The sequence below is a fragment of the Bubalus bubalis genome, chromosome 8 (assembly GCF_019923935.1).
Source record: "Bubalus bubalis isolate 160015118507 breed Murrah chromosome 8, NDDB_SH_1, whole genome shotgun sequence".
Classification (NCBI taxonomy): domain Eukaryota; kingdom Metazoa; phylum Chordata; class Mammalia; order Artiodactyla; family Bovidae; genus Bubalus; species Bubalus bubalis.
This window is the reverse complement of record NC_059164.1, coordinates 40,383,836-40,528,014: the sequence shown is the minus strand read 5'-3', so window position 1 is coordinate 40,528,014 and position 144,179 is coordinate 40,383,836. Positions and strand designations below refer to the sequence as shown.

The window sequence follows — 144,179 nt, the reverse complement described above, 5'->3', positions numbered from 1 at the left end:
TCTTGTCACCCTGCTTATTTAACTTATATACAGAGTACATCATGAGAAATGCTGGGCTGGAAGAAGCACAAGCTGGAATCAAGATCACCGGGAGAAATATCAATAACCTCAGATATGCAGATGACACCACCCTTATGGCAGAAAGTGAAGAGGAACTAAAAACCCTCTTGATGAAGGTGAAAGAGGAGAGTGAAAAAGTTGGCTTAAAACTCAACATTCAGAAAACGAAGATCATGGCATCTGGTCCCATCACTTCATGGGAAATAGATGGGGAAACAGTGGAAACAGTGTCAGACTTTATTGTTTTGGGGCTCCAAAATCACTGCAGATGGTGACTGCAGCCATGAAATTAAAAGATGCTTACTCCTTGGAAGAAAAGTTATGACCAGCCTAGACAGCATATTGAAAAGCAGAGACATTACTTTGCCAACAAAGGTCCGTCTAGTCAAGGCTATGGTTTTTCCTGTGGTCATGTATGGATGTGAGAGTTGGACTGTGAAGAAAGCTGAGCACCGAAGAATTGATGCTTTTGAACTGTGGTGTTGGAGAAGACTCTTGAGAGTCCCTTGGACTGCAAGGACATCCAACAAGTCCATTCTGAAGGAGATCAGCCCTGGGGTTTCTTTGGAAGGAATGATGCTAAAGCTGAAACTGCAGTACTTTGGCCACCTCATGCGAAGAGTTGACTCATTGGAAAAGACTCTGATGCTGGGAGGGATTTGGAGCAGGAGGAGAAGGGGACGACAGAGGATGAGATGGCTGGATGGCATCACTGACTCAATGGACGTGAGTCTGAGTGAACTCTGGGAGTTGGTGATGGACAGGGAGGCCTGGCGTGCTGTGATTCATGGGGTCGCAAAGAGTCAGACACAACTGAGTGACTGAACTGATAGACAAAATGGATCTAACAGACTTATATATTCTACTCAACAACAGCAGAATATACATTATGCTTAAGCACACATGAAGCATTATGTATTACAGATCACAATGTTGGGTCACAAAACAAGTCTTAGTAAATTCAAGAAGACTGAAATCACACCAAGTATCTTCTTTGACTACCATGGGTTGAAATTAGAATTCAGTAACAGGAGGAAAACTAGAAAACTCACAAATACATGGAAATTAAATAACACTCTCCTGAGCAACCAATCAGAGAAGAAATTAAAAAGCATCTTGAGATAAATGAAATTGAAAACACAACATACCAAAACTTATGGGATGTAGAAAAAGCAGTTCTAAGAGGGAAGCTCATAGCAATAATCCCTTACATTAAGAAAAAAGAAAGATCCAAAATAAACAACATAACTGTATGTCTCAAAGAGCTAGGAAAAAAATAAATGACCCAAAGTCACCAGAAGGAAGAAAGTTAAAAATCTGGGCAGAAATACCTGAAATCAAGAATAGGAAAGCAACATAAAAAGATTAACATAACTAAGAGTTGGTTCTTTGGACTTCTCTGGTGGTCCAGTGGTTAAGAATACACTTGACAATGGAGGGGACATGGATTCAATCCCTGCTCTGGGAACATTCCACAGGCCACAGAGCAATTAAGCCCATGTGCCACAACTATTGAGCCCACTCTACAGCCTACAAAACACAACTACTGAGCCCGTGCAGGCAAGAGCCTGTGCTCTGTAACAAGAGAAGCCACCACACTGAGAAGCCCGTGCAACACAACTAGAGAGAGGCCCCCACTCGCCACAGCCAGAGAAAGCGTGCACACGGCAGTGAAGACCCAGCACAGCCAAAAGCAAACAAAATTATCTTTCAAAAATCTTCCAATAAACAAAAGCCCAGGGCCAGATGGCATCACAGGCAAATTCTAGCAGATGTTTAGAGAATAGGTAACATCTATCCTTCTAAAACTCTTCCCAAAAATTGATGAGGGAGAAAGAGACAATCACAGGCCAGTATCACTTATCAACATAGATGCAAAAATCCTCAACAAAATACTAACACAGAATCCAAAAACACATCAAAAGAGTCATACACCATGATCAAGTGGGGTTTATCTCAGGGATGCAAATATTCTTTGATATATGCAAATTGACCAATGTGATACACAATATTAACAAACAAACTGAAAGATAAAAACCATATGATAATCTCAATAGATGCAGGAAAAGCATTTGACAAAATTCAAAACCCATTTATGGAAAAAAAAAAAAAGAACTCTCCAGAAAGTGGGCATAGAGGGAACCTATCATAACATAATAAAGGCCATATATGAAAACCCACAGCAAACATTCTCAAACATGGTGAAAAACTGAAAGCACTTCCTGAATATCAGGAACAAGACAAGGGTGCTCACTCCTGCCACTATCATTCAACATAGTTTTAGAAGTCCTAGCCACGGCAATCAGAGAAGAAATAAAAGGAATCCAGATTGAAAAAGAAGTAAAACTGCTACTGTTTGCAGATGACATGATACTGTACATAAAAAATCCTAATGATGCCACCAGAAAACTACTACAGCTAATCAATGAATTTAGTAAAGTCACAGTATACAAAATGAGTATACATAAATCTCTTATACACTAACAATGAAAAATCAAAGGAGAAATTAAGGAAACAATCCCATTTACCATAGCTACAAAAAGAATAAAATACCCAGGAATAAACCTACCTAAAGTGACAAAAAGACCTGTATGCAGAAAACTATAAGACACTGATGAAAGAAATCAAAGATGACACAAACAGAGAGAGATACCATGTTCTTGGATTGTAAGAATCAACACTGTGAAAATGACTATACTATCCAAAGCAATCTACAGAGTCTATGCAATACCTATCAAACTACCAACAGTATTTTTCACAGAACTAGAACAAAAAATTTCACAATGTGTATGGAAACACAAAAGACTCCGAATTGCTAAAGCAATCTTGAGAAAGAAAAACAGTCAGGAATCAGCCTCCCTGATTTCAGACCATAACACAGAGCTACAGCAATCAAAGACAGTTTGGAAAGCATACAAGCACAAAACAGAACACAGATTAATGGAACAGAGAGAAAACCCAGATAAACCCACACATCTCAAGTCAAAGACAAGGGAGGCAAGAATATACAGTGGAGAAAAGACAGCCTTTTCAATAAGTGGTGCTGGGAAAACTGGACAGCTACATGTAAAAGAATGATATTAGAATAATTCCTAACACCATATACAAAAATAAACTCAAAATGGATTCAAGACTTAAATGTAAGGCCAAACACTATAAACTCTTAGAGGGAAACACAGGCATTACATTCTTTGACATAAACCACAGTAAGATCCTTTTTGACCCACTTCCTAAAGTAATGAAATAAAGTAACAGAAATAAATAAAAGGGACCTAATTAAACTTAAGAGCTTTTGCATACCAAAGGAAATCATAAATAAGATGAAAAGACAACTCAGAATTGGAGAAAATATCTGCAAATGAGACAACTGATAAAGAATTAATTTCCAAAATATACAAGCAGCTCATGCAGCTCAATATAAAAAACAAACAACTCAATCAAAAAATGGGCCAACTACCTGAACAGACATTTCTCCAAAGAAGACATGCAGATGGCCAACAAACACATGAAAAGATGCTCAACATCATTCATTATTAGAAAAATACAAATCAAAGCTACAAAGAGATATTATCTCTCATAGGTCAGAATGGCCATCATCAAAAAATCTATAAACAATAAGTGCTGGAAAGGGTGTGGAGAAAAGGGAACTCTCTTACAATGTTGGTGGAAAAGTACACTGATACTATCACTATGGTGAACAGTATGAAGGACTCCGGAGAATAGCAAAGAGAGATTAGAAAGCCTTCTTAAGTGAACAATGCAAACAATTAGGAGAACAAGAGAATGGGAAAGGCTAGAGATCTCGTCAAGCAAACTGGAGCTATCAAGGGAACATTTCATGCAAAGATGGCACGATAAAGGACAGAAATGGTAAAGACCTAACAGAAGCAGAAGAGATTAAGAAGAGGTGGAAAGAATACACAGAAGAACTATACAAAAAAAGGTCTTAATGACCCAGATAACCACAATGGTGTGGTCACTCACCTAGAGCCAGACATCCTGGAGTGAGAAGTCAAGTGGGCCTTAGAAAACATCACTACAGACAAAGCTAGTGGAGGTGATGGGATTCCAGCTGAGTTATTCCAAATCCTAAAACATGATGCTGTTAAAGTGCTACACTCAATATTCCAGCAAATTTGGAAAACTCAGCAGTGGCCACAGGACTGGAAAAGGTCAGTTTTCATTCCAATCCTAAAGAAAGGCAATGCCAAAGAATGTTCAAACTAATGTACAATTAGGCTCATTTTACATGCTAGCAAGGTAATGCTCAAAATCCTTCAAACTAGACTTTAGCACTATGTGAACTTCCAAATGTACAATCTGGGTGTAGAAAAGGCAGAGGAACCAGAGATCAAATTGCCAACATTTGTTGGATCATAGAGAAAGCAAGGGAATTAAAAAAAAAAGAAAAACCCATCTACTTCTGCTTCATTGATGCTAAAGCCTTTGACTGTATGCATCACAACAAACTGTGGAAAAGTCTTAAAGAGATGGGAATACCAGGCCACCTTACCTGTCCTGAGAAACCCATATGCAGGACAAGAAGCAACATTTAGAACCAGAAATGGAACAACTGACTGGTTGAAAATTGGGAAAGGAGTATATCAAGGCTGTATATTGTCCACCTGCTTATTTAATTTCTATGCAGAGTACATCATGCAAAATCCTGAGCTGGATGAATCACAAGCTGGAATCAAGATTTCTGGGAGAGATATGAACAACCTCAGATATGTAGATGACACCACCCTTATGGCAGAAAGAGAGGAACTAAAGAGCCTCTTGATAAAAGTGAAAGTAGAGAGTGAAAAAGCTGGTTTAAACATTAAAAAAAACTAGGATCATGGCATCTGATCCCATCACTTCATGGCAAAGAAGAAGAGGACAGGACAAATTGAGACAGTAGCATTGACATATACACTACCATGCATAAAATCAATAGCTAGTGAGAAGCTGCTGTATGACACAGGCAGCCCAGCCACATGTGCTGTGACGACCTCAAGAGCTGAGATGGTGGGTGGGAAGGAGACACGGGAGGGAGGACATATACTTGTACAGAGAGCAGATTTCAGGGTTTCCCAGATGGCACTAGTGGTAAAGAACCCGCTTGCCAATGCTGGAGATATAAGAGATGTAGGTTCAATCCCTGGGTCGCAAAGGTCCCCCTGTAGGAGGGCACGGCAACCCACTCCAGTATTCCTGCCTAGAGAATCTCATGGACGGGGAGCCTACAGGCTACAATCCTTAGGGTCGCAAAGAGTCAAGACACGACTAAAGCAATTTAGCAAACATGCATAGCTGATTCACATTGTTGTACAGCAGAAACTAGCACAACACTGTAAAGTAATTATACTCCAATTAAAAAAAAAAAAGAAATGCAAAGGAACAAGTAAAATTGTCTCTATTTGCAGATGACATGGTTTTATATACAGAAAATCCTAAAGTCAGTGCTAAAAAAAAAAAACCCTGTTAGATTTAACCAACTAATTCAGTGAAGCTGCAAAATACATAAAATAAACATCCAAAAATTAGGAGCATTTCTACACAGTAACAATGAATTATTTGAAAAAGAAATAAAATGATCACATTTACAGTAACATAAGTCAATAAAATACTTAGAACCAGCAAATTCATTAATGTTGCAGAATATAAAATAAGCATACATAAATTAGGAGCATTTCTAAGCAGTAACATGAATTATCTGAAAAAAGAAATAAAATGATCACATTTACAATAGTATCAATCAATAAAATACTTAGGAATAAATTTAACCAAGGAGAGTAAAGATTTCTATACTGAAAACTGCAAGACATCAATGAAAGAAATTAAAGACACGAATGAATAGAAAAATATTTTCAGTGTTTTCACTGATGGAAAAAATACTGTTAAAATGTTCATACTACTGAAAGCCATGTATTTGCTGTTGTTACTGAGTCCCTAAGTCATGTCTGACTCTTTGTGACCCCATGGACTGCAGCATGTCAGGTTCCACTCTCCTTCACCATCTCTTGGAATTTGCTCAAATTCATGTTCATTGAATCGGTGGTGCCATCCAACCATCTCATCTTGTGCCTCTCCGTATCCTCCTGCCTTCAATCCTTCCCAGCATCAGGGTCTTTTCCAATGAATCAGCTCTTCATCATCCATAAATTCAGTGCAATTCCTATCAAGACCCCAATAGTATTTTTTAAACAGAAGTATAAAAAACAATTCTAATAAGTATATGGAACCACTGCTGCTGCTGCTGCTAAGTCGCTTCAGTCGTGTCCGACTCTGTGTGACCCCATAGACGGCAGCCCACCAGGCTCCACCATCCCTGGGATTCTCCAGGCAAGAACACTGGAGTGGGTTGCCATTTCCTTCTCCAATGCAGGAAAGTGAAAAGTGAAAGTGACGTCGCTCAGTTGTGTCCGACTCCTCAAGACCCCATGGACTGCAGCCCACCAGGCTGCTCCGTCCATGGGATTTTCCAGGCAAGAGTACTGGAGTGGGGTGCCATTGCCTTCTCCAATATAGAACCACAAAAGAACCCAAATAGCCAAATCAATCCTGAGAAAGAAGAACAGAGTGGGAGACATCACACTTCCTGGTTTCAAGCTATATTATAAAGCTATAGTAATCAAAATAAGGTACTGGTCAACCAGGACTGGCTGCTGTACAGCAAAGGGAACTCTGTTCAATGTTATGTAACAACCTAGATGGGAAAGGAATTTGAAGATGAATAGACTCAAGTCTATGTATAACTGAATCACTTTGTGTACACCTGAAACTAACACAACATTGTTAATCAGCTATACTTCAATATAAAGTAAAAAATTAAAATATGGTACTGGCATAAAAATAGACATACAGATCAGTGGAACAGAATAAACCCATGCATATACAGTAAACTGGGTTTCCCAATTGGTAAAGAAACCATCTGAAATCCAGGAAACTCAGATTTGATCCCTGGGTTGGGAAGATCCCCTTGAGAAGGAAATGGCTGCCCACTCCAGTATTCTTGCCTGAAGAATTCCATGGGCAGAGGAGCCTGGTGGGCTGCAGTAGACCATGGGGTTGCAGAGACTACGACATGACTGAGCAACTAATACTTTCACTTTCATACAGTAAACTAACATGTGACAAGGGTGCCAAAAAAACTCCACAGAGAAAAGACAGTCTCTTCAGTAAACAGAGCTTAGAAAACCGAATATTCACATGTAAAACAATGAAACTACTAATAGATCACCTATCTTACAGCACTCACAAAAACTCAAAATGCATTACAGACTTAAATGTATGACAGGAAGGAACAAAACTCCTAGAAGAAAATATAGGCAACGGGAATCGGCCTTAGCAATGATTTATATATATGTGTATATATATATGATACCTAAAGCACAGCAACAAAATCACAAATAAACAAGCAGGGCTATAACAAACTGAAAAGCTTCTGCACAGCAAAGCAAAGTCAACAAAATGAAGACAACCTACAGAATGGGAAAAAACTATTTGTAAGCCATATAACAGAGAAGTGACTAACAACAAAAATATATGAAGAATTCATACAATTCAATAGCAAAAAAAACCAAACAATCCAATTTAAAAATGGACAAAGAAGCTGAATAGACATTTTCCCAAAGAAGATGTACGAATACGAAAAGGTGCTTACATCACTAATCAGCAGGGAAATGCAAATCAAAAATCTCAATGAGATAACATCTAAAGATTGTTACAATGGCTAGCACCAAAAAGACAAGAGATAAATGCTAGAGAAGATGTGGAGAAGAGTCCTATGTATTGATGGTGGGATTATAAACTGGCACAGCCAGTATGGAAAACAGTATGAATGTTCCTCAAAAAATTAAAAATTTAACTACCATGCCATGCCATGCCATGCCAAGTCACTTCAGTCAAGTCCGATTCTTTGCGACCCGATGGATGCTAGCTCGCCAAGCTTCTCATGGGATTCTCCAGGTAAGAATAGTGGAGTGAGTAGCCATTCCCTTCTCCAGAGGACCAAGTCCACTTGTATGAACATATTTTAAGGAAATGAAAACACTATGTGGAAGAGGTATCACTTGCACTCTCAAGTTCATAGCAAGCATTATTTACCATGGGTTGGAAGGAAGTAACCTAACTGTCCATTGATGGCTAAATGGATAAAGAAAATGAGATACATAAACACAAGATAGATATTAGTCAGCCATAAAAGAAGGCAATCCTGAAATTTGAGGCCTTTGAGGTTAATTAGGATAAGTAAGTTAAACAGAGGAAGACCAATTCTATATAGTCTCAGTTATTTGGAGAAACTAAAAACAAACAACCCCCACAAACCCTAACCAAACTCATGGAAAAAGAGATCAGATTTACATTTATCAGAAATGGGGGGAACAGGGTAGATAGAGGTGATCAACAGGTATAAACAGTTAAAAGATGAATAAATAAAAATCATTATGCACAACTTGGTAACTGCAATCAACACTGCTGTGGAGTATATTTGATGGTTATTAAGAGTAGATTCTAAGAGTTCTCATCACAAGCAAAACATCTTTTTTTTGTTGTCTCAATATGAGAAGATGGATGTCATCTCAACTTATTGTAGTGATCATTTCACAATGTATGTAAGTCAAATCATTATTCTGTATACCTTAAACTCAGAACTGTACATCAATTATATATACCTCAACAAAACTGTAAAATAAATAAAAATGCATTTGTTCTCTCTAATAACTCTTATTTCCCTGAATTAATTCTAATAAGTTTAATTTTCAGAAGACCCGAGACAACATTCTGTGTGGAAACCTGTTTTATTTTTTAATATCTGCAACAGACATAAGACATTATTATTATAATTGAAATTGTTTATTTCCTAAACCCTTTCCTCTATTAAAATTTAGAATTAGGGGTGTAAGCATGTGAATCCAGGGATCCCTTACTTTTCAAATGACTACTTTACACATTCTCTGTGTAAAGTCCTATCTGAGGGCAATGGTAATAAAGAAGCCAAACTGTCTGAAACTGAATCCTGGCCCCACTGCTCCCTACTATGTGACCCTGAGCATGTGAGCCTCTCTAAGCTTCATAATTTCTCTCTAAAACAAGGATAACATAATGTCACCTTCCTATAACTGTTGCAAGGATTCAGTGAGTCATTATACATCACGTGACTATGTCCCTGACATATAGTAAGTGTAACTGAAGGTTCAGCTCCTGTAGTGTGATGATAGTGACGGTGGTGATGATGCTGCTGCTGGCAACGATGACATTAGATGTACTGCAGAGGAAAGAGCTGAAGAGGAAAGCTTCTCTTACCTCCGGAGGAAGAAGCAAGGAGATGGGGGAAAAGACAAGTATTTATTCATAATTCAAAAACAAAGCAAAACTGAGTACTGTAGCAGATATGTAACTAGGGGGAGCAGCTACCCCAGCAGTGCTCCAGTTTGTCTCTGTTGTGGCATAATTATTAACTGCATTCCACTGCACCTTCAGGATTGACCTATGGTCACTGGAAATAAGGACAACCTGCTATGAGAGGCTAGGAGATAGACCTCGGGACTCAAAAGAGGAAAAGACTTCTGACCTGGCCCATAAAAGGAATGGTTAGGAAAGGAAAGCCATTTCTGTGAAACGGAAATGGGAAGGGGAAGACTAACTTTTCCTTGAGTTTTCAGCAAAGCAGAAAGGATAAAAATTCTGCAAGATCTTTTTCAATCCACCTCCTAGAGTAGTAAAAATAAAAACACAAACAAACAATTGGGACCTAATTAAACTTAGAGATTTTGCTCAGGAAAGGAAACCATAAACAAAATACAAAGACAACCCTCAGAATGGCAGGAAATATTTGCAAATGAAGCAACTGACAAGGGATTAATCTCCAAAATGCAAACAGTTCATGTAACTCAGGATCAGAAAACAAACAACCAAATCAAAAAATGGGCAAAGATCTGATAGACATTTTTGCCACAGAAAACACAGATGGCTAAGAAGCACGGGAGCAGTGAGCCAGCAAGGGAACCTGTTGTTTGCCCTTGCTCCCCTGATATGGGGCTCCGGCAGCAGGGGCCCCATAAAACCTTGCCTGAATTTCCTATCTGGCCTCTGATCAATTTTTACTAATGAAGGAGGAACAAGAGCCCTGGTTGGTAACAAAATTAGGGTTGCCTGATGTAGGCCTTGTCCCGTTTAGAGAAAGGATCTGGACACCTCTGGAATCACTGAACGCAGCTTCCCCGTGGGTGACAAGCGGCCACCAGAGCCTCTTGTTTCCGAGTCACAAGGTAAGTCTGCCTTCCTGGCCCCTGGGAGCTCAGAACCTTCCTTCAGGCCATGCTTTCTTTCACCCTCCCCTTTGTCCATCTTCCCTCACCACTTTCTCTTGCCCCTTCGCCCCCTTCCCTCTCCTAAAATCTCTGCTTCTCCTCTCTGTCCTCTTCCCCTTCTGTCCTATCCTGAGAGAGCGGCCATTGGGCAGCCACAGCCTCATTCCTCTCAGCCTGTGTCACCTGCTCCCTCTGGCCAGCAATGGCTCCCGCTGACAGGTGACAGGACAGGTGGGAGAGGCTCGCCTCACACCCTGGCATATCTTGGTCCAGCAGGCTCTCCCTGGCCAAATATTTGTGAGAATGATAGAGGTTCAAACTATTAGGCAGGACGTTAGCCATGAGCAACGAAAGGCGGCCCTGTTGACTGAATGTCCAATAGCTGCCCAATTTTGCCAAGCTATTCACCAACCCTGCCCCAAACATGCCCCCATCAGTATTCTAAAATGGTCAAGGGCCCAGAAAAATTCCCCACTGGCCAACTGGAAGGACTTTCCCCACTCTGGTGCATGCACGCACTCCATGCTATCGTGTCCTTAGATATCCTTTGGTGGCCACTGAGCTCATTAAGTGTTCATAAATATTCTGTGAGTACATACATCCAATTATAACAGACTGAATTATGGGAAGGACATGCACACCGGTCTTGTTATACAATCTGTAGCTGTCAATTAAGACTGTCAATTAAGCCTCCTGGATAATGGAAAAACTTTACCTTAAAAACTCTACACCCCCGTCCTTTGGTGCCATTGCACTCCTTGGCCTGGCCCACCTCTCTTCTGAGGTGTCTCTCTGTTCTGTCCTTATTTTCAATCAACTCTCTCACAATAGGTAAGACCTCAGATTCATCTCTGCGTCCTCACCAAGAACTGAGGACCAGGGAAGGAGGAGTTTCCAGAGACTCTTCTGCTAACAAAACCTCGTAGAGTGTAGTGGCCAGAAGTACGATCATCTCAGTATTCTCACTGTTCTTTTCTCTGCCAGTAAGAAAAGTCCTACTGGGAATGGGCTGAAGTGGCAGATTCTGCATAATAGTGTTCATGTGGGTGAGAGTCCCACCTGTGGGTAGGAGACCCACAGACAATGGACAACTGTCTGGTTTCCAGGCTTGATCAGCTCTGTGGGTATTCACTGGCCTCTTCTGGAAGCACACAGGTTGGTGCCTGAATAGAGACCCACAGCAGGGTGGGCTGAAGCAGCGATCTCTTTCTTTCTGTCTCTTTTTTGTCTCTTTTGTGTCCCTCCTCTTTTTACCTCTCCCTTGGTCCTCATTCCTGCACTCCTGCCCCACCTTGAAAATTTCTTGTTTGGGTCTTTAAGTTTTGTGGTTGGCATTTTTGTGCTGTAGTTTTATGTGTCCAACTGCTCCTGCAAGTCTCTGACAACACTGTGGGCAAGGCAGAGTGCTTCAGCCTGGAAATACACAGCCCACACTGCCTGAGACTCCAGCCTTGGGTTACTGAGTGGAGTGGGATTTTAAAGAAAAGGCAGGAGCTTGAACATTTCCCTCCTCTGCTGTTGCAGTGAGACTATTCTACCCGGGCTCTCAGGACTGCCTGATTCATCTCCAGTCCCCCAGACTGAGGAAAAATAAGAAAGAGGGCCATTTTGAATTCAAGCAGAAATGCTTGATAGAATATTGCAATATTAATTGCTAAACAGGTCTCAATTTACTTACTTTTGTCTTCATGGGAGAGAGAAATTGAGCTGTTCAGTGCCACCTTGAGATGTTCTGTTACCAGTTTACAGAATGTTAATGTGGAGAGCAGTTCATGGAAAGTGGGATGTGTGTTTTCAGAAAAGAAGGTATGAAGAGTAGAAATACAGTTTGTTGAAAGGAATAAGGGTGATTTTGCCTCAGTGCTGGCTATTTCTGAATGTGGAAAGAATAAGGGACAGAATGTGGCTATAGGAAGTTGCAGAAGGTTTGTAGAAGATGAACATTGAGGAAAGAATTTTGTATGTGCCAGAATTTTCTATGGTTAGATTAAATTTAACTAGGTAAATGGATTTTATTAAGAGTAGGCTAATGCAAGACTGGATTTGATTTCTCTCTTGTAAGAGAACAAGTTTTCCTGGAATGCTACCTTTGGTAGCAGATTGTGTGAGTTCCTATGTCTTTTAGTGATCTGCATATCTGGGGAGGCCTTACAAATAGCTGTGAAAAGAAGAGAAGTGAAAAGCAAAGGAGAAAAGGAAAGATATAAACATCTGAATGCAGAGTTCCAAAGAATAGCAAGAAGAGGCAAGAAAGCCTTCTTCAGCAATCAATGCAAAGAAATAGAGGAAAACAACAGAATGGGAAAGACTAGGGATCTCTTCCAGACAATCAGAGATACGAAAGGAACATTTCATGCAAAGCTGGGCTCGATAAAGGACAGAAATGGTATACACCTAACAGAAGCAGAAGATATTAAGAAGAGATGGCAAGAATACACAGAAGAACTGTACAAAAAAGATCTTCATGACCCAGATAATCACGATGGTGTGATCACTGACCTAGAGCCAGACATCCTGGAAGGTGAAGTCAAGTGGGCCTTAGAAAGCATCACAACGAACAAAGCTAGTAGAGGTGATAGAATTCCAGTTGAGCTCTTTCAAATCCTGAAAGATGATGCCGTGAAAGTGCTGCACTCAATATGCCAGCAGATTTGGAAAACTCAGCAGTGGCCACAGGCCTGGAAAAGGTCAGTTTTCATTCCAATCCCAAAGAAAGGCAATGCCAAAGAATACTCAAACTACCGCACAATTGCACTCATCTCACAAGCTAGTAAAGTCATGCTCAAAATTCTCCAAGCCAGGCTTCAGCAATACGTGAACCGTGAACTTCCTAATATTCAAGCTGGTTTTAGAAAAGGCAGAGGAACCAGAGATCAAATTGCCAACATCTGCTGGATCATAGAAAAAGCAAGAGAGTTCCAGAAAAACATCTATTTCTGCTTTATTGAGTCTGCCAAAGCCTTTGACTGTGTGGATGACAATAAACTGTGGAAAATTCTGAAAGAGATGGGAATACCAGACCACCTGATCTGCCTCTTGAGAAATTTGTATGCAGGTCAGGAAGCAACAGTTACAACTGGACATGGAACAACAGACTGGTTCCAAATAGGAAAAGGAGTACGTCAAGGCTGTATATTGTCACCCTGCTTATTTAACTTTTATGCAGAGTACATTATGAGAAACGCTGGGCTGGAAGAAGCACAAGCTGGAATCAAGATTGATGGGAGAAATATCAAAACCTCAGATATGCAAATGACACCACCCTGATGGCAGAAAGTGAAGAGGAACTCAAAAGCCTCTTGATGAAAGTGAAAGAGGAGAGTGAAAAAGTTGGCTTAAAGCTCAACATTCAGAAAACTAAGATCATGGCATCTGGTCCCACCACTTTATGGGAAATAGATGGGGAAACAGTGGAAATAGTGTCAGACTTTATTTTTGGGGGCTCCAAAATCACTGCAGATGATGACTGCAGCCATGAAATTAAAAGACACTTACTCCTTGGAAGGAAAGTTATGACCAACCTAGATAGCATATTCAAAAGCAGAGACATGACTTTGCCAACAAAGATTCATCTAGTCAAGGCTATGGTTTTTCCAGTGCTCATGTATGGATGTGAGAGTTGGACTGTGAAGAAGGCTGAGTGCCAAAGAATTGATGCTTTTGAACTGTGGTGTTGGAGAAGACTCTTGAGAGTCCCTTGGACTGCAAGGACATCCAACCAGTCCATTCTGAAGGAGATCAGCTCTGGGCTTTCTTTGGAAGGAATGATGCTAAAGCTAAAACTCCAGTACTTTGGCCACCTCATGCGAAGAATTAACTCACTGAAAAAGACTCTGATGCTGGGAGGGATTGGGGGCAGGAGGAGAAGGGGACGACAGAGGATGAGCTAGCTGGATGGCATCACTGACTCGATGGACGTGAGTCTGAGTGAACTCTGGGAGTTGGTGATGGACAGGGAGGCCTGGCATGCTGCGATTCATGGGGTCGTGAAGAGTCGGACACGACTGAGTGACTGATCTGATCTGATATCATGTTTACTCTGGCCCACTGCTGCACCCCAGATGAAAAGGAAGGTATACTGAGAAAGGGTAGGGAACAAACAGATGGCCTACTGGCCACCAATCCACACCACATTTATCAGCTGGGTGGAGCTGCAACGCCAGAACATGACCTACACTGGAACTATGAAGATCGAGTAAGCCAGTCAGGATGAGATATGATATTACTTGTTGTCAGAAGGAATGAAAAGGCATATGATGAAGCCTATAAATTATGATTAGATTTGTGAGGTTACACAGGAAAAAGATGAAAATGTAGCAGTCTTCCTGAGCTGGGTGACAGAAGCATTCCGGAAGGACACTGGTATCCATCCTGAGTCCACAGGAGGGAGGGCACTACTGGCCATGCATTTTATCACCCAGGCTACTCCTGGTATCTGGAGAAAATTTCAAAAGCTTGAGGCTGGACCCCAAAACCCACAGTCAACCTTCTTGGTAGAGGAGGCCTTCAGGGTCTCTAACAACCAAGATTTAATGGCGGAGACCAATGAGGATAGGAGGCTAGTGAAGAGAATGCAGCTTTTGACTGCTCTGATTTCGCACCACCTTAAGGAAACCCTGGAGAGTCAAAGCAGGACAGTCCACCAAGAAGCCGCCTGGGCCCGAACCACTGTGCCTACTGTCAGAGGGAGGGGCACTGGCAGGGGGAATGCCCTGAGCACCCTCCTTTGGGATGCCCAAGAGAGAACCCCAACATGCCCTCAGTTCAGTTCAGTTGCTCAGTCATGTCCGACTTTTTGCAACCCCATGAATTGCAGAAGGCCAGGCCTCCCTGTCCATCACCAACTCCTGGAGTTCACTCAGACTCACGTCCATCGAGTCAGTGATGCCATCCAGCCAGCTCATCCTCTGTCGTCCCCTTCTCCTCCTGCCTCCAATCCCTCCCAGCATCAGAGTCTTTTCCAGTGAGTCAACTCTTCGCATGAGGCAGCCAAAGTACTGGAGTTTAAGCTTTAGCATCATTCCTTCCAAAGAAATCCCAGGGTTGATCTCCTTCAGAATGGACTGGTTAGATCTTCTTGCAGTCCAAGGGATCCTCAAGAGTCTTCTCCAACACCACAGTTCAAAAGCATCAATTCTTCGGTGCTCAGCTTTCTTCACAGTCCAACTCTCACATCCATACATGACCACTGGAAAAACCATAGCCTTGACTAGACGAATCTTTGTTGGCAAAGTCATGTCTCTGCTTTTGAATATGCTATCTAGGTTGGTCATAACTTTCCTTCCAAGGAGTAAGTGTCTTTTAATTTAATGGCAGCAATCACCATCTGCAGTGATTTTGGAGCCCATAAAAATAAAGTCTGATACTGTTTCCACTGTTTCCCCATCTATTTCCCATGAAGTGATGGGACCAGATGCCATGATCTGAGTTTTCTGAATGTTGAGCTTTAAGCCAACTTTTTCACTCTCCTCTTTCACTTTCATCAAGAGGCTTTTGAGTTCCTCTTCACTTTCTGCCATCAGGGTGATGTCATATGCATATCTGAGGTTATTGATATTTCTCCCGGTGATCTTGATTCCAGCTTGTGCTTCTTCCAGCCCAGCGTTTCTCATGATGGATTCTGCATAGAAGTTAAATAAGCAGGGTGACAATATACAGCCTTGATGTACTCCTTTTCCTATTTGGAACCAGTCTGTTGTTCCATGTCCAGTTCTAACTGTTGCTTCCTGACCTGCATATAGGTTTCTCAAGAGGCAGGTCAGGTAGTCTGGCATTCCCATCTCTTTCAGAATTTTCCACAGTTTATTGTGATCCACACAGAATGTGAAGTCAAATGGGCCTTAGAAAGCATCACTACGAACAAAGCTAGTGGAGGTGATGGAATTCCAGTTGAGCTATTTCAAATCCTGAAAGATGATGCTGTGAAAGTGCTGCACTCAATATGCCAGCAAAAATGAAAAACTCAGCAGTGGCCACAGGCCTGGAAAAGGTCAGTTTTCATTCCAATCCCAAAGAAAGGCAATGCCAAAGAATGCTCAAACTACCACATAATTACACTCATCTCACACGCTAGTAAAGTAATGCTCAAAATTCTCCAAGCCAGGCTTCAGCAGTACGTGAACTGTGAACTTCCAGATGTTCAAGCTGGTTTTAGAAAAGCCAGAGGAACCAGAGATCAACACGCCCTAGTTCCTTGAAAATCTCTCAGATGAGGGATTCCCCTGACTGACAGGGTCTGAGTGCCTGCCCAGCTCCAGATCCATCATCATTACTCCAGTGGAGCCTCAGGTCACCCTAGATGGAGCAGGTAGAAAACCTGAATTTCTTGTATACCTTGGAGCCACCTGCTCTGTTCTGGCTTAGGCAACTAACCCCCTTTTCCAACTGTGACTGTATTGTGACAAGAGTTGACGATGAACAGTCAAAGGTAAAGTGATTTAGGTCTCCCCTTGCTTGCAGAATTAGTGAGTATCATTATTACTCACTCCTTTTTGTGTATACCAGAATACTCTGTTCCCCTCCTTGGAAGATATTTGCTAAATAAGTTAGAAACCAGTATAGTCTTAGGACAGGGTGAAATCCAAGGAAGTAAAGAATCTGAACAGACAGATGTATCTGTCTGTATATGTATCTATTGTACCTATTATATAGTATCCTAAACGATCCACTGGTTGGCCATCAAAATATTCCCTAAGATGAAAGTGAAAGTGTTAGTCACTCAGTCATGTTCAACTCTTTGCAACCCCATGGACTAGAGCCTGTCAGGATCCTCTTGGGGATCTCCCAACCCAGGGATTGAACCTACAGGCTGATCGAATTACAGGTAGATTCTTTACCATCTGGGCCCTTAGGGAAGATATCCCTAAGATACCCTCCAAGAAATTAGAGAACAGGTAGATCCTACAGTTTTGGACACCTTAGTGCAGGAATGGCAAAACATCCTTCCCCAATAAAAATACAGTCAAGGCCTGGGGAAAATACCCCTGGAAAAGATGATATCCTTTAAAGCCTGGGGCCCTGAGGGGTATCAAACCTTTGGCTCAGCAAATTTCAAAAACACAGACTCATTCAGTTCAGTTCAGTTCAGTCGCTCAGTCGTGTCAGACTCTTTGCGACCCCATGAATCGCAGCACACCAGGCGTCCCTGTCCATCACCATCTCCCGGAGTTCACTCAAACTCACGTCCATCGAGTCAGTGATGCCATCCAGCCATCTCATCCTCTGTCATCCCCTTCTCCTCCTGCCCCCAATCCCTCCCAGCATCAGAGTCTTTTCCAATGAGTCAACTCTTCGCATGAGGTGGCCAAAGTACTGGAGTTTCAGCTGTAGCATCATTCCTTCCAAAGAAATCCCAGGGCTGATCTCCTTCAGAATGGACTGGTTGGATGTCCTTGCAGTCCAAGGGACTCTCAAGAGTCTTCTCCGCCCTGCCAATTCCCTTGCGACACCCCAATTCTTCCTGCACAGAAGCCTAGTGGGGAGAATCAGTTTGTGCAAGACTTAGGAGCCGTGAATGGGGCAGTCGTCCCTATTCACCCACTTGTGCCAAACCCATATAACCTCCTCACCCAAGTGCCAGGGAGCACCCAGTATTTCTGTTTTGGACCTCAGAGATGCATTTTTCTGTATTCCCCTACATCCAGGCTCTCAATAGCTTTTGGCCTTTGAGTGGAGAGACCCTGACAGCCTGGAGGCTCCCCAGTATATACAGGACAGTGCTTTCACAGGATTTTCAGGATAGCACCCACTTTTCTGGAAATGCGTTAGCAAGGGAACTGAGGGAACCGAGCCTGGAGAATGGAACTCTGCTACAATATGTTGATAATTTATTGATAAGTAGTAAGACCAACTAAGATTCAGATCAAAATACTGCCAGAGTGCTAAATTTTCTGGACAAAAGGAGATATAAAGTCTCTCCAACCAAGGCTCAGCCCTCACAGCAATGGATTCAATATTTAGGATTTGTTTTGACCCCTAGGGTACGAGCCTTGGCCACAGATAGAAAAACAGTAATGTATTACCAACTCCAACCACAAAGAGGCAACTCCAAGACTTTCGTGGGTTTCTTGGGATGGCTGGGTTCTGTCACATCTAGATTCCAAATCACAGCCTTGTAGCAAAACCCTCTATGAGGCTCTAAAGAGAGGAGAAAAAGAATCCTGTCAATGGAATAAGGACACCAGTGGGACTTCAAGACTCTAAAGACTGAATTGAGTAGGCACCAGCACTGGGGCTTCCAAATTTGGACAAGCCCTTTACCCTATACATTCACGAGCAATCAGGAACAGCACTAGGAGTCCTGACCCAAAAGTTGGCCTACTTTTCAAAACAACTGAACTTAGTGGCCCGGATGGCCAACCTGCCCATAGGCAGTCACAGCCACAGCCCTGGTGGTAATGAGGCTTCCAAGCTGACCCTGGGACAACACTTAGGTGTATGAAACCTTCATCAGGTATAGTCTGTGCTGGAAGTCAAAGCACATCATTGGTTGACTGGAGGAAGGACAATCAGCTAGCAGGCGCTCCTAATGGACACTCCTGACATTACCTTAAAGGTGTACCAAACCCAGCAACCCTCCTTCCAGTGGTCAAGAGTGGAGACTTACTGCATCAGTATAGAGACCACAGAACAAACTTACTCTTCCAGCTGAACCTCCTGACAATACCGAGATGGAATGGTTCACTGATGGGAGCAGTTTTGTAGAAATGGGAACCCAAAAGGCAGGGTGTGCCATAGTTAGTCTAGACAAAGTCCAGAAGCCAAGGCCCTGCCACCCCAGACATTGGCCCACAAGCCTGAACTAATGGTATTAATGAGAGTTTTGCAATTAGGGAAGGATAGGAAATTAAATATTTTTGCTGACTAAATGTGGGTTCTAGTGTTACATGCTCACACTGCCATATGGAAAGATAGGCAAATGTGAACTGCTAGAAATTCCCTCCTGAAATATAAAGATTTGATTCTGGCTCTTTTAGAAGTAGTACAGCCTCCCACCAGGGAGCAGTAATCCACTGTAGAGGTCAGAGAGACGGATCTTTTGTGACCCAAGGGATCAGGAAAGCTGATTAAACTGCAGAACAAGCAGCTTGACTGCAGGAACCTAAACAAGTTATAGCTCTAGTGATTGGGCTCCCTGAACTCCCTAGTCTTCCCCAGTATTCCCCACAGGAACAAGAAAATGCTGAAAATGGGGCTATGAGAAGGGAAGCACAGGCTGGTATAAAAAGGAGGATAATGTTCTAACCCCTGAGTCCCAACAATGGAAACTCACTAAGAGCTTACATGATGCTGCCTGCTATGGGAGGAATGCACCATGGTACTCAATGCAAAAGGCCATTTTTCCCCCCAGGGAAGGGGCTTAAAAGAACAGTAAAACAAGTAACACACACCTGTGATTTCTGTGCCTATAATAAACCGCAGACTCATCTAATTTCCCCTTCATTACTCAGGTCAATTCAATACCAAGGGACATATCCAGGGGAAGATGGTCAGGTTTCACTCAAATGCCCTCAAGATCAGAATATAAATATCTTCTGGTGTTTGTACATACTTTCACAGGATGGGGTGAAACCTTCCCCACCTGATCTGAAACAGCTATGGACGTCTGTAAGTCCCTTTTAAAAGGAGTAATTCCTTGGTTTGGACTTCCAATGTCCATCCAGAGCAATAATGGGCCCTCTCTGATAGCCAAAATCAGACAAGGGCTTACAACGGCCCTAGGGATAGACTACAAGTGACACTTCTCTTGGCACCGCCTGTCTTCCGGGAAGGTAGACAAAATGAACCATACTTTAAAGAAAACTTTAGCAAAGCTCTGCCATGAAACTCATGAACCTGGGCCAACTTGTTTCTTCTGGTACTCCACAGGGTCTGTGTAGCCCCCAGGAGTGGTCTGAGACTTAGCCCACTTGAATGACCTATGGGAGGCCTCCTCTTACTACTGACAATCTACAGGATGAGGAAGTGAGCCAGGCGCCGAGACATATTAACCTAGGACAAGTTCAGAAGGCAATCCAGGACTCAGCCCACAAGGCACTGCCAGTTCCCACTAAAAACTAGAGGAAGGAGCAGTTCCTTCACAAACAAACCCTGAGGACCAAGTTCTTCTTAAAAGCTGGAAAGAGGGGATCCCCAAAGACCAGTTATTGCTAAAGAGAAGGGTCCCTATAAAGTGATTGTAACCAACTCCACTGCTGTCAAGCTGTTAGGAATATCAGGTTGGGTAAATTTGTCCTAACAGGCAAGATGGCAGAGTAGAAGGACGTGCATTCCTCTTACCCTTTGAGAACACCAAACTCACATCTAGATGCTGACCAATCAATGACAGGAGAATGTTGGATCCCACCGAAAAAAGATACCCGATGCCCAAGGGAAAAGGGGAGCCACAATAAGACAGCAGGAGGGGTGCAATAGCATTTAATATCAAACCTCATAGCCGCTGGAGACATTTAGAGTGTGCAAACAAAACCTTGTGCACACCAGGACCCAGGGAAAGGAGCAGTGACCCCCACAAGAGACTGAGCCAGACCTTGTTTGAGTGTCTCCTGTGGAGGCACAGGTCAGTAATGACCTGCCACAGCGACAGAGGCTCTCACTGCAGCAGACCTGGGAAATGTGGTGTGTGGCATACATCCTCTTGGAAGAGGTCACCATTAGCTCCACTATAGAGCTGCAGAGCAGGCAACCCACAAACTGGAGAACAATTATAACAAAGAAGTTCTCACACAGTTGCAAAAGTTCTAGGTCCCACAATAGATTTACCAACCTGGAGATCCGGCAAAGGGACCAAGAACCCCAAGGGAATTTGACTTTGAACACCAGTGGGACTTGATTACAGAACTTCCACAGGACTGGGGAAACAGAGACTCTTGGAGGGCACAAACAAAAGTCTTGTGTGCCCCAGGACCCAGAGAAAGGAGCAGTGACTCAAAAGAGACTGAGCCAGACTTGCCTGTGAGTTTCGGGAGTCTTCAGCAGAGACCTGGGTAGACACTGGGCCAGGGACACCGACTGCAACAGCCCTAGGAGGTGTGGCACGCCGGCATAAGTCCTTTTGGAGGAGGTCACCATTACCCCTACAATAGTTTCACCTCCGGCACACAAAGGGAAGTAACACAGCCCCACACATCAGCAGAAAATTGCATTAAAAATTTACTGAGGATGGCCTTGCCCATCAGAGCAAGACCCAGTTTTCTCCACAGCCAGTCCCTCCCATCAGGAAGCTTTCAACAGTCTTTTATCCTCATCCATCACAGGGCAGACAGAATGAAAACCACAATCACAGAACACTACCCAAACAGATCACATGGATCACAGACTTGTCAAATTCAATGAAACTATGAGCCATGTCATGCAGGGCCACCCAAGAGAGATGGGTCATGGTGGAGAGTTCTGACAAAACGTGGTCCACTGGAGAAGGGAATGCCAAAGCACTTCAGCATTCTTGCTCTGAGAGTCCCATGAACAGTATGAAAAGGCAAAAAGATATGACACTGAAAGATGAACTCCCCAGGTTGGAAGGTGCTCAATATTCTGGAGAAGAGTGGAGAACTGGAGAAATAGCTCCAGAAGGAACGAAGAGGCTGAGCCAAAAAGGAAACAATGCCAAACTGTGGTGGTCAAAGTAAAGTCGGATGCTGTAAAGAAAAATATTGCATAGGAACCGGGAATGTCAGGTCCATGAATCAAGGCAAATTGGAAGTGGTCAAATAGGAGATGGCAAGACTGAACATCAACATTCTAGAAATCAGGGAACTAAACTGGATGGGAGTGGGCAAATAATTCAGATGACCATTAAATATACTACAGTGGGCAAATATCCCTTAGAATAAATGGAATAGTCCTCATAGTCAACAAAAGAGTTCAAAATGCAGTATTTGTATGCAATCTTAAAAACCACAGAATGATCTCTGTTCGTTTCCAAGGCAAACCATTCAATATCATAGTAATCCAAGTCTGTGTCCCTCCACTAAAGACAAAGAAGCTTAAAGTCAAACATTTCTATGAAGATCTACAAGACCTTCTGGAACTAACAACAAAAAAGATGTCCTTTTCGTCACAGGGGACTGGAATGCAAAAGTAGGAAGTCAAGAAACATCTAGAGTAACAGGCAAATTTGGCGTTGGAGTACAAAATGAAGCAGGGCAAAGGCTAATAGAGTTTTGCCAAGAGAATACAATGGTCATAGCAAATGTCCCCTTCCAACAACTCAAAGGACAACTCTACACATGGACATCACCAGATGGTCAATATTGAAACCAGATTGATTATATTATCTGCAGCTGAAGATGGAGAAGCTCTATATAGTCAGTAAAAATAAGACCCAAAGCTGACTGTGGCTCAGACCATGAACTTCTTATTGCAAAATTTAGACTTAAATTGAAGAAAGTAGGGAAAACCACTAGACCATTCAAGTATGACCTAAATCAAATCCCTGGTGATTATACAGTGGAAGTGACAAATAGATTCAAGAGATTAGATCTGATCGACAAGAGTGCCTGAAGAACTATGGACAGAGGTTCATAATACTATACAGGAAGCAGTGATCAAAATCATCCCCAAGAAAAAGAAATGTAAAAAGGCAAAATGGTTGTCTGAGGAGGCCTTACAAATAGCTGAGAAAAGAAGAGAAGCGGAAGGGAAAGGAGAAAAGGAAAGATATACCCATCTGTATGCAGAGTCCCAAAAAATATCAGGAGAAATAAGAAAGCCTTCCTAAGTGAGCAATGCAAAGAAATAGAGGAGAACAATATGAATGGGAAAGGCTAGCGATCTCTTCAAGAAAATTAGAAAAACCAAGGGAATATTTCATGCAAAAATGGCACAATGAAGGACAGAAATGGTATGGACCTAACAGAAGCAGAAGAGATTAATAAGAGGTGGCAAGACTACACAGAACTATACAAAAAAGATCTTCATGATCCAGATAACCATGATGGTGTGATCACTCACCTCAAGCCAGACATCCTGGAGTGAGAAGTCAAGTGGGCCTTAGGAAGCATCACTATGAACAAAGCTAGTGGAGGCGATGGAATTCCAGCTGAGTGATTTCAAATGCTAAAAGATGATGCTGTGAAAATGCTGCACTCAATATGCCAACAAATTTGGAAAACTCAGCAGTGGCCACAGAACTGGAAAAGGTCAGTTTTCATCCCAATCCCAAAGAAGGGCAATGCCAAAGAATGTTCAAACTACTGCAAAATTGCACTCATTTCACATGCTAGCAAGATAATGCTCAAAATCCTCCAAGCTAGGCTTCAACAGTATGTGAACCGAGAACTTCCAGATGTACAAGTTAGATTTAGAAAACACAGGGGAACCAGAGATCAAATTGCCAACATCTGTTGGATCATAGAAAAAGCAAGAGAATTCCAGAAAAACATTTACTTCTGCTTCATTGACTACATAAAGATTTTGACTATGTGGATCACAAAAAATTGTGGAAAATTCTTAAAGAGATGGGAATATCAGACCACCTTACCTGCCTCCTGAGAAACCTATATGCAGGTCAAGAAGCGATAGTTAGAACTGGACATGGAACAACAGACTGGTTCAAAATTGGAAAAGGAGTATGTCAAGGCTATATATTGTCACCCTGCTTATTTAACTTATGTGCAGAGTACATCATGTGAAATGCCAGGCTGGATGAAACACAAGCTGGAATCAAGATTGCAGGGAGAAACATCAATAACCTCAGATATGCAGATGACACCACCTTTATGGCAGAAAGTGAAAAGGAACTAAAGAGCCTCTTGATGAAGGTGAAAGAAGAGTGACAAAACTGGCTTAAAACTCAACATTCAAAAAACGAAAATCATGGCAACCAGTTCCATCACTTCAAGGCAAATAGTGGGGAAACAAGGGAAACAGTGACAGATTTTACTTTCTTGGGCTCCAAAATTGCTGTGGACAATGACTGCAGCCATGACATTAAAAGACGCTTGCTCCTTGGAAGAAAAGTTATGACAAACCTAGACAGAGGATTAAAAAGCAGAGGCATTACTTTGCTGACAATGGTCCATATAGTCAAAGCTAGGCTTCCCTGGTGGCTCGGTGGTAAAGAATCCACCTACGACGCAGGAGATGTAAGAGACACGGGTTCAATCCCTGGGTCAGGAAGATCCCCTGGGGGAGGGCATGGCAATCCACTCTAGTATTCTTGCCTCTAGAATCCCACAGACAGAGGAGCCTGGCAGGCTGAAGTCCATAGGGTCACACAGCAGTGGTCACAACTGAAGTGACTGAGCACACACATGATTTTTCCAGGAGGCATGTACTCCTGAGAGTTGGATCATCAAGAAGGCTGAGTGCTAAAGAATTGATGATTTAGAACTGTAGTGTTGGAGAAGACTCTTGAGAGACCCTTGGACTACAAGAACATCCAACTAGTCAATCCTAAAGGATATCAATCCTGAATATTCACTGGAAGGACTGATGCTGAAGCTCCAATACTTTGGCCACCTAATGTGAAGAGCTGACTGATTGGAAAAGACCCTGATGCTGGGAAAGACTGAAGGCAGAGGAGAAGGCAACAACAGAGGACAAGATGGTTGGTGGCATCGCCATCTCAAAGGACATGAGTTTGAGCAAGCTCCAGGAGATGATGGATAGGGAAACCTTGTGTGCTGCAGTCCATGGGGTTGCAAAGAGTTGGACATGACTGAGCAACTAAACAGCAACATTTGCCCAGACTAAAGCTTTTACCTCTAGAAACCTCATGCTGCTGCAGCTGCTAAGTCACTTCAGTCGTGTCCGACTCTGTGCAACCCTATAGACGGCAGCCCACCAGGCTCCCCCATCCCTGGGATTCTCCAGGCAAGAACACTGGAGTGGGTTGCCATTTCCTTCTCCAATGCAGGAAAGTGAAAAGTGAAAGTGAAGTCGCTCAGTCGTGCCCGACTCCCAGCGACCCCATGGACTGCAGCCTACCAGGCTCCTCTGTCCATGGGATTTTCCAGGCAAGAGTACTGGAGTGGGGTGCCATTGCCTTCTCCAAGAAACCTCATAGGTCACAACAAAAGAACAAAACATAAGATACCTATTCAAAAGACAGGCACCGTGAACAGGTAAGTAAAATGATATGGTGGGTTGGGGGAGGATTATCTGAAATCTTAATGAGACTTGAAATCATTCTTGTGTCTTTGGCTGATGTGTCTCTTGACAACCATCTGACCCTTGAGTTCCTTCTGGCAGAACAAGGTAGAGTTTGTGGGATAACTAATGCTTCCTGCTGCACCTGGATCAATGTGACAGGACATGTTAAAATTATTATTAAGGAAATATAGACCCAGAAAGAGTGGCTTGGTAATTTTGGCAGGGTTGATATTGCCTCCCTTGTCCAGTCAATAGTTAAGGAAGCCCAAAGTTAACCTGGTTCCTTCCCTTTCTAGGTCCTTTAATGGCTATTGTTGCTCCTCTCCTTTTTTGCTCTTGTTTAATCTTTTGGTTAAGTTTGTGTTTTTTAGGCTTCAACAGTTTGAAGTAAGGCTCATAATGGCTCAAGGAATTCAGCCCATTATAGTGGAAAGTGGCCCAGGTCCCTATAGGTCCTCAAACAATCAGCAAGGGATGCCGGGAGCCGGCATATTGCATATTGAGTGCATATTGCATATTGAGTGCAGCACTTTCCACAGCATCATCTTTCAGGATCTGGAATAGCTCAACTGGAATTCTTTCACTGCCGGGAGCCAGTGTGAGGAGCTCCACCCGTGACAAAGGTCATGAGGAAGGAGGCTCGGCATACGCAAGGCGGGATCGAGCCTCAGGAGTCCCCCTGGAAATTCTCGAGCATCTACCCCCAAAACCCGAGTCTGCCTACTTTCTGCTTTGTGCTCTCACCTACACCTCTGACTTTATGGGGGGCTGTCCCCCACTACCTGTCTCTGAAAAAAAGTTAACTTACAGCTCCAGTTAATAAAGTTCCTGGGTGTGATAGTGTTTCAACCTACAAACTCCTTTGGAAGTCCTCTAGCCTGCCTGAATAGGTTTTTCCGGCCACATGTGATTGCTCAGAGCCTCCCAACTGTGAGAGGCAGGAGATGTTCTAAACTGTCTGAATACAGATTCCTTTGAGCAGTTAAAAGATTGATTAGAAATTGTATTGGTGAAGGGTTTTTCACTTGTTGGGCCAATGTTTGCTGCTAAGTCTCCATATCCCTTACCTGCTGTGTCCCTGGCAGTGTATTGATTAATATAATTGGTGTAAGTAGTAGCTTTAATGTTTGTAACCTGGGACCCTTGAGTTAATTCTTTTTCTTGTTATAGCCCACCACACCTTTGCTCTGTAGGAATGCAACTTTATCTAATGCTTTTGGAGGGTGGCGCTTGACTAATTAATCACCTTTAGAGAAAAATAAGTTTTCTGAAGAAAGGGTCTTAAAATGTTAACAGGCCTCTGGGCCAGAAGATGATGCAAATCACCTAAACTTTTGCATATGATAAGTTTGCAGGAAGAAAGCCTGGCTTGCTGCATGACTCTACCCCTTCCCCCATTATCCTCTATGCATAACTTAAGGTATAAAAACTACTTTGGAAAATAAAGTGCGGGCCTTGTTCACGGAAACTTGGTCTCCCCATGTCGTTCTTTCTCTCACCTTCTGGCTGAATTATTCAGCCTCTTTTCTCCACTGAATTTCCTCACTGAGCTATCCTTATTTCAGCCTCTTTTCTTCACTGAATTTTCCTACTGAGCTATCCTTATTCTATTACTCTTTATATCCTTAGTTAACGTTTAATTAAGCAGTTGTTTCCTGATCCTCGCCGACGCCGTCTCCACTTCGAATTCCCTGGATCCACCGGGGCTGGACACCTCTAGAGTGGGCTAGGGTGTATGGCCCCTGTCCAGCAGGAAGAAGTTTCAGAGAAAGAGGCCTTTGGCCCCTTACCCCTTAGGAATAAGAGTGCAGAGTTTCTCAGGGTGGGGATGAGACAGGATGGGACGTGGGACCCTTTGTTGCAAGTGTGGCAATGCTTGCACCTGGACACAACTCTCCTCAAGCAACAAAACACAAAGAAAGCGCATGCATGAGAAGCTGAGGCGAATTCTGGTCAAAAGATACAAAGCAGCAAAAAATCCAACTGCCGCTTTTGAAGAGCCCAGAGCAAAAGCAGGGAGTCGGGAGTAAAAGCAGGGTACTGGGGATGCCCACTACACACAATACCACAAGCAGCGAGCAAACAACTAAGCCAACCCTCCAGCCCACCCCCTGGGAAGACTCCTACTTCAGCCCATATAAGGAACGAGTTCGTCCACCCCTCAGGGAGAGTCAGCAAGGGAATCTGTTGTTTGTTCTTGCCCTCCCTCTGCTGTAGCAGGGGCCTTGCCCAAAAACAAACAAACAAACAAACACATGAAAAGATGCTCAACATCACTAATTATTAGAGAAATATAAATCAAAACTACAATGAAGTATCACTTCACACCTGTCAGAATGGCCATCATTAATCAGTCTACAGACAATAAATGCTGGAAAGGGTGTGGAGAAAAAGAGAACCCTCCCATATTGTTGGTGGGAAAGTAATTTGGTACAAACACTATGGAGAACAGTATGGAGGTTCCTTAAAACCCTGAGTGGAGCGGCCATAGGGCTTCCCACGTGGCTCAGTGGAAAAGAATTCGCCTGCCAGTGCAGGAGATGTGGGTTCAGTCTCCGGGTCAGAAAGATTCCTTGGAGAAGGAAATGACAACCCACTCCAATATTCTTGCCTGGGAAATCCCATGGACAGAGAAGCCTGGCAGGCTACAGTGCATGGGGTCGCAAAAGTCGGACATGACTTAGTGACTAAACAACAACAAAGCCACCATATGACCCAGTAATCTCACTCCCAGGCATATATGCAGAGAAAACCATAATTCAAAAAAATACACGCACCCAAATGTTCACTGCAGCACTATTTACAATATCTAGGACATGGAAGCAACCAAAGTGTCCATCCACAGAGGAACAGATAAAGAAGATGTGGCGGGGGGTGGGGGGGGGGGAGGGGGGGAGGTGTGTAAAATGGAATGTTATTCAGACATAAAAAGAATGGAATAATGCCATTTGCTGCAACATGGATGGACCTACATACTGCCATACTGAGTGAATTCAGAAAAAAAAAAACCAATATCATATGATATCACTTATATGTGGAATCTAGATAAAGGGTACAAAGGTGGGGTAAATTGGGAGATTGGGATTGCCATATATACACTACTATATATATATGTACATATATATATATATATAAAAACACATAACTAACAAGAAACTTCTGTTATAGCCCAGGGACCTCTACTCAATACTTTGTAATGGCCTATATGGGAAAAGAATCTAAAAAAAAGAATAGATATATGTATAACTGATTCGCTTTGCTGTATACCTGAAACTAATACAACATTGTAAATCAACTGTATCCAATAAAAATTTTTAAAAATTCCAGATGAAACTGTATTGGTTTCATCTTGCTGCTGTAGCAAATCATTACCAAATTAGTGCCTTCAAACAACACAAATATATACTTCTAAAATTCAGGACATCAGAAGCCTACAATGGGTCCACAGGATTACATATCATCAGGAGGCTCTGAGGAGACTGTTTCCTTGCCTTTTCCAGCTTCTAGAGTTGCCTGCATTTCTTGCCCCATGGCCCCTTCCTCTAACTTCAAGACCTGCAGCCTAATCTCTTCTCTCTGAATTCAGTTTCCATCCTCACATTTTCTAAATATAAATGTTCTGACCCTCCTGCTTCTCTCTTTTAAGGACCTTTGTGATTACATGGGGCCCTATCTGGTTAATACTGGATCCTCTCCCACGTTTTAGGATCCTTCATGTAATCACGTCTGCAAGTTATTTTTATCATGTAAAAAAACAGATCCATTGTTTTTTTCTCATCCACTCCAAGGATGAGAACACAGGAGCCATCATCATTTGCTGTTTTCACTGCTTTGGTGCCAAGAGCATAGTGAGTGGTTGTGGTTTAGTTGCTAAGTCATGTCCAACTTTTGTGACCCCATGGACTATAGCCTGTCAGGCCCCTCTGTCCATGAGATTTCCCAGGCAAGAATACTGGAGTGGGTAGCCATTTCCTTTTCCAAAGGATCTTCCTGACCTGGAGATTGAAACTGGATCTCCTGCATTGCAGGTGGTCTCCTGAATTGCAGGTGGATTCTTTACCTTCTGAGCCATGGGGAAGTCCCTCAAGAGCATAGTTCAGTTCAGTTCAGTTCAGTCACTCAGTCGTGTCCGACTCTTCACGACCCCATGAATCGCAGCATGCCAGGCCTCCCTGTCCATCACCAACTCCCAGAGTTCACTCAGACTCACGTCCATTGAGTCAGTGATGCCATCCAGCCAGCTCATCCTCTGTCATCCCCTTCTCCTCCTGCCCCCAATCCCTCCCAGCATCAGAGTCTTTTCCAATGAGTCAACTCTTCGCATGAGGTGGCCAAAGTACTGGAGTTTCAGCTTTAGCATCATTCCCTCCAAAGAAATCCCAGGGCTGATCTCCTTCAGAATGGACTGGTTGGATGTCCTTGCAGTCCAAGGGACTCTCAAGAGTCTTCTCCAACACCACAGTTCAAAAGCATCAATTCTTTGGTGCTCAGCCCTCTTCACAGTCCAACTCTCACATCCATACATGAGCACAGGAAAAACCATAGCCTTGACTAGACGGACCTTTGTTGGCAAAGTAATGTCTCTGCTTTTCAACTTGGAAATAAATATAATTCTATTAAAGATGAAAGATTCGCTATTTTAACAATCTCAGGCACATAGCTAAGTCTACTAACTCTAATTTTCAAAACCAGAATCAGGAACTCATTTATTGAGAGAACAGGGCTCCAGACTTCAGTGTGACTTTGAGATGTATGCCTTGACTAAGAGAACACCAGTGTAGGAAATCTTCATTATCTGAGTATAACTGACCATGATATTAAAGTGAAAGCCTTTAAGATATTGTTTTTGTAAGATTATGAATTTTCCCCATAATAAACAGTGATAAATAAGGCTGGCTGGCTGTTTTCTTGACAGATGAAATGGAAAAATTCTAAAACTACACATGTTTAACAAAATTTAGACTATATTTCAATTGTGTTCTAGTTTGTTGAACAAAGAGTAAAGCAAAAGAGTTGACTCTTGATATAGCATTTTTTGCAAAAAATGAGTTAGAGAGTTAGAATATGACTGTCTTTCTATTTGGCCTTTGTGGATAATCTTAAAAAATCCTTTTAAAAAACATATTTGACACTATACTGAAATTTTCAAGAATCTCTCTTAATAATTCACGCCTGAATAATCTATTTTGTTACTCTTATATTTTCCTTTATTTGCTAACAATTCTTATTCTGCCAGATTTTCATTTTTTTACAAGGATTTGTTTACAGTATTTTTCCAACATTATTTTCATCAATTACATTAAGTCTCAGACTCAATGACATTGGTATTTTTATTTCACAGTTTGAATCATATTGCATAGAACATCAGGTCATAAAATACAAATATGAAATTAAAAGCTTGAATGGGTAGGGATATTGCTGTCATTGGTGATCAATGTAGTCCTATTAACAGAAGAAGGAATATTCGGGCAGGGACTAACTGAATCAAAAGTTCTAAATGCAATTTTCATCATATGATAACTTTTCCTTCCCTAAGCAATATTTTATTAAGGGGAACTCAAATACATAATGAACACACAGGCTTTACCTGCATAAAGTTGCAATAATTTAGAAAAATATACCTCGAACTAAAAACCACATTCAGGTTGCCTTTGAAACTTTTGCTCCTTATTTTATTATTATATTAAGTGCATTTAATAGAGGGATGATTAATTTCTAATAATTTTTCTTACAACTATGTTCCATAATATTGTTGCTGCTACTGCTAAGTCACTTCAGTCGTGTCTGACTCTGTGCAACCCCATAGATGGCAACCCACCAGTCTCCCCCGTCCCTGGGATTCTCCAGGCAAGAACACTGGAGTGGGTTGCCATTTCCTTCTCCAATGCATGAAAGTGAAAAGTGAAAGTGAAGTTGCTCAGCCATATCCGACTCTTAGCGACCCCATGGACCAGAGCCCACCAGGCTCCTCCATCCATGGGATTTTCCAGGCAAGAGTACTGGAGTGGGGTGCCATTGCCTTCTCCAATAAGATTGCTAATTACGTCTAAGTAAAAGTTTACTATTGTGTCTCTAGCACTTAGATTCAAACAGAGTAGGAACTCATTCAGTATTGGAGGAGAAAGCATGATATAACATTTTTAAAAGGGGATTATGTACTTCACTAAATTGCAGTATTTGCCATAAAGAATTTGTATTATCCATATCGACAAAGAATCCACTGTAGAAAGTAGGACAATCCAATTCAAATATTTAAGACTAATGTGTCATGCAGAAAACATATGTTTAACTCCTTTTCTGCGAGAACATTCTTGGTCATAATTCAAACTCAGTATTTTCCATAATTTTTCCACTGAATATAGTATTATCCAATACAGACATTTAGAAAACAGGGAAATTTCCTATAAAACAAATTTGTAAATAAACAATATACTATAATCTTCCTCTTAAGAGTGTCAAGAACTCTGATAAATCCTGCTAGAAAACAAAACACTTTTTTATAATAACTGCTATACTTTATTAAGGGAACTTCAGCAAATACCTGAAAAGACAAAATGAGTATATTTAGAACTTAAAAAAAAATTATTTCCTTCTCTTTTTCTCTTCCTTTGTACTTGACTTTTCTCTATTACTTTGAGCTTTGAGATGTGGCAAATAGAGAATGAAAGGTTAAAAAAAAAAAAGAAAGTAGGTGAAAAAAGGAAGAGAGAAGGATAAAAGCTGGAAGAGTAGAAATGTTCAACAGATACAGAGCTGATGGGTAAGCCTCTTACTATACTGTATCAAGTCAAAATATATTTGCAGCTTCCCATATGCCTATCTTTGGTCACAGCATTCTCCATTCCCTCAAGTGTGAACTGGGATTCTGAAGTTTGTGTTTATTATTCCCTTGTGTTTATGAAGTTACTGCAAATGTACATATCCTTTAACTGCATGTTGCTTGGTTTTTCATATTTTTGAAATGATGTATATGGCCTCAAACTGCGTGTGTTCTTGTATGACTTGCCTTTGTAATTGTTCAACATCATCTGTGAGATTTATCCATGGTGACATGTGCAGCTCTTGTTCATTTATTTGCACTGCTGAATTTTAATCCATTCCGCGACCATATTACAATTTATGTAGTCACGCTCCATTACTGTACATCTCAACCATTTCCCCTGCTTTTGCCAACACTGTCATGAACATACTCTTCTTGAGTATATACTTAGAAAATGGAATTTCTGAGTACAAGCAAATTCCTGAACTTTGCTAGACATGAAATTGTTTTGCAAGGTGGGTGTAGCAATTTGTACTCCTACCAGAATTCTATAAAGCTAACAGATTATTCACATCCTCAGAAACACTCCGTATTGTTAAACTTGAAACTAATTTGCAGCAGGGCAGCAAAGTTTATTTCATGATCAGCTGCTGGGAGGTAGAGCTAAGAACATCTCTGCACTCTTGCTCCCTTGTGAGTCAGCATGAATTCAGACCCAGCCACTGTGGTAGAGTGTCCTGTTTTAGGAAACAATGTCTGACAAAATATTTATCTACGATTTGTATCCTTGATTCTCAAAGATGGTCCCACCTCTATTCTGATCAGATATCAGGAGGGGAGAAACATCATTTGTCTGGGTGAAATGCCTTGACCAAACCAATGGTGGATGTGGATTAATCTGACTGTATAGTTCTCTCTTCTTGTCTGGTGTCCGGAAGCAGAACTAATCTCCTTTGTATTGGGTAAGTCCCTTGCTTCTCAGACAAATTAGTGAGTGGTTGGGGCAGGAATGCAGGGGGATATCTTAAAAAAAAGAAATAGAGGACTTTATGCTATATAAGGAAATGTGAAAACTCAGATAACTAACTGGAAAATAAGAAGTGTGATTTTACCTAGATTGAAAATAAGTTGAATAAGTATAAAACCCCTCCACTTACCTCTTGTTTCATATTAAACCAAATGTAAACTTCTCTTGGTACAACCTGTACCATAACCTAGTCTTCTTGTAATTAGCCAGCCTTATTTCTCACAACCTTGTCCAAAGTTTCACCTTGTGTAATCAGCTTGATATTCTCAAACCTTATGAATACACCAAAGTTTCACTGGCAATATTTTCCTCTTCCTGGAATTGCCTTTCTTCACACTTCTTTCTCAATTTAAGTAGTCTGAAATTACACTTAAAACTGTATCTTAAATCATAATAGCAGTACTATCCACTGCCCATGCTCAGAGAAATTTCAGTATTTGTAAGAATCACTTTTATAGAAATTTCCAGCATTTGCTTGCAAAGATGTACACATTTAAATGCAGAGTTCCAAAGAATAGCAAGGAGAGATAAGAAAGCCTTCTTCAGCGATCAATGAAAAGATATAGAGGAAAACAATAGAATGGGAAAGACTAGAGATCTCTTCAAGAAAATTAGAGATTCCAAAGGAACATGTCATGCAAAGATGGGCTCAATAAAGGACAGAAATGGTAGGGACCTAACAGAAACAGAAGATATTAAGAAGAGATGGCAAGAATACAAAGAAGAACTGTACAAAAAAGAGTTTCACAACCAAGATAATCACGATGGTGTGATCACTCACCTAGAGCCAGACATCCTGGAATGTGAAGTCAAGTGGGCCTTAAGAAACACCACTACGAACAAAGCTAGTGGAGGTGATGGAATTCCAGTTGAGCTATTTCAAATCCTGAAAAATGATGCTGTGAAAGTGCTGCACTCAGTATGTCAGCCAATTTGGAAAACTCAGCACTGGCCACAGGACTGGAAAAGGTCAGTTTTCATTCCAATTCCAAAGAAAGGCAATGCCAAAGAATGCTCAAACTACTGCACAATTGTATTCATCACACACGCTAGTAACGTAATGCTTAAATTTCTTCAAGCCAGGCTTCAGCAATACGTGAACCGTGAACTTCCAGATGGTCAAACTGGTTTTAGAAAAGGCAGAGGAACCAGAGGTCAAATTGCCAACATCCGCTGGATCGTCGAAAAAGCAAGAGAGTTCCAGAAAAACAATTATTTCTGCTTTATTGATTTTGCCAAAGCCTTTGACTGTGTGGATCACAATAAATTGTGGAAAATTCTGAAAGAGATGGGAACACCAGAGCACCTGACCTGCCTATTGAGAAACCTATATGCAGGTCAGGAAACAACAGTTAGAACTGGACATGGAACAACAGACTGGTTCCAAATAGGAAAAGGAGTATGTCAAGGCTGTATATTGCCACCCTGCTTATTTAACTTCTATGCAGAGTACATCATGAGAAACTCTGGGCTAGAGGAAGCACAGGCTGGAATCAAGATTGCTGGGAGAAATAGCAATAACCTCAGATATGCAGATGATACCACCCTTATGGCAGAAAGTGAAGAAGAACTAAAGAGTCTCTTGATGAAAGTGAAAGAGGAGAGTGAAAAAGTGGGCTTAAAGCTCAACATTCAGAAAACTAAGATCATGGCATTTGGTCCCATCACTTCGTGACATATAGATGGGGAAACAGTGGAAGCAGTGGCTGATTTTATTTTTCTGGGCTCCAAAATCACTGCAGATGGTGACTGCACCCATGAAATTAAAAGATGCTTACTCACTGGAAGGAAAGTTATGATCAACCTAGACAGCATATTGAAAAGCAGAGACATTACTTTGTCAACAAAGGTCCATTTAGTCAAGGCTATGGTTTTTCCAGTAGTCATGTACGGATGTGAGAGTTGGACTATAAAGAAAACTGAGCGCCGAAAAATTGATGCTTTTGAACTGTGGTGTTGGAGAAGACTCCTGAGAATCCCTTGGACCACAGCCAGTCCATCCTAAAGGAGATCAGTCCTGTGTGTTCATTGGAAGGACTGATGTTGAAGCTGAAACTCCAATACTTATGACCACCTGATGTGAAGGGCTGACTCATTGGAAAAGACACTGATGCTGGGAAAGATTGAGGGCAGGAGGAGAAGGGGAAGACAGAGGATGAGATGGTTGGATGGCATCACCGACTCGATGGACATGGATTTGGGTGAACTCCACGAGTTGGTGACGGATAGGGAGGTGTGGCGTGCTGTAGTTCATGGGGTCGCAAAGAGTCAGACACGACTGAGTGACTGGACTGAACTCAACTATGAAATATTTGTCATTGTTCTTACCCTTCACACTCCAAGGGAGGAATACTTCAAATAAAGCTCCCAGAGGTCAAATTCCATTGTTACACCCCTATATTCCATCAGCTGACCATGGTCCATGACTGATTGCTGTTTTTTCCCAGTGGTGCAAATGGACAGAAAATGCTGCTGCTAACTTTGCTGGAAGCCCTAGAAACTCTTCATGTCTGTGGCACATCTAAACATCAATCAGCTCTTCCTGGATCCCTCATGTCATTGTCCTCAAGATCCTGATGAAAATAGCTGCCAAAGGCTTCTCCCATTTCTTGTCTCCTCTTGTAAAAAGAAGGATGGTCTTGGGGCAGAGACAAGATATGAACTCATGTCTTCTTACAGAAACACCAAAATCACAACTAACTGCTGAACAGCCATCAACAACAATACAAAGGCTGGAACTCACTAAAAGATATATTCTACATCCAAAGACAAAGAAAAAGCCACAACGAGATGGTAGGAGAGGACAAACCTCTATAAAATAAAATGAAATACCTGCTGGATGGGTGACCCACGAACTGGAAACTAAATACCTCAGGAAATAAGAAAAATCTCAAATAAACAGCCTAATGTTACACCTAAAGCAACTACAGAAAGAAAAAACAAAACTATAAGCTAGTAGAAGGAAAGAGACCACAAGATCAGAGCAGAAATAAAAGAACCTGAGATGAAAGAAACAACAGAAAAGATCAATGAAATTAAAGCTGATTCTTCACAAAGATAAACAAAATGGATAAACCTTTAGGCAGACTCATCAAGAAAGAGAAGGAAAGGTCTCAAATCAATAAAATTGAGAAAGAAGTCACGGGCTTCCCTGGTGCTCAGTGGTAAAGAATCCTCTTGCCAATGAGGGAGACTCAGGTTCAATTCCTGATCTGGGAAGATCCCACAAGCTGCACAGCAACCAAGCCTGTGCAACACAACCATCAAGCCTGTGCTCTAAGCCCAGGAGCCATGACAACTGAAGCCTGCCTGCTCCAGAGACTGCTGAGCAACAAGGGAAGCCGCCACAGTGAGAAGCCTCCACACCACAACTAGAGAGGAGCACCCACTCACCACAACTAAGAAAATCCCGCACAGCAACAAAGACCCGAGACAGCCGAAAATACAGAAAATTATTAAAAACTGTTTACAAAAAAAGAAGTTACAATGAACACCGTGAAAATACAAAGGATCTTAAGAGATTACTACAAGCAGCTATACGCCAATAAAATGGATAACCTAGAAGAAATGGACAAATCTCTAGAAAGGTACAATCTCCCAAGACTGAACCAGAAAGAGAAAATATTAACAGAGCAACCACAAGTACTGACATTGAAACTGTGATTTTAAAACTCCCCACAAACTGAAGTCCAGGATGAGATGGCTTTACAGGTAAATTCTATCAAACATTTAGAGAAAAGTCATCACTCATCCTTCTGAAACTGTTCTAAAAAAATTGCAGAGGAAGGAAAAATCCCAAATTCATTCTACGAGTGAATGAATCATTCTATTCTATAGAATCGTTCTAGTCTATGATTCATTCTATGATACCAAAACCAAAGATGACACAACAAAGAAAATTATAGATAATATCACTGATAAACATAGATGGAAAAATTCTCAACAAAGGACTAGCAACCCAAATCTAACATTAAAAGGATCTTGCTGTGCTGTGTGTGCTAAGGCGATTCATTCTGTCTGACTCTTTGTGACCCTATGGCCACAGTCCACCAGGCTCCTCTGCCCATGGGATTCTTCAGGCAAGAAACTGGAATGGGTTGCCAGGCCCTGCCTCCAGGGGATCTTCCCAACCCAGGGATCAAACCCACATTTCTTACATCTGCTGAATTAGCAGGTAGGTTCTTTACCACTAGCAGCACTACCTAGGAAGTCTCAAAAGGATCATATACCATGATTGAGGTGAAGAAGTGAAGTCAGTCAGTCATATCTGACTCTTTGCAACCCCGTGGACTGTAGCCTACTAGGCTGCACTGACCACGGGATTCTCCAGGCAAGAATACTGTGGTGAGTTGCCATTTCCTTCTTCAGGGGATCTTCCTGACCCAGGGATCGAACTCAGGTCTCCTGCATTGCAAGCAGACACAATGATTAAGTGGGATTTATTCCAGGGATGCAAGGATTTCATACACCACAACCAACTGAAGGATAAAAACTAGATAATCTCAATAGATGCAGAAAAAGTTTCTGACAAAATTAAACACCAACTTATGATAAAAATTCTCCAGAAAGTGGGTACAGAGGAACATACCTCAACATAATAAAGGCCATATATGGCAAACCTACAATTAACATTCAGGGGTGAAAAACTGAAAGCATTTCCTTTGAGATCAGGAAGCAGACAAGGATGTCAACTCTCACCACTTCAATTCAACATAGCTTTGGGAGTCCTAGCCACAGCAATCACAGAAGAAAAGGAAGTTAAAGGAATACAGATTAGAAAAAAGTAAAACGGTCACTGTTTGCAAATGACATGATGCCATACAAAGAAAAATTCTAAAGATGCTTTGCCAGAAAACTACTAAAGGTTATCAGTGAATTTGGTAAAACCGTAGTATACAAAATTAATGCACAGATATCTCTTGCATTCCTATACACTAACAATGAAAAATTAGAAAGAGAAATTAAGGAAACAATCCCATTTACCATTGTATCAAAAAGAATAAAATACCTAGGAGTAAATCTACCTAAGGAGACAAAAGACCTGAACTCAGAAAACTATAAAACACTGATGAAAGAAACTAAAGTTGACACAAACAGAAAGATGTACCATGATCTTTGATTAAAAGACTCAATACTGTCAAAATGACTGTACCACTCAGGGCAATCTACAGATTCAATGCAATCCCTATTAAATTACCAATGATGTTTTTCACAGAACTAGAACAAAAACTGTTTAAATTTATAGAGACACAAAAGACCCCCAAATAGGCAAAGCAATCTTAAGAAAAATGGAGCTACAGCAATCAGGCTCTCTGACTATAGATTATACTACAAAGACAGTCATCAAAACAGCATGGTATTAACACAAAAATGGAAATATAGATCAATGGGACAGGATAGAAAACCCAGAAATAAACCCACACATCTATGGTCAATTAATCTATGACAAAGGAGGTGAGACTATACAATGGAGGAAAGATAGTTTCTTTAGTAAGTGATGCTAGGAAAACTGGACAGCTCCATGTAAAAGAATGAAACAAATACAGTCTTTAACATCATATGAAAGTGAAAGGGTTAGTTGCTCAGTCATATTGAACTCTTTGCGATCCCATGGACTGTATCTTGCCAGGTTCCTCTACCCATGGAATTCTCCAGGCAAGAATACTGGAGTGGGTTGCCATTCCCATCTCCAGGGGATCTTCCTGACCCATGGCTCAAACCCGGGTCTCCTGCACTGCAAGCAGATTCTTTACCATGTGAGCCACCACAAAAATAAACTCAAAATGGATTCAAGATCTAAATGTAAGATTGGACACTATAAAACTCTTTGAGGAAAATATAGGCAGAACACTCTTTGACATAAATTGCAGCAATATCTTTTTTGATCTGTCTCCCAGAGTAACGGAAATAAAAACAAAAATAAAGCAATGAGACCTAATTCAACTCAAAAGCTTTTGCATAATAAAGGAAACCAAAAACAAAACAAAGCAAAAAAAGTGGGGTTTTTTTGCAAGAATACTTGCAAACAATGCGACTGACAAGGGATTAACCTCCAAAATTTACAAACAGCTCATATAGCTAAGTATCTAGAAAACAAACAACCCAATCAAAAAATGAGCAGAAGACCTACATAGACATTTCTCCAAACAGATGGCCAAGAGGCACATGAAAATATGCTCAACATTGCTAATCATTAGAGAAATGCAAATCAAAACTACAATGAGATATCACTTCACACCAGTCAGAATGGTCATTATCAAAAAGTACACAAATAATAAATGCTGGAGAGGGTGGGGAGAAAAGAGAATCCTCATTCACTGTTGGTGGGTAAGTAAAACTGGCACAGTTACTACGGAGAATAGTATGGAGGTTCCTTAAACTAACAGTTGAGCTACCATATAATCCAGCAATCCCACTCCTGGACATATATCCACAGAAAACCATGATTCTTAAGGACATTTACACCCCAATGTTCGTTGTAGTAGTGTTTACAATAGCCAAGACATGGCAGCAACCTACATGTCCATATAGAAGGAATTCATAGAGAAGGTGAGGTACATACGCACAATGGAGTATTACTCAGCCACTAAAAAAAATTGGGAGAATGAAATGGCAACCCACTCCGGTATTCTTGCCTAGAGAATCCTGTGGACAGAGGACCTGGTGGGCTGCTGTCTATGGGGTTGTACAGAATCAGACACGACTGAAGTGACTTAGCAGCAGCAGCAGCAGCTGTATGCCTGAAACTAACACAACATTGTTAATCAACCACACTCCAAAATAACATAAAAATTTAAACAATAAAATGGAAGCCAAACACAAATTCATGCTGGTATTTGTAAGTAATCAAGTTTCTTTCCACTCTTTTATTAGTGTATTCAACTCAGGAAGCACTCAGGTAGATCCTGCTTGGGTTGCACGTCCACCCCTGAACTATTACCCCTGTTGCCTAGGCAGATAGACTATCCTGATGAGCTAGGCCAGATCTGGGCCCAGCCTTGTTGCTAGGCAACAGTGGACGATGAGATCGATAGACCCTCTCAGAACCACATGGAATGGAAGGGGAACAGTCCCCCGTGGAAACAGCAGTGATGAAGCATGAATGCATGTGCACACACGCCCATGTAGGTTCATGCGCACACACACAAAACTTCCATTAGGCCCCTCTGAACCAGTCCCAGTTAGGGGTACACTAACAAGCTCCATGGCCCCATGTGTAAGAGCTCTTTAACGGCTCTTTGTTATAGCACTCAACAGTCTCCAGATGTCCTCTCAGAGCCAGAATGGCAGCTGGAGAGGTTCTAGAATTTAGTGCACAGTGGGACCGAAATTCACTTTCCTCACATTACTTAGACTTTGGCACTCAGTACTGTTCACTGGCCCAGCTTCTCCTGCTGCACGGAATCTCTTTTTGAGGAACTCAGGCTTGAAAACAGCAAGCTTCACTCAGCCAGTTCCACTCTAATCAATCAGATACACTTTTACACTTTTAAATCTCAGCCATCAAGGTGTCAGTACCATTTCTCCCAGAGGCTCCTAGGTCTAAATGCATTCAAGAGGGAGAGGCACCCACTAAATTCAAAGCCTAACTTGCTGCTGCTAAATCACTTCAGTTATGTCTGACTCTGTGTGACCCCATAGACGGCAGCCCACCAGGCTCCCCTGTCCCTGTGATTCTCCAGGCAAGAACACTGGAGTGGGTTGCCATTTCCTTCTCCAATGCATGAAAATGAAAAGTGAAAGTGAAGACGCTCAGTCGTGTCCAACTCTCAGCGACCCCATGGACTGCAGCCTACCAGGCTCCTCCGTCCATGGGATCTTCCAGGCAAGAGTACTGGAGTGGGGTGCCATTGCCTTCTCTGGAATATAAGAGTAAAACCATCTAAATTAAATAATGCAATTTTGAAGTTAAGGAGATGACTGACTTCAATTAGGAAAAAATCTGGCTAAACAAATTGGATCCTGAACTGAACCCTGAAGGCGAAAAAATTTGGTTTTGTTGGACCAAGACCACTGCCACGGTTCTGCCTTTTCCTTGTCAGTAACTCAGAACATTTTACCAGGCTGGAATACTCCAGAAGTAAGGTAACTTAAATTAGCTTTGGGGAACATCTTGAAAACAGATAGGAAAAGTCAGCAAACCAACACTTTTTATTTATCATTCAAGATTAAGTCACCAAACAACATAAGAACTTTTAATCAAATTTGTGTGGTTAATGGATTTTTCCTTTACCCCAATTTTTGTTGATGCACCCGCATTCAATAAGATGGTCCTTGCATGTATCAAAATTACAAAAGACATAAGGTGGTTTCTGCTGTAATCTCACAGTTGCCACTTTCATGTCCTTAAGACCTCTTAATTTATCCAGAAAAATTTTAGCATTTCAGATAAAGGGAAATTATTTTAAGGTACATTAAAATTATAGACAAAAGACCTGAAGCATCTGTAAGCCCATAGAAGGATTTACTATTTACTATTCAAGTCATGCAAAAAGGTTTTTAAAAATCATCATTTGTGCCAGAAATAATTGGCAGAGGAACTAATCACCATTCAAGAAACATTTAGTAAATACTAATGCAAGACATGGTATTAATGCTGCTCAACACAGGTTTAGATTTAGTTTCTCTTCAAGAGTATACATTATCATAACTTATTCATAGTACAATGTAGGACACATTTTAACTGAAAGCAACAATAAAAAGCCTGAATGGTTAATGTATTCATGTTAACCATTAATACAGACTGTATTTTAACAGCTCATTCAATTCAACAACAACCAAAACAAATAACCCAATCAAAAATGGGCAGAAGACCTAAACAGACATTTCCAAAAGAGATATGCAATCACACAAAAAGATTTTCAGCATCACTAATTATTAGAGAAAGGCAAATCAAAATTACAATGAGGCACCACCTCAGACCAGTGAGAATGGACAGCATTAAAATGCCAACAAATAACAAGTGCTAGAGAGGGTGTGGAGAAAAGGGAGCCTTTCTGCTCTGTTTGTGGGAATGTGAGTTGGTGCAGCCACTACAGAAAACAGTATGAAGGTTTCAAAAAGCCAGAGTTGCCATATGATCCGGCAATCCCAGTCTCGCGCATATACCCAGACAAAACCATAATTCGAAAAGACACGTGCACCCCAATGCTCACAGCAGCATTATTTACAGAAGTAAATACATGGAAACAACCCAAATGACCATCAGCAGAGGGATGGATAAAAAAGATATAGTATATACAGACAATGGAACATTATTCAGCTACAAAAAGAACACAATAATGTCATTTTCAATAAGATGAATGGACCTAGAGATTATCATACTAAGCAAAGTAAGTCAAAGAGAAAGATTAATATGATTATCACTTGTATCATATGATATCACTTGTATATGAAATCTAAAATAAGACACAAGTGAATAAATCTATGAAACAGAAAGAAACAGACTGACAGATATACAGAACAGACTTGTGGTTGCCAAGGGGAAGAGAAGTTGGGAGAGAGAAGGGCTGGGAGTTAGGGATTAGCAGATGCAAACTATTATTGATACATCGATATAGAGGATGGATTAACAGCAACATCCTACTGTACAGTACAGGTAACTACATTCAACATCCTGTGACAAACCATAATGGAAAGGAATATGAAAAATATTGTATGTATACATACATATATATATGTAATAATCACTTTGCTGTACAGCAGAAATCAACACATTGTAAATCAACTATACTTCAATAACATTAAATATATATATAGACTGTGTTTTTACAATAAAGAATACTTGACTAAAAGTAGACATTGAGTTAAAAATTAATGTTTTTGTATATTATTAACTTTGTGATGTTGTACGAATTTAAATGTTTTCATCTGGAAGCAAAATCTAAATCAGTCATCTTGTAAGACTGTTCAAGAATGTGGCCATCCTTTTAAAAATATTTAGGAAAAAAGTAATACATTTGTAAGAAGTGGATCAGAGTATGAATGAAATATTTATAGCACTCCTCTTTCTCTTACCCCTTTGTTTTGCACCAAAAGGGTGCAGAATTGAGATAAAATTTTATCAAATTTTAAAATGGAAATATCTGCCTCTAGCCAACGCAGTAAATGATGTGGTCATCAGAAGGCCCAAGGAAAACCATAAAACATTGGAAGTAGCTATGTGTACAGGTTGATAAATACACAATTTCATCAAAACACTTTAGAACAGGAAGAGAAATTAGAGATAATCTTGTTCCACAGCCTCATCTACCAATGAATAAACTAAAAGCCAGAGTTACAGGACTCTTGGAAGGTATACATTTCCCAAGTGTGCCTGCAGTATAGCTAGCACATCTGGTGATACATGTGGTCTAATGTGGTCTACTATAAACTAGGGGGAAATTGTTTGGTGGCTCTCAAAATTTTGGGGTGCTGGTGTGTTTGTTGAGCATGCCCCATGCTCAGAGATCCAATTCAGTTAAGTCTAAACAGAGTCTAGATGTCTGAAATTTTAACAGTGACTGAAAAAGTCATCCTTGGTTAGTTTGAGTCAGAGTGAGAAATATAAAACCTACAACGCCAGGTTTTTAAAATGGATGTTAATGCTGAGTAAGCAGGCTTTCCAAACAAGTTACAGCTTTTTTTCATTAAATATAACTGTTTTTCCCTTCCATTGACACTATAAGGAAAAGGGAATGGTGTTTAAACAAGGAACTGTAGAGACCACAAAGCAATACTTGACCAACTTTCCACAAATGCAGAATCACCGGGGATACTTGTTAAGACTATACACATTGATGGCGGACTTTCTTGGTGGTCCAGTAGTTGAGACTCCTCTGCCTATACAGGGGGCACCCCCTGGGTCCCTGGCTGGGGAGGTTGGGAAACTAAGATCCCACATGTTGGGCAGTGCAGACAAAATTATATACATATATGTATTCATGGGGCCTTTTCCTGGAGAATCTTATTTACCAGGTTGATATGTGGTGGGACCCAGGAATGTGTAATTTTCAGAATAACTCCTGGTAATTCTGTTAACCAAACCCGGTTTTTAAACTCTGTCATGATCTGTTGTATTAATACCAGTTTCAACGGTTCTCAATCAGGGAACTCAGGAAAACGCTTACCTCCAGAGCTTCTGGACAGGTCGGTCTGCAGTAGGTCGGAGAATTTGTACTGTTTCAGGCTCCCAGGTGATGTTCATTCCTTGCAAACCTCTGGGCTAGACTGTGCTCTGCAAACCGAGGCAGAAGATTCACAAGAAAACACCCAGAAGCCGCTGCAATTTGTCTACTGAAATCTGGGCTTCTGCTCCTGCTGCCTGAAGAACAAGAAAATGGTGGCTGCTGCTGTTTTCAAGCCTGGAGCAGGTGCTTCCAATTCCTGAAACCTGGATGCGAACCTCCTGGGAGAGATTCTGGCCCATGGAGCTCCCAGGCCTCTGAGGGGAGAAGGGGCAGCCGGCCAGAGTGGAGAGGGGCTGGGGGTGGGAAGTAGGAGAGGGGAAATCCTGCTAATTGCAAACACAAAAGGTAATGCAAATATGCAGATACCTTTTAGTAGTAGTTTGTCTCCAAATTGTAGAAACTAGTTAATCCATGATCGTGTTGGAAACAGACACAGGGACTTCCTTGGTGGTCCTGTAACTAAAACTGCAGCTCCCAGGGCAGGGGTCCCTATTCACTCCCTGGTTTGGGAACTAGAGCCCACATGCCACAGCTGGGTTCGCATGTGATAATGAAGATCCGGAATGCAGCAAAGAAGATAGAAGATCTCTCAAGCCACAACTAAGACCTGGCACAAGCAAATGAATAATTTTTTTTAAAACACAAAATTACCTCATCTTTCATGGAAGTTATGTAGTGAATGCTGTAACATGCTACCCAGATAGCCCTCAGAACAGGCACACTTGCTCCCGGGGTTGTTGCTGAGAGTGCTGCCAGGAATTGCATCAGGTGATGTGAGTCACCTGGCCTCATGCTCTGCGCCACCCCCCCCCCCACTTCAGGAATAGCCAGCATCCAGTGACTAGACATCTGAGGTCCCTGCCAAAACTCTGAAAGGATCTTATAAGCTTTAGCGCTCCATGTATGTTGCTAAGGACTTTATGTGATTGCTTTATCCTTACTGCATAGCAACCCACCTTATCTTTCTGCTCAGTCTCACTTCCTTCTCTTCCCTCCAACAGGTATTGACTCCAAGAGCACTACTCCCAAATCCTCTTGCACTCAAATCTTTATCTCAGAAGATGTTATTGTTGTTTAGTCACTCTGTCGTCCCCAACTCTTTTGCGACCCTGTGTACCACAGTCCACCAGGATCCTCTGTCCATGTAATTTTCCAGGCAAGAACACTGGAGTGGGTTGCATGTTCATCTCTAGGGGCTTTTGCTGATCCAGGGATCAAAACTGTGTCTCCTGCATTGGCAGGCGGATTCTTTACTGCTGATCCCTGGGGAAGCCCCATCTCAGAGAATAATATAATATAATAGGTTTTAGCTAATAAGGTTAATAAGAAATAGATTAGATATAAATTATTGAAAAAAGAAAACTGCTCCCTGAAAAAACCTAAGTGAACAAATATAAAAGATCAATACAATAAAATCTATAGCCCTCTTCATCTCAACAACACAAATATGAAAATACAATGTAAAAATTCTGTCTAGCAACACAAAAATAATATACCTGGAGATATATAATATATAACACCTGGAGATAAGCCTAAAAAGCAAAATAAAACTCATGATATATATGACATAAATTTTGAAATATTTAAAAATATTTCAGGGCATTGAGGCAGATGGTTTTGTCCTCCCATTTATCAAAATGTCATATAAACTGTAGTAATTGTATCGATTTGATATTAGATGAGAAATAGAAAAAGTTATGAAATAGAAGAATCTAAAGACAGGCTCAGGACCATATGAGGATTGTTTTGTGAAAAAAGCAGCAATTTATATAAATATGAAAAGAATGAACTAGTCAAATATAGTGCTGAAATGAGTGACTAACCATTTGCAAAAACTGAAGTCAGATTTATAAGTCATACAGTAGACTACATCAAACCAGTCAATCCTAAAAGAAATCAAGCCTAAATATTCATTGGAAGGACTGATGCTGAAGCTGAAGCTCTCCTGATGTGAAGAGCCAACTCATGGAAAAGACCTGATGCTGGGAAAGATTGAGGACAGGATGAGGAGGAGACAACAGAGGATGAGATGGTTGAATGGCCTAATCGACTAAGGACATGAATTTAGCAAACACAGGGAGACTGTGAAGGACAGGGAAGACGGGTGTGCTGTAGTCCATGGATTTGCACAGAGTCGGACACGACTGAGCAACTGAACCACGATGCACTAAAATCAGGTTAACTCTCACTACTTAGGCCTTTGATTTTCATCCTTCCTTTCACCTCCACAAATTCAATGTTCATTTTCATCATCTTTAGTGTATGTTCCTCTTCTTCCTCTCTTTTCTGTCAAAAATGAAGCATACTTAAGTCTTAAACAGCCAGTAACAACAGAAGAAAAAACTCTCCACCCCACCCGCTTCTTGGAGCTACCACCATATTGGTTTCCTTGATGGAAAGAGTTGCCACTTTACTGTCTGTGCTTCTTCCCCTCTGGCTCCCCCTCCTGCAGCAGCCTGCCTTCAGACCCCAGGACTCACACTGGGCCTCTGGAAACAGATTCTGTGACCAGAGAGTTCTGGACTAAAGGGGTTTGAGGACATTCTCTCAGGAGATGCACTAGTAAGAAAGTGAAGGGGCAGGATTAAGCAGATGGAGAAAGTGGCCTACAGGGTATTAATAGTTCCTGCTGAGGTCCCAGTTGATCCTGTGGGGAGCACTGAATCCTTCCAAACTCACACAAGAAGGCCGGGCTTTTAAACCCCCACATCAGTTGCTGGGCTGGGCTGCCTGGGTGGGTGGTGTCCTGCAACTGAGGACAGCTGCCTAAGGGAATGGTTACTCTTGGCTGAGGATGGAGTGACTGGCCCTACAGCGGGGACCTGGCTGGAACCACAGTATCCACTCCATCTCTGAGGGGCTCACAACCACTTGCTTTCTACATAATTTCTCCCCATGAGGGAAACGCTTTGCCAGGATTCTGGTTGGCCTGGTTTCCTGGAGGGAATTTGTGTTTTCCACCCATACAGTGTAGATTCCACAGACCTAGAGGCTCTGGTTCCCAAGAACGGCAGCACTGACATTTATACTCTTGCTGCCACCTAGTCATCCAGGATCCTCCTGCCATGAGGCCAGCAGGGAAAGAAAGGAGCCATGCTCCCAGCAGTGGTGATGGATCCCATCTTCAGGGAGAGGCAGGGCAGGTGTTACCCAGGGCAGGAGGGATGAATGTGTCTGGCCCTTAGCTGGTCCACTGGGATGCCTGTGGCACTGCCATGCCTGGTGTCAATGACGTATAGAGAAACAGCCACAGCCTGGAAATGGCACAGTGACCAGGAGCTCCAGCACTTCAGGAATGATGGTGTAGCTCACATCCATACAGGCAAACCGCCTGGACCAGAAGAGGTGTTGGCTAAGGGAAGCAGGAGTCTAGAATGGGTGGTGAAGGAGAGAGATGCTGAGTATCAGTTTTAGTTCTGAGATCAGACTCAGCAACAGGGGCTGTAGTTCATCCTACCAACCCTTCTCTCACAAAATTTCTCTCCAGGAAATGAGGTTAACGAGACCCCTGGCAAAGCTCTTCCCTGATGGGGAGAAATCACCTAGAAAGCAAGTGGTTGTAAGCCCCTCAGAGCAGAGACGTGGCAGATACTGTGGTTCCACTCAGGTCTCCACTGTAGGCCAGTCACTCCATCCTCAGCCAAGAGTCACCATCCCCATAGGCAGCTGTCCTCAGTTGCAGGGCACCACCATGCACAAGGCAGCCCAGTCCCATGACTACTGGTTGTGATCCATCCTTGTGGGAGGACATCCTAGTGACTTCCCTTTGTTGCCATGCTGAACACAAAATTCTTATAGAATTCCCTGGTCTCTTTATTATTCAGACACTCCTTAGCCTTGCAGGCTCATTTCTCACCACTCTTCAATTTCCATAGTTTCTCTTTGCACCTAGCCTTTGATTAAATAATCTTAGTTCTTATGTCCTAGCCAATACTCACTGTTGAGGCAATGCTATCAAACATAGTGAAATAATGTAGTATATAGATTAACAGAGTATGTCCTGAAGCCAGACTTCCATCAGTCTGTGCATTAGCCATGAGTCCTTGGACAAGTTACTAAATGGGTACAAGTTTTTTGTTCATAGTTTTTGGTGAGAATTAAATGAGATAACATACAAAATATTTAGATTATATGAGACACATAAAACATTGAATATATGTTAACTATTTAAAAAATTTCCTAAGTTCTTTAATTACTCCTGCCAAACATCACAGAGAGCATTGCAATCACCTTTTCTCCCCACTTACATACTTGTCCAGATTATAAATTCTTTGGGAGCCTGATGTATTCTCTGTCCTAATCAAGAATCTAGGAATAATTAATTACTCAAAGTTTGTGCAGAATGCAATGGCAATGAGGGTGTGTAAATCATTCTGTGGGTCAGGGAGTGTTCAGAGAAGGAAGAAGGACAACTTGAACTCAGTTCTGCAGAATCAACAGGAGAGATCCAAGCAAGGAAGGAAGAAAAGGACAACCCCTGTATAGGAAACAGGATTGATAAAGGATTAGACTCAGTAATGAGCATAACAGCAAGTAGGTGATAAGACTATTGCAAAAGGGCGAACAGTAAGTGGTGGGAGGCGACACTGGCAACTGGTAGTGAAGAAATGATTACACAAGTAGAGCCTTTGTTTCCCAGATAATGCATAAACTTTTCAGTTCAGTGTGACCCTGGGAAGCAGGGAGCCCTTCGGAAAGCAAAGATTGGATTTCCTGACATCCTGGGGGATGGAGACTTAGAATTGTATTTACTCATTCTTGAGCCTATCTTTTCGATGAAGGACTGATGCTGAAGCTGAAACTCCAGTACTTTGGCCACCTCATGCGAAGAGTTGACTCATTGGAAAAGACCCTGATGCTGGGAGGGACTGGGGCAGGAGGAAAAGGGGACGACAGAGGATGAAGTGGTTGGATGGCATCACCGACTCAATGGACGTAAGTCTAAGTGAACTCTGGGAGTTGGTGATGGACAGGGAGGCCTGGCGTGCTGCGATTCATGGGGTCACAAAGAGTCGGACACGACTGAACGACTGAACTGAACTGAACTGAGCCTGTCTTACACCCAATAGTTTGTACCGTCTCCTTCCCTCCCCATTGGTAACCTCTAATGTGTTCTCTGTATCTATGAATATGCTTCTTTTTTGTTATATGTACTAGCTTGTTATATTTTTTAGATTATACATGTAAGTGATATCATATAGTATTTGTCTTTCTCTTATTTCACTTAGCATAATGCCCTCCAAATCCATCTACGCTGCTGCAAATTATAAAATTTCATTCTTTTAAATGGCTGAGTAATATTCGATTGTGTATCTATACCACAACTTCTTTATCTGTTGATCTGTTGATGGACACTTAGGTTGCTTCCACGTCTTGGCTACTGTAAATAATGTTTCTATGAACACTGGGGTGTGTGTATCTTTATGGATCTGTGTTTTTTGTTTTTTGATATATGCCCAAGAGTAGAATTGCTAAAAACTATTTTTGGTTCTGTAAGAAATCTTCATACTGGTTTCCACAGTGGCTGCACCAATTTACATTCCAACCAACAGTACTTAAGTGTTCCCTTTTCTCTGTATCCTTGCCAACACTTTTTATTTGTGTTCTTTTGGATGAGAGCCATTCTGACAGGTATTACTCTTACTGATAGAAAATAAGATATGTTACCTTTTTTCCATGTGTGTGTATCTAGGTAGGAAGTCACATCTGCTGAACATTTCAGTGAAATATTATTAGTTTCATTTTCTTGGGTTCTAGATTAAATTTAAGCTGAGCTAGTGATGATCGTAGCCAATACTCCTTCTTCAAGAAGGTATATAGCAAAATATAGAAGAGAGATAAGCAGCTAACTAAGGATTAAGATGGGATATGGGGCAAGCTTTTTTTGTTTAAGGAGCTTGTTAGTGTCTGAATGTTGCTCAAAGAGGACATCAGAGATCACTGAGAAATCACAATTTCTGTTAAGCACAAAGCAATAAATCTAAAGAACACAAGGAAGAATTAGCCTTGATCTGAAAGGGAGAGACACTTCTTCCATTAAGAGGGAATCAAAAAAGAAAGTCTGCAAATTGATTATTTATTTATTTTTACCTGGGGTTGAGGAAGTTTAAGTACCTGAGAGAAGGAGGTAAACGGAAGTAGAGGAGGATACTCATGAAGAGAAAAACCTGGGAAACTCCCTGAAAGGAAAAGAAAAATAAGTGGACTGGAGATATTTAGAATAATCCCTAGGTAGCCTTGAAGGTAAGCAAAATATATTGGCATGGAAAACATCTTAAAGAAAGAGATTCTTGAGAGTGGAGGAGTGATGGTTTGAAACAGGAATGGAATGCAAAAAAAACCACAAAAAACCATGGTGTCAATTATTATTCCCTTTAACCTTTTAACATTAACGTTGTCTACTTATTTTCTGTCCTACTTAATTGCCAGGCTGTAAAATCTACAGAGACAATGATCATGTCTTTTCATGTTTTCCTGTCCTCAGCACTAGAACAGTGTCTTCCACATAGTAAATGATGAAAGGAACTGACCTTTAGGGAGATCTGCCTGCAAAGGGAACATTTTATTAAAAAAGAAAAAAAAAAGGTTGAGGGTACATTTCCAGTAAAATAGGGATTTCAGGAGACAAGATGGCAAAGATGTAATCAAAAAAGTAAGTTGTGGATACTGGGATGGGGCGGGGAGAAGGAAGAGCAAAAGCACAGCAAGAATGTACTGTAGGAGAGAGGCCCGAGGGATCGGCCCTGAGGACAGTTCACCAGGACAAGGGTGAGAAGCAGAGCAGGCTGACATGGCCTCAAGCTGAAATTCTGGCCTCAAGTCATTAACATATTACAGCAGCTAAAGAATCTTGAGCCCTTTAATGCCAGATTGTGTGTTTTGTTTGCGGCCAGCAATAAGCAGGCTTTACTTGGGAATATAAACAGAAGAGTGGGGAAAATCTTTAACTGATCTCTCAGTGCCTAAATCATTATCCTAGAATATAGTGAATTTGAGTCACTTCAGTGTCATCTCTACCTCTGCCTTCCCTTTTCTTGACTTTTTTCTTTTCACTTTCTCTTTCTTGCTTCCATCCTTTTTTTTTTTTTTTTTACCCCTGTTGTACCACTCTCTCATATTTCCTTGTTTTATTATCGACCCTTTATTTTTCTCTTCCTTACCATTTCTCATTTGTGAGGAAGTGGGAACATTTATCAGATGGGAGTTAAAACAGAAAAAATAAGATGAAGGAAAGAGAGGGGTTTGGAAGCACAATGAATATGTCTTTTTGTTCCTTGTTACAAAGAAAAATGCTGTGTTTGATTATGCATCATTTGTCCAAGGTGAACAGTGGGCAAGAATGTAGGAAATTTGAGATCAAGGGCAGTACTGAACCTGAACTCAGAGACACTCGCCGTTTGATTTTAGCTTTGCCGTTTACCATCTGTGTGATTTATGACAAGTTCTTTATCTTTTCTGAGTCTCAACTTTCTTATTTCCAAAATAGGAATGTTATTATCTAACTGTGGTTAGCAGAAATATAGCCCTCATGATTTTTGTTCCCTGGAGTCACACCCTCTGATGTGATGAAAGGGACTTTGTGGCTATAATTAATGTGCCTATTATGTCAAGTTTAAGATTTGGAGATAATCCTGAATCATCTAGGTTAGGCCAATGTACTCACATGAAATCTTAAAAAGAAAAAAGGCAAAAGAGCAATTCAGAGGGATTTGAAGCCTGAAAATGTTTGATGATGGAGGGGCCCATGGAAAACAAGAGAAGGAATGAGTTCCTGCAATGATCAGCTATATTTCTAGAGGATCTGGAGTCCAAGTTGAGGACTGCAGCTCCAGTCAATACTTTGATTTCATCATTGAGACACCGAGCAGAGAATTCAGCCACACTGTGCTATGCTTCTGACCTACAGAAATGACGAGGTAATCAATTTGTGTTGTTTAAAAGTGCTGTGTTTGCGGTTATTTGTTATAACCACAGTGGAAACTAACAAGAGTACCAAGAATATTGCAAGAGTTAAAGGAATTGACATATGGATTAGGACTTCAGGGAGTCAATAAATCACATCCCTTTCATCTCCAAATATAGAAGCATCTGAGAAATTAGACACAAAAGACACGTGGAAAACTAAATACTAGTCTTATTGCTGATAAAGGCTGACTTGGTTGATATGGCCTCAGTGTGTGGTCACCATAGGCTAATTCTTCGTTCAGGAAATAAAGTCATATTTTTAGTCATCCACGCAGTAAAATGACCTGAGCCCCCTCCCCCCCCAACCCCCTTTGTAGGGGCAGACACTAGTCACACAGCTGAGGTCACAGAGTTGCTCTGTCCAAAAGTTGGCAGACCTACAGGACACAGAGACTCCATATCTTTTGGGCTGAGCATGACTATCTCCTCCTCACAAACTCATTAATTATATTAGTCATGCTTGTCCAGTGACTAGAAGGAGACTACAAGGGCTATTCCAACTAAAAATACTTCCTCACTAAAAGACAGCTCAGGAGCATGAGATCCTTGACAAAGAGTCTGGTATGAAATAAATGTCTCCTATATTGTTTCCAAAGAGTGGCAATGATTTGGCTTTCCTGATACATCCCATAGCAACATGCTTCTTTTTCCAGAATCTGGCCCTACTTCCCGCACTGAACCAGGGCCCAGGGGCCTTCATATTGATACCTGGCTGAGGCTGGTATCTCTTGTTTGTAACCCCTCATGGGGCTGCCCAGCTCTCTTCAGCTCCTGTTCTGCTGCCCTTTTGCAATGACTGGTTGAATATCAGGATCTCAGGGCCATCAGATTCTCCAGGTTTCCTGCATTCACCCTGGGAACTCTAAAGATCTCTTACTGAACTTGACTATTCTTAGACTTAATCCAGTAGTGGAAGCCTTTTTCCTAATTCTCGAGGCAAATACAACTGATAAATCAAATTTTATACTTTTAACCTCTTATAACCCTGCTAAGGTGAAGTGAAAGTTGCTCAGTCCCGTCTGACACTTCGTGACCCCGTGGACTGACTATACAGGAGCCAGAATATTTCTAGGCCAGAATACTGGAGTGTGTAGCCTTTCCCTTCTCAAGGGGATCTTCCCAACCCAGGGATCAAACCCAGGTCTCCCAGATTGCAGGTGGATTCTTTACCAGCTGAGCCACAAGGGAAGCCCCATAACCCTGCTAAGGATGTCATAATCTAGTAAGCACAAATCATTGCTGTAATTTCATGATTACTATTAATAATTCACAATGCTACACAATGAGCATAATTTCTATGCCTTTTATCAAAACAAATATGATTTAAAAAGTGATATAACATAGAAATGATGTTGGTGGGAATTTGAGATTAGGTAAGGAAAGGTGTAGGTGTTGTTCTCTGGTGAGGATTCTGAAGAAGTCTCAGAAATCACAAACTTAAATAGTCACTGTCTTTAAATCTAGGCTGGATCTGACTGTAATACTATTTTATGCTCCTCTTTCCCATCCAATTAAAATTCCAGCAATTACATGGCATTCCAGTTGTCTATTTTTACTATTTGCGTAAAGGCAGGCAATCATCTTAGAGTCATAGGATTTGGAAAGGAAGTGAGAATAGTACAAACTCCACTTAGCTAAATCAAATGCACTTTTTTTGAGCTTCATAAAAAGAAAAATGTATATTTATGTCATGGCACTATCAAGATGCAGGGTCAATTCCAAAACATTTGTGAATATTGGTATGTTCATTAATAAAAGCAAAAATAAACAAATGGGACCTAATTAAACTTAAAAGCTTTTGCACAATGAAGGAAACTATAAGCAAGGGAAAGACAGCCTTCAGAATGGGAGAAAATAATAGCAATCGAAGCAACGGACAAAGAATTAATCTCAAAAATATACAAGGGGCTCATGCAGCTCAATTCCAGAAAAATAAATGACCCAATCAAAAACTGGGCCAAAGAACTAAACAGACATTTCTCCAAAGAAGACATGATGATGGCTAACAAACACATGAAAAGATGCTCAACATCACTCATTATCAGAGAAATGCAAATCAAACCACGATGAGGTACCATTTCACGCTGGTCAGAATGGCTGCTGTCAAAAAGTCTATAAGCAATAAATGCTGGAGAGGGTGTGGAGAAAAGGGAACACTCTTACACTGTTGGTGGGAATACAAACTAGAACAGCCACTATGGAGAACAGTGTGGAGATTCCTTGAAAAAGTGGAAATAAAACTGCCATATGACCCAGAAATCCCTGCTGGGCATACACATTGAGGAAACCAGAATTGAAATAGACACATGTACCCCAATGTTCATTGCAGCACACAGGACATGGAAGCAACCTAGATGTCCATCAGCAGATGAATGGATAAGAAAGCTGTGTTACATACACACAATGGAGTATTACTCAGCCATTAAAAAGAATACATTTGAATCAGTTCTAACGAGGTGGATGAAACTGGAGCCTATTATACAGAGTGAAGTCAGAAAAAAAAAAACCCATGAATACAGTATATTAACACATATATATGTGGAACTGAGAAAGATGGTAATGATGACCCTATATGTGAGACAGCAAAAGAGACACAGATGTAAAGAACAGACTTTTGGACTCTGTGGGAGAAGGTGAGGGTGGGCTGATTTGAGAGAATAGCATTGAAACATGTACATTACCATATGTGAAATAGATCGTCAGTCCAGGTTCGATGCATGAAACAGGGTGCTCAGGGCTGGTGATCTGGGATGACCCTGAGGGATGGGATGGGGAGGGAGGTGGGAGGGGGGTTCAGGATGGGGGACACATGTACACCCATGGCTGATTCATGTAAATGTATGGCAAAAACCATTACAATATTGTAAAGTAATTCACCTCCAATTAAAATAAATTAATTAATTAAAAAAATCTTTTGTTCTTGCTGCATTTCTGTAAAGTTCCTGTGAAAAATCTATGGGGTCTTTGAAAGCTTATTTAACTTCTCTATTTCAGCAATATGTGAACCATGAACTTCCTGATCTTCAAGCTGGTTTTAGAAAAGGCAGAGGAATCAGAAATCAAATTGCCAACATCTGCTGGATCATGGAAAAAGCAAGAGAGGTCCAGAAAAACATCTATTTCTGCTTTATTGACTATGCCAAAGCCTTTGACTGTGTAGATCACAATAAACTGTGGAACATTCTGAAAGAGATGGGAATACCAGACCACCTGACCTGCCTCCTTAGAAACCTGTATGCAGGTCAGGAAGCAACAGTTAGAACTGGACATGGAACAACAGACTGGTTCCAAATAGGAAAAGGAGTTCGTCAAGGCTGTATATTGTCACCCTGTTTATTTAACTTATATGCAGAGTACATCATGAGAAACGCTGGACTGGAAGAAACACAAGCTGAAATCAAGATTGCTGGGAGAAATATCAATAACCTCAGATATGCAGATGACACCACCCTTATGGCAAAAAGTGAAGAGGAACTAAAAAGCCTCTTGATCAAAGTGAAAGTGGAGAGTGAAAAAGTTGGCTTAAAGCTCAACATTCAGAAAATGAAGATCATGGCATCTGGTCCCACCACTTCATGGGAAATAGATGGGGAAACAGTGGAAACAGTGTCAGACTTGATTTTTCTGGGCTCCAAAATCACTACAGATGGTGACTGCAGCCATGAAATTAAAAGACGCTTACTCCTTGGAATGAAAGTTATGACCAACCTAGATAGCATATTCAAAAGCAGAGACATTACTTTGCCAACAAAGGTTCGTCTAGTCAAGGCTATGGTTTTTCCTGTGGTCATGTATGGATGTGAGAGTTGGACTGTGAAGAAGGCTGAGCACCGAAGAATTGATGCTTTTGAACTGTGGTGTTGGAGAAGACTCTTGAGAGTCCCTTGGACTGCAAGGAGATCCAACCAGTCTATTCTGAAGGAGATCAGCCCTGGGATTTCTTTGGAAGGAATGATGCTAAAGCTGAAACTCCAGTACTTTGGCCACCTCATGCGAAGAGTTGACTCATTGGAAAAGAGTCTGATGCTGGGAGGGATTGGGGGCAGGAGGAGAAGGGGAAGACAGAGGATGAGCTGGCTGGATGGCATCACTGACTCGATGGACATGAGTCTGAGTGAACTCTAGGAGTTGGTGATGGACAGGGAGGCCTGGCGTGCTGGGATTCATGGGGTCGCAAAGAGTCGGACACGACTGAGGGACTGATCTGATCTGATCTAATACCTCAGCTTCCTCATCTGAGAAAGATCAATTTCATAGGGTGTTTCTGAGTGTTAAATCAATCACTCTCTTGCTTTCTCTCCCTAGACACATACACACATAGAGCTTAGAATAAAGCCAAATATATGAAACTATATAAACCACTGCTGTAGTTCTTGTTACCTCTTCAGTTCAGTTCAGTTCAGTCGCTCAGTTATGTCCGACTCTGCGAACCCATGAATCACAGCACGCCAGGCCTCCCTGTCCATCACCAACTCCCAGAGTTCACTCAGACTCACGTCCATTGAGTCAGTGATGCCATCCAGCCATCTCATCCTCTGTCGTCCCCTTCTCCTCTTGCCCCCAATCCCTCCCAGCATCAGAGTCTTTTCCAATGAGTCAGCTCTTCTCATGAGATGGCCAAAGTACTGGAGTTTCAGCTTTAGCATCATTCCTTCCAAAGAAATCCCAGGGCTGATCTCCTTCAGAATGGACTGGATGGATGTCCTTGCAGTCCAAGGGACTCTCAAGAGTCTTCTCCAACACCACAGTTCAAAAGCATCAATTCTTCGGTGCTCAGCCTTCTTCACAGTCCAACTCTCACATCCATACATGACCACTGGAAAAACCATAGCCTTGACTGAATGTCATATTTGCATTGCATTTACCAGTAATTTCTGTTTGTGAAATGTTTTTATAGTTTATAAAGTTTAATCTTGTCCTATATAATTAGGCCAGGTAGAATTATACCCATTTAATAGATGAAAAAGTGAATATTTAAATTATAGGAATAAAAAAAGTTAGATTCATAATTAAAACTTATATTGTCAACCTCCAGCCAGGATTATTGTTATTATATAGCCATATGAAAACTATATGAATCTTAGAATAAAATGTTTTGAGTTTTTTCCTTCTACACAGAAGTTCTACTCAGTATGGTAAATGTACAATTATCTTCAAAAGAATAAAATGTAATTTCAATTTACTCTGAAGATGTTTCATTCTCAGTAGTCAATAGTTTTGATGGAGTAAAAGGAAACACATTTCTGTGTTCTCTGAGACATGAAGTGAAAATCACTCAGTTGTGTCCAACTCTGCAACCCCATGGACTATACAGTCCACGGAATTCTCCAGGCCAGAATACTGGAGTGGGTAGCCTTTCCCTTCTCCAAGGGATCTTCCCAACCCAGGGATCAAACCCAGGTCTCCTGCATTGCAGGCAGATTCTGTACCAGCTGAGCCACAAGGGAAGATATGAAGCGGTAGATATTTATTTCTCAACCTATAACAGACTCCTTGGCAATTGGTGCTAATGAAAATGTTTACAATCCCCAAGCTGAGAGGAAGCATTCTTTAGAGGAGCAGAATTTAAGCTGTTTCTGTAGACCAGTGATTACATTGACCTTTGCAAAATGCTCTAAAGTTGATTATAAGAAGCTCGACCCTTCAACAAAATAAATAAACTTTAAATGGTAACAAGAAATTCCCAAGAAGGCACAGACAAATCAGAGCAAATTATACATTGAAGGCCAAAGAAATCACAAATTTCTCTGGAAATCAGCCAGTGAAGGAAACATGAAGGAATATGAAATACATGATGGGATGGAGAACCATCCAAATGTGGTTCTTCTCCCTCAAAGCCAAATGGACAAAAATGTGCTCACCAAATAGAATTCTAGCTCCTTGGCTCCATGCTTATAAAAAACGCAAATCCCTGGGCTTCTCCCATGCTTTACTTTTGAGTTAGTGTTGTCTCTGAAACCACTTTTAATGAACACCATATCAGATTCTAAGAATACTAAATTTAAGAATAACTGTTCTAGTTTTGGCTTCAAACTTCTCTTAATAATTTTTGTATCCTAAGGGTGGGTTCTGAGTTGGACGAAAACTGGGGGTGCTATGCACCTTGGGAAGACAGCAGAAACTTCCACTGAACTGGTTAATAGGATTGACCCCATTAGCTTGGAGGGAGTTTGGACACCAGGAAAAAATGATTAAACATTGCCTGGATCAGTATTAATTACATTTATTGCTTTCAAGCATTAGAACTAAATTTTGTCTATTCTAAGCAAAAAAAAAAAAAATTTAGAGGGGAATTGGAGGCTCAAAATATTCATGATGGCCTTGGGGATTTAATTTGGGAAATGGACAAAGGCCAGAGGAATTCTAAAAAGCTAGTTGATGGAAGAAGGACAAGGTTATGCAGCAATAAGGGACTGGTTTAGACTGCCACTGACGTCAAAATGGGCACTCCTGAATCACGTGCTGTCTCTTAGCTGTACTGGAATGGAATGAGAAATATCACCCACTTTGGTATCTATGGAGCTGATCTTTCATCAAAGCTACACAAATGGGGACTTTGACAACAGGGAGATAAGATTCTAACAGGAAGTAGAAACTTAAATGCTAGGCGACATGAAGAAAAACATTAAATATCTACTAGGAGAAGGCAATGGCACCCCACTCCGGTACTCTTGCCTGGAAAATCCCATGGATGGAGGAGCCTGGTAGGCTGTAGTCCATGGGGTCACAAAGAGTCGGACACAACTGAGCGACTTCCCTTTCACTTTTCACTTTCATGCATTGGAGAAGGAAATGGCAACCCACTCCAGTGTTCTTGCCTGGAGAATCCCAGGGACAGGGGAGTCTAGTGGGCTTCCGTCTATGGGGTCTCACAGAGTCGGACACGACTGAAGCAACTTAGCAGCAGCAGCAGCAGCAGCAGCAGAGCTCCATAAGGGTGGTCATTTGAGGTCACCTATATCCCATTCCGGAGAGGGCAGTGGCACCCTACTCCAGTACTCTTCCTTGGAAAATCCCACGGACGGAGGAGCCTGGTAGGTTGCGGTCCATGGGGTCGCTAAGAGTTGGACACGACTGAGCAACTTCACTTTCACTTTTCACTTTCATGCATTGGAGAAGGAAATGGCAACCCACTCCAGTGCTCTTGCCAGGAGAATCCCAGGGACGGGGGAGCCTGGTGGGCTGCCGTCTGTGGGGTCGCACAGAGTCGGACACGACTGAAGTGACTTAGCAGCAGCAGCAGCAGCATCATATCCCATTCAGCCAGGTTTAATAACCACTGATGGTAGAAAGCATACATTCCGCAGCTCTTTCTAGTTTACCCCTGCTCCCATTCACTTTTGGACTTACATATCTCTGATGTATTTTTCTAATCAGAACTTTCTCCTTCCTTGTACTCAGTATCTTGTCAGGTACAACCACTCGGTATTTCCCACTTATTACCTACTAGGGTTATATAATTTTCTGAACATGTTTGAACAGGTTGAATGCAACCTGGCTCATTTCCTTTACTGAATACTATCTGGTTTTGTTAGCAATACATTCTGAGGACAGATATTGGCCAAAAGTAAATTGTCAAAATTCCCTATTTTGCTTCATTGCAAAGCCTGTAGTTTCAGCAGGAGTGTACATTCAGCACATAAATGACATAAAACCTATGTGTGTGTGTGTGTGCACATGTGCATGCTAAGTTGCTTCAGTCATGTCCAACTCTTTGCAACCCCATGGACCGTAGCCCACCAGGCTCCTCTGTCCATGGGATTCTCTAGGTAAGAAAACTGGAGTGGGTTGCCATGCCCTTCTCCAGGGGATCTTCCAGACATAGGGATTGAACCTGTATCTCTTATGTCTCCTGCATTGGCAGGCAAGTTGTTTACCACTAGCGCCACCTGGGAAGCATATATATATATATAGAAGCATATATATATGGACACCTCAGAGATATCATGGGTTTGGTTCCAGACCACCACAATAAAGCAACTATTGCATACAGTGAGTCACAGGAAGTTTTTGGCTTCCCAGTGCATACAAGTTATGTTTATACTGTACTCTAGTCTAAGTGTGCAATAGCATTATGTCTATAAAACCGCATACGTATCTTAATTTTAAAATACTTCATTGCTAAAATATGCTCATCATTATCTAAGCCTTCAGCAAGCTGTGAATTTTCTTTTGCAATAGTAACATCAAAGATTGCCAATCACTGATCACTATAACAAACATGGTGGTTTAGTCGCTAAGATGTGTCCAACTCTTGCAACCCCATGGACAGTAGGTTGCCAGGCTCCTCTGCTCACGGGATTTCCCAGGCAAGAATACTAGAGTGAGTTTCCATTTCCTTCTCCAGGGGATCTTCCTGACCCAGGCATCAAACCGGTGTCTCCTGCATTGCAGGTAGATTCCTTATCCCCTGAGCCACCAGAGAAGCCCATAACAAATATAATAATAGTGGAAATGTTGCAAGAACTAACAAAATGTGAGGACAAGTAAGCAAATGCTTTTGAAAAAATGGTGCCCATACACCTGCCTGACACAGGGTTGCCACAATCTCAATTTGTGTTGTAAAAAAACACATTATTTGCAAAGCCCAGTGAAACAGAGCAGAATAAAATAGTTATGCCTAGTTGTTGAAAGTAGTTGAAATGGAGTGCAGTCAGTAAGAATTGGAGAAGTTAAGCCATGTTTTCCACATAAAGACAAAACTGCCCTGGTTAGTGCATTTGTCATTAAGCATTGTTTCAGCCTTATTACTTCCTTGTCTGATAAGCTGGTCTATGCAGTAATAATCAGAACTTTCTCTTATTTTTCCTCAGCTCTATCTGCTGGTATTTCTCACTTTCGAATGTTTGGTTGTTATTTGATCACTGATGTTAAATATGCCGACAACACCTTTAGTGCTAATATGTCAAGAGAACAAAGGTCTACCTAGAAAATTTTAGGTGATCATCAGCAGACATAAAAAGTCACTTTATTCCAAAACTCATAATGTTTTTCGAGAACCTATGTCTGAAGTTGGAACAAAGGTGGAACTGATGTGTTCTCTTCTCCCTTCTCTATGGAGGAAACAGAACAATTTTGACATGAAAATTGGATGTTAATCCCTTGCCAAAATTCTCTAGCAGCTTCTCATTTTATTTTCAATAAAATGTAAATTCCATATCTTGGTCCACAAGGTCTGAATGCTTTGTACTCATTTCCTCTTTTCTTAATGTGCCATTTTCTCTCTTCCTTACTATACTGCAACCGCACTGAACACTCTCATTGCCCAGGTACACCAACATCGTTTCAAACTTAAGATTTGTTCTTGTCAGTCCCACTACTTGGCATCCTCTTTCCCAGGCTCTTGGAATACTGTCTTCTAATGAGGCTTCAACTCAACATTTCACAACATCAGCAAATCTTCTCTGATAGGTGACTCAATCTATAATTGTCTCTCCTTTGTCCAATTTACTGTCACATCATCTTAGTCTTTTTGATGGTACTAAAAATATCTCATTTATGTATTAATTCTCTTCATTGAAATAGAAGTTCTGAAAGGGCAGGGATGAGGTATATCTTAATCATGAATGAATCCTCAGTGTCTTAATATCATTTGACATAAAAACTGCCCATGGAGAAATGTTTTGAATGACTAGCGCTGACACATTTGTAGTAGAAGAGACATTATAGAGGCAATTACAGAGGGCTCACCTATGATGACAAAAAAAAGTAATCTTATATGCCTTGTAAAGGTTTGTTTGAGGTACAGTGGATCATAGTACCACCTGCATTGCAGTATCTCTTGATGTGACAGTTATCATGAGATCAACTAAATTATTGAATTCTGGAATCCAGACCTATCTCTTCCTTTTCTTTTTTTAATCCCATAACTACAAGGGTCTATAGTCACTAAGAAGAGGAAGTTCTTATAATGGTAACATATTATAGGTGGGAAGGAAAAAAAAAATCTATGGAGAGAAAGCAGTATTACCTTGAGTGTATAGACATAAAAAGAAGAATATTAAGACTTTCTTTTTTTTTTTTTTTTTTTTTTTGAATTTACCAAGGCTAGCTTTATGGCCCAGGATGTGATCTATCCTGGAGAAGGTTCCATGTGCGCTTGAGAAGAAGGTGAAATTCATTGTTTTGGGATGAAATGTCCTATAGATATCAATTAGGTCTAACTGGTCTATTGTATCGTTTAAAGTTTGTGTTTCTTTGTTAATTTTCTGTTGAGTTGATCTATCCATAGGTGTGAGTGGGGTATTAAAATCTCCCACTATTATTGTGTTATTGTTAATTTCTTCTTTCATACTTGTTAGCATTTGTCTTACATACTGCGGTGCTCCCGTGTTGGGTGCATATATATTTATAATTGTTATATCTTCTCCTTGGATTGATCCTTTGATCATTATGTAGTGACCATCTTTGTCTCTTTTCACAGTCTTAGAAATCATTCCAAGCATCTTTTCTGACCACAATGCAGTAAGATTAGATCTCAATTACAGGAGAAAAACTATTAAAAAATCCAACATACGGAGGCTGAACAACACGCTGCTGAATAACCAACAAATCACAGAAGAAATCAAAAAAGAAATCAAAATTTGCATAGAAACGAATGAAAATGAAAACACAACAACCCAAAACCTGTGGGACATGGTAAAAGCAGTCCTCAGGGGAAAGTTCATAGCAATACAGGCACACCTCAAGAAACAAGAAAAAAGTCAAATAAATAACCTAACTCTACACCTAAAGCAACTAGAAAAGGAAGAAATGAAGAACCCCAGGGTTAGTAGAAGGAAAGAAATCTTAAAAATTAGAGCAGAAATAAATGCAAAAGAAACAAAAGAGACCATAGCAAAAATCAACAAAACCAAAAGCTGGTTCTTTGAAAGGATAAATAAAATTGACAAACCATTAGCCAGACTCATCAAGAAACAAAGGGAGAAAAATCAAATCAATAAAATTAGAAATGAAAATGGAGAGATCACAACAGACAACACAGAAATACAAAGGATCATAAGAGACTACTATCAACAATTATATGCCAATAAAATGGACAACGTGGAAGAAATGGACAAATTCTTAGAAAAGTACAACTTTCCAAAACTCGACCAGGAAGAAATAGAAAATCTTAACAGACCCATCACAAGCACGGAAATTGAAACTGTAATAAAAAATCTTCCAGCAAACAAAAGCCCAGGTCCAGACGGCTTCACAGCTGAATTCTACCAAAAATTTAGAGAAGAGCTAACACCTATCCTGCTCAAATTCTTCCAGAAATTTGCAGAGGATGGTAAACTTCCAAACTCATTCTATGAGGCCACCATCACCCTAATACCAAAACCTGACAAAGATCCCACAAAAAAAGAAAACTACAGGCCAATATCACTGATGAACATAGATGCAAAAATCCTTAACAAAATTCTAGCAATCAGAATCCAACAACACATTAAAAAGATCATACACCATGACCAAGTGGGCTTTATCCCAGGGATGCAAGGATTCTTCAATATCCGCAAATCAATCAATGTAATACACCACATTAACAAATTCAAAAATAAAAACCATATGATTATCTCAATAGATGCAGAGAAAGCCTTTGACAAAATTCAACATCCATTTATGATCAAAACTCTCCAGAAAGCAGGAATAGAAGGAACATACCTCAACATAATAAAAGCTATATATGACAAACCCACAGCAAACATTATCCTCAATGGTGAAAAATTGAAAGCATTTCCTCTAAAGTCAGGAACAAGACAAGGGTGCCCACTTTCACCATTACTATTCAACATAGTTTTGGAAGTTTTGGCCACAGCAATCAGAACAGAAAAAGAAATAAAAGGAATCCAAATTGGAAAAGAAGAAGTAAAGCTCTCACTGTTTGCAGATGACATGATCCTCTACATAGAAAACCCTAAAGACTCCACCAGAAAATTACTAGAACTAATCAATGACTATAGTAAAGTTGCAGGATATAAAATCAACACACAGAAATCCCTTGCATTCCTATACACTAATAATGAGAAAACAGAAAGAGAAATTAAGGAAACAATTCCATTCACCATTGCAACGGGAAGAATAAAATACTTAGGAATATATCTACCTAAAGAATCTAAAGACCTATATATAGAAAACTATAAAACACTGGTGAAAGAAATCAAAGAGGACACTAACAGATGGAGAAATATACCATGTTCATGGATTGGAAGAATCAATATAGTGAAAATGAGTATACTACCCAAAGCAATCTATAGATTCAATGCAATCCCTATCAAGCTACCAACAGCATTCTTCACAGAGCTAGAACAAATAATTTCACAATTTGTATGGAAAAACAAAAAACCTCAAATAGCCAAAGCGATCTTGAGAAAGAAGAATGGAACTGGAGGAATCAACCTACCTGACTTCAGGCTCTACTACAAAGCCACAGTTATCAAGACAGTATGGTACTGGCACAAAGACAGAAATATAGATCATTGGAACAAAATAGAAAGCCCAGAGATAAATCCACGCACATATGGACACCTTATTTTTGACAAAGGAGGCAAGAATATACAATGGATTAAAGACAATCTCTTTAACAAGTGGTGCTGGGAACTCTGGTCAACCACTTGTAAAAGAATGAAACTAGAACACTTTCTAACACCATACACAAAAATAAACTCAAAATGGATTAAAGATCTAAACGTAAGACCAGAAACTATAAAACTCCTAGAGGAGAACATAGGCAAAACACTCTCTGACATACATCACAGCAGGATCCTCTATGACCCACCTCCCAGAATATTGGAAATAAAAGCAAAAATAAACAAATGGGACCTAATTAACCTTAAAAGCCTCTGCACATCAAAGGAAACTATTAGCAAGGTGAAAAGACAGCCTTCAGAATGGGAGAAGATAATAGCAAATGAAGCAACTGACAAACAACTAATATCGAGAATATACAAGCAACTCCTACAGCTCAACTCCAGAAAAATAAATGACCCAATCAAAAATGGGCCAAAGAACTAAATAGACATTTCTCCAAAGAAGACATACAGATGGCTAACAAACACATGAAAAGATGCTCAACATCACTCATTATCAGAGAAATGCAAATCAAAACCACTATGAGGTACCATTTCACGCCAGTCAGAATGGCTGTGATCCAAAAGTCTACAAGCAATAAATGCTGGAGAGGGTGTGGAGAAAAGGGAACCCTCTTACACTGTTGGTGGGAATGCAAACTAGTACAGCCACTATGGAGAACAGTGCAGAGATCCTTAAAAAACTGGAAATAGACCTGCCTTATGATCCAGCAATCCCATTGCTGGGCATACACACTGAGGAAACCAGAAGGGAAAGAGACACGTGTACCCCAATGTTCATTGCAGCACTGTTTATAATAGCCAGGACATGGAAGCAACCTAGATGCCCATCAGCAGATGAATGGATAAGAAAGCTTTGGTACATATACACAATGGAGTATTATTCAGCCATTAAAAAGAATACATTTGAATCAGTTCTAATGAGGTGGATGAAACTGGAGCCTATTATACAGAGTGAAGTAAGCCAGAAAGAAAAACACCAATACAGTATACTAACGCATATATATGGAATTTAGAAAGATGGTAACAATAACCCTGTGTACGAGACAGCAAAAGAGACACTGATGTATAGAACAGTCTTATGGACTCTGTGGGAGAGGGAGAGGGTGGGGAGATTTGGGAGAATGGCATTGAAACATGTAAAATAATCATGTATGAAATGAGTTGCCAGTCCAGGTTCGATGCACGATACTGGATGCTTGGGGCTGGTGCACTGGGACGACCCAGAGGGATGGAATGGGGAGGGAGGAGGGAGGAGGGTTCAGGATGGGGAACACATGTATACCTGTGGCGGATTCATTTTGATATTTGGCAAAACTAATACAGTTATGTAAAATTTAAAAAAAAAAAAAAAAAAAAAAAGACTTTCTGACCAAAGTGGATATTGTTTAGGGCAATTATAAAACATAAAATTCTTTGGCAGAAAGGTTAGATTATTGTTAGGATATGGTTAAAGAGTAGATCATAAATCCTGGAATAGAGAGTATAGACTTGATATAACAAAACTCTTGGGGACAAATGTAAGTCTTTGTACAGGGAAGTGGCCCAAAGACAGCAACATTTATGAAGTGCAACCTGTCAGTTATAAATTGGGCAAATTCCAAATGGGGGGAAAGAGAGGTTAGGATACTTAAGTTGCACAATTACTGTTTCAATACTTGCCAAGAAGCTAATTGCTTTTACTCAGATAAATCTAAACTTTAATATTGGTTTTGAGGTCCTTTGCCAGAATAACGCTGACTTTTCTCTTAACTGCATAAATTATTGGGATTTTGTTACTTAGATAAAGAATAAGACAGTAGTTCTTTACTGTGTAGAGAGAGAATAGTTGATATGTTGGTATGAATTTTTTTTTCTTCTTTTCTTTCCTTCTTTCTCTTTCACATATCCTATCTCCCATTCTCATTGTCTTTCTTTTAAAAAGACATTTTAGAGAGTTTTTAATGTGTGTTAACAAGATGCTAGATACCATGGGGATGCATGGGAAGAAGAAATCGAGATTCAGTTTAAGACTTTGGAGGAGGAAGTGATGAGTGTGGGCTGATGCTGGAGAAGGAGCCACAGATGTGTGACTGATTACAGGTCTGCTTTGACTTGCTCACAGGCGCATTTCACTTTTTAAGGGCAGTGATTTCTCTCATCTCCTCCCAGTTGGAATTTAGTAACCCCAAGAAACTACACCTCAGAATAGTTTAGAAGAGAGAAGAGACAGAATTTTTCTATTCAGTTTCCTCCCATCTCTCAATTCCCATTAGTCAAGAACAATGCCCTGCTTTACTGAATGTTACTGGTCAGCACTTTGGTGGTCAATAATAAGGATGACAAATCCCACACCCCCATTTTTTATTGCGGTATGCAAGTGGATGTGGATTGGTTTGTTGGACATAAGAGGCATAACAGTCTGGGACCTCAACTTGATCACCAGCCAGCAGAGAAATCTTGGCAAGGGGAATGGCAAAGGCAGCAGCAGCGTGATCCTCAGGGAAGAAAGCATCTTTGTAAATGAGGAGGTGGCCAAGGGACTTTGAGGAGACACAGATTTTTGTTTAACTGTACAGTAGTGAATGAGTAGGCCACTGGATATATGAGTCTAGTTTGGGAGAGTGATCTGATCTGGAGATAGATATGTTGGAGTTATCCGCCCATAGATGCTGTTTAAAGCTTTGAGCCATCTGAGATAACTAAGGTGAATGCAGCTGGAGAAGAGAATAGAAGCAGGGGCTGAGCCTGGGTCTACTTCAACCTTACACCGCCAGGAGAGAGAAAACCGTAGTGCAGAGTCAGGAGTGAATAGTGACAAAAGAGAACAAAATAGAGTGTGATGTTCTTGAAAGCCAGTAAACAGGTTATATTAAGAAAGAGCAATCTATAAGCGTTTATTTTGACATGCATGAGTAGATCATCCCTAAAGCAGGTACCTAGAAACAGAAATACTAAGTTATAGAGTATGCACCTTTCGTATTTTAAGACACTCAAGTTGCCCTGAAAACTGTCTGCCCCAGTGTAAAATCAGTACTCTGAGAGTTTTCCAAGACTCAAACATTTAAACCATTTTTGACTTAGGAAAAAGTAAATTTGATGAGTGAAAAATGATATACTCCTATTCTTTCAAATCACATTTGTTTAATTATTACTGTCTTTGGACACTTTTTAATATGTCAACTGTTTTAATTTTTTTAAAAACTGTCCTTTTCCAGTATCCTGTTTAGTTGTTTGCACCTTTCTTATTGACTTATAGATGTTCTTTATGCTATGTACTGGTCCTTTATTTTTAATATATATTTTATGTATTTATAATATCTTATTTATAGTTATAATTTTTTCTTCCAGTTTTTCTCCATCTGTTAATTTTGTTGGTGGTGTCTTTTGTCAATGATTATTAGCACTTTTGAGATAGCCACATCATTTTTTCAATTTTTTTTTTAACTAATTTTACCTTGGAAAAATTTTAATTAAAGGGCTCAATATCATAGAGACTGTTTTCTTTGTTAAAAGTCATGTTTCTCTTTTTACATTTATTCTTCATCAGAATTTGTGTTTGTGTTTGAGCTAAGTAATAAAATAAATGCATTCTATTTAAATATATTTGTCCATGTGGAGAACTAGAGCCAATAAAAATTAATCATTCCAACTGCTAATTTGTCATACGACTTCCAAACACATCAAATTCCCACTTATGCTTGATCTTTAGAATTTTCTTTTCTGTTTGTCTTTACTGCCTTGAAAATCCTTCTATGTTGAAGGTCTCCAAGACCATCCTCAGGTTTGATGATTTGCTAGAAAGACTCAAGAGAACTCAGAAAAGCTGTTTTACTCAGCCATAGTTTCCTACACCAAAGGATACAAATTAAACTCAGTCAAGGCAAAAGGTGCAAAGGTCAGGGTCAAGAAGAGATTAGGAACAAGCTTCCAACTGTCCTCTTCCCTGGAGTCATTGAATAGCATTTAATTTCCCAGCAACTTATGTGTCAAGGTGTATGAACTTTTGTAAAACGGCCTATTTCATAGGAGTCTTGGTGTCAAGGTTTCTATTAAGAGTCAGTAAAGTAGACATGGTTTATTGTCCAAGTGGCTGACCTTGGTTACTTAGTTTCCAGCAACTCCAGAGGTCAAACTGATAAACTATGGTCCGAGTACTCCACCATGTCACATTATTAGCAGAACTGTCTGGCATGCCCCCAAGACCTCATGTATGTACATACACTCTTAACAGAAAGGGTATTCTAAAGACTTCACTCAGGAACCAATCCTTTCTTTGGAATGTGACGGTTTTGAACACTCCGATCCTGTTGGTTAACGCTTAACTGCAATTTTCAGCCTTTTCTTTCCATTTTGAATGTTGTCTATAAAGTTTTCCTTGGTTGGAAGGTTGGTTTGAAACCATTAGTGAGCAATTGCAGAAATAGACCTCTCCCTCAGTAATTTGGAAGTATTGCTCTATTAATGTCATGAATCTAACAAACCTCATGTGTCTAATGAAATAGCTCATGAAAATGGATTTTTACACTTTATTATGCTACTTTTCCCCTCTGATGACTTTCAAAGTTTCCCTTTATCCTTAACATGTGGAAGCTACTCTACCATGTGTCCAGGTGTGGTTTCATTTATTTCTTGCTTTTTAAATTTGTTTTGATATTGCTTTGCATTAAATGGACTTTTGTAACGTGTGGAATCATACATTTCTATAATTCTGAGAAATTATTTCCCATTATTTCTTCAAATATTGACTTTCTTTGATTTCTCTCTATTACTTTACTCTGAAATTCTATTGAAATTAAAATTTGAACTTCTGGATTTATTCTCCATGCTTCTGAACATTCTTTGACACTTTCTAGAATCAACTCATTTTTTTTCCCTTTAATTTTCTTTATTTCCACAGTTAAAAAAAAGAAGCACATAGACAAATGGTTTTTCATAACAGATTACAAGTGGGTCCATTCAGACCTGCTCTCAAGGTGCTGTCAGCCTCCAAGGGGCTGCCCAGCTAGCAGCTATTATTCATGTGGCCAATGGGTTGATCTGGATGCAAAAGCATGCAGCCCTCAGGGTGGCAAGTTTCCTCTCTTCTGGTCTTCAATTAGGTTAAATGGCATCAGCGTCCATATTTACAGATGTGAGGTGTGGTAATTCTAAGCAGTTCTCCATCCGGAGCCAGCGATGGGTACCTGGACCTGGGGCCAAGGAGAGGTCGGAGTGACTCTGCCACCACTGTGAGCTTGTGTCCCTCCTTCCTAAGGGGACGAGGGGCTGTGCCCGCAGTCAGACCCTTCCAGGAGGGTTAAGCCAGGTAACTGTAGGTGTCCTTTTCATCACCCACTCGCTCCAAATACTCTTTCTCAATCAGAATGTCAATACATTTCTTAATCACTGAGATCTGAGGCTTGAATACTGAGGACAACTGAGTCGTTACTTCTCCGAGTAACTGCTGGTGTTTTACAACCTTCCTCATTTTCATTATTCTCACAATAGCCGCCTGGATCAGCAGTTTGCGATCTTCCTCAATGTTTTTGTACATGGTTTCTTGTTCCCGCTTCTGTTCAATTTTCATTGGCAAGCTGATATTAACCCTTAATTTCTTACTTTTATAACCAAAATGTAATTTTATTAAGGTGTCTGGTTTCAATTCCACCTCATCAACATTTGCACTTTTGTCTTCCAAAACCAGTAACTTAAACTTCAATAAAATCTGTAAGACTTGTGCCACAATGTCCATTTTGATCTGAGTGCTGTCCGTCAGCTGTTGAACGGTGTAAGCATCTTCCGTGTTGTACTGGAGCAGGATGGCCATCTGGAATGTAGATGCATGCAAAGTGTAGTTGTTTTTGAAGTAGTTTGTTACTAATTCTCCTTCAGACAGCTCATATGCCCATGACAATTTTCTGTCACTGTAACAGCTGGCATAAAATGCTGTGAAGCGCCGATAACATGGTTCCAGCTCTGATGGCAAGAGAACTGTACAAGATGCCTCAAAGGGCCACCATCCGTAACTCAGAACATGAATACTGAAATCTAAGTCCAAAGGCTCTGATTCCATCAGGTGCTTTTTGAACTGTGCATTCAAAGCTTTGCTTACACCAATGTCTTGAAACATCCGCTGAAGTTTGGAGGTATAGTCAAAACCACAAGCTTGCTTTAACTTAGAGATCATGCTTGCTTCAGCATCGTCACTCGCACTGTTCTGACGGACAAGCCTTTTGGCCAGCATTTTCGTGTAGAACTTCTGAACCACATCTTTGTCGTCCATATATTTGAAGACTGTCATCACATGGTTAAGTGTGTCTTCTAGTTCTGCTTCTTCTGGGTTCTTGGAACTCTTCTTCAACAAGGAATCACAGTATCGAGCCAGCAACTCGGGGGATTTACTGGGTGACTGAGCCATTTTGGTAACTGCATTGTTGTTTATGAATCCACTGCAAGCCTTGTCCAGTGCAGCCATGAAGTCAGCATGGTTCCTGAATGCTGATCTCACCAGGGCATTGTATTTTTTATGGATATTCAACACTATCTCTACATACATTCTGGGGTCATTTAAAGCAGCTTCTCCACACTCCTCAATTGCTGAAAGACCCTGATTATGAATGTGTGTCTCCAGGAGTTTTTTAAATTCTCCTAGGCCATTCTTGATTCTATATATGAGCCTATACATGCGAGCCAAATCTTCACTTTTGTTGGCGTTCAGTAAATTCTGGAATTCTGTGAGGAAAATCTCCAAGTGTTTCTCCACGAGCACCTGCCTGCATTTCCTGGCTAGCTTGCCCTTGGTGCTCTGGTGAAGGTAGGCCCGGGCCCTCCGCCGCTCCTCCAGCAAAAGAACCTCCACCTTTTTCATATATTCAGTAACTGGGTTCTGCTGCAACAATTCAGTACTCTTTCTGGTATAATATCTCTCTGTGTCAGCCAAGAACTGAGATTCAAAGGCTTCTTTGTACACTGTTAGCATAGGGCCCGCCTCAAACTGATCATCTTCATTCACCCCCAGTTCCATGTAAGACTGGATAGCACCACTTATCAGTCTTGTATTGATGGATTCACCATTTCTTTCCTTTTCAATCAGTTTTAAAACAGCATTTGTGACTTGTTTATTCAATGGCCTGAAAAGACAATCTCTCCAAGTCACCATTGCGAGAGAATATATCTCACAAACATTGTGTCCTTCATTATTTGTGCTATTAAGTAAATGTTTATTGAGGCGGGCACAAATCCCATTCAGCACTTTGCTCGAAAACTGGTAATCTTCCCATTGTTGAGTATAGAACTTCACTATTCCTATATCCATCAAATCTTCTCCGTCCTTAGGAAGATTTGTCAAGTGATTCTTCAAAAATTCTTTAATTCGTTTGTATAATTCGAAGCCAACATTCTCATCTTCCCTCAGCTTCTGCTCCTTTTTTGATTGAGTCTGGACTTGAGGGGACACATATAAACAGTGGTTATAAAGAAGAGTGTAGAGTTCTATGTATCTGGATTTCACCATACTTTGTCTGGCATACACTTGCTGGATTCCTGCTCTGATGTTATCCCAGAGCTCGTCAATGCCAAGATGACTCGGTTCACTGGGATTCTGGCTCCAGTCCGATGACATTGTAATATTATCAAGTTGTCCACAGTCTTTATTCAAGGTACAGCTAATTCTCCATTAGATGAAGATATACAGTATCACTGCAAATTTATTCACAGCAGCTCAGAAAGGATGTTCTTTAAATGTAGAGAATGAAATCTCACCACAGCGCAAACCTAGAAGGGAACCTGCAAGTAAAGCAAACACCAACATGATTCCAGCACTGAACTGAATAAGCAGAAACATCTTGCTTGGAAGTGGGCTCTCTGTTTCTATTGTCTTTTGTTTTCGTAAACAAACCCACTGCACTGTAAATATCAATACATGTGAGCTGCATTTCCCAGATGCCTAAGTGGCTTCTGTGATAGATATCTCCACCTGGTCAATGCACCCAGCCCCAGTTAAATCCCCATCCTGCCAAAGTCCTGTTGAGTCCCTCAGCCTCCAGGCTTGCCCCACCACCAAGATCCCGCCTCCTTCTCCTTCCTGCCTGCCCATCCACCCAACTCTTGTTATTCCTGGTAATATACTGTATAAAGTCTCTGGGAATCTTGAATTAGCAATACTGAGCTATTGTTCCTGGAGGGAAAGATGTAGATCTTACATGTGTGAACTATTTTGTTCTTTAGCTAGGTTCAGTTTGTTATTTAACCTGACTATAATGAGTTTCTTTTTTTTTTTTTTTACCGATTTCCAACAAGTTGGCATTTCTGTGATTTCTAAGTTCTTTTTTCACAACTGTAACTTTTTACTTTATAGCTATTTACTTTTGTGTCATGAATGTATTTTTATTTCTTTATGAATAGGAACTATATGTATTCTAATTCCTTTGGATATTTTTACATTATCTCTATGTTATTGTATATAAATCCTTTGATTTATGAATTTGTTGCCTCGGAATTTGTGGCCTTTCTCAGATGCCTGATGATTCTTGGTTGGTCTTGATTCTATGTTCTCAATATGACCACCGGCTGACACCATGGCTTTTCCTAGTAGTCACCTTCTTGGTGATGTCGTTGGTTTACGTCTAGGAGTAGCAGAGTCGGACATGACTGAAGTGACTTAGCAGCAGCAGCAGTAGCCTTTGTTCATTACTTCATGATAACAAAATATTTTATCCCATCTCCCTCTCAATGTAATTATATATTACTATTTATTTACTTTTATAAACCTTATGTAGTATCTGTATTAAACTTACACTACAGTGTCAGTTTTGAATAGGAGCCAGAAATTTTGACATAAACATTCAGTCCGCCTTCTTGAAACTAGAAGTCCCATAGTGCTGTTAGAACTTGACAGAAGATATAGTCATGGAAGTAAAACTCCCTGACAGAACCTTGACCATAAAAAACAGTGCAGGCATAATCAAACACTATTTCAGGATGAAAGGGGTAAAGGGAATAAAAGCTCTAGACTCCTCCTTTCTCTCATTGCCTGCCAGTGCCTTGTTGGACCAGATTCAATCATAAGCCAGAGAGTAGGTGCACCCAGGAATACAATCCATTGAAAAGTTTAAAGCAGAGGTGAGAGGAAAAGTTAAATGGAGAAAAACCAATACATCAAACTACTTTTAAGGACTAGTTTTCCCACATCCTGCTTTAGTGCATAAAATACAGTGTTCAATTGACTATGAATTTATAATTGGGGGCCAACTTCTTATGTTAACTAAAAATAATGTTTCTGTTATAATCTCTATGCCCTACTTATGTTTTTTCTTAGTTAAAATTTTCACTAATTTTTCAACATCTATAAGTTAGAATATATTTATATATAAATATACAGATTTGATTGGGACTGAAGATGCTCTTGCTCTAAACAGAAGCATTTAAATTTCTTACTAGGCCTTCTTAACTCATCATTTTTTTTAAGAGAGGAAAGCAAAGGAGTTAGGGCAAATATTCGACATGCTCAATAAACAATGTTCTGATGTGTGAATTTTTTCTAATCAGGACAGCCAAGGTCAGCTAAGTTAATATACCATTAGGCAGAAAATAGATGTATCCTCAGGAATACATCCTACTAATTTACTGATCATTGTTGAACACTAGCCAGTAGGTAGTAATAATGGCACCACAAACAGATGTTAACTGAACTAATTAAGTGACACTGTGCAATTCTTTTTCTTTTCAACTCTGTGCTTGATTGTAATATATCATCTTTGGGTTTTCTCATTATTACTAAGTTTACCACAGATATTATGATAAGAATTGCATAAAACATATATTTCATCTGATCAAATCTGCTCCAAAGTCATTTTTGCAGTTATAATGCAATAGAAGTGATTCATTTCCTTAAATTAGCCTAATTCTAATTTAATGACTATTTCTAGACGTATCATGTGCCAGACACTGTGGTAGGGACTAGGAATATGAGGATGAGAAATCATGGTTGATATGCTCAAAAAGTCACCATATGCTAGAGGAAAAATTCATGAAAATGAATAATAATGTGCAGGACAATAGGTAAGGCAAAGTCTATAGATAAAATAGGTGGCATAGTAATAAGTCAGAGGGAATGTGATTATGTCTGAGAGGTTTATAGGTCCCTTAGAGAAGCTGAGATCTGAATTGTGTTTTATAGTAGATTCAATAGCCTCCTTCAGTGGCAGATCGGGACATATTAAGGCAAGAAGTGTCCCTTTTGGTTGAACATTTCTCTTAAAGCAGCATTATATATAAGTTGTTGCAAAGTCACTTCAGTTGTGTCCGACTCTGTGTGACCCCATAGACGGCAGCCCACCAGGCTCCCCCGTCCCTGGGATTCTCCAGGCAAGAACACTGGAGTGGGTTGCCATTTCCTTCTCCAATGCATGAAAGTGAAAAGTGAAAGTGAAGTCGCTCAGTCGTGTCCGACCCTCAGCAACTCCATGGACTGCAGCCCACCAGGCTCCTCCGTCCATGGGATTTTCCAGGCAAGAGTACTGGAGTGGGGTGCCATCTTACAGACTATCATTTATACTCTAATTGTGGAATTAAAAAAATTATGGAACTGTTAATTCCAAATCCAAATAGTAGAATCAGTCATATTTTGTTTATTGCATTTATTGTTCTATCAACATTATTGAGGACCACTCAGTGAAGATGCCAACTATATATGCTGGTAGAAGATACACAGATGAACAGTAAATCCTTCTTTAAAACACTCAAAGCTAGTAAAAAAGTAGTATGTACACACAGTAGGTACACAAGATGATAATAATATAACAGTGACACTAGTGCAAATAATATAAGAAATAATTATCATAAAGTACAAAATATGAAGGGTATAATTTATGTTTTTATAGCATTTAATCATTTATACATGTTTCCCACATTAATTTAATGTTCACAAAAACTCTGAGATTGATATTATTATTCCTATTTTATCGATGAAGCAAAATAGGTATAGAGTGATAATAAATATATAGGAAATAAAATTAAAGAAAAAATTCAGGGCCAGAGTGAAAAAAGAAAATAGGGTTTAAAAGATGAACTGGATCTAAAACTCTTGAGAAGAAGCTGGTGAAGACATATGAAATTGATGGAAAGAAAAATACTACGTAGAGACCAGCTTGGCTAGACAATGCACATGAAAGAAAAATACTATATACAATTGTGAAATCTTTAAAGAAAAATTAGAAAAAATGTTCACCAAGAGAGAAATGATTCAACTATTGTGTGTGTGTGTGAATTTATACTGGAATTCTAAGAAATAATAAAATGATGTAAACGATCATCTAAAATCATAGTAATGGTGAAAATAATTGACTTATATACAACTTTAAAAAATAATTAATAAATGCATAAGGTACAAAATCCAGAAACTATGAAAGGGTTTGTAGTGAAAAGTAATCATCCCTTCTCAGTACCCATTTCCTCCCCCATCAAGGGACACCATGATTATAGATAACGTACATCTCTCTCTCCTGGAGAAGGGCATGGCAACCCACTCCAGTGTTCTTGCCTGGAGAACTTGGTGGACAGAGGAGCCTGGCAGGCTCCAGTCTTTGGGGTTGCAAAGTCGGACATGACTGACTGACAAACACCTTTCTCTAGCTGTAATCTATGCATATACAAGCATATACACACAGAAGCACTATATGCACATATTCATTTTTATATATAGATTAAAAATTCTTGGTTTTTAACCTTGTTTTTGAAAATTTAACAATGCATCTTTGAAATGGTTTCATAGTTTATACAGAGATACCATTATATAGATGTACTATAATTTATTGAAGATGGAAATCTTTTCACATTTAAAAGACATTTATATTTCCTTTTCTGGTGAATTATTTATTAATATCCTTATTTTAATTGGGTTATTGATTTTTTCTGTTAATTTTAGAAGCTCTTTTAAGTCTAATTATTCCTATAATCATCTGTTGCAATTATTATTCTTTTTTTTTACAATTTTGAATTTATCCTGACTATATTCAGGATATTTGTGCTCTGTAGTTATGTCTTATTTTTGTGTAGTTGAGTTGATCAGTCATTTTTCTAGTCTCCAGTTATTTCATATTTTCTTCTACAACTTCTATCATTCTATATCCTATATTTATATCTTTGATCCCTTTGGCATTTTAAAAATAAAGGCAGGAGGGAGAGATCCTCTTTAGTTATCAGCCATTGTTTGTCATTTCCCCAGTGACATGAATTACCTTTATCTTGCAGTAAGCTGATATAGTTTTAAATCTATTTCTGGTGACCTCTATTTATAAATCTGTGTAAACATTCTTTGCCTATCATTATCTAACTTATTTTTAAAGTGGGCAACTATTTAACTCTCACTCATTTACCATCAATCACTGTAAGTATTTGAATTACATTTATTTTTCAAAAACTTTGTAAGATACGTGCCATGTTTAATATGCAAACATTAATGAAACAATTCCACTGGTATGGGTGCTGCATACCTAGTTTATTTTCAGTAACTTCAAGGCCCTGCATAAATCTGTATGCTTCTACCTTGCTGCAGGTGGAAGACACTTCATAAATGAACAGGCTGAGCAGTGCTGGGTGGAAGGTATAGGGTTCCTACTTCTTCCCTTCCCAAGTAAAATTGGATAAAAACTTGTCTTTCTACCTTGTAAAGGACATAGGCCATTACAAAGTACTGAAGGCAGAGCTGTTACGCCAGAGAAGAATAAAATAATTTAGTAACAGAGGAAAGAACATGTGTGTCTGTGTGTGTGCAGAAATAAGATGCATATTTATTTTTCTTGATATTATTTTCAAAATGTGTAGTGAAATAAATATTATTATGGAGAACATTTAAGTAAATTCAATTAAACATGTAAATGTCATGTGACCCCATCCTGGAGGCAGAATTGCTTCTTTGGTTTAATTTGATTCTGCTGCTGCTGCTAAGTCACTTCAGTCGTGTCCGACTCTGTGCGACCCCACAGACGGCAGCCCACCAGGCTCCCCCGTCCCTGGGATTCTCCAGGCAAGAACACTGGAGTGGGTTGCCATTTCCTTCTCCAATTTGATTTTATAAAATCCCAATTCTTTGTTCTAAACAATGTATATAAGACTATGGAGTGTTTGTAACATAAATGACTAATTATTTGTAGATTAGTTCTAGAGGCATGAGACGTTTTCTTTCAAATTCTAGTAGTGGGAGGATGTGAAAGTATCTCAGCAATTGACTTACTGCCAGAAAAACTCCAATTGACTCATCTTCCTTAACTGCTTAATCTGAGTGATTTCTCTACAGTTTTCATGAACATGGTGTTGAGTCTTTTTCTAAAGGATAAAAACACATTTTAATGGCCTACTGTAGTTTCATAAATTAGGAAAAAGGGAATACTAGCTGCCCATGCAATAACATTCAAAGATACTACTTTAAGACAAATATTCTCAATGGAAGCAATATCTCCTTCAATGGAGCAGAACTTAGTTCTTGGGGAAGGAAAAACATCTGTGTATAAATGATAGACATGCATACTATGGAGCCCTATACCAAAGGTGTGGAGCCCTGCACTAAGGTCACAGGATAAAAATCTCTGTAACTGACCAAGCCCCTTAGCAACAGTTGCCATGAGCCTCTAGATCTAAACCAGCAAGTTTCCTGACCCCATATTTTATGTAAAATACCCATCCTACTATCCACCCTATAACATCCTAACCAATCACCTAATGCCACCATTCCAGTAAGAATTTTCTGTCTTGAGGCTATAAAAATTGGTTGCAAGCCTGCAAAAGCATTCAGCTGTCCCTTGAGCTGACCCACTGTTCTAACAGCATCTCCCACTCTTATAAACGCCATTCTTCTCTCATTTTGCCTCATGTCTGGAAATTCCTTTCCCAACCCACGCACAGACCATGACACATAGAATAAAAACACAGTATATCTGTGGCGTTAAAATTTCATGGGAAGTGGTTAGGGGGAAACGGCTAAAAAGGTAAATAAAAAGGATTGACAAACACCACTTTAAAGCATACTTTCTGTACCTCAGCCAGCAAGTTTCTGCCAAGTTATTAGTCGCTAGGTGAAAAACTTAGTTTATGCTCCTTTCCCAGGAATATCCCTCCTGGAAGCCAGTGATAAAATGTATCACTGCTGTCTCTAGAGCGGATCTGCATACAAAACTACAGGCAATAAGGAACCCGACAGGCTTTCTTCCCCCGTGTCCTGTGCGCTTTTCAGCACGCTGCTAAGGTAGGTAGTTGTGTGTGTTCTGTGAGTCAGAGCACTACAAAGCATAGTGAGAGCCTCCATTCATTGTTTCCCATAACTAACCCTAACATTTTTTTATATTACTTTCAAACACTGTAATCAAGCACAAGAGAATAAAAAGACAAAGAGATTGTGGACTTATTTCTTGGTTGCATTTGGCACATTGTAGATTGAACTTGAAGATTTTTGGTAGGGCCTGCCCTGGACAAATCATGAGCTTTCCATTTTACCAATTTCCTCCTTTGACCTTATACTCCACTGTGATCTCTCCGATCATCCTTCACCACAGAAACCCCCTCCACCACACAAACGTATCTTTTCATCTCCCTATAGTTATCAGAAGATTTAATATTATTTTATTACAACATATGAATTTTATTCAGTATTTAGTTTTCCTAAGGGGTGTACACATTATAATATTTACCTCTAATTAATTACAAAATGAAGTGTTTTTTTCCTACTAAAAACATTTCAGATATGAAATATAGAGGAAATATTTAGAGGAGATCTCCCAGGTCCCTAAACTAATTTCGTATAGACTGTCCTCTGGTCTCTACCCTGCTTAAGTGTAACATCAAGCTTGCTTTTAAGAATTCTTTCTTAATTGAACTCATAGTCTAAAAGCTGCAAATTACTAAAGCAGAAAACTGGCACATTTTCTTTTTTTGCATCTTTGTTATTTTTTTCTCTTATCTCTGGTTTATTCTTCTAGAATCCCTTTCCTCCAAGTTTTTAACATAATTTCCTCAATTTACTCTTTTGAAGAAGGATCTTATAATTCATATTTTATCCCTATCAATGGAGAGTTAAGACCTAAATTCTGGGCAACTCCATTCTTATACCTTCAAATTTTATAAATAAAAACTTGGGGTAACCATTGTTCCTCATTAACATGCAGATTAAGCAATGTACAGAGGAAGAAGAATCGAGATATAGAAGCCTATTTTCCTCTCTAAAGCTTCATTTTTCATTTGCCTTGTTGCTCTTTCCCTTCATCTGTATTTTAAATGTCTAATTACTGATCCAATAATACCTCCCAGTTTTGTTCTTTTAATAAAATATTGAAAGTAAAAAGAAAATTCTACTTTCAAATTCAATATAATAATGCTGGCTTTAGTAAGTGACATATTTCAATACAAACTTATATAAAGAAGCAGCAATCTATATCCCTTCCCACCCCCTTCATTTCTACCTTTAAATGCAAGAGTTTTGGCTGTATGCAGGAATCTATCAGGGACCTTTAAATATAGAATCTGTTGTAAATAAATCTAAGAATGTATTTGAGTACTCAGTAAGATTTTAGTTTTTTAATTTAAGAGTTACATTTTTCTAAAACTAGGCATAGCCAGGTATATTTCTAGTCCTTTTATATATTTCATTGATTCTAGGATGCCATGCACATTACTTTCACATTTTACTGTCTCCAAACCCAGGTGGATCAGTGGTAAACCAGATAAAATGAATTCTCATAGTTTTGTTGTTACTCTGAATGGAATATTTTCCCCCTAAATTTATTAAAATTTAGAATGTTTGCATCTTTAGTCAATAGTCAAGTTAGTTCATAGATTTTCCTGTTTGTATTGCTTTTATCTTAAGATATTATAGTAAGGTAAATTAGGAATCATTCCATTTATTAAAAGATCTGGTTGATTTAAATGGCATTGCAATTATATTTTTATTAGAAGTTATACTGCAGTTAGCTTTGAGTACAGATGGTTATTATTTTGCTGAGGTATAACTGACCTATAACATTGTTTTACTTTCAGGTGCACAACACAGTGACTCGATACTTGTTTCTCTTCTGAAATGATCACTGCAAGTCTAGTTAACATCTCTCACCCTGTGTGCTTAGTTGTCTCCCCATAACACGCTGCTGAGACCTTCAGAAGACTTTGACTTTCCAAAGCTTCTATTCTGAAGCTATCTCCTTACCATCAAAATGCAAACTGTTCTCTACCTAGTGACTTCTCAGGAATTTATAAAGGAAATACATCATCTCATTATTATGCTAAAAAGAGATATAACAACCATATCGTAGACTAAATGCAGTGTTACATACATCACTACCTATTGTGGTTTTGCAACTATTAATTGAAATCTAAGATATTTGAATCTATATAATTTCAAGTCATGTTAAAATAGTATCTTTGGTGCTTATTTGATTTCATTGAACTTATTCACAAAATACATTGTAGCCATGTAGCTAATTTACAGTTTTATTGTAACTGAATATTTGGGAATTGAAAAGTTTTATGTGAAAAGGAAGATTTATAACTATAAAGAAATATAATGATTTTTCAAGGAAATTGTAACAAAGTATTCATATATGTTTTATTAAAGGGGAAGTGGCTATCAATCCACTATATCACCATATCCTAAGCAAATAATTTAGAACCCATTAATTAAAGAACTTTTATAATTACTTTTTTTTTAAATTTTATTTTATTTTTAAACTTTACATAACTGTATTAGTTTTGCCAAATATCAAAATGAATCCGCCACAGGTATACATGTGTTCCCCATCCTGAACCCTCCTCCCTCCTCCCTCCCCATTCCATCCCTCTGGGTCGTCCCAGTGCTTTTCAGAAAAATTATTGTAGTTAAGCTAATCTATTTATCTAAGCTATTTGCATCTATGCATGTGTGCATGCATGCTCAGTCACGTCCAGCTCTTTGTGATCCATGGACTATAGCCAGCCAGGCTCTTCTGTCCATGGAATTTTTCAGGCAAGAATACTGGAGTGGGTTGCCATTTCCTTCTCCACTGGATCTTCCCAACCCAGGGACTGAACCTGCATCTCTTGTGTCTACTGCATTGGCAGGTGGATTCTTCATCACTGCACTACCTGGAAAGCCCCTATGAAATGATAATGGGTCTGAACATCACAAAGGTAACAATATCAAAGGATTATATTTCATGAACTGAAAAATCCTGTAACAATTTTTCCATGTAGCACTTTTTATTCTGGAAGCATTAATTTTTATAAATTCTAAATAATTATACTTCTAAGTGTTTTATTCTTTATAGGAAATAAAACATTCAACAATACATAGTGTGAGGCTAGTTTCTAATAGGTTTGACAATTTTTTAATGGTACCATAGGATTATATACTTTGTTAGCAAATATTAACTGATCACTTGAGCTTCCCGGGTAGCTCAGGTGGTCGAGAATCCACCTGCAATGCAGGAAACCCCCGTTTGATTTCTGGGTCAGGAAGTTTCCCTGGAGAAGAGATAGGCTACCCACTCCAGTATTCTTGGGCTTCCCTGATGGCTCAGATGGTAAAGAATCTGCCTGCAATGTGGAAGACCTAGGTTTGATCCCTGGGTTGGGAAGATCCTTTGGTAGATGGCATGGCAACCCACTCTAGTATTCTTGCCTGGAGAATCTCCATGGACAGAGGAACCTGGTATGCTATGGTCCATAGGGTCATAAAGAGCTGGACATGACTGAGCGACTAAGCACATTACAGCATACAACTGATCACTTATTGTGTGCTAAGAACATGTATTGAAGTGAATACGATGGGGTTTCCTGTTCCAGGAGTATATACAGTATTTAAAGGAAAACAAAGAAAACTCAGAAGTCCAAAGGACAAAGCAGAGTGGTCACATGGAAAGAGCTCAGATCTGGAGAATTTGGGGCTTGAGTGAAGTTTGGAAGTTTTGACGTATTACGAATTGGGAGGAGGGGGCAGCAATGGGGCATTTGTTCCAGGCAGAAGCATCAACAAGTGAAAAAGCACAGAGGTTTGGAAAAGCATGATACATCAAAAGAAATGCAAGTCATTTTTTGTGATTGATGTGACAAGTATGTTGTATTTTGGTCAGTATAGGAGAATATGGACAGAAAAATCAACCAGACCCATCAATGAAGGGCATTATGTATTAAGACAACAGTTCACATTTTGGCCTCAGGATCCCTTTACTGAGGCCTCCAAAGAACATTTGGCTACATGCGTTATATATCTTTGCTAGTTTCATTTCAGAATTCAAGTGAGGGAATTTTAAAAATGTTTGTTAATCTATTGGAAAATAACAAGAAGCCCATTTCATATTACATAAACAAATTTTTATGAAAAATAACTATATTTTCCCAAACAAAAAAATTGTGGGGTAAGTTTTACTTTTTTGCAGATCTCTTTAATGTCTAGCTTGGCTTCCCTGGTGGCTCAGATGGTAAAGCATCTGCAATGCAGGAGACCTGGGTTTGATCCCTGGTTTGGGAATATCCCCTGGAGAAGGAAATGGCAATCCACTCCATTGGAAAATCCAGTGGGCTTGCCTGGAAAATCCCATGGATGGAGCTGCCTGGTAGGCGACAGCCCATGGGGTTGCAAAGAGTCTGACACGACTGAGCAACTTCACTTTCACTTTCACTTTAATGTCTAGCTTAGGGGAATACAGCTGGATTCTCACATATGTTTCTACATTCACTGTTTTATTTTGGCCAAATTAATGGAGAAAATTCAGCCTCACAACATAAATATTTGGAAAAGGAAGGAGTCTCTTATTAGTCTTTTCACAACTACTTCAGATAACTGCAGATATTCTTTTTTGGGACTACATAAAAAACTCAAGAATTGGATGGGAGGACTTAATACTATTAAGATGGCAATACTTCCCAAATTGATCTACAGATTCCACTTAATTCCTATAGAAACTACAGCTAGTTTCTTTGTTAAACTTGACAAGCTGATTAGAAATTCATAAGAAATTGCAAAGGACCCCAAACTAACTAAAATGATCTTGAAAAACAAAGTTGGAAGACTAGTGCTTCCTGAGTTCGAAACTTCCCACAAAGCAACAGTAATAAAGACGTAGTGATACTGGCCCAAAGTAGACCTAGAAATCAACAGAATATAACCAACAGTCCAGAAGTCAATCCATATGTTTATGGTCAGCTGACATTCAACAAGAGTGCCAAGATCATTCCGTGAGAGAAAGGATGGCCTGTGCAACAAATGGCACCTAGAAAAGCCACATGCAAAAAAGAAAAAAAAAAGAAAGAAATTGGACTCTTGCCATACCATATATGGAAAATCAAGTCAAAATGGAACAAAGATCTAAATGTAAGCACTGAAGTATAAAACTCTTAGAGAAAAAAATAGGGGTAAATCTTCATGACTTTGGGTTTGCCATGAATAATGTAACATCAAAATATGAGTAACATGGAAAACTGGAAAAATCAGATTTCATCAAAACTTTAAAAATTTGTGCTTCAAAGACACTATCAAAAAAGTGACAAGATACCCCACAGAATGGAAAAATTTTTTACAAATCATGTATCTGATAAGACCTGGTATCCAGAATATATGAAGCACTCTTACAACTAAATAAAAGGAAAATTGACATAATTTAAAAATAGACAAAGGATCTGGATAGACATGTCTGCAAATAAGATATAGAAGTGGCCTGTAAACACATGAGATTCTTGACATTATTTGTCATCAGGGAGAAGCAAATCAAAATCACAATGAGATACTACTTCACATCCACTGGCTATAATGAAAAAGACACATGATGAGTGCTGACAAAATGTGGAGAAACTGGAACCCTCAACCTGCTCATGGAAATCTAAAATGACACAGCCACTTTGGAAAATAATCTGACAATTCCTCAAATAAGGAAGCCTAGAGTTACCACATGATCCAGCAATTTCAGTCCTAGCAATATACTCAAAAGTAAACAAATGTTCACACAAAAACTTGTATATAAATGTTTATAACAACATTATCCAGTTATGTAAATGTTTATAACAGCATAATAGCTAAGAGGTAGAAATAACTCAAACATCCATCAATGTATGAATGAATAAATAAAATATGGTGTATCCATACAAAGGAATATTATTTGACCATAAAAGGAAATGGGGTATTAATATATGCTATGACATGTATTCACTTTGAAAATATCGTTCTAAGTGAAAAAAAGCCAAATACGAAGGGTCACATCTATGATTTCATTTATATGTAATTTATATGAATGTCTACAATAGGTAAATCTATTGAGACAGGAAACACATTAGTGGTTGTTTAGGTCTGGGTGAACGGAACAAAACGTGGTACTAGCTAAAGGGTATGAGGTTTCTTCTTGCAATGATAGGAAGCATTCTAAAATTTACTGTAGAGGTGGTTTCACATATCTGTTAGTATACTAAAAGCCATTGGAGTATACACTTTTAATATTGGAATTATAGTACATGAATTATATCTGTGAATAAATCTGTTTAAAAAACTCCACAAGTGTTAGTTCCTTAAAGGTTAGTTGTAATGTGGAATCTGAAACCATTTCAATAAACATTTCTTAATCTGCAGCATAAAATCCCTTAACTCTATCTAGAACTCCGGATAGATCTTTTACCTATGTATCATTTCGGTCTTGCAGATACCCTAAAATTCTCAGACAGTGATGTGTCCCCAGACTACATTTGGAGAATTGCTGGGTTAGGTTAGAATCTGAACTTCAGAGAGGTGCAAACAAAACAAAACAACCACTCCTCGAGAGACTTCCCTGATGGTCCAACGGCTAAAACTCCACACTCTCAATGTTAGGGTCTGGGCTCAATCTTGGGTAGGACACTAGATTCCATATGCTGCAACTTAGAGTTTGCACTCTGCAACTAAAGAACCTTCATGCCATAACTAAAAAAACACATGCTGCAACTGAAAAACCCACAAACTGAAATAAAAATCCTGCTTGTTGCAACTAAGACCTGGTGGAGCCAAATAAAGAAATAATTTTTTTAAAGCCACCTTTCTAATTTTGTGAGCTTTGGGAGTAAGCCGCCTTCAGCTAGGTCAAATCAAAATACAAGCATTTTATAGACAGAGTACATACACATTTATAATTCTGTCGGCCTAGTAATAACAGTGACAAATGCATGTGAGATTCAAGTCAATTAAGGAGACTAGTGAGCCTGGAAAGGAAGATTTTTGGGAAAAGTAATTGACTGATTTTATAGAAATTACGAGGGTACACATGAGATAAAGCAGTTAATAACATAAGGAAGCTGTCTGAGAGATTTCCAAGCTGTCTTGGAAATCTGAGGAACAGTGTCAGAGAAAGGAAAAGAGAGTACAGTGTAATTCTGCAGGCACAGCCCAGGGAATTCCAAGTTCATGTTACTTAGGCAAAAGGAAATGGTTTCCTCAAGAAATGAAGGAAGAGGTTTGGGGCCCAAGGGAGTAGTCTGGCCATAAATTAAAGTTCTTTTTTACCCTAGAGAAATAAATAATTCTTACTTATGGCCAAAGCTTGAATTAAAGGTGAATTTTTATTAACTTTTAATATAGTAAGCTATCAAATTTTATGCTTACATAACAACAAAATTGAACACAACACAGGTGGTGTATGAATACATTTTCTTGGGGAGATAGGGCAAAAGATGGGTGCTATAAGGAAGCAGTAGATATTGGGAGTAGCGGTCGTAGGCCAAGGCTTAATCACTCAGGGGGCAAACTCCCCCAACTGCTTTGCCAGAAACCCAGTGTCCCGGGTGCCTGTCACTGTCCCCATGTCCTTCTATTTCCAAGTTGACCTTACTTATTTTGGTGATATTTATTCACTTTTTCAGGTCACTCTATATTATCCAATGACTAGGCCTTCAAAGTGCATTCAAACTTAATTCTAGCATATGCTCGTTTGATCCTGGTATAAATAACTTAAAGATAAGTTAAAAATAACTTAAACAAATAATTTAGATTTTCATCTAGATTTCATCTTGTTACTTGAATTTTTTTCTTAGTGACTCATTCTTTCAACAAATGTTTGTAGCCTATTTACAGACTGTTAGTATAAACAACAAACTTGCTCTTCTTCCCTTAATAAAACACACTTGTAAAACTTTTATATTAGGGTAATACTAAAATTTGTGCATATACATTCTGCAAATAGATATGCAGAACAATTTTTAATTGCAAAGATAATTGCTAGATGAGAAGAGATTTTTACTGAAAAAAAGTAGTACACTGAACACATTCTAGAACACAATGATTCTTATAAAATAACTTTCAGTATGAGATCAGTTAGTTATTCTTGGGCCACAATACAGAAAGGATTAATTTTAAAAGTAAGCAAGGATATTTATTATATAGAACTCTCATTTATAAAGATGAGGACCAAATTTGGGCCTAAAGTCTGATTCTCTGATTTTCAAAACTGATTCATATTTACTTTAGTTTTTCCAAGGTAAAGAAATAAGATTTTGCAATATTGAACAATGTTCGTTAGCTTCTATAGGTTTTAATTTCTTGTTTGAACTCCATATGCTGGTATTCTGGATTCAATAGCTAGTTAATGAACTCTAGTTTGCTTCCTATATGTTTTAATTTCTTGTTTGAACTCCGTATGCTGGCATTCTGGATTTAACAGCTAGTTAATGAACTCTAGTTTGCATCCAGCCTTTACATTTGATGCTTCTGTTGTCAAAATAGAGACAAATTTTTTAAAAATTCAAACAACAAAATAAACAGGTTAAATGTGTTTTTATGAAATTAAATACTATGCTTTTCTGAAATATTATTGGGGAGAGACTGAATGTGTTATAATTATGACATTACTATTGTTAAGGTTGCTCCAAGAATGCAATTTCAGGTTTTTATGGATATTAATCTTTAGAAGTGTGCATTTGGTAATTTTTTTTAGAAGAGTGCATTTGGCTTCTTATCTATTTGGTATGATAATATTTTACTGACATTTTGAAAAGTTTTGATATCAAGATTTTAATGAAAAGTAAATAGAGATATTTCAGGAGGTAGCTAATTTTTTCTTTGGTTTACATAGTCAAAACTAAAAACAGGACTACAAAACAGAATCTAGGCTAGTGAAATGCTAGACAGAAACATACACATCAAACACTAGCAATAACTTACACTGAAGGAGTGAACAGCACTGTGACATGTTCTGTGTCTCTTTCATTTGCTTATTTGATCAGTTCAGTTGCTCAGTTGTGTCTGACTCTTTGTGTCCCCACGAACTGCAGCACGTCAAGCTTCCCTGTCAACCCCCAACTCCCAAAGCTTGCTCAAACTCATGTCCATCGAGTCGATGATGCCATCCAACCATCTCATCCTCTGTCATCCACTTTTCTTCCTGCCTTCAATCTTTCCTAGCCTCAGGGTCTTTTCCAGTGAGTCAGTTCTTTGCATCAGGTGGCCAAAGTATTGGAGTTTCAGCTTCAACATCAGTCCTTCCAATGAATATTCAGGACTGATTTCCTTTAGGATTGATTGGCTTGATCTCCTTGCAGTTCAAGGGACTTTCAAGAGTCTTCTCCAACATCACAGTTCAAAAGCATCAATTCTTCGGAGCTCAGCTTTCTCTATAGTCCAACTCTCACATCCATACATGACTACTGGAAAAAATCATAGTGTTGACTACATAGACCTTTGTTGGCAAAGTAATGTCGCTGCTTTTTAAAATGCTGTCTAGGTTGGCAATAGCTTTTCTTCAAAGGAGCAAACACTTTTTAATGTCATGGCTGTGGTCACCACCTACAGTGGTTTTAGAGCTCAAAAAATAAATAAATTAAATAAAATAAATAAAGTCTCTCACTGTTTTCATTGTTTCACCAGCTGTTTGCCATGAAGTTGATGGGACCAGATGCCATGATCTTCATTTTTGAATGTTGAGTTTTAAGCCAACGTTTTCCACTCTCCTCTTTCACTTTCATCAAGAGGCTCTTTAGTTCTTCACTTTGTGCCATAAGGGTGGTGTCATCTGCATATCTGAGGTTTTGATATTTTCCCCAGCAATCTTGATTCCAGCTTGTGCTTCATCCAGTCCAGCATTTCTATAATGTACTCTGCATATAAGTTAAATAAGCAGGGTGACAGTATACAGCCTGATATACTCCTTTCCCAATTTGGAATCAGTTTGTTGTTCCATGTTCGGTTCTAACTGTTGCTTCTTTGCCTGCATACAGATTTCTCAGGAGGCAGGTCAGTGGTCTGGTATTCCCATCTCTTTGACTTTTCCATAGTTTATTATGATGCACACAGTCAAATGCTTTGGCATAGTCAATAAAGCAGAAGTAGATGTTTTCCTGGAACTCTTGTGCTTTTTCAATGATCCAGCGGATGTTGGCAATTTGATCTCTGGTTCCTCTGCCTTTTCTAAATCCAGCTTGAACATCTGGAAGTTCACAGTTCTCATACTGTTGAAGCCTGGCTTGGAGAATTTTGAGCATTACTTTGGTAGCATGTGAGATAAGTGCAGTTGGGTGGTAGTTTGAAAATTCTTTGGCATTGCTTTTCTTTGGGATTGAAATGAAAACTGACCTTTTCCAGTCCTGTGGCCACTGCTGAGTTTTCCAAATTGGCTGGCATATTGAGTGCAGCACTTTCACAGCATCATCTTTCAGGATTTGAAATAGCTCAGCTGGAATTCCATCACTTTTACTAGCTCTGTCCATAATGAGGTTTCCTAAGGCCCACTTGACTTCACATTCCAGGATGTCTGGCTCTAGGTGAGTGCTCACACCATCATGGTTATCTGGGTCATGAAGATCTTTTTTCTATAGTTCTTCTGTGTGTATTCTTGCCACCTCTTAATATCTTCTGCTTCTGTTAGGTCCATACCATTTCTGTCCTTTATTGTGCCCATCTTTGCATGAAATGTTCCCTTGGTATCCCTAATTTTCTTGAAGAGATCTCTAGTTTTCCATTCTATTATTATTATTTTTTTCCCTCTATGTCTTTGCACTGATTACCTAGGAAGCCTTTCTTATTTCTCCTTGCTATTCTTTGGAACTCTGCATTCAAATGGGTATATCTTTTCTTTTCTCCTTTGCCTTCTTTGGTGGCTTCCCACCAGGGCTTCCCTGGTGCTCAGCTGGTAAAGAATCCACCGGCAATGCAGGAGACCTGGGTTTGATCCCTGGGTTGGGACAATCCCATGGAGAATAGAACAGCTACTTACTCTGGTATTCTGGCCTGGAGAATGCCATGGACTGTATAGTCTATGGGGTCACAAAGAGTTGAACACGACTGAGCAATTTTCACTTTCACTGCCTTTTCTCCTTGGTTTTAGCTTCTCTTCTTCTTTCAGCTCTTTGTAAGCTCTCCTCAGACAACCATTTTGCCTTTTTACATTTTTTTCTTGGGGATGGTCTTGATCCCTGCCTCCTGTACAATGTCATGAACCTCCTTTCATAGTTCTTCAGGCACTCTGCCTATCAGATTGAATCCCTTGAATCTATTTGTCACTTCCACTGTGTAATAGTAAGGGATTTGATTTCGGTCATACCTGAATGATTTAGTGGTTTTTCCTACTTTCTTCTATTTAAGTCTGAATTTTGCTTTAAGGATTTCTGAATATATATGCTCACAACTGCAAAGTGGAATATAAACTAGAATCATAATATCGTGAAGTTCAGATTTGGAACCTTTTAATTTTAACAATGGGAACCACAAACTAGTTTGTCAATGTACATATTTTTCTCAGTTAAATTTATGAAATTTTAAATTTCCTCATGCAAACATACTTTTACTGATTTTATTAGGGTGTTGTACAGCAGGATGCCAAATTGAATTTCTTTTGTAATAAAAACTTTTATTGACCTTTTAATTTTTATCTTAGGAAGGAAATGATTTATAAAACTATCTGAATGAATATGTTTTCCTTTGGTAACTAAGTTATTGATATTGTTTTGTGCCCTAGGGAGGGAACAAACTACTATCTCAGGTTTTTTTTTTTCTCCTGTTTTCCCATTAAATGATTAGATTAGCCATCAGCAAAGCATGCTTATCAATTGCTTGTTGAAGAGTTATCATTTAGGCTAGTTAGTAAGATTAAGCACTGAAATTGTGGAACTGCTGCTGATGCAACTCTTGCCTCTGAAGATGCCTGCCAGAAAATATGTTCAAGGTTGTTCCATAAATAGTAAATCTTCTTCCTGCACAGTCTTTAATAGGAGCTTAAAATGGATCTTTAGAAGGCTGTGTGGATTGAGTAACCGGAAATTTTAACCAAGTCATTAATAGCTAATGATGTAAACTGTGGGCCACTATCCATGATCAGTCAGAAATGAGTGGAGAGAAAAGCTGCAGCAAGCAAGAGGATAAGACAGCTCTTAATGCAGCAGCTTCTCACTTCTTGCCTCTGGTGTTTTTTATTTTAATGATAGACTTAATTTACTGGCTCAATGACTTTTCTTTTGGTCTGTTTGTATACACAGATGCACAAATACATATATGTATGCATAGACAAATATATATTTATATATTATTTCTAATAAACACTTTTCAAATTTATTGTTGCTTTCCTGTTTTACATTATTTTAAATAAACACAAAATCTCCTAAATATTTCTCTTTCCACTTAAGGCAGGCAAATATTTGTTGAAATATACCCTACTAAGAATCAACAATTTGTATTTGGAATATATAAAGAGCTCTCAACACTCAATAATAAGAAAAAAAAATAGTTCAATAGAAATAATCATCATATTTGAAAAGGTACTTCATCAAAGAAGCACATGAAAATATGCTCAATATCATCAGCCATTGAGAAAATGCAGACTAAAACCACAAAGAGATTATCACTAGCCATCTACTAGCATGTTTAAAATGTAAAAGATCAAGTGTTAGGGAGAGTGTGGAGGAAGTGGAACTCTTGCGAACTGTAGCGGGAACGTGAAACAGCGCGACCACTTTGCAAAGCAGTTTGTCGGCTTCTTAAAAGTACTAACATATACCTATCATATAATCTAGTCATTGCATTCCTAGGCATTTAACCTTAGAGAAATGAAAGCTTCTATCTATACAAATACTTGTATAAGAATGTTTATAGCAGCTTTATTCTTAATAGTCATAAGCTGGAGAAACCCAAGAAGCCTTCAAAGGTAAGAACATAAACACATCATAGTATAATCCATCTACACAACTGGTTACTACTCAGCAATAAAAGCAATAAAAGTTGTTGATACCTGCAACAACTTGAGTAACAATCCAAATGGTTATTTCAAGTGAAAAATATGATAGTATGTACTGTATGATTCTGTTCATATAATATTCTGGAAAATGCAAATGAATCTACAGAAAGGAAACTACAGACAAGGGTGAGGGATGTAAGGAATGGCAGGGGTAAAGGACTACAGTGCGACACTCGTCAATGGAACATATGTAAGACTTTTGAGCGTTACATACGTTCATTAACTTGGTTGTATTGATGGTTTCATGGATGAATATACAGGTTAAAACTCATCGAATTGTATACCTACAAGTATCCAAGTTATTTTATGTGAACTATATCAACTATACCTTATGAAGTTTTTAAAAATGTATGTTTCTTAATCCAAAAAGCATATTTTTGTGAGTAAAAATGTCTAGACAATCAATCATAGATCTGGAAGAGATTAAAGACTCATGTTTGGACTTTGTCCTCAGATTGATTTGTATCAAGGCTCTCTCAGAGGGTCTCCTCCTCCTCCTCTTTCTTCTTTTTTCTCCTTTTCTTCCTCCTCCTCCTGCCCTTCTTCTCTTCCTATTTCTCCTATCTTTCTCTTCTTCCTGTTCTTTTCTCCTTCCCCAACTTCTCTTTCTTAATCTAAAACATTTCCAACTTAACCTCTTATATATCCTTAGTGACATTTCCTTCCTTCCTCTTTCCTTCTTTTTCTCTTTCACTTTTTTTCTCAGCATCAACTTTGGCTGGGGACATGCTTGCATTTTTTGGATTTCTGTAGCCACATGAACTGTGTTGCATATGGTGTTATTGCATATCAGATCTGAATCAAAATACTAAAAATACTCACTGTTGGATTTCAGCTTATGTATCACATCTTCAAAGAGCTCTTCTCACCTAACACATATGGTTTCCCAGTTCTCTGTTCTACTAAACCCTTTACTCCATCTAATGTAATACTTTTTATTCTTTATTATAATTATTTGTTAAATATCCATTTCTCCTTTTGATCTGTAAGATCATTGAGGGAATAAATTATGTTACTCTATTTCCTGCCTGCTGTGAAATAGACACTAGCATCTTATTTGACTGAACTGAAAGAACGCCTGTTAGATTAGACCCCTCTTATCTAGACATCATCTAATGGAAACTATAAGCAGAAACCCAGAGAAAAATCTTCCTACTTCAACATTCACCTACTATGTGGTAATCATGTAGCAAAATCACGTGTTCTTTCATTTTCTTATTAAATATTGATTACAAGGTACTATTACAATTTGCCTTGAGGAATCCCAAGACTGAATAAACCCCTTTTACCTTTTCTTAGGTTATTTAGAGTAAAGTCAAAGGACTAAAAATTACAGATAATAAGGTAACCAATAATGCAAAGACTACAGAGGGAAATGTGAGGTATTCTTTGAAAATTGAGTATCAGGGAAGTTGAGTTTTGGTTGCTAGTTTTAGAGACCCAAAGAGGCTTAAACACAGAAGAGTTTATGGCCTAGGGTGAAAGAAGTTTAGAAGTTGTGACACATGTGGTTGGGATTATGATTCCAGTTAACGTTTCATGAAGTCATCAAAGCCCATGATTTCTGTCCTTTTTTCTTCTCTGCACACATGATTTCTATCCTTAAATTTTCTTTCTGGTATCATGTGACAGCTCCAACCATCACATTAAATTCTAAAAAGCACTAGGATATAAGCTGAACGTGAGAACTCAGTTTTTACTATTTTGCTCTCTAGCATATAGAACAATGCCTAGAACAAAATGAAGGAAGGAAGGATAGAAAAAGAAAATGCAGGAGAGCAAAAGGAATACATGTATCCATTGGATCTAATTTCTGCATATAACTGTTCTGTAAGCAGCTGCCACAGACACCCCATGGCACTCTTCTGCTAACAACTGACAGGACAAAATTTAGTCTCCTGGCCACATGTAGCTACAGAAGTGACTGGGGGATGTAATAATTATATCAGGTGAGAAAGTGCTCATACAAAATGTACAAAAGTTGAAGGGGAAAATAGATATTAGGAAGCTATCAACATGTAGGTAGAAATAACACATGAAAGAAAGGTTTATTTCAGGTTTTGAAAGGCCTTGAATGCCAACCTAAGCAGTTGGAACATAGCTACTAAAAATCTAGTGCAATGTTTTTTTGGGAAGTAATGAAGTGAAGAAAATAATGTTTTAGGAATATTAATCTTGCCTTGTTCTACATATAAGGAGCTTGGAAATTGTCACTCCATGCTACCAATAAGCAAAAAGTTTAGGAGAGTGAAAAATCAGTTTTTCTAGGAACCATAAGAGAGGGGGAAACACGTGGAAAATTTCTGCCCCCAAGGTTGGAGAGGCAGACAAGTGAATACACGGACTCCCAGCTTAGCAGAGCAGAGACTCAGGGGCAGAAGCTACTACATCAACCAGAGCCAGAGAAAGAAAACCTGCACTGGCATTGAAGAATTGCTGGAGGGTCAGTGTCGACAAATCTGAGATCTATTAACTCCAGGGGATGCATATGGGAAGCTGCTACCGTACTGTGAGATTTATCTCCTGGAGCTTGACTAGATTCCCACAGTAAGTATCTGAGAACAATCCCCTTCTACTTCCTGAAGGGGGAAGTTAAAAGTAATCATTTTGAAATATATCAGAGTACTCTGTTCTTCTAAACAAGGCCTGCCTTCAGGAGAAACCATGTAACCATAGCCTAACGTGCTAGGGTATTATCAGAGCCAGATAATAGGGACCTGGAGAAGAAAATTACCCAATTCTAGCCTTTTTGTCCTACTCCTAAAGGACAGATGGAAGAGAAAAAACTGAAAAACACTTGTTAAGTTCACATTGTAGAGGCATGTTTTCACTGAAAAGATGGAAGTTTAATCAGAAAACTATAAAATGCTTCCCCTTTGCTCATACCTCAGTATCACATTACAAAAGGCCTATTTACCTCCTAAATGGCTTTTGTCCAGTACACCAGGCCTGCCCATCAAAAAATAAAAATTAAAAATTAAAAGGCACACCAAAGGCAAAAACACAGTTGGAAGAGACAAAATGAGCGTCAGGACCAGACATGACAGAGATGTTAGAATTATCAGACTGGGAATTTAAAACAACTATGATTAATATGCTAGAGACTCTAATGAATAGCATAGCAGCATGCAAGACAATAAGGCAGAAAAAGAGTGGAAGATATATAGGGACAAAAAACAGGAGCATCAGATGGAAAATGGTAACAAATACGGTAGCTATAATTCAACTATAGCAATGATTACTTAGAATGTCAGTCTAAATGTATCATTTAAAAGACAGATTATCAGAGTGGTTCAGTTCAGTTGCTCAGTCATGTCTGACTCTTTGAGAACCCATGAACCACAGCACGCCAGGCCTCCCTGTCCGTCACCAACTGTCGGAGTCTACCCAAACCTACATCCATTGAGTTGGTGATGCCATCCAGCCATCTCATCCTCTGTCGTCCCCTTCTCCTCCTGCCCTCAATGTTTCCCAGCATCAGGGTCTTTTCAAATCAGAGTGAACTCAGTCCACTCTGATTTGAAAAGACCCTGATGCTGGGAAACATTGAGGGCAGGAGGAGAAGGGGACGATGGGGAAACAGTGGAAACAGTGTCAGACTTTATTTTTTGGGCTCCAAAATCACTGCAGATGGTGACTGCAGCCATGAAATTAAAAGACGCTTACTCCTTGGAAGGAAAGTTATGACCAACCTAGATAGCATATTCAAAAGCAGAGACATTACTTTGCCAACAAAGGTCCGTCTAGTCAAGGCTATGGTTTTTCCTGTGGTCATGTATGGATGTGAGAGTTGGACTGTGAGGAAGGCTGAGCACCGAAGAATTGATGCTTTTGAACTGTGGTGTTGGAGACGACTCTTGAGAGTCCCTTGGACTGCAAGGACATCCAACCAGTCCATTCTGAAGGAGATCAGCCCTGGGATTTCTTTGGAAGGAATGATGCTAAAGCTGAAACTCCAGTACTTTGGCCACCTCATGTGAAGAGTTGACTCATTGGAAAAGACTCTGATGCAGGGAGGTATTAGGGGCAGGAGGAGAAGGGGATGACAGAGGATGAGATGGCTGGATGGCATCACTGACTCGATGGACATGAGTCTGAGTGAACTCCGGGAGTTGGTGATGGACAGGGAGGCCTGGCGTGCTGCGATTCATGGGGTGCAAAGAGTCGGACACGACTGAGCGACTGAACTGAACTGATCCCTAAAGAAAATAAAGCAGCATTAGTTACATTAATTTCAGGCAGAACTTCAAAAGTTATCAGGGATAAAGAAGTACATTACTTATGACAAAGGGCTCAGTTCTCCAATAAGATGTAACAATTTTCAGTGTGTATCACCTAACCATAGAACACCATATTTTGGGAGGTAAAACCTGATAGAGCTGCAAGAAGAAATAGTTTCATCTACTATCATGGTTGGAGACTTCAATACTCTCTATCAGAAATGGACAGATCTAGTGGTCAGAAAATTTAGTAAGGACATGTGAACTCAACACCATCAATCAAGTGGATATAATGGATATCTATCTATAGATTACTGCATTCTAAAACAGAAGAATATACATTCTTCTCAAACTCATGTGAAACATTTTCGGAGATAGACCACATTCTGGGCCATAAAACACACCTTAACAAAATTAAAAGAACAGAAATCAATGTTTGCTCGCAAACCACAATGGAATTAAACCAGAAGTCAATAACAGAAAGATAACTGGAAAATCCCCGTATACAAATCATTAAAAACACACTTATAAGTGACATATGGACAAAAGAACAAATCTTGAGAGAAATTTAAAACTGTTTTAAACTAAATCAAAATATAACATAAAAATTTGTGGGATACAGCAAAAGCAGTTCTTGGAAATGTATAACACTGAATGCATATATTAGAAAAAAAAAGATTTAAAATCAACAAGCTAAGCTTCCAATTTAGGACACTAGAAAAAACAAGAGCAAATTAAGTTTAGTGCAGAAGAAAAGAAATAATAGAAGCAGAAAGTAAAAAAATTGAAAACAAAAAGTCAATAGAGTAATCAACAAAACCAAAAGCTATTCTTTGAAAAAAGTCAATAAAATCAATAGGATGTTAGCCAGGTTAACTAAGATTAAAAGAAAGCAGACACACATTACTACTATCAGAAATGAAAGAGAAGACACCATGACAGACCTCATAGAAATTAAAAGAATAATAAGGGAACACTATGAACAACTCTCTGCCCATAGACTTAATAACCTAGATAAAATGGACCAATTTCTTAATGGAGAGAATCTGCCCAAACACATACAAGGAGAAATAGATTATCTCAATAGGCTTATGTCTATTAAATAAATTGAATCAATAATTAATAACCTTCCAAAACAGAAATTGCCAGGCTTATATGGGTTCAATGGTGAATTCTACCAAACATTTAAGGAAGAAATTATACTAATTCTCTATAATCTCTTTCAGAGGGTAGAAGCAGAGGGAGTAAGTCCTAACTCATTTTACGAGGCAAGTGTTACTATGATAGAAAAATCAAAGACATGACAAGAAAATTATAAACCAATATTTCTCATGAATGTACGTGCAAATGTTCAAGAAAATATTAACAAATCAAATCTAAAAAAAGCATAAAAATAATTATATATATTGTATACCATAACCAAGTAGGATTTATTCCAAGTATACAAAGCTGATTCACCATTCCAAAATCAATTACTGCAATCCATTACATCAATAGACTAAAAAAAAAATAAATCACATGATCATGCTAATAATAATGATCATGCAGAAATAAAATATTAAAAAATAAAAACCTCAATACCCATTCATGATAAACTCTCAGCAAATGAGGGCCAGACAGGAACCTTTTCAACTTGATAAAGACTATCCACAAAAATCTTACAGTGAACATCATACTCAATGGTGGGAAACTTAAAGCTTTCCTACTAAGATCAGATGCAAAGCAAGAATGTCTCCTCTCAATTCAGCTTTTCAACATTGTACTAAAAGTCTTTGCTAATTAAATAGGGCAAAAAAGGAAACACAAGATAGAGTGAGAAGAAAAAAAGGAAAATGCTCCTGTATACATGCTCATCTAATTCAGAGGATCTGAAAGAATCTTCAGAAAACTTCTGAAAGAAATAAGCAATTATACCCAGGTTGTAGGATACAAGGTTAATACACAATCAGCATTTGCTTTCCTATATACCAATAATAAACAGAATTTGAAATTAAAAATACAATGTCATTTACATTAGCACCTCAAAATTGAAATAGATACATATCTAACAAAATACATATATGATCTATATGAGAAGATATGTATAAGGAAATCTATATCAGAAGATGAGAAAAACTGAAAAACTTAAGATCAGCAAAGAACTAAATAATTGGAAATTATTGGATAAATAAAAAATAATTGGAGAATGTTCATGGATATAAGACTCAATATTGTCAAGATGTCAGCTTTTCCCAAATTGATCTATAGATCAAGTTGCAAATCCAGTAAAATTTCCAGCGATTTATTTTATGGATATTGAAAAGCTGATTCTAGGATTTATATAGAGAGGCAAAGACCCAGAATAGCCAATTCAATATTAAAGGAGAAAAACCAAGTTGGAAAACTGATGTCATCCACCTTTAAAACTTTCTGTAAAGCTATTTCTATTCAAGACAGCATGGATTGATGAAAGAACAGAGATTACGAGAACAGAGTAAAGAGCTCAGATGTTGTTGTCGTTTAGTCACTAAGTTGTGTCCAACTCTTTTGTGACCCCATGGACTGTAGCCTGACAGGCTCCTCTGTCCATGGGATTTCCCAGGCAAGAAATGCTGGAGTGGGGTGCCTTTCTTTTTCCAGGGGATCTTCCCAACTTGGGGATAGAACCCACGTCTCTTATATCTCTTGCATTGGCAGGCAGATTCTTTACCACTGTGCCCTACCTGGGACGCCCAGAAAACGCCCAGAAGTAAAGACACCAAAGTGTCTTTAAGTAGGTGAATGGATGAATAAGCTGTGTTATACCCAGATGATGAAATATTATTCAGTGCTAAAAAGAAATGAGCTATCAAGCTATTAAATTAAAAGACATTTAAGCATGACTAAGTGAAGAAGGCTTATCTGAAAAGGCTATATATTGTATGATTCCATATGGAATGGATTCCATATGCAATGTATGGATTCCATATGGAATTCCATACAATTTCATAGGACATTCTGTAAGAGGTAAAACTGTGGAGATAATAAAGATTGGTGGTTGACACAAAGGAAGGGAGGGATGAATAGGCAAAACAGGATTTTAGGACAATGAAAACACTCCGTAAAATATGCATAATGATGGATGTACAGTTGCTCAAACTCATAGAATGTACAGCACCAAGAGTGAGCCCTAACGGACTTGGATGATAGTGATGTGTGAATGCAGGTTCAGCTTTGATAGCAAATATACCATTTCTTATGTGATGTTGATAATGGAGGAGGTTGTGTATGTGTGGGGCAGGGAGTATATGTGAAATCTCTATATCACCTTCTCAATTTTGTTGTAAACCTAAAACTGCTCTAAAAAACAGTCTTTTAAAAAAATATATTAATCTTGCATTAGTATGCAGTACTGGAGAAGGCAATGGCACCCCACTCCAGTACTCTTGCCTGGAAAATCCCATGGATGGAGGAGCCTAGTAGGCTGCAGTCCATGGGGTCGCTAAGAGTCGGACACGACTGAGTGACTTCACTTTCACTTTTCACTTTCATGCATTGGAGGAGGAAATGGCAACCCACTCCAGTGTTCTTGCCTGGAGAATCCCAGGGACAGGGGAGCCTGGTGGGCGGCCATCTATGGGGTCGCACAGAGTCAGACACGACTGAAGTGACTTAGCAGCAGTATGCAGTACACAATTTGTAAGAAAAGACTAAGAATCAGGGAGATAATTGTGGAAAGCAGTGGAAGTCTAAACACGAGACAGATCACACTCAGAAAGAAGAGATAATAATGGAACAAAAGTTGCAATTATATAAACTGAAGAACCAACTAACTTTATGACTCAGTTTGGAGTCATGGAAGTCATAGGGAGGAGACTGTAGAATGGTATAATTTAAGTTGATTTTTCAGTCTTGGATGAACTAGTCAGTTATATTTATTAAAAGGGCCTTCAAACAAATCAACCAAATTTTGCTTTAATTAACCAATAATTTGAGCAAATTGACTATGAATTTTGTTAAATTGGACACAGGTACTTGAAAAGGTATCTGTTTTTACTTTTACCAGAGTGTGGTAAAAGTAACTTGAATTTCTCAATTTTATCAAAAATAATAATAATTTTCCCCAAAATTATCCCAAGAATTTTGGGCTTTCAAAATCAGAATAATATGTAAGTGAAAAAAAATTTAGAATGCAAAAATGTGGAAATCTATAGTTATTTGATAAATAATTTAAGGTAATAGTTACATGGCCAAAGTAATATAATTTTTTATATGTCAGTTACACTTGATAAAACTTGAACAAAATCTGAATCATGACTGTTTCTTTTAACTCAAGTATTCTTTGGTAGAGTACCTATACACGGCAATAATTGTACATCAATGAAGAATTTTTACATTTCTTTTATTGTTGCTGTTCTCTAGTTATGTAGGTACAAATATTTTTGTGTTAGAATTCTTTTATTATTTTTTTTTAAGTAATGACAATAGGTCAGTTACTTTGATTAGCTGAGCCTAATGTTTGTCAGAGCATTTTTGCTGTTTCTTTTCTTTGGTTAAGACACAGAATAGGAAGTAGTAAACACTCTCCCTTTCACTTTGAGCAGAGTTTCACTGCATTACATAGTGTCTTCAAAGGCAAAGCTAGACTGTAAGCTCAATTTAGTTTCAATCTCTTTGAAAACTCATGTCACTCTGTTCTTTTCTATGTCTGGCAATTGACCCAGCAGTGGCCAAATAAGAGGGCTTGGCATCTGAGCAATTTAGACCACATCTGTGAAACTCAGATGTACACTCTGCATGCATCATAAGCTTTTCCCAAAGTAGAAAATGAAATACACAGAGATAATTATTGCTGCTGAAAATTTCAGTGCTCTCCAAGACAGATTTTATTTTGACTAGTGCATATTACAGTACATTTGTGGAACAAAAGACAAGCTTAGTTTTTAGAGCTTGTCTCCACATTCTATGTGCCTTGAATATTTTCCAACCTAGCACAGTCAAATGCAATTGGGTGTTTCTCCTTCCTCCCTTCACTTCACTCTTTCAGATTAACAACACAGAAAGGCATCAGGACTATTCTAATTTACTTATCCAACATTTGACCATTGATTTTAGCTACTTAACCTTTCCCTAACAGTGGCATATAAGGAAAAGAGAACACCACAATTGTGCAGAATCTTTTTTCGTTTTAATTCATGACAGAGGCAAAACTTAGCTTGATCATACCAGCGTTGATGAGAGTATGGATAAATAGGCACGCTCAGACAGTCCTTGTAGACATGTAAATTGTTTCAACCTTTCAGACGCTTATTTAGTAATCTTATCAAATTTTTAAGTGCATATAAAATTTGGCCCAGAAAATCCACTGCTAGCAATTTGCAGAAGTATTCAAAGGTGGTTTACTGCAGTATTTTGGTGCTAGCAAAACAATGAAACCAAACTAAATGTGCACTTGTAGAGGAATGGTTAAGTCAAGCTAATTTTTGTAGAAATCAGTTCATGAGGTAGTTGTCTGTGTGCTAATAAGGACAGGTGACTATGATGGATAAACCCACATACATATATATTGATGGGGCTCCAAAATATGACACTTTGACATATTAAATACCTTAAGGTGAATGACTTTGACAAAATGGCAGAAGCAGGAAAGTCATTGTGACCTCCAGTCCATCATACTTCTTCCCTGAGTCAGGCCAAGAAACAGTCACGTGTGAGGAACTCTACCTATACCCAGAGGAAAGCAGCATCCTTATCTCTGAAGACAAAGGGATGCTGAGAAGAATCCTAACCAACAGGTCTTGCTGTTTCCCCCCATTTACTGCAATAGCCTTACGTTTTGTAAGTTATCAGATTCCTCCACTGCCATGCACTTCACCAAACCTGGCATAAAATGCTCAGGTCTAACTACTTCATTTCCTCATGCAGGCTCTCATGTCACATAAAATAAATAAATTAGTATATTTTTCTACTGTCAGTCTGTTTGTGTCAGTTTAATTTTCAGACCCAGCAAGATATCCTAAGACTGTTGAACAGTGTACCTTCCTCTACAATATGTATATGCTTGTCAACTCATTGATATTTTCTTAAGGGTACCCGTGGAACAGTCAACATTGGATATTCTTAGAGACAAAGGAGTTGTGGAGATGAAGCCTTTTACTTTTCTCATTATTAATTAATTATTTTTGTTCACCCTGAGCATGGATTACTTTTAAAATCACAATAAATATTCATTAAGAGAGTATTAAAAAGACATAAGATAATTCATTCTTTGGAAATGTTCAAAAGCAAGTGTATTTCAGGTTTCAAGATTCTATGTTTTCTTAGCTTAAAATTTCATAAGTAAAATTTCTATCATTTAATATATACAGAAGCAAAATATTGACCATAACCACTTATATAAACTTCTAGAAAACAATAACAATATTATCTATTTCAATATTAGGGTATCCTATCTGTAAAAATGTTGGTTTTAAGAAACTAAATGAAATGATTCATCTATTACATTTAAATATCCATGGTGATAAGTATCCCAGAGACATCTCAGCAGCTCAGTAATAACCTCATTGGCAACAGAACCTACGAGCTTCACAGTGACGTATCTGTTGGGCACCTTAGGAGGACCTCAGCTTCCACTTCAGGTGATAGTTTCCCTCTTTCTCCAAGGCAAGAACTTAGTTTGTTATATCTGACAGAGATGGTGGAGTGAAATGATAGGAGAATGATGGAGGAAGGGGATAAACAATCATGAAAACTGTTTCAGAAAGTTCCTTCAATAAATCAGGAGAAAGAAGGAAGGTAGGAAGGCTTCCTCTTGAAAGGGGTGCTTAACAGACAAAGAGCTCGAATACTAGCAAGTCAGCCATAGGGAAAACTCAAGAGAAACAGTTACAGAAACTTTGGCAATCAGTTTAAAAAATATTTGAAGATTTTTAAATTAATCTATTTTATTAGGACAGGGGACACATTGTGGCAGGATATGTTGAACTGATTTATGTGGTAAATAGAGTCACGTGCTTAGGTTATAGGTATCACAAGAGATTAACATCTAACTGAAGCTTTATTCCTGAGGTAATATTAAATTTTGAGCAGAAATTTGTAAGTTTTACTAGTTATGTGTAACTAAATTATATGAGCAACTGTGTTCAATTTTTCTTTAAAATGATGCAATTATAGTTTAAATGATGAAATTAGTTTTCAGTCACAAGTCAGTCTTGAATGAGTTTGGGTTTTAGGAGCTTTTCCTGGGGCTTAGTGTTGTTTTTCCTAGGGCTCATCCATGAGGAACCAAGCAGATTGCCTTCAGGAGCAAATGAGATTTTTTTTTTTCCTTCTTTATGCATATCAACTACTATGCTTTTGTGAAACAAAAAAAGTGATTTTCTGAAAGATCGGCATAAGGGCCCATGAGTTTGTGCCCTCAGTTTGCACAGACAAAACTAGAAAACAAAGACAAATACAGTTTTGGTTTTTTTTTCACCTTACTCATATCTATGTGAAGTGGAATAGCAATGGTCTTTTCACTTGTGGCAAGTGAGAAGCTTCCTTCCTTCTTTCTTTCCATCCTTCTATCCCTCCATCTTTCTCTGATCTGTCAAAGGAGCTTTCTGAAATAGTTTTCATGATTGTATATCCCGTTTCCTCAGTCGTTCCCCTATCATTTTACTCTATCATCTCTACCAGATAAAATCAATTAAGTTCTTGCCTTGGAGAAAAAGGGAAACTAGATATTACCTGAAGTAAATGGAAGCTGGGATCCTCCTAAGGTGCCCAACAGATACATCACTCTCAAGCTTGTAGGTGCTGCTGCCGCCAAGGAGTTTACTACTGAGCTGTTGAGATGTCCCTGGGATACTTATCCTAATGGGTATGTCTGAGTGCACTCTAAGTTGCTTCAGTCGTGTCCAGCTCTTTGTGATGCTATGGACTACAGCCCGCCAGGCTCCTCTGTCCATGAATTCTGCAGGCAAGAATACTAGAGTGGGTTGCCATGCCCTTCTCCAGGGGATCTTCCTGACCCAGGGATTGAAACCAGGTCTCCTGCATTGCAGGTAGATTCTTTACTATTTGGGCAATCAGGGAAGCCCAATATTGAAACAGTAGATAATGTTATTGTCTCGTAGAAATTTACTATATGGTCTTTGCTAATATACATAAATTTCTACAAAACATCATGTATGAAACGAGTTGCCAGTCCAGGTTCGATGCACGATACTGGATGCTTGGGGCTGGTGCACTGGGACGACCCAGAGGGTTGGAATGGGGAGGGAGGAGGGAGGAGGGTTCAGGATGGGGAACACATGTATACCTGTGGCGGATTCATTTTGATATTTGCAAAACTAATACAATTATGTAAAGTTTAAAAATAAAATAAAATTAAAATAAATACAAAGTTTTATTAAAGTACCGTAAAAAAAAAAAAAAAATACAAAACAATAACATTATCTACTGTTTCAATATTGGGCTTCCCTGATTGCCCAAATAAATTTATACTATAGATATGGAGAAGGCAATGGCACCCCACTCCTGAACTCTTGCCTGGAAAATCCCATGGATGGAGGAGCCTGGTAGGCTGCAGTCCATGGGGTCGCTAAGAGTTGGATACGACTGACCGACTTCACTTTCACTTTTCACTTTCTTGCATTGGAGAAGGAAATGGCAACCCACTCCAGTGTTCTTGCCTGGAGAATCCCAGGGACAGGGGAGCCTGGTGGGCTGCCGTCTATGGGGTCGCACAGTCAGACACAACTGAAGCGACTTAGCAGCAGCAGCAGCAGCAGTAGCATACTATAGATATATTTTGTTAATTCATCATTATTTGGGCATTTTGAAGGACAAAGTAGGATAATTTCAGCAGAAATAAATATATCACTTTCCTCAGCTTGATTAAGATATGACTGAAAATAATTGTATTTACTGAAGGTATATAATGTGATGTTTCGATAAACATATGTAATGTGAAATGATTACCACAATCAAGATATCAGCACACCCCTCACAGCACATAGTCACCATTTTGTGTATGTGTGGTGAGAACACTTGGGATCTTCTTCGTTACCAAATATCAAGTATACAGCACATTATTATTAACCATAGTCCTCATGCTATAAATTATGTCTTCAGAACTTATTTATTCTGTGATTGAAAATCTGTACCCTTAAATCAACATCTCATTTCCCTTATCCTTCACTATTCCCCCTCCCCCTGGTAATAATCATTCTATTCTCTCTTAATATGAAATCAAATTTTTTATATTCCACATATAAGTGGGATCATGCCATATTATCTTTCTGTATAGGGCTAGAAATAAATATATCTTACTTGCTTCTTATTATAATGTTGATTACAGTATCTATTAATTTATCTTTGAAATAAATTTGATTTTAGAAAATTAATGTTGGCTCAGAATCATTTGATCTTTATAAAGACAGATACTTGGTGTTTGGGACACGATTTTTCTAGTGCATTATGCAACTCAAACTGGAGAGAAACCAAGCTATTATTCATGAACAGGTAGGGCATTCCATACTTGCAATCATGACCACAAAGAACATGAAAATCCCATAGTCTCGCCAATTTTCTTAGTTTGACAATGAGACATGTACACTATAGTGATATTCAAGTACCACAGGGAAAATATAGCAAATAAGTAATTTTGGTTGGCACATAGTAACGACCAAAATAAAATGCCATGATTTCATAAATATATTCCTTAAACATTAAAAAATAGATAACAGGCCTCAAATGAGTCACTTGTGCTAAGCTCACCTCACCAAACCCAGGCTTAATATCTAACCTAACAGCGGTGTCAGCCTCTCCCAGGAGTGAAATCTTAACCAGTCAGTCTGACATTTCCTGGTCAACGCTAGTGAAGTAATCTGCCTGATAGAGCCTGCTGTTCTCCCAAAAGAAAGTGACCTTGCCTGAAACAATCCACTCTTTGCTAGTAATTTCCTTATCCCACCTGCCTCTGCCTATGAAAGTCCGTCATTTTGTAGAGCTCTCTGGAGTTCTTTTTATTTCCTAGGTGGGATGCTGCTCTATTCATGAATCATTGAGTAAAGCCAATTCGATCTTTACGATTTACTCAGTTATTTTGCTTTTTAACAATAGAAACCAAACAGTGAAGTAAGCCAGGCTTCATAAGAGTTTATAACTTGGTAAAGGAAGTGTGATATCTGTTTTTTAGGTGACTGTGTTAAGTTCTGACCATGACAGCATCAAACTTTTTCAAGATACTTTCATACTTGGCATCATTAGAAAAATTCCTACATAATATAAATGTAGTCGTGGTCAAAGGACATGGTGGTTGTGCAAAATTTCAAACAAATGTTGAGACACATTTGAAAGGATAAGACGAATGAAAGAATTCCCCAAATGAAAGCTATAGTCGGCTCATAAAATACATGCCTATACTCTGCAGCTATGCTTGCTTTCCATAGTAATAAAGAGACACTCGGTGCATGTATTAGGTCAGGGAAGTGTACATGTTCTTGATAATGATATTATTAGAGACAACTAAGAAGTATTAGCGCTGTTTTGAGACCAGACCCACACAACTCCAGAAACATTTAGAACACCAATCAAAACAGAACTAAACATGATAAGGATAATTTTATGAATCAGTTTGATCACAGAGAGCAATGGGCCATCAGAAGAAGCACAGTAGACACAGCAGCTTACTATAGTGGTTTTGCTTTCCCTGCAAATAAATATAACTTAATTTCTTTGAAAATGTCTATCCTTAGCAAATATTTCCTGAATTTCTACCCTATGTCAAGTAGTTAAGTTTCTTGGTAGAGAATCTGGTAAGCATGAAATAAGGTGACAATATAACATTGTAAATTTTGAAGGTTTGGGTGATCTTTTTCCAGACACAGACTATTTAAAAAATTCCCTGGATAACTTGGAAGACACTTTATCTCCCCCTTCAAAATCATAGAGATTGTGAACATCCATCAACTTCTGATAATTCCTCTCATTCCTGGGGAGCATAACGTCTGCTTTATGCCTTTGCCATCTCTACCAGAAATCCCAGAGAGGAAGTCAGCTTTTAAGATTTAGAAAGAAGGAATTCCCTGGTGGGCCTGTGGCTAAGATAACATACAGGCCACTACCAAGGGCTTAGCCTTGAATATGTGCTCAGTCGATGACAGATGCTACTACCAGCTACTAATTATACTTTATTCTGAAGTCTCAGCATAATGGTATAAAAAGTATAATGGTAGTAGTTTGTAACAGCATCCATCATTCATTGACCACTTACTCAAGGCCAAACCCTATAGTAGCAGAATGTACATTATCTTATTAATCTTCAAAACAGCTGTGTAGAATAGGTATTATTAGCCCTGCTTTGCAGATTAAGTGTGCTAAAATAGCTACCCAAACTACTCAAAGCCAAGATGTATTCAGACACAATGTGTGAGAGCTACTTTCCTATCTCTAGAAAACACTAGAAGATATAGTAAATTTTCAGAAGTTGCTGATGGAAGTCTTGGAAAAACTGTGCCTAGTTGTGAGACATGGAAAAAGGGAGTGGTGTACCATTAAGTCAATCTCAGCTATTCATATATGGTGAGTCACTAGTCATTAAAGATGGTTGTCAGACAAATCATCTCCCAGCTGAGGCAATTATACCTGATCTGCTCATCTTGCTTTTCCCCTTTTACTTCTTCCCAAACACTTGCTAAGCAATAAATTCATTTCCAGCTCCGAATTTATTATTGAAACTTGATATAATTTTGATTTTGACCCTTAAATTTCCACAAGTCATGGCTCACATTCTCCAGGGGAATTCAAGTAAACAGTTGACTGAAACTGACCTCAGGATTCTTGCAATCTCACATCTCCGAGCCTGACAAATGACCCTCTATAGAAGGAAGGTGGGTCATTTCTCTATTTGATGAAAGTGAGACTAGGGAAAAATGTAGGAAATTTGTAGTACGTATGGAATGCAAATCTATTCTAAAAAACATATTAAAAATGTTTTAAGCATAATTCTCATGCTGAATTCTTTGATGAGAAATTAAAACTGTTCATCTTAAGTTATAAAAAAATTGTTCTTGCTTACTAATAGAACCAGTTTATAGAACCTCAGCTTTAGCCCCAGCTCCAAGTCATGAAATAGAACAAATTAGATATACAACAGATACCAATCCAGTTTGAAGAAAACAAGTGATTCTTTTCCAGCTCTGTATTCACTAGGCACTGAAATGTTCCTTTTCTATTATCAATCATGTTTTATAGAAATATGAAAACAGGATTCCTAAAAGATGTAAATACAGCATTTATATCAAACCATCTCTCTTAAATACCTATTTGAATTCTCTTTTTAATTTCCCTTTCTCATCTCAAGGAACATTCACTAGCAAATTATGTATCACCCTTTTTTGCCAGAGAGTTTTATGCATGCTTAGATTAGTCACTTAGTCATAGCTTTTACAAAATTCTAGTGAGGAAAGTCTACTTATGTCTTTGTTATTGTCTGGTGATAATATCATCTTCAGAAGTATATCATCTTCAAATTCACCCTCTGAATTTTTGGAGCCCTCAGAAAGCACACACTGGTTGTGATAAGATCTGTGTCTCAAGACAGGCTAATATGGAAATTGTGGGTACTATACTGGAAACTTCATAAGATTTTTTCCAAAAGTCATGATAAAATGCTGTTCTTTACTGTCGGTAGAGGATGATGGAAAGAACACTAGACTAAGAGTTCAAGAGATGAGTTTATGAGTTTAAGAGCAGTGGACCAAGAGTCCAAAGAGATGAGCTATGCTTGCAGTGTCAACATGGACAAATTATTTCACAGCTTTGGGATTTCACTTGCTTAAATTATCTAGGGGGTTGGAATTGTCATTTTCAGCTCTGAAAATATAAGCAAATGTGATAGAAGATGGTCCTTTTATCAATTTGTCTTTTAACTTTTAACCCCTTATTTATCAACTTATCATTTTCCTAAACATTTTGAAGAGTCCTCTTAACACTCCTCGGAGGAGGCAATGGCACCCCACTCCAGTACTCTTGCCTGGAAAATCCCATGGACGGAAGAGCCTGGTAGGCTGCAGTCCATGAGGTCGCTAAGAGTCAGACACGACTGAGCGATTTCACTTTCACTTTTCACTTTCATGCATTGGAGGAGGAAATGGCAACCCACTCCAGCGTTCTTACCTGGAGAATCCCAGGGACGGGGGAGCCTGGCAGGAGGCCGTCTATGGGGTCGCACAGAGTCGGACACGATTGAAGCGACTTAGCAGCAGCAGCAGCAGCAGCATAACACTCCTACTCACCACACCTTCTACTCAAGATCACTTTTTTTTAGCTATCTAAACTTTTATTTCTCAGCAATTTTGTTCAACATGTTCTGGCTTTGGGATCTTTGCTGTGTAATACTTGGTAAAATTTGGATTGTAGGGATGGGACATTCTGGTGGGCATTTTAAACCTTCCATTACCTGACCCTCTCTTTCAACACTCAGCCATTCTCATTTATATCTAAGGCTGTTGTGAGCTTGAAGAGAGAGAAATAGAACACCTAACTATTCTTTCTTCACGCTGGTTCAGCTGTAATAAACATAATTAAACTTTGGATAATTTGGTGTCTAAGGGCACATATTTCACGTTTTTCATTGCTTGTTCTCAGCCTTAAAGGAAGGGATGACCATAGCACACACTCACTGAACAAAGCTGGCCCACCTTGGACATGTATGAAGTTAGAGATCAGATAGTTTAACTCAGTATCATAGGCAAGGCTCCTTCACAGACTGTCTCAAGAGGTTAATCAGAGAATGTGCATGTTTCATTCTACATATGAGTAAGTTCACAAACCTATACCAGAATACCTGGTAGTATCTGGATCACACTGTGTAAAATGTCCAATGATAATTACTTAACAATTTGTTGCTATCATTTTTACATTTTTTGAGGTTTCCCTCAATTTTATTTACTACTCTTTACTTAGAAACAAATGGATGTACAATCTTGGTATGATAGTTTTTCCAGAGTGGAAAATCCCCCACAGAATATGACCAACTATAAATAACTTTTTTCCTATGATGCTATTCATATTCATAGGTTAGTATATAACCTCATTTATATTTGTACTTTTCATATCAATTTTAAATTCTCCATCCCATAAGATGTACATGACTCTGTGTCCTTCCACCTCCCAATGGAAAAGAGTAGAGACTATCACTCTATGTTATAGTCAGAATGGGCTTCGTCTAGATGTCGAGTGCTATGGTAGGGAGGGAGAGGGGTTTTTGTGCTCCAGCAGTTTATTGGCTCTCAGACGATGAGTCAACCATTTCAGACTGTTGGAGGGGAAGGGCCATCTACAGGAGAAAATCACTACCTAGTCATCCTCAGAGGGGCCCACGTGTGGTGCGCTCCCTCCATAAGAGCCTCTGGTCTCTCCTTCCTGCTGGAAAGAGTCCTTTTGTCTCACAAGGACACAGGGAGAAAAGGACTGTCTGCATAGTCCAGAAACTTCTGCAACCGATGTCAAAAAGAAGAAATGAAAAGGAATCTTGAAAGTCTTTAGAGAAGATCAAAATGCACTGGCTCTTTTGACTCAGAGAAACAAGCGGAAGTTTCTATTTCCATGGAGCCTGCCTAAATGCTCCCCTCATAGAGAAGAGGAAGCAGCAGCCTTATGGGCTCCTAAAGGTGGCCAAACTCCAGCTTTAAGGAAAAGCTGACCTAGAGGGCCCCTTTTGGATGGCAGCTGAGATGTATTTTGCTTTGGGAAACTTTGCCAGGTCCCTGGGCTGGGCAGCTCTGACCTCCTAAAGTCACATGTTACACTTTGCCAAGGCATGTGGAGGTCTTTAGGGATCCCAAGGAGACTCATGAGTTCCATCCATCCTGACACTCTCAAAAGTCTAGGTCTAGCAGAGCTCCATTCATATGGAGAGGAGCTTGTGAGGTTCCTTTTCGTTTTGCAAGCCAGCAAACCAGGTGAGGTTAGGACAACCACAGAGCAAAGAGAAGGCTCATGAGACTTAAACTCATGACCTCATTTCCATTAGCACTAATTCAGCCCAGGGCACAGCAACACAGTGTTCCCAAGCAGAACTCATGACTGTTTTTATAGCAGATTCCTTGTTTTTCGAAGAGTAACGTGTGGAAATACTGTTGGAGTGAGTGAAAGTCACTCAGTCATGTCCGACTTTTCGCGACCCCATGGATAGTGCATGGAATATACCAGGCCAGAATACTGCAGTGGGTAGTCTTTCTCTTCTTCAGGGAATCTTCCCAACCCAGGGATCAAACCCAGGTCTGTCACACTGCAGATGAATTCTTTGTCAGCTGAGCCACAAGGGAAGTCCAAGAACACTGGAGTGGGTAGCCTATCCCTTCTCCAGGGGAAATACTATATAGAGAGATGGTTTCTTGATTGGTCATAGAAGTAAAGATTCTTTTGTTATGCTTCTCTGGATTAAGAAAAAGAGAGAGCAATGTTATAAAATACAACAGCCCCAGTGATGTGTTTAGGTCACCCCAAGACAGGCAAATGAATAGGCAGTGGAGTAGGGTAAGTATAGACTATGTGTAATTTACAGTTAGCTATTCCAAACTATGGAAGTATTTTGTTTCCATTTTGGAAGAGAAAATAAAGTTCTTATTTCTTTGGACTTCCAGAGAAATATCCTATTTAGAACACAGCTTAAGCAGCCATGGAAGTAGGAAATACTTATAATTTGTATTGCCTGCTTGCTAGTCTTATTTTCTTCCTTTAATTTTTCTTCCTTGCCTGCTTGTAAAGGGTGTGAATGTGAGGCTCCAAATTTCCTGTCACTCCTAGAGCAAAGTGTTTGGATAGTGTCTAAGGTGTTAAGAACTCAATATGTTTAAAAGAATAGCTCATTCGTCCTCTCGGGAATAGTTATGACAGAAAATTAATAAAATAGATGGAAAGGACCATGCTTTACACACAGGCAAGGGACAGCATTCCTGGTATTTGTCAAATTATGTCATGTGAAAATACAGTATTTTAACAGTAAAGATCATGATATAAAACACACACACACAAAACACACACACCCACACCCATTCACTACAATAACAAAGTATACATAAGCGAACAGGAAGACAAAGAGAAATGTCTTGCATGATGGAGATGTAAGTTTTTCTTTTACACTTCTTAAAAAAGATATAGGTGTATAATTATTTGTCCTTTGTACACACACACACACACACACACACGATATCTGATAGAGCCTAAAACACCAAAGATCAAGGTATCCTGGCAGTAAGGGGAGGGAAAACTAGACTTTTGGTGGATTATGTTTTTTTCTCACTCATCTAACCTGCATCACAGCAATAGCTCCTTGTCCCTTCTTGTGGCCCAGAGTATGGTAACCTTTGTTTCTAAAGGTCCCTGAACCGGGATGCCTGATACATTCCACCTAGCAGAAATACTGCTTGTACAACACTTTTGACATCTGTACTCTTCTGTAATTTAATTAATCTCTTCTACTTACAAACACACAATCCACAGAAAACCTGAGTGGAAATTGGGTGGTGGTGGTGGTTGGTAGTGGGGTGTTATTCTACTAATCTAACACAATCCTGAAAGGCCAAATCAGTAATTCAACAGCAGACTCAAAAAAAAAAAAAAGTGTGATTTATAGGCATTCTCATCTCACACCATTTCCTGTCAAAGAGAGTAATAGCTATTGGGTACAATAAGAACCAAAATATTTTGATTCAAAGAATGATGAAAATGGCTGGAAAACCTATTCATATTCAAGTAAATCTGTGGATTGGAATAATTCTAATCTAACATATCCTTCTTTATGCATAAGATCCAGAATAACAGCAAATGTTTTCAATGTGCTAACCATAGGCCAATTTAGTAATTTTGTCTTTCATATGTGGTGACTCATATAAACCTCATAACACCACAAAGTAGCCAGTACTATGATATTGATATTAAATACGAACAAACAGAAACAGGAAGCTTAACTTACTTGGCTAAGATCACACAACTGGGCGGTGGCTAGAACTCAGACCTAGGCTGTGCTTGTAAAATCAGTCCCTTTTTTTCCCTGAAGATGAATGGATTCCTTTTTCTGAAAAAGAACAGTATCTGTCATTTATCTCATGTCTATGAAAAATAAATTTTCAGTGATTTAAATGTAATAGCTGACATTTATCAAGTGCTCCCTCTGTGTCAGGGAACTTTTAAGCTCTTTGCTGAAATATCTCACTATTGGCTGCAATAATCCTTTGAGGTATTATTACCTCCGTTTTAAAGACAAGGAAACTGAGGATGAGAGAACGAATAACGTGTCTAAATTACAAAAAGTAAAAGGAACACAGGATTTAGGTAGTTAGATTCCAGGGCTCATATCCTTTACCATTACTTTCCATATTCAGTGAGTTAGTCAACCACCCATGTTTACTGAACACTCAGCTCAGAGTGCTTGCAATGCAGGAGACCCGGGTTCCATCCCTGGGTTGGGAAGATCCTGGGGAGAGGGGGATGGCTATCCATTTCACAATTCTTGCCTGGAGAATTCCATGGACAAAGGAGCTAGATGGGCTACAGTCCATAGGGTCGCAGAGTCGGACAAAACTGAGCAACTAACACATGTAGTTTAGAGTTAAACTGAAGGGTATCTCCCCCTTGAGATGGTATTGCTGTCCCCTTGGGGATGTAGAGTTTGTCTGATACCATGAAGAATGAAGTCCAGGAAGCACCAATAATTAGGACCATTTAAAGCCCATGAAGATTGACTATCAGATAATAGTTCTTTCCCATGTATTCTGACTAGCTGCAGATTTATACCCTGCACTCTCTGCCAAAGCCTTCTTGGACTTATTATTAATGTTTGAGTATGCCAAGACATGCCAAACTTATATGAGTAACTATCCCTGTCTTGTAATGTGGTAGAGTTGTTACTATTTCTCTCAATGATTACGTTCTGGGCAGGAAGATGACATCACGTTAACTAGATAAGGTAAAATTTACCTGTGAACTTTGTTCAACATGGTATTCTTGATGTATTCTTTGTAGAAAGGGGAGAAGCTAACAACAGGAATGAATAAATTAAACACTGACATTTTAGAAAGAGAATAGACTGATAGTTGATTGTCAGGGACTTTACCACCAATAATCTGGATGACCTTACATTTCCTGTAATATTTAAAATCCAGAATTATGCATAATGGCGGGGTTGGGTTCAATGATCTATAGAAGAGACTTCTATTTCTAATATTTAAGTGCTTTATAAATAAGAGGTATATTGTAAAGGAAGATTGGGGAGATTGAGAAGAATGGTGGTGATAGTTTGTGGATATGGACATACAATGAAAAGGCAATTTATAAAGTAAATTAAATCTTTAGAATAGATTATATTAGTAGTCTAGGGATGCCAAGCTGCTGAGTCTCTGCCAGTAGCAGTTTATGTTTGATCATGCACTAGCTAATCAGTTAGCATGTCAATTCATCCTTAGCAGTTTTTATCAGGCCTGGACAGGGTAGGTGAAGACTGTTTATGGGATCAAATCAAGATGGTTGTAATCAGGAATCAGTCTTACAGCCAGGAGTTGAGAGACTATGGGTCCAGTTGAAAAGGCAAGGCTAGCAGCTAAGGCAGAAGATATAGACTAAGAATTCAAGTTCAAATGGGTTCGTAAATATCAGACCCTGTGTAAGTATTTGGTCGCTGTGTCAAGCTTCATTCCTTCTAGGCCCTACAGGCTCATGACACCAAGTCAGTGAGCAAGTCTGATCAAAAGCACCCACTGCTGAGAAATAGAAAAAGCATCTGATTAGAAACAAAGCAAAACAAAAACCTAAGTTCAAATCCTGCTCCAATATCACTGTCACAATAGAAATGTTAATTAATTTCTCTGAAAAGCAGTTTTTTTACAACAGCAAAATGGGTGTGACCTTCCTCCAAGAGAGTTTAAGTATTAAATTAGGTCTGTACATGAAATTGCCCCCAAACTAAAATACACCACACGCAATGAAAATCGGCTATGAATGCTGTATTTCAACTGACAACTCAGACAAGAACTCTTTCAGGAGATGGAGTCTCTTCCCTTTCTGATTTACATGATGCCTAGACATTTGAAAGTTAGCTAGACTCTTCAAAGTTCTATTAAAAATCCCTGTTATAGCAAAAGATCATTCATAAACACTCAGACAGTTGAAAGAGCTTAGGATAAGAGTATGCTAAGGACTCAGTGTGGAATTAATAGGAAGATTTCAGCTGTGCAAAAAGATCTGAATACATACTGAAGTTCTATACGACCAGATCTGAGCAGACTGTGTCCTCTGAAGACCAGAGAAATTACTTTCCACCATAGTAATCGGTGTGGAGACTTGGGGAGGCAGGGGTGGTGGATCTCAAACAGCAGTAGCTGGCCAGAGAGACAGAGGGGCCAAGGCCAAGAGCACTGGACCTGGAAACACATGAGCTACCAAGTGCTAGTGATGACCGTGCTGCTCATCTAATGTGACCTTGCAGAAAAGTTCAGTGCCCATACTACACTTGTGAAGTGAGGGCTGGGACCAGGCGACCTCCAATGTTTCTACCGGTTGTAAGACTATGATTCTGCAAAGTGACTGTGCCTGGTATTTGTCCATCAGATTTCACTGTTCAAAGCATGTTTGCAACTGTTAATCACTGATTCTATTTGAGACAGGCATGGCGTATATTTTTATCTGTATTTTATAGATAGAGAGGTAGGCACTTGGAGGTCGCGGTACCCATCAAGTTTCATTTTGGGGCCTGAGTCAGGATCCAGATTCAGAAACACTTAGTTGATTTTTTTAAATTATGTCAGAGTTGAATATGTTTCCCTTTAAGGATTCTTGGCAATTATAAATTATTTTGAACTATCATGTGATATGGTGGCTGCTATGGAAACTGCATTAATACATGAAGCATGCAAAGCTTGTCACCACATCAGATGGTGCTGCCCTTTGGCTATGCTAACTTACTCATCTGGCTTTTTTTTTTTTTTAATAATTTTCTTTCTTATTTTTTCCCAAACACATGCACATTATGCTTATAACCCAAGAAATCTCATTGTGAAGTGACTCATTCTTACAAAATGTATTCAATGACTTGGAACAAAAGATTCTGGTAGAAACACAACCTGGAAAAAATATTCTATTTAAAAATATATACATAGTATTCATTTTGTATTTCTGTGCCTCAACTAAAATGTTGAAGCTATGGAAGAAAAATTAATGAGCTGGCATAATGTTTATATTAAAATTGAAAAGGAAAGACATGCAATAGTTTAAGTATGATTTTTTTCAATTTAAATAATATATAAAGATATTTAGTATGTCTGCGTTCTGACCAGGCTATGCATTTTTAAACTTGGCATACATTTGTGAAATACTGGCATTTATAAGCATCAATGAATCTTAAAAGAGTAGTCATTGCTTTTATATCTGTACAGACTATTAAATATAAATATATATTACATATAGGCATATAATATTTATAATATCTATAAACAGTTACCACCTGCTATAGACTGAGTATTTGTGTTCCTCAGAATTCATATGTTAAAATCTAACCTCCACTGTAATGGTATATGAAGGTGGGCCTTTGGGAGTTAGTGAGGTCATGAAGGTGGAGCCTTCATAAATGGGATTAGTGTTCTGTTAAGAAGAGACCCCAGAGAGATCCCTTGCCCCTTTTAGCATATGAGGACAAGGAGAAAAGACTGTAGAGTGTGAACCAGGAAGCAGGACCTTGCCAGATACATAATCTGCTGGCACCTTGATTTTGAACGGCCCAGCCTCCCAAACTATGAGAAATAAATTTCGATTATTTATAAGCCACTCAGTCTACAGTATTGTTATAGCAGCCTGAAAAGACAAAGATACCACCTACACATGCTCCAAAGCTTGATATTCGTGTTTTGAATGCTAGAGCACTCTGTCTTAAGTGTGATTTAATTGTTTTGAAATTGCCCCTGTTCTACCCCTCAAACTAGTGGAGATGTAGATCCATAAATTATATGGACCAGTAGTATTTACTTTTTCCTGCATTCACTGCTCTCAGGCAAACCCTTGTATCCTCATTTCTTGGGCCTCTTACTTGTTACCTTGTGATGCCAACTTTGGTTGAAGTGGTAAATAGTCAGTACTATGTATTTCTTGGTGCCAATTTATAGGCTATTATAGAAAATTGTCAAGCTTTTACCTGGGGCCAAGTTATGGTGGAGGTAATGAAGATAATGGCAACCTCCTTCAAAAGGTCCCATGCATGCACTGCTGCACTCAGTGGCCCCAGCCCTGCAGCAGGCCACCACTGACCCACGCCTCCGCTGGAGTCTCCTGGACACTTCTGGGCAAGTCTGGGTCCGTCTCTTGTGGGGTCACTGCTTCTTTCTCCTGGGTCCTGGTGCATATAAGTTTCTGTTTGTGCTCTCCAAGAGTCTATTTCCCAGTCTTGCTAAGTTCTGGCAGCTCTATGGTGGGGTTAATGGTGACCTCCTCTAAGAGGGCTTATGCTATACCCAAGTCTGCTGCACCCAGAGCCCCTGTCCCTGTGGCAGTCCACTGCTGACCCGTACCTCCACAGGAGATGCTCAAACACAGTTCCATCTCAGTCTCTGTGGGGTCCCTGGGTCCTGGTGTCCACAAGGTTAGAGCCCTCTGAGCATCTCTGGAATGGGGTTTGATTCTAAACTCAAATTTGCCCCTCCTACCTTCTTTCTGGGGCTTCTCCTTTGCCCTTCGGCAAGGGGTATCTCCTTACAGCCCTACAGGTAAATAGCAGGGAGGGAACCCAGCTCCACCCATCAACAGAAAACTGGATTAAAGATTTACTGAGCATGGCCCCGCCCATCAGAACAAGACCCAGTTTCTCCCTCAGTCAGTCTCTCCCATCAGGAAGCTTCCATAAGCCTCTTATCATTCTCCATCAGAGGACAGACAGACTGAAAACCCACAATCACAGAAAACTAAACAATTTGATCACATGGACCACAGCCTGTCTAATTCAATGAATCTATGATCCATGCTGTGTAGGGTCAAGATGGACTGGTCACAGTGGAGAGTTCTGACAAAATGTGGTCCACTGGAAAAGGGAATGGCAAACCACTTAAGTATTCTTGAGAATCCCACGAACAGTATGAAAAGGCAAAAAGATAGGACACCGAAAGATGAACTCCCCAGGTCAGTAGGTGCCCAATATGCTACTGAGATCAGTGAAGAAACAACTCCAGAAAGAATGAAGAGACAGACCCAAAGCAAAAACAACACCCAGTTGTGGATGTGACTGGTGATGGAAGCAAAGTCTGATGCTGTAAAGAGCAATACTGCATAGGAACCTGGAATGTTAGGTCCATGAATCAAGGTAAATTGGAAGTGGTCAAACAGGAGATGGCAAGAGTGAACGTCAACATTCTAGGAATCAGCGAACTAAAATGGACTGGAATGGGTGAATTTAACTCAGGTGACCATTATATCTACTACTGTGGGCAAGAATCCCTTAGAAGAAATGGAGTAGCCCTCATAGTCAACAAAAGAGTCTGAAATGCAGTACCTGGATGCAATCTCAAAAACGACAGAATGATCTCTGTTCATTTCCAAGGCAAACCATTCAATATCACGGTAATCCAAGTCTATGCCCTGGCCAGTAAGGCTAAAAGATGTCCTTTTCATTATAGGGGACTGGAATGCAAAGTGGGAAGTGAAGAAACACCTGGAGTAATAGGAAAATTGGGCCTTGGCATACAGAATGAAGCAGGGCAAAGGCTAATCAAGTTTTGCCAACAGAATGCACTGGTCATAGCAAACACCCTCTTCCAACAACAGAAGAGAAGACTCTACTCATGGACATCACCAGATGGTCAAACCAAAATCAGATTGATTATATTCTTTGCAGTCAAAGATGGAGAAGTTCTATACAGTCAGCAAAAACAAGACTGTGGCTCAGATCATGAACTCCTTATTGCCAAATTCAGATTAAATTGAAGAAAGGAGGGAAAACCACTCAACCATTCAGGTATGACCTAAATCAAATCCTTTATGATTATACAGTGGAAGTGACAAATAGATTCAAGGGATTAGATCTGATAGACAGAGTGCATGATGAACCATGGACAGAGGTTCATGACACTGTACAGGAGACAAGGATCAAGACCATCCCCAAGAAAAATAAATGCAAAAAAGGAAAATGGCTGTCTGATGAGGCCTTACAAATAGCTGTGAAAAGAAGAGAAGTGAAAAGCAAAGGAGAAAAAGAAAGATATACCCATTTGAATGCAGAGTTCCAAAGAACAGCAAGGAGAGATAAGAAAGCCTTCCTGAGTGATCAGTGCAAAGAAACCCAGGAAAACAATAGAATGGGAAAGACTAGAGATTTCTTCAAGAAAATCAGAGATACCAAGGGAACATTTCATGCAAAGATGGTCTCAATAAAGGACAGAAATGTTATCAACCTAACAGAAGCAGAATATATTTAGAAGAGGTGGCAAGCATACACAGAAGAACTATACAAAAAAGACCTTCATGACCCAGATAATGACCATGGTGTGATCACTCACCTAGAGCCAGATATCCTGGATTGGGAAGTCAAGTGGGCCTTAGGAAGCATCACTATGAACAAAGCTATTGGAGGTGATGGAATTCCAGTTGAGCTATTTCAAATCCTGAAAGATGATGCTGTGAAAGTGCTGCACTCAATATGCCAGCAAATTTGGAAAACTCAGCAGTGGCCACAAGACTGGAAAAGGTCAGTTTTCATTCCAATCCCAAAGAAAGGAATGCCAAAAAATGCTCAAACTGCCGTCCAATTGCACTCATCTCACATGCTAGTATAGTAATGCTCAAAATTCTCCAAGCCAGGCTTCAATAGTACATGAACTGTAAAATTCCAGATGTTCAAGCTGGTTTTAGAAAAGGCAGAGGAACCAGAGAGCAAATTGCCAACATCCACTGGATCATTGAAAAAGCAGGAGTTCCAGCCTTTGACTGTGTGGATCTCAACAAACTGTGGAAAATTCTGAAAGAGATGGGACTACCACACCACCTGCCTGCCTCCTGAGAAATCTGTATGCAGGTCGAGAAGCAATAATTAGGACCAGACATGGAACAACAGACTGTTTCTGAATAGGGATATGAGTACATCAAGGCTGTGTATTGTCACCCCGCATATTTAACTTATATGCAGAGTACATCATGAGAAACACTGGGCTGGATGAAGCACAATCTGGAATCAAGATTGCCAGGAGAAATATCAATAACCTCAGATATGCAGATGACACCACCCTTATGGCAAAAGGCAAAGAAGAACTAAAGAGGCTCTTGATGAAAGTGATAGAGGAAGAGTGAAAAACTTGGCTTAAAGCACAACATTCAGAAAACTAAGATCTTGGCATCCAGTCCCAACACTTCATGGCAAATAGATGGGGAAACAGTGGAAACAATGACAGACTTTATTTTTTTGAGCTCCAATATCATTGTATATGGTGACTGCAGTCATGAAATTAAAAGATGTTTGCTCCTTTTAAGAAAAGTTATGACCAACCTAGACAGCAGATTGAAAAGCAGAGACATTACTTTGCCAACAAAGGCTTGTCTAGTCAAGGCTATGGCTTTTCCAGTAATCATGTATGGATGTGAGAGCTGGACTATAACGAAAGCTGAATGCCGAAGAATTGATGCTTTTGAACTGTGGTGTTGGAAAAGACTCTTGAGAGTCCCTTGGACTGCAAGGAGATCCATCCTAAGCGAAATTAATCCTGAATGTGTGTTGGAAAGTCTGATGTTGAAGCTGAAACTCCAATCCTTTGGCCACATGATGCAAAGAGCTGACTCATTTGAAAAGACCCTGATGCTGGGAAAGATTGAAGGCGGGAGGAGAAGGGGATGAGAAAGGATGAGATGGGTGGATGGCATCATAGATTCAATGGACGTGAGTTTGAATAAACTCTGGGAGTTGGTGGTGGACCAGGAGGCCTGGCGTGCTGCAGTCCTTGGGGTTGCAAAGAGTTGGACACAACTGAGGAACTGAACTGAACTGTGAAACTTTTATTTGTATTTCTGATTATAATGAGTTGGATTTTTATATGTCTGTTAATTATATGACAAAATAATTAGCCTTGAGTTTGGCCATTTTGCTTATTGATTTATATTAATGATTTAGATATAAAAGGAATTAAACATTTAATAGAATGGAAAATGCTAATATTTGATATATTAAAGGTTTAAATTTTATGTAATAGGTAAGTCTATTTTGTCTTCATACATATTATAATGATTTCATTCTTAGAAGATTATCTTCCACATTGAAAAATTTGCATGTATTTTATAGTTTTAGATGCTACCTTTAAACTTTTCATCATTTCAATATATTTTCAATATAATGCCAACTGAGAATTGGCTTTTGTTTTCAAAAGAATTTTTCCAACACAATGTTAAACATAATATATCCTTTTCTTATGGATCTGTGACATTTTACACCCTATATGAGATTCTACTATTTATCCTAGAGTTTCTCTAGTATCTGTCTCTCAGTTCTTAAGACACTGCCACACTATATTACCTATTGCACCTTCAAAATAAAGTTTATAATCCGATAGCATAATTCCTTCCTTAACATGACACAAGTCTCATTTAATTTTTCCAGATAAGCTCAGTAAATCCTCACCCTCAATCAATATTCCCAATGTTTTTCCTGTTTCATTTCTACTTACTTTATTTGTTCTGCCTTATTTTTAATATTTATCTCAAACTTGTAAAAAGTTGCCAGAAATAGTACATACTGAACTCAGAATTTATAGAACTGTTTTTACAGAGCACCTTGGATGAATAAGAGTTAACACTGGGCAGGAGTTCAGAAAGACATTGCAGTCCAGGTTCGATGCAGGATACTGGATGCTTGGGGCTGGTGCACTGGGACGACCCAGAGGGATGGTATGGGGAGGGAGGAGGGAAGAGGGTTTAGGATGGGGAACACATTTATACCTGTGGCGGATTCATTTTGATATATGGCAAAACCAATACAATATTGTAAAGTTAAAAAATAAAATTAAATAAAAAAAAAAAACAGAAAGACATTGCAAAAGTTGTTCTGAGTTCATGCAACTTGAAAAATGGACAATTGAATACAGAATTTTTTTTTTTTTAAAGCAAGAGTGGTAGCAATAAAGAATTAATATCTTGTACTGGGAAGGCATGAAATGTTTAACTGGTAAGTTCAGATATATTACTCAATTCGAGTATCCTTAGCCCCAAGAGCAAGAAATTTCTTTACCTTGGGAAATTTGCTTGCAATCACACTAACATGGTATAGAAGATTTGCACTGAACAAAGTTACAAGCAAGACTCATATCTCTAGCAGTTATGGCATTGCATGCTCTCATAGGAATTATGAGACCAATGGAATTATGATTTGGGGTCTTTAATGGAGGAAAGAAATCAATATTTTTTCAAATGTCACATTTATGAGGCAGTGAAGTATCACAGATAAACTAAGATTTGAAACCAGATTCCCCTATGTACTGGTAGTTTGATAATGGACAGTTCCTGAGCCAATCTGCTTTTAGTTTCCTCATTCAAAAAATAGTTTGTAAGGAATGTAAAAAAGATTAAAGGACATAATGAAATGATTTACGAACTAGGAGCACTTGAAACACAGTACTAATAAATGTTAATTATGCGTTACAATTAATGAGAAATTTTTAAGCAAATGGGGTCACACAGAGTCGGACACGACTGAAGCGACTTAGCAGTAGCAGCAGCAATACTAGGACATCAAGAAATCACTGCTATGGGTTATAAAAACATGGAAAAAACAGCTCATAGACAAGAAAAGTCAGATCTAAAGAGAATCAGGACAGGGACAAATCTAACTGATCCTTTCTAAAGGAATTTAATACATTCATAGAAAGATCAACATTGAAACATTTAGTCTTATAAAAGATAGGACTTCTTGTAAATGGTGCTCAACTCTCTAGAACTTTGTTTAAATTAAGCTGTTTGAAACTGGAAATGTAAGTGATTACATTTGTTTGAAACAAAGGCCAGCCCTAAAAATAACAGGAACAAAAAGGTGTATATATGAAAGATCCCTGTGTGTAAGGGAGACAAAGTATAGGGAAGTGGTCATTTTGGACATACACCCAAGAACATCAAGACAGAGAAAGGTTCAAAAAACAAAGAAATTCATTTGCCAACAGAAATATCTTCAATCTAAAGAAATTTGTTTTCTGTATTGGGAAAGTATAAGCTATGTCATTAAATTTGTCCCCAAGATGTATCACAAGTTCCATAACATTTGCAGTGAAACATGCATTATGGACTGTAGAAAAAAGAGGTCCTAAGTTAATAACCAATCAGATAATTACAGGAGAGAAATGGAAAAAGTGGAACTTATTTTAAAACTTATGGCCTGATTAAAAACCTGAAGAAACAAAACAAAAAGCAGTGCTGTGACCATTTGTCTCCAGTGATACAGAAGTAGTTGAAGTAATTTCTGAACAGATTAATAGCAAATGTCCTCACAGAAGGTATAAAATGTACCATAGCTTTTTCAGATAAGTTATCAACACCCAGAAGGGAAATTTATAACTCTACTAAGAGAGTTAGAGAATTATCAGAGTAAGACAACATCCTGAAAAAGATAAGAGATGGAAAATATTATTGAGTCGATGTGCCTAAGTTCTAAATATACTCAAAGACAATAGCAATTAGTTAAAAAATGTTTGGACCTGGGACTTCATTTTCTGTAGAACTGACAATTCTGTTCTTACATATAAATTATAATAGAAGAAAGCACTTAAAAAAAAGATTGAAATTAAGAAAATGATGTTCCTTAAAATGTAAACAGTAAGTTCTTAGACAGGACATCTCATCAGGTGATATTTCAAGAATGTGTAAACTCCTTTGATGTCCACAGGAGTTACCAGGATTGATTGACCTTATGACATTGCCATTCAAATACATTTCATAGCAAAATGAGATACTGAGAAGCAAAAAATAAAGAAGAAGAAGAAAAGGGGGCAGGGAGGGGGAGAAAGAGAAGTTAATGAATTCATTAATTGTGATACTCATCAGATGACCAAAATACATTTCTCAGATATATTTGGTCTTCATTCATAGTTCTTGCCACACAGCTCCCCAAACCCTTGGGTTTTCTCCCATCACAATTGGGTTTATGTTAATGAAGGTGACTTTTGGATCCCACCCCAGGGTGGGCCAGTTGCCAGGAGAACCAAGCATGTGAGTAGAGGATTGGACTTTCAGTCCCATCACCTGATTTTCCAGGAGGGGAGAGCGAGGCTTGAGGTTCAATCAATGACCATTAGCCAATGACTTAGTCAGTCATAACTATATGATGTTGGAGTATGAAATATCAATCCATTTCAGTATTCTTGTCTGGAAAATTCCATGGACAGAGGAGCCTGGCAGGCTACAATCCATGGGTTGCAAAGAGTTGGACATGACTGAGCACGCATATGCATGCGACTATATAATGTAGCCTCTATAAAACCCCAAAGGACAGCTCTTTGGCCCTTTTCAGAGAGTTTCCACATTGGGGAGCCAGAACACTTCCACATGCCACTGTGCTGAGCCCCAACTTCCACAAGGACGTACGATTCTTTGTTTGGGACCTATGTATCTCTTTATCTGGTTATTGATTTGTATAATTTAATACCCTTTTATAATAAATTGGTTATTGTATGAATAAACAGATTTTCTTAAGTTTCTGAGTGAGCCATTCTAGCCAATTAATTGAACCTGAGGAGAGGATCAAGGAGACTACTGACCTAGAGCCGGTAGCTCAGAAGCACAGGTAAAAACCTGGGCTTGCAACTGGCATCTGAAGTGAAGAGTGGTTTTGTGGGCTTGAGGCATCTAGCTGTGGAGTCTGACTCCATCTCTAAGTGCAGTGTCAGAGCTGAGTTCTCCAACACCCTGCTGGCATCTGAGAATTGCTTGTTGGTGTGGAAGCCTCCAAACACACATGTTGGAATTGGATTCAGGAACCCTTTCACTCATTCATTTATTTTATCACTAATTTAGTAAACGTTTACCGAGTGCCTGCTTATATTCCAGTCAGTGTTCTAAGTGCTGGTGATATAATAATTAATGAAGTGTCATCCTCTCAGGTTTTATGGTAGCAATGAAGATGTGCGGGCATGTTCAATCACGTCTGACTCTTTGCAACCCCATGGACTGTAGCCTCCTCTGTCCATAGGATTATCCAGGTGAGAATACTGCAGTGGGTTGCTATTTCCTGTTCTAGGGGACCTTCCTGACCCAGGGATCAAACCCATATCTCTTGTGTCTCCTGCATTAGCAGGTGAATTCTTTATCACTCTGCTACCTGGAAAGCCCACAAAGATGTGACTGTGACTGCACGTAATTTATAATATTAGATAGTAGTAAGTGCTATAAAAGGTATATAGTATATATATATATTTTTATATATATATATATATATATATTAGTATGACATTCACAATGTTAATGAAATCTCAGGAGATAAACATTAGGCCCAATGTAAATAACCCGGAAAAGTAGGCTGAATGTAAATAACCCAAATGAATGTCGCCCAGGAGAATCCCAAGGAAGTTGAGGAAATTTAAGTCAGTATCTATGATAACTCACAGTGTGGCAAATTCTGCAGTGCCCTGCCAGGGCTGACTTACCCCTCTCCAAGCGGGTAGAGAAACAAAATTCCACCGGCTCACAGTGTTTCTGACTCAGTGTTATATACCCTTGGAGCAGGTGCGACGAATGACTGAGGAGATAACACTTAGGCCCAGCCCTTCACACCAGATAGAGACAACTCTCAAGGCCATCACAACGCCAGATCGCCAAGTGAGATCAGCTGAGGCCTGCGCTGTAAACGCACGATTGGTCAGCTCCTGCCTCTTGGTGCCTCCACCCTTAATTCTTTACAGGTGTGTCTCCGAAGGCCTTTCCTGGTAAACATTCTGCCTGAAATTCTCCATCTTGTAATGCGTTTCCAGGGATCCAGTATAACACAGATATACTGAAGCAAGTCAAGCCATTACCTAAGAAGCTTGGTGAAAATTCAGTACAGACTTTTTTCCTTCATGTGCTAATTGGCTATTTGTATATCTTCTTTGGAGAAATATCTATTTAGATTCTCTGCCCATTTTTAAAATTACATTCTCTCTATTTTTTATTATTGAGTTGCAAGATTTCTTTATATATTTTGGGCAAAAACTCCTTTTGAGGTACATGACTGGCAAATATTTTTCTCATTATGTGGGTTGCCTTTTCACTTTTTTAAAAATTGATTTTTAATTGGAGGATTATTGCTTTTCTGTATTGTATTGGTTTCTATCATAGAACGATGTGAATCAGCCATAAACATACAATGTCCCCTTACCTCTTAAACCTCACTCCTACCCCATCCCACCCGTCTAGGCTGTCACAGAGCACTAGCTTGTGTTACACAGCAACTTCCTGTGATCTATTTTACATATGGTAATATATATGTTTTGATGATATTCTCTCAACTCATCCTTTCCTCTCTTTCCCCCACTGTGTCCACAAATATGTTCTCTGTGTCTCTATTCCTACCCTGCAAATAGATTCATCAGTACCATTTTTTCTAGATTCCATATATACACATTAATATACAATATTTTTTTCTCTTTTTGAACTTACTTCACTTGGTATAACAGGCTCTGGGTTTATCCACTTCTAGATACTGACTGACTCAAATTTGTTCCTTTTAATGGTTAAGTAGTATTCTGTTGTATATATGTACTACATCTTCTTTATCCATTCATCTGGCGATGGACGTCTAGGTTGCTTTGGTATCCTGGCTATTGTAAATAGTGCTGCAATGAACTTTGGAGTACGCATATCTTTTTTCAATTATGGTTTTCTCAGGGTATATGCCTTGGAGTGGATTTGCTACATCATATGTTAGTTTTAATCTTAGCTTTTTAAGGAACTTCCATACTGTTCTCCATAGTGGCTGTATCAATTTACATCCCCGCCAACAGTGCAAGAGTGTTCCCTTTTTTCCACATCCTCGCCACCATTATTGTTCACAGATTTTTTGATCATGGCCATTCTGACTGGTGTGAGATGATACCTCTTTGTTGTCTTGATTTGTATTTCTCTAATGATGACGATGTTGAGCAGTTTTTCATGTTTATTGGCCATCTGTATGTGTTTGGAGAAATGTCTGTTTAGGTCTTCTGCCCGATTTTTATTGAGTTGTTTCACTCTCTTTTTAAAAACATTTATTTTTTTATTTAAAAAATTTAAATTTTAAGGTTACTTTCCACTTACAATTATTTCTTAAGTACAGTTTTAATATGAAAGGAAATAAGTACAACATTTGGGGGTAAATTTTGATACTGAAGGAATATGAAACATGCAAATAACATTCACTGAAAACTTGAAACAAGAAACTTGAGCTCACGTCTGTTTAAAAAAATACTTAAAAATTTTTTTCTTTATGCTTAAAAGGGCTATCTACAACTCCTTATCAACACCTTTTAATGATGATCTTGTCAAATAACTGATAGTCACCATCAAGGAAAACCTTTGTTCATACAGATATATGAGATATGATTTAAATATATTTAAAAACTGTTTAAAAATTCAAAACTATTGAAAATATGTTTAATGCTATTAAAGAGATTATTTCCTTCATTAATACTTTAATGATAAAATTTCTTATAATAACTGTAATATATTTCAAATTCATTCAAACTTTTTCAAATCAATAATTTCAAAATAAGGTGAATATTTCAATTGTAGAATACAAAGACATTGCTAGGACTGTAACCCAGCTGCTAGCTTAGATGTCTCTAAAATTGCACTTGGATTGCAAGAGGAATATAATGTATGTAAAGACAGTGTAAGATCCTAGCCCTGACCTTGGCCTATACACCATGCTCTTTTGTGTGCCTGGAACATACAACATGCAGCAGCTCAATGGACTGCACATTCAGAGTGGCTGCTGATATAGATGTCCCAGTGGTAGAGGATTTGCATTCTTATTATAGAGCAGAACCTACTTGATGTTTTATGTGTTCACTGTTCACAGGGACCTTGTGCACGCTTTCTGGCTTGCTTGCTCTGCCTGGACCATTGTCTGAGAAACTCAGGGAGAAAGGACTTCAGTGATTTGTATTTCAGGGCACACCCAGAATCCTTTTGTGGCAGCCCATGGTGTGCTGCATACAAATTGGGTAGCTCAGGGATATACTTCTAGGAGTATATTCTCAGATGACCAATAAAGGATATCAGGGAAATATACAGATCTTAAGCAGTTTAACTGGATAAAGGAACTAAGACTTACAGCCTCAGCAATTTGTGACATTTGTAAAGCCAACAGCAATGAAATTTGCAAGCTGGAAAACAGATGGACCTGTAGTAACTGGCTGAGCATACCTGAAAAAGAGGAATCCTAAGGAAGTGGTGTTCTGAGGCCTGAGAAGCCTCCTGATTCAAAGCAGAGAATTATCAAGAGAGTCAGGAGTAGGTAACACCACGTGCTTCCGGAAATAAAAGTGAAGCGAGAGCAGCTAAAATGAAGAAAACTGGGGGAAACTGCAAAGTAGTTGAAACTCTAGTCCCTCTTCCCTGCTATCCCACTGGATAGAAGACAAAGGACTCATTTCCTGGAAAAGGTAAGACTGAGGATCTTCGGAATGAGCATCAAGTGCAATGAATGAAAATGTCGGTATCACATAGACAGTAGGAGATGCAGTGACTAGATGCATCTGCAGGCTGGGTTAAAGTCCCCAGCTTTCTTTTTCTGTTGAACTCCCAGAATTCTTACAGCTAGAACTTTACCCACCAAGTAGGAAATGAAGAGAACATTCTGGGGAAGGTGACCAGCTCAAAAGAAAAGGAATAAAGACTCTAATACTTGTGCTTCATCCCCCTAGTCAAATTTTAAAGTTCAAAAATCACACACACATGTTCAGTGTTTCCACTCAAAATTTTGGATCATCTCCTTCCTTCATCTGTAGGTTCTCAGTTTTCTCTGCTATCTGGTGACAACTTTCCAAATTAAAGTTTCTATTTCTTCATCTACTGTCATTACTTAGCAGTACTGAGAAAAAAATTGCCCCTTTTCCTGCCCTTTCCCCTGAAACCTGGAGGCTGAAGCTGGAGGACTTGATATAAACTTCAAATAAATAAAAAAAGGTCATATATGAACAACCCTCAGGCCTGCTACTATGTGGGCAACTCAGAAAGTTTAGCAGAATAACCAATGCCATCACCAAAGACATTCAAACTGCAAACCAGGAGATCCACTGGCTGGCCACTGCTGTCTCTGAGTCCAGCATCTAGAAATCTCAACTGACTGTGCTCTGGACTCAGAAACTGGGTTTCCAATTATTAGTGTTTGCTCTTCTTCTATTTTTATAGAAAATGCCTTCGTTAGATGCTTGACTGGTAGTATCACCCAGCAAATATCCTCTGCTAACAAATTCCAGCAGATGCTGCAGTTAATCTTTAATGAATAAAATTTGACCAAATGAGAAATGTCTTAAGTTAGAAGAGACATTCTTCTTTCCATGAACCAGAGGAGAGACTGACCAGGATTCACTCCTTCACCAAACTTTAGTTTGGTTCTTCTGAGCTAGACAAAGCCCCGTGCTTGGGCATGTTGCCCAACAGCCCAGTTTTACCCAGAACCCCCTGACCCTTGGTATCTGATCACCCTCAATAGTTGATGTCTGGTCACCCTGGCTGCTCACTTCATTGAGAATCCTGTTAGATGGGTTTAACCAGAATCCCTTTTGCCTGTCCTGTTTCCTCTTAGTAAGTTTCCACCCCCACTACCTTCCCTCCATCTTCTCTTTGGCTGGAAATTCCCACTTTTTCTTGTATTCAGAATTGAGCCTAGTGCTATACTGAGGTTTCCTTTCTCCTATTGCAACAGTTCTGGAGTGAAATCTTTTTTTTTTTTTTTTTTTTATCATCTCAACTACTATCAGACTCTGGTTTTTCTTTGACAAAGAGAACCATCTGTCTACCGAAACTAAGGAAAGAGATTCCACAGGACTCCTAGGAAGAAATTATTTTATTGTTGAAAAGTTAAGCCTGTGGGAAGCCTCTAGTTTCTGTTTCAGAATTTTTTTTTTACACTTTTGACTTTAAGAAAGATAATTGCTAATACATATTCTATTGTCTTATATTTGGTTGATCACTAGTGTCCGCATCAAAAGAAATGTATTATATAACTTTTTATTTCTGAAATTATGTTGTAAAATTAATTCAACTACTGTATTCTATGAAGGAGAAACAGAATGAAAAGAGATTATGGGTTTTTGTGGCCGTTGTTGTTTGTTTCTTTTCTTTGGTTTGTTTTTTTTTTTTTCTCAGCAGCCAAGAATAATCTCTAAGCCAATAAAAGATTGTGTGATGCTAATGATATTGAGAGAGATCTTATTGATAGTAATCTGTGATTAATTGTAACACAGAAACTAGTTTATGAATGGGTGGCAAAGGGACCTGTAATTACAAAGAAAATCACAGGCAGTTTGCCAGTATCCAAAGTCTATGGAGAAAATGAGAGTGATCCCATGAAGGAAGTATGTAGAGAATCCTGAATTCATGTGAAAGTTTATAATGCCCCTGATACATGGGTTAGTGCCAGTGGAATTTGACTCAGCAGGAATCAAGACCAATATCCTAGGAAATGATGCTTCAGGAAGATGAAAGCACAAGGTAAAAGCTTAGACAATTAGGCGCTCTCATCTACAAAGGAGGCTTGAGACTCATTCCTAAATTTTCTGAAAACAGGAAATCTACCTTTCAGGGAGAACAACACCCATGCTGTTTTGACACTGACTATCCTAGATCAGCAGCATTCACTTGGTAATGGAACCCTTTTCAGATTACTATATTTTAAAAATCAACTCATACAAAAGAAAGCAGAGAAGAATTAGATTCTATTTCTCAAATTGTGCAACTCTTCTCCCCAGGCTTGGTACTGAGAAATGCTGTGATCCAACTCTCACCACCCCCATTCTTAAAATCTAGCATTAACTAAGTTAGAAGAAAAGTATTTAATACGATTGCTTTAGCATCTTCAAAGAGTTTTAGATTGCTTAACACAGAGAGTAGGTCTTGCTTAACACAAGAAAAATCTTGTTTGTGATCGTGTAGATTACTTGGACAAAGTGTAATTGTTGTTTTTAGAATAAAATCTTCATCTAGCGAGGCATCTACAGGCTTCCCTCATCGCTCAGTTGGTAAAGAATCCACCTGCAATGCAGGAGACCCCTATTTGATTCATGGGTCAGGAAGATCTACTGGAGAAGAGATAGGCTACCCACTCCAGTATTCTGGCCTGGAAAATTCCTGGGACTATACAGTCCATGGGGTTGCAAAGAGTCGGACACCACTGAGCGACTTTCACTTTCACTAATCGGTACACTCTGTCTCCTGTAACTACCTCCGCATGTGCAACAGCTGGGAACGTCCTACATATACTGAAAACACAGCACCATACAGACGAATTTTGTTGTTAATGTTGCTTATATCATACAAATAATATATAAATATATATAACAGACCATTCAAAATAAGTGAAGTCGCTCAGTCGTGTCCAACTCTTTGTGACCCCGGGGACTGTAGCCCACCAGGCTCCTCCTTCCATGGGATTCTCCAGGCAAGAATACTGGAGTGGGTTGCCATTTCCTTCTCCAAACAGACCATTCAGATATGAGCTAAATCAAATCCCTTATGATTATATGGTGGAAGTGACAAATAGATTCAAGGGATTAGATCTGATAGAGTGCCTGAAGAACAATGGACAGAGGTTTGTGACATTGTACAAGAGGCAGTGATCAAGACCATCCCCAAGAAAAATAAATGTAAAAAGGCAAAATGGTGGTCGGAGGAGGCCTTACAAATAGCTGAGAAAAGAAGAGAAGCAAAAGGGAAAGGAGAAAAGGAAAGATATACCCATTTGAATGCAGAGGTCTAAAGAATAGCAAGGAGAGATAAGAAAGCCTTCTTCAGTCATCAGTGCAAAGACATAGAGGAAAGCAACAGAATGGGAAAGACTAGAGAACACTTCAAGAAAATTAGAGATACCAAGGGAACATTTCATGCAAAGATGGGCTCAATAAAGGACAGAAATGGTATGGACCTAACAGAAGGAGAAGATATTAAGAAGTAGCAAGAATACACAGAAGAACTATACAAAAGCAGTCTTAACGACCCAGATAAACATGATGGTGTCATTACCCACCTAGAGCCAAAAATCTTTAGGGTTTTAGCCAGACATTTTTAGGGTTTCCTTAGGCTTCCTGTGGTCAGCAAAACAATATACATGATTAGGACTTAAGATTGTAGTACACTCTGGCAACATCTTTTAGCTTCTTTGAGATATAAAGAGACGTCTTTACTGTGTTCTGACCTTTTTCATTATCAATTCTGGAGTAGAACAGGTCACAAAAGTGATGTTTTACACCATGATTAGTATCATCTATGGTTTTTCCAGTAGTTGTGTATGGATGTGAGAGTTGGACCGTAAAGAAAGCTGAGCACTGAAGAATTGATGTTTTTGAATGTGGTGTTGGAGAAGACTCTTGAAAGTCCCTTGGACTGCAAAGAGATCCAACCAGTCCATCCTAAAGAAAATCAGTCCTGAATATTCATTGGAAGGACTGATGCTGAAGCTGAAACTCCAATATGTTGGCCACCTGATGCAAACTGACTTATTGAAAACTTTGAAAAGACCCTGAGGCTGGGAAAGATTGAAGGCAGTAAGATAAGGGGACAACAGAGGATGATATGCTTGGATGGTATCACTGACTTGATGGATATGTGTTTGAGCAGTCTCTGGGAGTTGGTGATGGTTAGGGAAGCCTGGGAGAAGGCAATGGCACCCCACTCCAGTACTCCTGCCTGGAAAATCCCATGGATGGAGGAGCCTGGTGGGCTGCAATCCATGGGGTCGCTGAGGGTTGGACACGACTAAGCGACTTCACTTTCACTTTTCACTTTCATGCACTGGAGAAGGAAATTGCAACCCACTCCAGTGTTCTTGCCTGGAGAATCCCAGGGACAGGGGAGCCTGGTGGGCTTCCATCTATGGGGTCGCACAGAGTTGGACACGACTGAAGCAACTTAGCAGCAGCAGCATATATATATATATAGCCAATGGGAGGTATATATATATACCTTTATATATATGGTATATATGTGTATATATATATATATACCTTTAGAAAAAAGTAGAAAATAAACTAAGAGGACAAATAACCCATTTTCAAAACACTCAGAAAAATAACTAATACCATTTTGGTGTAAAGACTTCATACTTCATATATATACATAACTACAAAAAACATATACATTTTTAATTGGATATTGGAACTAAACCTCCTTTCACTACCTACTACTAACAATCCTCTACCATGAAGACTGTGCCATTCCCTGTTAATACATGTTTATCTTCATTCTCAATGATACATAGAATTTCAATATGTATATTTATTCATTTTTACTCAATATCTATTAATGGACATTTTTAGGGTTCTGCCTGATTTTTCACTAATAACAGTGGCCATTCTCCTGCATATATATATATACACACACACACACACATATATTTGCCAACATGTACAATTATTTCTTTATAGTATTAGAAGTAGAATTTCTTGATTAAACAATGTGAAAATGTTTGACTTTTTGTCTATGTTGCTAAATGTCCCAGTGTAAAGTCTATATGAATTTAAAATCAGAAGTATGCTGGGAGAATGGAAACAAGAAATTCTACCACTCTAGGGCAAGGAATATTTTGATGTGTACTGCTTTGAAAAAAATCATTTTTACTCAAACTCAAAAAAGTTTTCAGTTATTTCAGAGAATCTGTTCCCTATTCCTTTACATTTAGCATGACAAGCAGTTTGTGCAAATATCTTTCACATTTAAGAAATAAAAGGAGAATCACAAAAACAGTTTTCTAAAAATGTTGCTTAGAAGAAGAAATAAAATTATAGAAGACAAATAAATGAGAAACTTATGAAAATAAGGATACTTCAAATAAATGTGAAATGTAACTAAAGTCATAATTAGTTTTAAAATCAGAGAAGGCAATGGCACCCAACTCCAGTACTCTTGCTTGGAAAATCCCATGGATGGAGGAGCCTGGTGGGCTGCAGTCCATGGGGTCGCTAAGAGTTGGGCATGATGGAGCAACCTCACTTTCATGCATTGGAGAAGGAAATTGCAACCCACTCCAGTGTTCTTGCCTGGAGAATCCCAGGGATGGGGGAGCCTGGTGGGCTGCCGTCTGTGGGGTCACACAGAGTCAGACACGACTGAAGCGACTTAGCAGCAGCAGCAGCAGTTTTAAAATATCTAAAGCAGTCAACTTAAGGAGTTAGGAAAAAACAATAAAGAAAAATTCCAATGGTATACAATCAATGTATATTTTTTGCTTATAATTTTAAACTCAAAGCCTAATAGAGCATAAGAATTTCATTGTTCAATGAGTCTATAAATTATACATTGTGATTGAGAATATATAAGTGAGGATTTAATAAAGATGAAAGATAAATAAGCTTCTCTGGTGGCTCTCTAAGTAAAAAATCTTTCTGCATTGCCGGAGAGGCGGATTCGATCCCTTGATCCCTAGGTCTGGCAGGAAATGGCAACCCACTTCAATATTCTTGCCTGGGACATACCATGGACAGAGGAGCCTGGTGGGCTACAGTCCATGCAGTCACAAGAATCAGACAGGACTTAGGGACTAAACCAACACCAAAAGATAAAATTAATGCTGCTGCTGCTGCTGCTAAGTCACTTCAGTTGTGTCCGACTCTGTGCGACCCTAGGGACGGCAGCCCACCAGGCTCCCCAGTCCCTGGGATTCTCCAGGCAAAATTAATGAGGTATGAAAAAAAAAAAAAAGAACCAAAATCTGAAATATTCTTTTTTATATTTGTATTTTTTTAAAAGTTGTTAGATGATTTTTTTGAGCAAGTTTATTTATCTTTGCTTGTTTTTTTTCCCCCCTGTTTTGTAGAAACAAAGATCCTCCTATGAGATATGACCTTTGGTATCAAAAACTGAAAAGATCTGAAATTTTCCCTAGTTGCATGTTAACAAATTAGCCTGCCTTTGTTTTATGCATGGTACTTTAGTTGTTAAGCCATGTCCACTTCTTGGAGCCCATGGACTGTAGCCTGCCAGGCTCCTTTGTCCATGGGATTTCCCAGGAAAGAATACTGAAGTGGGTTGCCACTTTTTTCCCCAGGGGATCTTTCTGACCCAGGGATCGAATTCATGTCTCTTACATCTCCTGCATTGCAGGCAGATTCTTTACCTGCTGAGCCACCAGGGAAGCCTGCCTCTGTTTTATAGGAGCTGGTAAAAGACATCAAACTCCTGGGTCAGAGATGAAGGGCTTTATTATTTAGAGCAACAGGAAAAGTCAGAGGATAAACATTTGCATTGGTTCTGCCAGACACAAAGCCCCCAGGACACTAAAAGGAGGGCTGGGTGATACCTGCATACACAGTGGAGTAGAATAAAGGAGCAGAGAAAGTGATGGCACCCCACACCAGTACTCTTGTCTGGAAAATCCCATGGACGGAGGAGCCTGGTAGGCTGCAGTCCATGGGGTCGATAAGAGTCAGACACGACTGAGCGACTTCACTTTCACTTTTCACTTTCATGTATTGGAGAAGGAAATGGCAACCCACTCCAGTGTTCTTGCCTGGAGAATCCCAGGGACGGGGGAGCCTGGTGGGCTGCCGTCTATGGGGTCACACAGAGTCAGACATGACTGAAGTGATTTAGCAGCAGCAACAGATTAAAGGAGAGTAACTCTGAATTTAGAGCAGTAATCCTATCTGGTCTTTGCCCTGAAGGGAGACAGGATCTCTGTCTTCAAAGGCTACTTCCCATATGGGTGTGTGCATGTTGTGCGCATGAGTGCTCAGTCGCTCATTCCTGTCTGACTATTTGGTACCCCACAGACTGTAGCCAACCAGGATCCTCTGTCCATGGAATTTTCCAGGTAAGAATACAGGAGTGGGTTGTCACTTGCTTCTCCAGAGGATCTTCCTGACCCAGTGATTAAACCTGCGTCTCCTGCATTGGCAGTAGATTCTTTGCCACTGAACCACCTTGGAAGCCCTCTTGCCACATCAGATCAGATCAGATCAGTCGCTCAGTTGTGTCCGACTCTTTGCGACCCCATGAATCGCAGCACGCCAGGCCTCCCTGTCCATCACCAACTCCCAGAGTTCACTGAGACTCACGTCCATCAAGTCAGTGATGCCATCCAGCCATCTCATCCTCTGTCTTCCCCTTCTCCTCCTGCCCCCAATTCCTCCCAGCATCAGAGTCTTTTCCAATGAGTCAACTCTTCGCATGAGGTGGCCAAAGGACTGGAGTTTCAGCTATAGCATCATTCCTTCCAAAGAAATCCCAGGGCTGATCTCCTTCAGAATGGACTGGTTGGATGTCCTTGCAGTCCAAGGGACTCTCAAGAGTCTTCTCCAACACCACAGTTCAAAAGCATCAATTCTTCGGTGCTCAGCCTTCTTCACAGTCCAACTCTCACATCCATACATGACCACAGGAAAAACCATAGCCTTGACTAGATGAACCTTTGTTGGAAAAGTAATGTCTCTGCTTTTGAATATGCTATCTAGGTTGGTCATAACTTTCCTTCCAAGGAGTAAGCATCTTTTAATTTCATGGCTGCAGTCACCATCTGCAGTGATTTTGGAGCCCCAAAACAATAAAGTCTGACACTATTTCCACTGTTTCCCCATCTATTTCCCATGAAGTGATGGGACCGCATGCCATGATCTTCGTTTTCTGAATGTTGAGCTTTAAGCCAACTTTTTCACTCTCCACTTTCACCTTCATCAAGAGGCTTTTTAGTTCCTCTTCACTTTCTGCCATAAGGGTGGTGTCATCTGCATATCTGAGGTTATTGATATGTCTCCCGGCAATCTTGATTCCAGCTTGTGTTTCTTCCAGTCCAGCGTTTCTCATGATGTATTCTGCATTTATGTTAAATAAACAGGGTGACAATATACAGCCTTGACGAACTCCTTTTCCTATTTGGAACCAGTCTGTTGTTCCATGTCCAGTTCTAACTGTTGCTTCCTCACCTGCATACAAATTTCTCAAGAGGCAGATCAGGTGGTCTGATATTCCCATCTTTCAGAATGTTCCACAGTTTATTGTGATCCACACAGTCAAAGGCTTTGGCATAGTCAAGAAAGCAGAAATAGATGTTTTTCTGGAACTCTCTTGCTTTTTCCATGATCCAGCAGATGTTGGCAATTTGATCTCTGGTTCCTCTGCCTTTTCTAAAACCAGCTTAACATCAGGAAGTTCACGGTTCACATATTGCCTGGCTTGGAGAATTTTGAGCATTACTTTACTAGCGTGTGAGATGAGTGCAACATCCCTAAAAAGATGGTCTAGAATAAAGTCAGTCAGTGCCTTTATTTGCAAGATGTACAGAGATGCTGGAAACCCATGAAGAATCATCTCCTGCCAGGACGAGGGAAAGGAAGCACTGTTATTGAATGAGCAGCAGCAAATAGGTTTGTCGGATTACAAAAGAACAGATGGGTATTTTTACCAATATTTTCTGTTGGATCACCCACTTTAAAATCTAGCAGTTCTTTGCTAACCTCCCCATCCTAGATTTTCAAATATTTTGTGCCTAACTTCCTATATTAAATGCCTCCTGTTTATAATACTTAGTGTGCTTTCTGTTTTCCTGAGCAAACTCTATCTGATTCAATATATAAAAACATGGATCCAGGACACAGACTCTCATACGTGGGAACCTGGGATTAGTCATTGGAAGGTTATATGACTTTGTCATCAGCAGAAAACAGAAGAGTCCGTAGAAATGGTAAATAGGAAAGAAAGTGCCTACAAAGACAAGTTTATGGCATGATCAGAGAAGCAAGATCTTTTTATTATTACCCTTAAAAATATATTTTAAAATAACTTAGTAGATCAGATCAGATCAGTCGCTCAGTCGTGTCCGACTCTTTGCGACCCCATGAATTGCAGCACGCCAGGCCTCCCTGTCCATCACCAACTCCCAGAGTTCACCCAGACTCACGTCCATTGAGTCAGTGATGCCATCCAGCCATCTCATCCTCTGTCGTCCCCTTCTCCTCCTGCCCCCAATCCCTCCCAGCATCAGAGTCTTTTCCAATGAGTCAACTCTTCGCATGAGGTGGCCAAAGGACTGGAGTTTCAGCTTTAGCATCATTCCTTCCAAAGAAAGCCCAGGGCTGATCTCCTTCAGAATGGACTAGTTGGATGTCCTTGCAGTCCAAGGGACTCTCAAGAGTCTTCTCCAACACCACAGTTCAAAAGCATCAATTCTTTGGTGCTCAGCCTTCTTCACAGTCCAACTCTCACATCCATACATGACCACAGGAAAAACCATAGCCTTGACTAGACGAATACAGACCTATAAACACAGAACCAGAAATAAGATTTGGTCTTGTAAATTGCAGATTTACAAGGCAAATGGAATTTTTAGCTTTGCTTTGCCTCCTGGAAAAGTTGGAGTACTGGTTTGAATGAGTAGAACTGGAATAAGAATTTTCCAGTGTATTCCAGTGAATCAGAGGAGCTTACACTGCTTACTTTCACTGATCCTTGGTTTCCATCAGAAGCAGTGTTATATTTCCCTATCCAGGAATGTTAGCCTCACTTTGCCTGATGATTCTGAATTACCTCAGTGAAGCATCCCTTTGTAAGGCAATGCCAATTCTCTTTAAGACCCACCCCCACTCTTCTCATTGCTTCCAGACATGTAATCAGAAGCTGAGCGCAGGATGTGGGGGATGATTACAAATTCAAATCCAGGAGGAGCTGGCACCATACGCTGAAGCAAAAGCAATGTTTTCCAAATTTATATTCACAGAAAACAGGGCATAATGTTGGTAAAAATAATTCTAAGGGTTTTATAGCAGGACACAACGAACCAATAACAACAATTAAAAATACATGTATAAGGCTGGTTTATTGAAAAGGCACGCTTATCAGACATCCTGGAGTAACTATGTTCCCACAAGCAGCTAGGAAAGACTTCAATAGTTTACTCAGACTGTTGACTTAAATCTGAACATATCAATGACCTAAATTAAATAAGTATGAGGTGCCAGGATTTCTTTAGTATAGTGTTGACTGAAATATCTGAAAGCTTGGAAATAAGAAGATCAGAGAATATTAATTATGGGAAACTTTCACATCTATGGCCTTACTGTATCCCTGAGGAGAGTTTAGAGAATACTCCCTTTACCAAAGCTTTGACTGATGCGGCATCTTAGAAAGAATAGTGCTAGCTCTTCATTGCAGGCTGAGGAAGACTGTGAGAGATAGTGCCACTGAAATGTACTTCTCAGTTTGCAAGAGTGAATGGCAGAAGCTGGAGACAAGAAGGTATCTTTTCTCGCTGCAGATGGTAAAGGGTGGAGCAAGGTAACTTGACTCTGACACTCTAAGTTTTGATAGTTGAGCAACCGACTTAAATTTTACTTGATTCTTATAATGTCTACTTGACCTGGTTTCATTAAAAATGCAAGGTTGGTCTTCCCTGGTGGTCCAGTGGTTAAGAATCTGCCTGCCAATGCTGGGGACACAGGCTCGACCCCTGGTCCAGAAAGATTCCACATGCCACGGAGCAACTAAAGCCCATGCACCACAACTGCTGAAGAGCCCACGTGCCTAGAGCCCGTGCTCAGCAACAAGAGAAGTCACCGCAGTGAGAAGCCTGTGTAACACAAGAAAGAGTAGCCCTGCTCATGACAACTAGAGAAAGCCCACCAGCAGAAAGGAAGACCTAGCTCAGCTGAAAATAAATAAAAAGTCAAGGTTTAGTAATCAGAGATCTGAAAACAGTCACTACAATGGAATCACAACTCAATGACTCAATGGAGTCATAACTAGATCATGCCTGATTAGATCCAGTTCACAGAAGCTTTTGAATAGAGGTGGCAATTTCCCTTATGGAAATTCCCCACAGAATTACCACAAGTATATACTGTAAATGTTTGTTTCAGCCTTCCACAGAGTGACCTGAGGGCATTTGCCAGAGTCACCATGCACTGAATAAGGGGGATGGCTCAGACTTCTAAAATATTTCTGAACCTTGGTGCCAAACAACCACCAATACACAAGGCTTCAAAATGTCTCAGTATGAGTTTGGTTTTACTGTGTTCAGAAAATAGAGTTTTAGCCAATGTCCTTCTGACACTCAGTGATTATTATTCCAGAATATTATTACTTTTATGAATGCATATTTAGGATAGATATAACTACTGGCAGATTCTCCACATTAGCTTTCTGATGGCTTTCTATCAGAAGAGGACCACTATAGTAGGATGGGAAAATTTAGAAGCCGAGGAAGTTCTTCTCTTACCATAGCAGAAAATGAAAACTCACGTCAAATCTGGAGAAGGCGATGGCACCCCACTCCAGTACTCTTGCCTGGAAAACCCCATGGACGGAGAAGCCTGGTAGGCTGCAGTCCATGGGGTAGTGAAGAGTCGGACACGACTAAGTGACTTCCCTTTCACTTTTCACTTTCATGCATTGGAGAAGGAAATGGCAACCCACTCCAGTGTTCTTGCCTGGAGAATCCCAGGGACAGGGGAGCCTGGTGGGCTGCCGTCTATGGGGTCGCACAGAGTCGGACATGACTGAAGCGACTTAGCAGCAGCAGCAGCATGTCAAATCGTGGGCAATTGCAAAACTTATTGCCATCACTAACTACTTGAAAGATACAGGATACATTTTAAAAATCACATTCTCATTTAACTTACCTAATTTTTATGCAGAAGACATATAAATCCTTCAGAATATTAGTTGATTTTCATGAAATTAATCAGGTGGTGACTCTAATTTCAATTGCTCTCCCAGTTGGACTATATTAGAGTAAATCAACTCAGCACCTAGTATTTAGTACACAGCTATTGAGCAGTGTCTTGTCATCATCCTTCCTCAGGGCTGAATTGACTCTTTTGCTCTCTGTTGTCTCAGGTTCTTTAGAGAACTATTACATAGGATATTACATTTGTCCATTACATTAGTGACATCAGGCCAATTGCCTTGTTAAGACATATGTGTCCTAGAGGGTGCAAAAAATTCTCATGGAAATTCAGGGATCTTGGTTGATTTTCTAGGGGTTCCAATGGGCATATCAAGATATCTCATCTAGAACTTTTACTGTGCTTTCTATTACCACCATAAAAAGAGTGATAGTTCTTGGGAGGAGCTTTGGTTCTAGAGACAACATATATCACATTTCAGGATGTTCTAATCCACTTAACAAGTAATGCCTAAAGCTGCCAATTTTTAATAGAGCCCCAAAGAAAAGAAAGTGCTCTTGTTGTTCTGGGTTGAAGAGCAACTGCTTAGCCATTTGGAATTTACGAACCAGAAAATTCCATGACTGCTCATGATATCTGTGGAAGATGGGTTTGCTCTATATCACATCAGGCAAGCACTGATGGATATGTGATAGCATGTATCCCTGGTGGTGGTGGTTTATTTGCTAAGTTGTGTCCAGCTTCTACAACCACATGGACTATCGCCTGCCCAGCTCCTCTCTCCACAAGATTTCCCAGGCAAGGATATTGGAGAGGGTAGCCATTCCCTTCTCCAGCAGGTCTTCCTAACTTAGGGATTAAATTCGTGTCTCCTGCATTACAGGCAGATTCTTACTGGTGAGCAACCAGGGAAGCCCAGTATTTATTCCTAAGATTTTTAAAAAGTACTATACTTCACAGTTAACTGTTCTCCTTTTTTAAAAAAAATATTTTTAAACTTCTTACTTTGTGTTGGACTATCACCGATTAATGAGTTGTGATAATTTAAGGTGAACCGTGCAGAGACTCAGCCATACATATAATGCACCCATTCTCCCCCAAACTTCCCTCCCATCCAGGCTGCCACATGACACTGAGCAAAGTTCCATGCGCTATACAGTAGATCTGTTCTCCTTTTAAGAAATCGTTGCTGGCTTGCTTTTCAGCCCTGACAGTGATAGAATGACTCACTATAGGATATGAGTTGCTCCTGCTACCTAAGTTTCCCATCACAAATTGAGTGTTATCTGATCTCAGTCATAAAGATGAGCATGCTCATCATCACTCTTATTATCAAATGGCAGTGATATGCAAGAAGCCACATTCTAACAAGTCATAGGAACAAGTTGCATAGGCAACTCAGGCTCCCAGAACAAGCCTGGTCTCCTGCTTCATTATCAGCTTTCCTTTGACTGTAACATGTGGACTCATGGGCAATGTTTCCCTATGACCATTCATCTGAAACCAGTGAAATTTCAGGTTTTGTTGAGAGAGAGTTCTGGATGATAGGCTGCCATCAGTTCGAAGTGAACTGCAACTTTATTACAGCCTAGTTGAAGGGTGTTATAGAAAGATGGTATGAGGAAAAAGAGGAAAAAAAGCCCTCTCGGTGGACAGACCTTTAAGACATGCATTGAATAATTAACTTTAGCTTGAAAAAACAAGGGCTAAAGGTACAGACGGATATCAGTTCTGAGCAAAGACTATAGGATAAGCTGGATAATCAGACTTGAAGGGAATAAAATGGGGCACTTGGTGGAATGAGACCTGCTGCTGCTGCTAAGTCACTTCAGTGGTGTCCGACTCTATGCGACCCCATAGACGGCAGCCCACCAGGCTCCCCTGTCCCTGGGATTCTCCAGGCAAGAATACTGGAGCGGGTTGCCATTTCCCTCTCCAATGCATGAAAGTGAAAAGTCAAAGTGAAGTCGCTCAGTCGTGCCCGACTCTTAGTGACCCCATGGACTGCAGCCTACCAGGCTCCTCTGTCCATGGGATTTTCCAGACAAGAGTACTGGAGTGGGGTGCCATCGCCTTCTCCAAGGGGAATGAGACCCAGGCAGAAAGAACGTGAGTACTCATGAGAGCAAGCCAGAGAAGGGCTTCCGTAATATTTGGATACAACTCTTGCTATAGAGATCAGTTTCTCTCTTTTCTTAGTCATTCCAGTGTTTTGTTATTGCACCCAGGAAGAAGATCGCCATAATAAGGATGGAATAGAAACAACATAAGATTTTTTTCCCCACAAAATGCATATGACAAGTATGACAGCTGAACAGATCACCAACCAACAGCACAAACCAAATCTCATCCCCCAATATAGCATCATTTCCTAGTGAGACTAGTGAGCCACTCAGTGGCAGAAGAATTATATTGGACCTTTGCCATCCTAGAAGGAAAGAAATTTTTTTTTCTTTAAAAAAGCCTCTGCAGCATCACCACCTGTGCATTTATTGAACATCTTGTTCCATATATTGGGATCCCACATAATATGGCTTTTGACCAAAGAGTTCATCTTACAGCAAAAGCAGTGACTCATATTCATGAAACTTACTGGGCTTCCCCTCATAGTTCAGTTGGTAAAGAATCTGCCTGCAAAGCAGGAGACCCCGGTTCGATTTCTGGGTCAGGAAGATTCCCTGGAGAAGCAATAGGCTACCCACTCCAGTATTCTTGGGCTTCCCTTGTGGCTCAGCTGTTAAAGAATCCCCCTACAATGCAGGAGACCTGGGTTCGATCCTTGGGTTTGGAAGATCCCCTGGCAAAGGGAAATGCTACCCACTCCAATATTCTGGCCTGGAGAATTCCAGGGACTATACAGTCCATGGGGTCCCAAAGAGCTGGACACGACTGAGCGACTTTTTTATTCTTCATTTATTACTGGTCTTACTGTGTACTATATCATCCAGAAGCTACTGTTCTGACAGAATGGTACAATGATCCATTGAAGAAACAGTCCAAGTATATGAATAAAAACTTCCAAGTCTGGACTTCCTTGGTGGCCTGGTAGTTAAAAATTGCCCTGTAGTGCAGAAGCCTCTGGTTCCATTCTTGGTCTGGGAACCAAGATCCCACATGCCTGGTGGC

General features: G+C 39.5%; 1 protein-coding gene and 1 long non-coding RNA gene across 5 annotated transcripts; one reads left to right on the top strand and one right to left on the bottom strand.

The window, feature by feature from the left end:
* Window positions 1–69,788: 69,788 nt before the first annotated feature.
* LOC102400980 (cullin-1-like) lies at window positions 69,789–126,035 on the bottom strand. 4 transcript variants are annotated; one of them, XM_044946577.2, is made up of 3 exons: window positions 125,910–126,026; window positions 113,243–113,344; window positions 69,789–72,689 (listed from the first exon to the last, which is right to left on the bottom strand). In XM_044946577.2, exon 3 carries the CDS (start codon window positions 72,523–72,525, stop codon window positions 70,222–70,224), a length of 2,304 nt encoding a protein of 767 aa, XP_044802512.2. In that variant the 5' UTR covers window positions 72,526–72,689; window positions 113,243–113,344; window positions 125,910–126,026; the 3' UTR covers window positions 69,789–70,221. The 4 variants fall into 4 exon arrangements, with proteins under 4 accessions (XP_044802512.2, XP_044802513.2, XP_044802515.2 ...); XM_044946578.2 differs by lacking the exon at window positions 113,243–113,344 and having other exon boundaries at window positions 125,910–126,035; XM_044946580.2 differs by lacking the exons at window positions 113,243–113,344; window positions 125,910–126,026 and adding an exon at window positions 101,882–101,906.
* On the top strand, window positions 125,056–129,199 carry LOC123334692. Its single transcript, XR_006552744.2, has 3 exons — window positions 125,056–125,465; window positions 125,989–126,164; window positions 128,300–129,199. It is a non-coding gene; the product is annotated as an uncharacterized LOC123334692 (long non-coding RNA).
* Window positions 129,200–144,179: the final 14,980 nt, after the last annotated feature.

Excerpts from the sequence above, each read along its gene's own strand:
- LOC102400980 (XM_044946578.2), bottom strand. The coding sequence starts at position 72,525 with ATGTCATCGGACTGGAGCCAGAATCCCAGTGAACCGAGTCATCTTGGC.